We start from the raw sequence: 128577 nt of genomic DNA, 5'->3' as shown, positions 1-128577 counted from the left end.
TTGTAGCCATCTTGGAGTAGCCTACGTCCTACACATGAGATAATGTGTCAAGAAAAATGAAATTATTTATTTATTTATTTTACTAAATTAGGGAAATGCGGAAATTATATTCATAAAAGGTGGCCAAAACTCTATATGTAGCCTTTCCATTTGGAGAGATGTGCGGCATTTTGCCTATTAAAGAAGCAAATTAGATTCATTTCGGACCTTTTTGTACATGGGGCCTCGAGGATTGGCTTTTGGTTGCGACACATCGCGATGAATAAAGAGCGTTGTGCCGAATAAATACCTGAAAAATCTAAAGACCGATTGAGAAAATATATTCTTGTGACATGATTTCTATCCAATTTCGAGGATCCAATTGTCGAGGGATTTAGAAGTGTCGAAAATCCCCCCCTTTGTTTTCTTTTAACATGACTTTTGCCATCTCGGAGAAGTAGGCCTAACTCCCTTAAAAAAAAAATTCCTAACTTTAGGTCCTATTCTAATTATGCTTTTATCACGAAAAATAATACCAAACTTTCACTCTAATCCTACATCTGCCCATGCGTGGAAAAACACTATTAGTTTCTTCAAAATTATCAATATGAGGACCGTTTAAAGGTTTATTATTAGAATTTGCATTTTCATTAACACCCTGACTTTCTGACCAAAAAAAAAAAACAAATCAACTCCCTTACCTTTGTGTGTAACAACAACATCCTCTTGATGTTGATATTCTTGAAGAAATCAATTGCAATTTTTGGACACGTGGGTTGTCGCGATCTACCTCTCAAGGGCCGTACTCGATAAAGTGGTTTTAGAGGTAAGTGTTCATGAAATAGTCCATATGGCACATCATAAAAGATAGCTTTACAGAAGTGTCAATCTTTTAGTCATCCATACGGTCCGCATGGCATATCATAAAAGACGGCTTACCAAAGCGTCGATCTTTTGGTCATCCATACGGTCCATTTGGCACATCATAAAAGACGGCTTACCAAAGCATCGATATTTTAGTCATCCATACGGTCTATTGATCATGAACGTGGATTTTCCCTAAATCCATACCTCACGTGACAGCGGATTGATTTTATCTTTTTAGGAGTCGCCACTAGCCTAGGTCAGGGGTCGGCTAGAATACCTAACCGAAACGCGGGAGTTTCGTTTCGGTTTCTACGAAAACCAGAGATCATGAGTTCGGGGACTAGCTTACGTTAATATTTTTATTAACGCCCTTTCGGTACCGCTAAACTTAACATTGCTGTTATCTAAATTGTCATGCATTTATTTTTTACCATTTTTCATGCCAAAGTTTTAGTCCACTAGGTGATCATGCATTCTGTTTTTGTGTTTTCATTTAAGATTCTAAACTAATCTTATCTTAGTCTAGAAAGGAAAGAAACAAACAATTGTATTGAAAAGCATTGCGCAAAGTAAACACTCAAGGTATTAAAAGGACAAGCTAATTCTAAGTGCGAGAAAGTAAAACCCGCAGCTCGTCGGGTTTTTATTACAACACAAATTGAAAACCTGAGACATGATCAGGAACGAATGAATTGAATACAAATTGAGACCGGATTGAACATCGATCTATCGCCACCGTCAAGTGAATACAAATTGAAATTGGATTGGACATCGGTCTATCGCCTTGGACTATCCCCTCCAGGGACCGCCTTTCGGGTGTCGGTGTTTATATCCATAAGATACACTCACAACAAACAATGCACAAAGGAACAACCAAAGAAAGGTAATGATGTAAATAATTCACTAATCAAATATGGGCCTCGGGATCGGTCTTTGCTTTACATGCATTTCGATTCACCCACCCACTTAATCATCTAATATTATTTGATTAATGGTTAATGATAACGGGCTACCATTTGCATTCACAAAACGGCAACTCATATCGTTTAACCCCTAAAGTCGGGTTCTAAGTGACCATAATGGGTTACCCGCCGAACATGCACCGGACCTAACATACATTTAACAAACACGTGCATAGCAATGAGTAAAGCATGCATTCAGGCCCATGGGCCTTGTTTCTCAACCAATTAAGCAATGGGAAGTAGGCCTCATAAGAGAACCACTTCATCAATCATTAGTTACTAAATTCAGACCCATTCTGTTTGAGTATGATTAATCAACCTAATAATATCAAAATGAAGTGATTCATGTGTTATTAGAAAGCTTATGTCATGAGGATAAAAAGTCAAGAAGACCACTTTTTCTAGTTCCCCACCGATTTTCACGAAAAAGACAATTCTACCCTCTGTGACAGTTTGGACCAGGTTTGAATTCAAAAAAATTGCGGGAAAAATAGTGGCCATTATCAAAATCGCACCAAAATTTTTAGGCAGTTAGGATTTTCTGTGTGTGACAGTTTTCATGTTTTTTTTTTCTTTCTGAAAAGCCCTCTAAATTTTTATAAAATTCGGTTTTCACCAAGGAATCGTTTGCAAATCAAGTTTAAGCCTGAGAGGACCTTATCTGAGACTTTTAGCAAATTGACCCCATAAAAATTGTTATTAGGCCCTAAAAATTTCCAGTCTATATAATAAGGCCTAATGAACAACTTTTTAGTTTTGAGTTTTTGCAAAAGAGGACTCAAAGTTTATCAAATTCGGAGAAACATATTTTGGATTTCAAAGAAAGAAAAATCAGATCAGAACGCAGATATTGACTAAATCATAAAAATTCCTTTGAAAATCCAAATGAACTTCGATTTTTATAAAATTTGTGTCACTGGAAAGCTCTTGATCTCAGTGTAAACTTTTATGAAGAACATTTTTTCATATTTTGAATGAACGAATTTATAAAAATCGAAGAACACATGAAAGTCATTCAAAAACTCATCTGTCACCAGAACTATGCCTAGATGACGTTGCTAATCGTCCTAACTTAACATGCTTGTAATTTTATGAAAATTTTACAATGAATAGATATGAATGTCCTCGACAACTTTTATTAAGGAAGTTTTCTCAAATAATGAACACATAAAATCAGAAAAATCATTCAACCGAACAAAGCTATTCAGTATCACAGAAGAATAGGGCACAACATTATTATTCCGGATTCTGATCTCGACTTTCAAAGGAGTTTTAACCTAGTAAATGAAGTCCAATTGAGGCATGCAACATATCAAATTGAAGCTCACGACATATCCTACAATTCTCTAGTTGATCACTTTTTCAGATTTCGACATTTACGAGATGAAATCAACATTTTAAGCATGCACACCTCTCTGTGCGTGATTTCACAGAATAAGATCTAAGTATACCTATCTTGTTCAATGATGTTGCTGAGCTCAAATGAGCTATTTTGGCCACCAATGATCTCCGGAATGGCGCCAAATATAGCTCCCGATATCTACGTCACAAGGTAAGAAAATCAACGTGAGATTGCGATCCAAAGAACAAGAAGTAAAATCAAGCTTAAAGTGGAACTCCGGTGGCTTTTTCGATGTAAACCGGCCACCACAGCTTCGAGATGAAGTTGAGGATGTTGATCGCAAGCCTCAGACCGCCTAGGAAGAACTCCGGGATGCTGAAATCTCCACGGAAGCCGGCCGAATCAATCATCGGCTTGGTTACTGGTGATGTAACTGAGAGAAAGATGGAGCTGATCGGAGGTGCTCCGACTACCAGCAGCTGTGGCCAGCCTTGCGACTGGCTCTAGGACGTTCGGAGGGCTGCCGGAGTTGCGGCGGTGTGCCGGAAATAGGCCGGCAAGTGGCCGGCGTGAGCAAGGAAAGCTCACGGCCAAGAGAGGAAAGGGAGAGAACGTGAGATAGAGAGAGAGAGGGAGAGAGATGAGAGAGAAAACAGATTTGGAAAAATAAAAGTTCCCCTCCAATTTTGGAATGAAAAAGCTTATAGATCCTTCCAACTTTGAATCCTAGCCCTTAAATCGATCTAATGGCCTAGAATACATCCTTAGTAGTTAAGAATATTCCTTAAGGGCTAAGAATATGTGACATGGCATTATAAATGGCCATGATCAATTCTAAATGAATGGTCATGATTAATTTGATTACCCCCTAACTAATTTGTTTAATCCTTAAGGAAGGGCGTTTTAGTAATTTCACTTAGGGGCATTTTTGTAATTTCAATTTAAAGCCATTTTTGTCATTTTGGGCTCAAAGGGATGTGGCCGGCCTTGGCTGGTCGGAATGGACCGCCGGTCGCCGGATTTTCGATTGGAAATTGGCTGGTCCGATCGGACCGGTTCAATTCGGGTCAAACCGGGTTGAACCATTTGGACCGGTTTAACCCAAGTTTGACCGGGTTGAACCGGTTCAATTCTCGGCCCAATTTGTTCTAATTTTGTGTAATTTAATCCCTATCATGATTGATTGACCTAATTAATATTGAATTCGATTAAATTGGATTGAACTAATTGGAAATTCACGCACAAATTGATCCAATTTAATTTGTTTAGCCCAATTGTTCTTTGATTTGAGTTAAATTACATGGCCAAGCTAAAACTAACGAATTTAATTGAAGTCCAATTAACCAAATTGAATGTTAGTTTAGAATGGGTCAAGTTGAATTACACTAATTGGACCAATTACTCTTAGATTTCTCAATCATTGGATCACTAAATCGATCATTTTGGCTCACATTCATGTGAATCTTCCAAAATTGATTTCGAATTTGGATTTCATACAAAAAATTAGCCTCATTCGTGTTTTAATTGCGCAAATCACGAAGAATTGATAAAAATCACTGATTAGAGCCTAAATTGGGGGGTTTTTGCGCTTGGCTTGGAATTACAAAATTGGTTCCAAAATTGAATGTGATACAATCTATAGATCAAATGTCACGAAGGAAACTAATCTAAAAAATGACTAGAAATGAAGTAATTTCATTTTTGGCCGATTTGAACCAAATTCTGCAAATTAGGGAAAAATTGATTCTAAAGTGATTTTTGCAAAATTTCAAATGCTAAAGTCAAATTGAATGTAAAATAAGATGATTTTGGGATTTTTGTATTTTTCAATTTTTTGGTCAAAGGTTTGACCGAAAGTCAAACCCTAGTTGACTTTTCACTAGGAGTTTGATTTTATGATCAAATCTTTGAATTTTTCTGGAATTTCCACTTCTAAAGTGAAATTAAACTTGAAAGAAATCTTTTTATGCCCCAATTTGACCCAGGGTTGACTTTTGGTCAAAGGGTTGACCAAAGAGTCAACCCGAAAGTCAATCGTTTGAATTTTCGGGTTTTTGCATGAAATGAATGGTAAATCATCTACAAAAACTAAGCCAACAAATAAAATTAAAAAACGACACTTTTTGTTCAAGAAATGGGTTCCGTTGCAATCAGAAATCCTAATCTCGAGTTTTCTGTTGTTGTTTTTTTGTTTAATGACGCGTTGGCAAAAAATTAGGTGTCAACATGGGTAGGTTTAGAATTAGAGTAAAAGTTGAGAATATTTTCCAAGACAAGAAAAAAGTTTGGTACAGAATTGAAATTGGAACTAAAATTTTAGGATTGTTTTTATGGTATTAGCCCCAGAGAAATATCTCTCTTTGACATCGAGCCCTGTCCCAGACAGGGCAAGCAAAGGAAAGAGAGAGGTGGGGGTGCACCGTGGGATAGAAATTGCATAAAATGCCTTATTCTCGAAAGGAATCCAATGAAGATAAGACGTGCGATGTAGTGTCAATATTTGGAAGTCTTTATGGAGGAGAAACTTTTTGAATAATGTTACCAAGATTGGTATACGTAATGGATCTACAACAACTATGCGGCAATTGAAAGTGTTTATTTAAGTATGCCAACATATTGAACATCAACATAAAAATTTAACACATCACTTTTGAGGAGAATCAAAGCATAACATTCGAAACATGTCACACCTACACAAGGGCAATACTCATTTGTGTGCCGTTTGCATGATGAGAAATTGAAACATCATGCATGTCCGTCTTGCATGCACGACTAGCATTTTACACAAACTCCATGTGTATTAGACACATGACCCCCATATATATAGAGAAAATATAAACTTTTCAAAATTACGGACCGAGTTGAAGCTCTGGGACTGCTTCAGCCGCAGCAGCAATGGCCAACTCAGTGGACATGAGCAAGAAAAACACCACAAAGATGGTCATCACCACCACATTGATGGTCTTGAAGAGGCCAAGATTTGCCATTGTAATCTAGAGACGAAGGAAGTGTTTTTGGGAACAGATGTTTGCTTTTGGTTAAGTGTTAGTGGTGGAGAGATCTTGTTTTAGGATCAAGTATTTATAGAGAAAGAGAACGGCATGGTTGGGCTTGGTTCGACTCATTCCCTTGCATGCTTAGGGTTTGGTGGAGCAGAGGGATGGATTATATTGACTTCTATGGAATACAACGATGCCGGTCTATTTGTGGAGTTGGATATTTTTACAAGTCGTGGCTTTTCGTGCTTTATCATTGTTTGTTTATGAGGGAAAAAATAACCCATTTTAAGCGGATAAATCGTAAACTCATCAAATACCCTTCTAATTATTAAGTAAGACGCGAGCCAATATTCAAGTAGATGGTCCAAACTTTCAATTTTTTGCATGTGATGATGCAGGAAGTTGTATATGTGTCATGCGTGTAATTGATGCATATCTCTGTTCTTTAATCACTAAGTAAAAAATAAATAAATAAATCGGTTTGGCCGGACGGGTTAACATGAGCTGCAACTTTGTAAAGCTGACGCGTTTAGCATTATCTTAACTTCAATACAAACTACGTAGAGCTTAGGGGATTGATTAATTAATAGCACAAAAGTAGCACCCCTGCCAATATGCACACGCAATTGTTTGAATTTGTACACTCACAAATATATTTATATGTATTATAGATCTAAATATAGCTTTTCTTTTATATTGATGTTCGTATGTTACGTACTTAAAATAAATGCCCCATTAATTTTGTAAATCGATTTCGTACACCAATCTTAAACATTATTGAAAAAATTTCTTCAAATATTGACCATACATCCTATATATTTCAAACCAATCCTCGGGCGCCATATCTGGAAGGTCCCAACGAAAAAACCTGATCTCCAAGTGGAATGGAACGTATAGAAGTTTGGCCATCTTTCATGAATATACTTTTTGCATTTTCCTATATAGTAAAATGAACAACGAAAAATGACGCTACATTAGTGTCATAAGCTGTGATCGGTGCGAATTTATCCTCCTCGAGTCATCGATTAGTGATTGCATCATATCGTATTTCATCGGTTATGGATGGCAAAGTTCACTCGCATGCCTGCTATTGAAGCGACGTCAATGGATATGATTAGAGACTCGTTGTGATTGACGAGTAACTCAATGAGTTTTAAAAGCATATCATGGGATGCTAATATTATAGTAAATTTATGTCATTTTGTTATCGTGTATTACGTACGATGTGAGGTTGTACAAATCTACATGCAAGATGAATACACGATGATTTTGTCTTTTCACTACGAGACATGAATAGAACGTTCAAATATGAAACATTCGTTAGATTTTAGACACAACTACAACAGATAGGAAAAATAGTCAATTAGAATAATGAAATGGAACTGTAACTCTTGTACATCTCAGGAGTCATTGGAATGGCTCTGCTGCTGGACATGTCAAATGGAGGATTGGATCGAAAATGGGTCAGACCGAAATTGATTCGTTTAACCCATACTGATTCATCTTCACGTAATATAATTTTGCCATCAATATCGGCCCCTATTTTTAAAGAGGTGATGTAATATTCATGTAACCCGACTCTTAAGAGGTCATTTTTATAAAATTATTGTCCTTGATGCAAATTAAGTTTTCTTCACAAGCCAAAATAAGATTTTTTTTCCCACAACCGCATAAGATAGGTCGAGGACTAGTATTTCTTCTCTATTTGTGGCCCAAAAGAGGATCATCCCTGTCACAAGACCCCCTACCATCTTAGGAAGATTTCCCTGAAATTGACTAATCCAGATGGGAGCAAAAGACAACGAAAATGATGTCTTCTAGCGTTTTAACCTATACATGCAACCAATACAATGCTTATAACTGTTGAGATACATACGTGAGTTGTGTTAGAAAATCTCACATCGGATAATTCATATGGTGTTGAGCAGTTAATATATCTTAGTTGACTCATAACTCATAGATTTAAGTTTTTGAGTGAAAGTGGGTCCAACTGGATATATTGACAAGCTCGAACTCGAGCTCCCTCTTGACGATCTCCCCAAGTGAAGGTATCTGGCTTCTGCTGCGCATTTCCAACAAGTGGTATAAGAATCGATGGTTGATTGGTGGGCCCCCAATCTGTTCCGGTGTTTGGTGAATATCTTAATAAAGAAATCTAATGATCGACGCTTGTTTCGGGTGGAAATTGTCATATCACGGTTGGTCTGGCGAGAAGTGACCATGGACAGTTGGTTTGGTGAAGCGAGATAGAGACTATGGGTGATGCAATCTCAAGTTAGCAGTTGATGATGGTTGTTGTACATAGTTGCGGGTGCATTGCAATGACTTGGAGATTCGAATTGGGATAAGCTGATGTAGAAGAATACATAAATTAATGGGGAGCAAACCTAGTACTGAGCTCACACGTGAGGGGGAGATTGTTGAGATATACGTATGGGTTGTGTTAGAGAATCCCACATCGAATAATTGATGTGGTGTTGAGCAGTTAATATATCCGAGTTGGTTCATAACTCATAGACTTAAGCTTTTGAGTGAAAGTGGGTTCAATTGGATATGTTGACGACTTTGAACTTGAGCTTTCTCTTGACAATCTCCCTAGGTGAAGGTATCAGGCTTTTGCTGCGCATTCCCAACAATAACATAATAGACATTGGAGCAAAACAAACAACTTATTTGGACCAAGGAACAACCATCCGGTTGGACTCGTCAAATGTCAATGGTACTACTAAATAACTTATGTTAATCCCGTGTCGAGTTGATGTTAAGTCTTATATAATCATTTTGAAATCTTCGGCACGGATTCGCAGTAAAGGAGACCGCGACTTTTTACAGGTCAAAAAAACGAGAGAAGATGCCAAGCTATGTCCGGTTCAAACTTGATCGAAATGCGTTAAAGATAGGTCCGAGTCAAACCCATTCAGATTCGTTTTTAACTGGTCTTGATTTCTTACAATTCGTTTTTTAACTCCTTCATAAAATTAGAATGACCCATTTGAAATCTAGCTCATCAAATATGAATATAAGTAAAAAAATGGGTCAATGAACCCATTTCGCCACTTCGAACGGAGATTACTATCTATAAGGGCAATCAATTGTAGGATGAATAATGTTGGAGGTTTGAAGATTAATTGATTGATATAATCTGCGAATTGATGTGGCACAATACTTAATACATTCTCGAAAATGGCAAATCGTTGAAATACCGGCTTTTGCACATATGACAGCACTCTTGAAGGATGTCCACAAGTCACACGTATAGGTACATTTTGGAGTAATTACCGCTTTCCACTCCGGAGATTGTATCCCAATCAAATCATAAATTCATTTTCATTTTTGCGCAAAAGTTTTTTTCCTTTTGAATCGGATCCTGGATTTTTCTGTAAGAGCATTCGGGCATTCAATATGTTAAAAGGCGCACATGATTGTACGGATAGGATGAAAGTTATTCTATCTAGCATTTGAAGATACATTTGGATTGGGATAAGTCCGCATAAACTTTAGATGACTTGTCCAGACTTTAGGGGAAGAATAATTTTGTCGCAGATACAAAAACATCCGGCTTGTCGCAATCCCGATGGTCGTCCTTGATAGGCCACACAATGTGATGGTGATCGCTTGCACAAGTTGAGATCCATCTAGATCTTGATCAACTCACCCCGTCTTTCTATCTCGATGGTTGTAGGCGACCACTATGACAGGTGCCACCGTTGCCGCGGTTGTTGCATCAGTCAACAACCACCGTGGTAGTGATACTAGTTGCAGGGCAGGCTGCCGCGGTAGAAGTGGTCGTGCACCCACCACCTCCAGCTCAATTTTTCTGCTTTTAACTTTCTTCAAGTATTTTATTAACTTTTCAAGTTTTTTTTATTGTAATGACTATGATCGTTGTGACATCGGATATTTTTGTCAATAAAAAGATGTGATACAACAAATCGCCGCAGTTTTATCTTCTTCTTTTTTTTTTTATATCATAATCCCTTGTGTTGGCGATCAAACGCAACTATAGTTTGACAAAAATGAATTAGCATGAATTGCAACTTTAGAAACTATGACGCGTTCTGCATTAACTCCAATACAAACTGCGTAGGGCTTAGGGAATTGACTATTAAGAGCACACAAGTAGCATCCCTTCCAATTATTGTACACTCACAATTGCTGACTTATGAAAAAAAAAACATAAACTATTATTTGTTCCATCACCTCACAAGTAAAATGAAAAAAAAAAGTAACAAATAGAAAAACTTCAACTTGAAGGCTAAGAAGCTTCCATCTCAAGAGCTCCTTTGCTTTTCCTATTGAATCATTTGTTTCATTAATCAATATCCGCTAAAATAATTGCGATCCACTCCTTTTCATTGTATGAACCTCATCGGCAGATGCGGACTCATTCTTTAAGATGGACATTTTCCAACTAGGTGATTTTTACCAGCAAAATATTTAGAAGAAAAGAATTTTTTAACTGCTGTTTGGACATAAGTTAGGTAATTTTTGTCAAACTGCGATTAACTGTCGTATTGAACATATAGATGGGATGTTTGGTATGAACTATGGTTTTCAATTCTTGGCTTTTTTCTTTCACTGTTTGAGTTAAATCAATTTTCGAGCACGTTACTTTATCTTCACCGAAAGAAAAAAAATGAATTCTTATTTCCCATGTTAAATTTTCAAATATTATTTTAAATTCTAAAAATATCATATGCCAATTTATACGTCAATGTTTGTATGTTTCATGGGTTTTGCATTAAGATAAAATTGAAATGCATGGACCGCAATATTTGAAAAGAAAATGTAAAAAATTATAAAGTAAAGCTACTCCAAACACACCAAAAACAAGTATAGCATCTAAAGTCAATTAAACATTTTTCATATTTTTTCAAGAATATCAATGGTTGGGCTCACTTGCTCCAGAACTTTGGATGGCCCCTGCCCATTAGAAATAAGTAACTTCCAAGGCATTGGTAAGCCACAAAAATAAATGTAGTCATATTATTAAAATAGTTGGTAATATTAGAAGTATAGAGAAATGTTGGTACTTCCCAAAATCGAGTAAGATAAAAAGTTGGTATGTGGCTAAAAATAGTTGATTTCTTAATGCGATAAATGTTGGTATTTCAACTCAGATTAAGGTTGGTAATTTCCAACAAAAGTCGTTAACTTCGATACCATTGGTAATTGACAAAGATAATTGTTTGTAGAGTATTAAAAAAGTCGACGAAAGTGTTGGTACTTATGAAAACCTGTTGGTAAGTAACTAGTGCGTGACCCGGGTCATGGAGTTGTCGATCAATTTTTAAGACCAACACTATTTGCTTGTTTCGCAACAAACTCAGCGATGTACCAATATGGAATTGGATTTCGAATTTTTGTCAAACAATATATCATGCCCAAGTGAAAGGCAATGAACTCTGTCTTGGTGAAAGGTTATGCACCTTTCTTATACCCAAAAAAGGCATAGCAGCGCGAAAACGCCACCGAATTAATCTTATTGTATGGCGAAATTTGTTGCAAAATCAAAGAGAGATTAGAGAAAATAAAAATAAAAAGCAGATGAAATAATCGGTGAAAAAAAGATGGCGAAATTTGTTGGGAGGATTATTTATGGTATAATGAAAAGTCGACGTTGGATCTACTTATTTTAGTACAAATATCATATTCATCATGAATCAATGTAAACGTTAATCTGTCCTTGTCACATGTGACATTGGCTCGTTGGTACGAGGACGGTTGTGACTCGCGAGCTCTCGTGAAGTGAGAAAAGAAAAAGTCGTATTTAACGGTGATTTTGAAGAGGGCCAATCTAGTTTTGTCCGAGTATCTTCCTGATTCTAATCAAACGAGAGTACACACATTAATACACTCCGACAAATTGAATCACTCGTCGATGGAGAGTTTCTAACCATATCAATAGATGTCACTTAAGTAGCCAGCATGTGAGTAAATTTTGCCACCCATAATCAATGATATACAATATGATGCAATCACTAATCAACGATTCGAGGAGGCTAAATTCACACCAATCACAAACTATGACACTAATGTAGTAGTGTCATTTTTCCAATACCATGGGCATATACATTACCAATACTTAATCAAAGGGAGGCCATTTATAAATGACCAATACAAGACATTATAACATAACAAACCGGGGCATATTATAAACATTATTATTATTATTATTAGTCATCACCATCTTATATTTGATATCATCAGAGGAATTAATCAGTTGTACCCTCCTCGTCCGGTGGTATTATAGCCATCGTGGAGTAGCCTACGTCCTGCACATGAGACAATGAGTCAAGAAAAACGATTATTTATTTATTTATTTAGTTTATTAAATAGGGTAATGCGAAAATTATATTCATAAGAGTTGGCCAAAACTCTATATGTAGTAGCCTTCCCATGCGAAAATTTTATGAAAATTATATTCATAAAATAATGTCATATCCGATCGCATAGAGAATCAGAGGGAAGACAAGACGTATAGGATGTAATTTCAATATTTAAAAGTCTTTAAAGAGGAGAAACTTTTTGAACTGCATCTTTTTCAAAAATTGTTACCACATGGGAAAAAATTGGTTAACTGACAAGTAAAAGGAACTGCACATGTACTGCATCATTTCAAAAAGATTTAGGATTGCATTTTTCGTAATTAAAAGGGTTAATCCCACAAAAAATCCTAAATATAAATTTATCTCAATTTAATTTTTGGGTTAATATCCCGAAAAATCCCAAACTGGTACATCTGCGACAATTTTACCCCAAACTAACTTTTTTACCACAAAAAACCTAAAATGGTTCACCTGTAATAAATTTACCCCAAAATAATTTTTTGACCACCAAAAACCCCAAATTGGTACACTTATGACAAATTTATTATATGTTAAATTGGATTAATACCACGAGAAACCACAAATTGGTAAACCTGTGACAAACGGAGGGGTAAAATCCCAAACTGGTAAATCCATTAACTGTCACGTGTCATCCAACTCAGCAATTTGATGGTAAAATTTAACAGAAACTAACAGAGGGTAAATTTATCAGGGATGTATCGGTTTAGGATTTTTGGCGGTCAAAAAATTAGTTTGGAGTAAATTTGTCACAAGTGTACCATTTTGTGAGTTTTCATGGTATTAACCATTAATTTTTTAATCACCAAAAACCTCAAATTGATACACTTATGATAAATTTACCCTCCCTTAGTTTCCGTTAAATTGAATTAATATCACGAAAAATCATAAACTGGTACACCTATGACAAACATAGGGTAAAATCCCAAACCAGTACACCTGTTAACTGCCACATGTCATTTAACTCAGCAATTTGACAGTAAAATTTAACGGAAACTAATGTAGGGTAAATTTATCACAAGTGTACTAGTTTGGGGTTTTTGGTGGTCCAAAAATTAGTTTGTTGTAAATTTATCACAAGTTTACTGATTTAAGATTTTTTGTGGTATTAACCATAATCAAAATGTTCAAAACTTTATGGTACTCCTATAAGATATTTTGAATTACGAAAATGATCCTCGACATATGTCTATTAAGTGGTCTGGCAAAACCGAAATATGTACGAATGTCAATCTTGGCTATACGATTCGCATCTTACACAAACTCGATGTGTATTAAACTAAGGACACATATATGCATATAGAAATATAAATTATTCAGGACACAGACCGAGTTGAAGCTCTGGGACTGCCTCGGCTACAGCAGCAAAGGCCAACTCAGTGGACATGAGCAAGAAAAACACCACAAAGATTGCCATCACCACCACATTGATGGTCTTCGAGAGTTCAAGATCTGCCATTGTATCTGGAGACAGATGAAGTGGCTTTGTGAACAGATGCTTGCTTTAGGGTAAAGTGTTAGGGGTGGAGAGATCTTGTTCTAGGATCAAGTATTTATAGAGAACGGCATGGTTGGGCTTGGTTTGACTCATTCCCTTTCATACTTAGGGTTTGGTGGAGCAGAGGGATGGATTATATTGACTTCTATGGAACACAATGATGCCGGTCTATTTGTGGAGTTGGATATTTTTACAAGTCGTAGTTTTCTTGCTTTGTCATTTTTTGTTTATGAGGAAAAAAAATCATTTTAAGCATATAATCGTAAGCTCATCAAATACCCTTCTAATTATTAACTGGGACGCTAGCCAATATTCCAGTAGACGGTCCAAACATTTTATTTTTGCATCTGATGACGTGGGAAGTCATGTGTCGTGCGTGTAATTCATGCACATCTCTGCTCCTTAAGTTTTATATCATCACTTTGAAATCTTCAGCACGGATTCGCAATAAAGGAGACAACAACTTGTTGCGGGTCCAACAAAATGGGAGAACAGGCCAAGCTATTCCCGGTTCAAACTTGAACAAAACGCTTTAAAGATGGGTCCGAGTCAAACCCATTTATATTCATTTTTAGTTTTTTCTTTGTTTCTTATAACTCATTTAAACTCGTTCGTAGAATTAGAGTGATCCATTTTAAACATAGTCCAATAAATATAAGTGAAAAAATGGGTTAATGGACCCATTTCGCCACTTCGAACGAAGATTAATATTTGCGAGGGCAATCAACTGCAGGATGAATAATGATGAAATACCAGCTTTTACACATTTGGTAGTACTCTTAGGATGCCCACAAGTCACACGTAAAAGTACATTTTGGAGTAATTACCCTTTTCACTCTGGAGATTTTATCCCAATTAAGGATATATTTATTTCGTAAAAAATAAATAATTTGAAAAATATTTTCTAAAAAATAATCGCTTGAATCATGTTATAAATATAAACGAACGAAAATGTTTTTTCATCCTTCACAAAAAAGTTAGGACATAGTTTGTTATCTATAATTAAATATTTTTTATTAACTAACTATTTTAAGTGATACAAGTGATCAATTTTAAGAAAATATTTTACAAATCATTCATTTTTCACGGGAAAAATTCTAAATAAGGGTCTAAAGTGGCTATGTCAATCTCAAAAAAGAGCCTGACTTCACTGGAGTCAAGGGCATTTTCATCTTTTAATTTTTTTGATTATTTTTCTTTTCTAATTTTTTCTTTCCATAACAAAACAAATTCATGAAGGAAAAAAAAGGAAAAAAAAATTGAACACTCAAGCTCCGCCTGTGGCCGCCGCCCATTGCCGATGGGCCGGCAGCAATGGCCGGCACCTCAACGAAGGGCCGGAGACCCTCACCGTAACTTGGAGAGGACGGCGACCCTCTCCCAGATCTGGGCGAGGGTCGCTGGTCCTTGCACAGGTCTAACGTCCATTGCTTGTATTTTTTTTTTAAAAAAAAAACTTTGATTTTTTTAATTTTTAATCTAATTTAACTAAAATTCATGTTAAAATTATTTTTGACGAAAATGCCCTTGATCGGCCGGAAAATTTGGCCGGCCAGCATGGTTAGGCCCTTATTTAAAACTGTTATAGCCACTTCAGACACTTACTTGGGATTTTCCCTTTTTCGCAAAGCAAACGGAGGCCAAACCATAAACTCATTTTTAGTTTTTCTTTTGATTCTTTTAACGCAAAGTTTTTCTTTTTTCATTTGAGTTGGATCCTGAATTTTTCTTTAAGGGCATTCGTTCATTCAGTATGTTAGAAGGCGCATTTGATTGTCGAAATAAGATAAAAGTCATTCTATCCGGCATTTGAAGATACATTCGGATTGGGATAAGCCTTAGAAAAAAACAATTAGAAAAAAGAATAACTCCCTTGCCATCAAAGCAGCATGCCCCTGTTAGTGCCGCTAGTTAGCAACTACCTCACCCATCATCTCCAGCTCATTTTTAACATTTTACTTTCTTCAAGTATTTTTTTTAGAATTTTCTAATTTGTCTTTTTATAGTGATGACCATAATCGCTGTCACATCACACGTTTTTTCAATAAAAAGCTATGATATGGTAAATATCCACATTTTTGTCTTGTTTTATTTTATTATAATTTTTTTACACTTTATTTAATTAAAAAAATTTTTAAGAATTTTTTTTTTTTTATTTTTTTTTTTTTTAAATTTAATTATATTATAAATTGTTTAGGTTTGGGGAGGGGAGAATAAAAAAAAGCCCCCTCTCCCCCTCCCCCCCCCCCCTCACTTTTCTTTATTAAAAAAAAAAAAACAAATAACATAAACTATTATTTGTTACATCACCTCACAAGTAAAATGAAATTAAAAGTAATAAATAGAATAGAAAAACTTCAACTTAAGAGCTAAGAAGCGTACGTCTTAAGAGCTCCTTTTCTTTTCGTATTGAATTATTGGTTGCGGAATTATAAAATATCCACTAAAATAATTGCAATCCACTTCATTTCATTGTATGAACCTCATCGACAAAGTAAAGATGTGGACTCATTGTTGAAGATGGACATTTTCCAAGTAGGTGATTTTACCAGCAAAATATTTGGAAGAAAAGAATTTTTTAATTCCCGTCTGAACATAAGTTAGGTAATTTTAGTCAAATTGCGATTAATTGTCGTACTTAACATGTAGAGGGGATGTTTGATATGAAGTGTGATTTTTAAATCTCAACTTTTTACTTTCACTATTCTAGTTAAACCAATCTTTGAGCACGTTACTTTTCCTTAAGCAAAAGAGAAAAGAAAACTTCTTATTTTCCATGTAAATTTTAAATATTATTCAAAATTTTAAAAAAATCATATACCAAAATTTATATGTCAATGTTTGTAAGTTTCACTGGTTTTGCGTTAAGATACAATTTAAAGGCGTGGATAGCAAGATATGAAAAGAAAATGTAAAAATTATAAAGTAAAGCCATTCCAAACACACCAAAAAACAAGTAGAGCATCTATAGTCAATTAAAAAATTGTCATATTTTTCCAGGAAAATCAATGGTTGGGCTCACTTGGTCCAAAACTTCGTATGACCCCTGCCCAATAGAAAATCATGGGGAAAAGTACAAAAAAAGCCATAAACCTATTGCATTGGTATCAATTCTATTATGAACCTTTCAATTGCACAAATTTAGTCTTAAACATTTCTACATTAGTACCAATTGAGTTTATTCGATCAATTTAGGCCGAAAATTACTGATGTAGATGCTGACTATCCTAGTAGGACAGCTGACACTGATGTGGACATTTTATTTAATCTTTAAATATTTTTTTAATTTTTTTATTAATGTTTTTTCAATTTTTTCTTTTCTTTCCCATTTTCTTTTTTTTTTTTCCTTTCTCTTTTTTCATTTTTCCTTATTTCCCTCCACCAGCTTCCGTGATGGCTAGCGGAGGTTGCTGGCCGTCGACAAGGGCCAGGATGCCCTCGCTAGCCTTTGGCGAGGACCGATGAGGTAGCCTTCCTCTTTTTTCAACTACAACTCTAGAGTTTCATCTTGCATCGGTTTCTTCCCATCTCTTCCTTGCCCATCCTCTATTTCTCCTTCTTCTTCCAGCCACGGGATTGATGGAGGACACTACGTTTGACGGTCTAGATCACGGGCAAATGAGCGATTTTGGTAACCCTTAGTTGCAAACCAGCGATTTTGGTAACCCTTAGTTGCGGCATGTCCCGTTGGTGCCGCAAGGTTTAGTACTCATCAATGAGTGTCTTTTCATGGAATTCTGTAGTAATTAAGACCTATTACGTTATTTGAGTGGTGTCGGTTTTATTTCTTTTTACATACAAAGGGCATTATGGTCATGCACAAATTTATATAAATATATTGCGATAGGTCTAGGGTTAAGTGTACATAGAAACTGAGAGCCCCTTGGCGGCTTCTATGATATGTTTCTTCCTCTCTTCTTCTCCTCTCAATTTCTCCTCTCTTCCTTCTTCTCTCTTGGCTATTTACCGTAGGTTCTCTAATCAGCTTTATGATATGATATCAAAGCAGATTTGACTGCTTGATTCCTTGATCCTATTACTGTATTTTTTTTTTGTCAGAATCTTATTGCTGGTTTGAGAGTCCCCTAATAGCCTCTTTTCCTTCTCTGGTGCGTAGCCAAACAAAGCTGCAAGCTCTATACATATAAGACTAGGAAAAATCAGATCCATCAAGTTTTGTTCGTGGGTGTGAATTACAACACTTACTAATCAGCAGATTCAAGAATCAAGATATTTTGTTGATTATGGTTGACCGGTATTTTCTTTTATATAGCAAACTATATTTATGAGATTTCAGCATTCTCTTTGTGAAATCGATGGAGCCAATTGCGTTTGATTATATGTCGGTATTGATTATATAGAGCCAAGGGATGTTTTATTTCCTGCGTTGATGTTTAAGTCTTCTTAATTTATGGTAGATATATTTTTATTGAGATTATTATCATCATGATTGGCACCAAGTCTTCCACAGACAGTGTCAATATTCAAATTACCACCATTAAATTAAATGGAGCCTCCAATTACTTGTTATGGGCTCAAGCTATCAAAGTCTATATTAGTGCCAAAGGGAAACTCGAGTATTTTACAACTGACCCCTTGCTATCGATTCTGAAGAGTATGATAACTGGATGAGAGAGAATGATACACTTTTGGTGTGGTTATGGAACAACATGGAATCACTCATTGCTACTAATATCATGTTACACACAACTGCCAAGGGAGTGTGGGATGATCTTATGGAAGCTAGTCACAAGACAAAAACATGTCTAGAGTCTATGAATTATATGAGAAGATTCTTAATTTTAAACCGAGGGACAAATCTCTTGGAGAGTATTATAGTGCTTTGAAAAGCATGTGGGAAGAACTCAATCTTTATCAACCCATCACTAATGATCTTGAGAAACTAAAGATACAGTGAGCTGAATTTCAAGTGGCCAAGTTTTTATTTGGTTTGAATATTGATTTGCAGCCTGTGAAGAGCTAGCTTCTTGCTTGAGAGAAAGTTCTTTCTATGAATGAAGCATTTTGTCGGATTCAGCATATTGTCCCTCCATCTTCTACATCATCTAAAGATAGTTAAGCACTAATAGCTAATACTAGTAATCATGGTCATTATGGATTTTCTAATAGAGGCCGTGGCCGTGGTGGTGGACGTAGTGGATCAAGTTTTGATCGAGACAGCAATCAGTGAACATAATGTGGCAAATCTGGTCATTATGTTGACACTCGTTGGGCCAAGCATGGCAAACCTGAGTGGGCTCAATGATTAGTTAATGCAAATGCTACTGTGTCTGAAGGGAGTGTTGGAAATGTGTCTTCTGGCGACATGAATCCATCTATCCCAATTGGGGGTAGTTCTTCTGAGTCTGCGGCTCAAGATGATTTGATTACATAACTTAGCAAGCATGTCCAACAACTAAAGGTTTCCATTTCCTCATCCATTGCCACTCTTGCACGCATAGGTAACATGACCTTTTTCTATACTTCGTCTCCTAGCACCTGGGTCATTGACTCGGGAGCTTCTAGTCATATGACGGGTAGGCCAAAACTATTCTCTTCCCACCACAATTCTAGTCCTTCATCTCAAGTTATTTTAGCTAAATGGTTCCTCTACTCAGGTAGTTGGATCATGGGCTGATTCACTCACACCTTCGTTATCTTTGTCCTCTGTCCTACAAGTTTCCCAACTTCCTTTGAATTTGTCGTTTGTTAGTCAGAACTAAGGCTCTTGGTTGTTCTGTTACATTTACCCCTCTTCTTGCATCTTTCAGGAACTTCAGACAAAGAAGACAATTAGTGGAGGGCATGAACGTGATGGACTCTACTATCTGGACGGTGTCTCTTTACTGATGCCAATGGTCTAGCTGCTAGTTCTATTACCCCCTATTATGGCATTCCCGTTTAGGACATTTATCTTTATTTAAGTTACAACAAATAATTTTTTAGTGTAAATCAGTTTCTACTATTGAGTGTGAGGCTTGTGAGCTTGGAAACATCGTAGCTTTTTTCCTAGTTGTAGTGATTCTCATGCATCTACTTTATTTGAATTTATTCATTCAGACATTTGGAGACCTTCGCCTATTGCTAGTAGAAATGGTTTTAAGTACTTTGTAACTTTTGTGAATGATTATTCTTGTCTAACATGGCTCTATATGCTTCATGATTGTTCTAAATTTTTATTTGTTTTTCAATTATTTTTTTGTGAAGTTACTAATCAATTTACTACATCCCTTAAAATTTTGCAAACTAATAATGCTCTAGAATACTCACGAAAATCAATTTCATTATTTTGTTCTAATCTTGTCATTATACATCAAAGAAGTTGTACTTATACCCCTCAACAAAATGGTGTGAATGAGAGAAAGAACCATAATCTTCTAGAAGTTGCTCTTTCGCTCTTGTTTTGTTTGCATGTCCCAAAATCATTTTGGAGTGATGATGTCCTTACTGCCCGTTACTTTATATATCATATGCCTTCCATTTTTCTCAATAATCAGTCAAGAGTCAATGTGGTGTTCCCTGACAAGCCGTTATTCCCTCTTACCCCTCTAGTCTTTGGGTGTGTCTAATTTGTCCACAACTTATGTCCCGATGCTGATAAACTATCCCCTCGTGCCACCAAATGTGTTTTTCTTGGGTATTCAAGTAATCAAAAGGGATATCAATGTTATGATCTTATAACTTATACCCAATTTGTTAGTGCTAATGTTACTTTCTTCGAGGGCACACCATACTATTCAACTAAGGATAGAGAGTTTTCAACTAACATTGTAGTCGATCCTCTTATCCCACAACTTATCCCCTTAGATTATGTTGGTCCTTCTCCTGTGTCTCCTCCCTTGTAGGTGTATCAGCGGCGAAAACATTGTACGGCACCACTAGTCTCCATCTCTTCCATGCCCTCTGTCCAATCTCCTTCCTTATCTCCTAGTCCGGACGATCTTCTAATTGCCCTTCACAAAGGTACTCGTTCTTGTACACAAAAATCCTCTTTTGCTTACCTTATCGAGCGTTATGTGTCTCTCTCACATCTTCCTTCCCCATTACATGACTTGCTCTATCATTACATACTCACACAATTCCTACCTCTACCATTGAGGCCTTATCTCACCTTGAGTGGAAGAGAGCTATTGATGTAGAAATGGAAGCTCTGGTGTCTTGCTAGACATGGTCTTTGTTGATCTTCCTCTCGGGAAAGATATGGTGAAGTGTCGGTGGGTATACACAATCGAGTGCAACTCGGATGGCTTAGTTGATTGTCTTAAGGCCCGGCTTATTGCTAAAGGTTTTACTCAAACTTATGGGGTTGACTATTTTGAGACTTTTTCCCCTGTGGCACGTCTCAATTCTATTCGTGTTATTATTTATCTTGTTATGAATTTTGATTGGCCATTATATCAATTGAATGTGAAGAATGCTTTTCTTTATTAGTGATTTGTCTGAGGAAGTATATATAAAGCAACCTCCTCGATATGTTGCTCAGGGGGAGAATTGTAAAGTGTGCCGGCTACATAAGGCTATTTATGGGTTCAAACAGTCTCTAAGAACATGGTTCGAGAAATTCATTTTAGTGATTTCCAAGTGCGGTTTCCACTAGTGTTGTTCTGATCATTCTGTTTTTTTTTTGCAAAGAGTCGGGGGTGGTCATTCTTGATGTATATGCGGATGATATAATTGTCTCTGGTAGTGATGTGATTGGCATATCCGAGGTCAAGTCTTTTCTTCAGCAGTAGCAGTTTCAGATTAAAGACTTGGGAGCTCTTAGGTATTTTCTAGGAAAAATTGTTAAAAAAGTCTTAAACCTATTATATGGTGGCCAATTTAGCCCTAAACCTTTCAATTTTGCTAATTCAATCCTAAACCTTTTAACAATTTGCTAATTCAGTCCTTCGGTAAATTTACCCCGAAAAATACTTATGGGGATGTCCAATCAGCGCCAGCTATCCTACATGGCCAGACCGACGGGAGGCCAGCACTGATGTGGTCGCCAGAGATAAAAAAATGATGGCATTTTCTGCACTTGAAAAAAGAAAGAGTTTAGAGTTCTCTGACGTGCTCGGAACCCTCGTCTCTTGCCCCAAATCGAACACTCACCCCAATCCTTGCTCCAATTCGAAGAACCCTAACTCAAATTGATTCAATCTCAAATCGAATCAAACGATTTTGCTCAAGTTGCGTTGTTCTTTCGTCAAATCGGCTCCCCCAATCCCACATTCGCTCATTAAAATTATAGACCAAATTCACCCACAACACCCGATTCGGCCTTGGGATTTTGCAACGAACGCCACAAGGTGTGTCTCGATTTTCTTGTGTTGTCGGCACTCAGTGAACACGATATAAAAGTGTGTTTTCGTGCTCCCAAACGCAACACAAAGGTTCGTTATCTTCATGTGTTGTCGGCACTCGGCGAACATGATTGTCTTCACACAAAACCCCCGATGGTCATCTGAAACTAATTTCTAAGCATATATGCACACAAAAAAATATTTGGTCACAAAAGAGTCTATACAGAATGTTTGTGGAAAAATGTTGTTTCAACGGATTTATGAATTTCGTTTGTGTGCTGGAAATTTGGGTTATGTATTGTGATTTGCTAGTTAGGGACAATGTGTCCATCACTGAACTTTAGCTTGAGGTGCGTTGTTCTTTTGGTATTAGAAGCCATGGGAAGTAGCGTCAATGTACTGAGGTGGATTGTTCTTTTAGAAATTTCACTTGAGTAACGTCACTTGAATTTTAGCCTCCTAAAACTTTGAGCGGGGTTATAGATGGACTAACTGTGACTTCTGTCTAGGCACATTGACAATAATAAGACTTTGCCTTGAAATGTCACAAGAGGCACAAAAGATTGAATGAAGTATATGGGCATTCTGTTAGAGCTTTTGAAACCTGCACCAAATATTCTTTCAATGACTTTACCGAACAATTTATGTTGTTGTATAAGTTTGCTTACACAAAAACTTTACTTCAGTTTTCTTTTTTTTTGGTCAAATTTGTCTTGTTCTAGTTTAAGTTCTTTTCGCAAGAAGTGTCAAGATATATGATAAATTCATCAATCAAGCACAACGACAAATTTCTTTGTGCTTTGTGCTTTGTGCTATTGCTTGTCTTCACGTGTTATTATGTTGATGCTCAATTATGTTCAGTTAACTAACTATAGTATATGTTGTCTTTTGTATAGGGTCGAGATGGACGACCAGTCAACTTTGGTTTGTCTTTTTGAAGATGTTGGTCAGGTGTTGGTCAAAGTGAAGGCATTGGTGAGGGTGCCGTTGAGGGTGGTGTTTTAGATTGTAATTTCTCAGTTGATGAGGGTGATGGTGCTGGGTTAGAGAGTAATAAATTTATGGTGGATGATTTAGATGTATCGGTAGATAATGTGGAAATTAATTTAGACAACAAATACTCATATAATCTAGTTGATGCAATATTGTTGATTGATGATGAGGAAGTTATAGAAGGAGGGAAGAACATTAAGGAGTTCCACAGGAGGGACACAAAGGGTTGGATTATAGCAAAAGCACTCATGGAAGTTATACCATCCAAACAATCTATTGGAGAATCATCTAATCCCCAACAATCCGATGTGGTTATTGCTGAAGGTGGTTACTAGACAGACTATTATGAAATAGATGGAGATGAGAGTTTGAGTTCTAATGTAGAGTGATAAGATGGTGATGTGACAAGAAGGAGAAGTAGGTTTCCAACGTTTGATCCTAACAGTTTAGTGCATTTTTTTTCTATGTTTGTGAAGTTTGATGATAGTAAGTAATTTAAAGATGCTCTCGTAAAGTACTCAGTGGTTGAGCAGAGAGAGATAAAATTTATCAAGATGAAAAGAAACTTGTTAAAGCAAAATGTGTCGATGAAAATCATCCTCGGAAGATTTCTGCATCTTTGGACGTTAGAATTGAATCATTTCATGTGAAGACCTATCACGAAGAAGATTCATGTAGCATCGGCTTCAATAATAAGAGGGTCACAAGTTCTTGGTTGGCTAAGCATTACCTTGGTACAATTAAAGCAATGTCAACTATGAAAACTAGTGCCTTGAAGGAGCTTATCAATGATTAGTTGGGCTTAAATGTAAGTATGGATCAGAGTACAAAGGCTAAGTTGCTTGCCTTTACAGTTTTGATGGGAAACTATAAGAAAGAATATACAAAGTTGTGGGATTATGCAGAGGGGCTTAAGGAGACAAATTCTGGGAGTAATGTTATACTAAAGGTTGAAAAGCCCGAAATGCATTCTAAGGCATTGTTTGAGAGAATGTACATCTTGTTTGCTGTATGCAAAAAAGGTTTCTTTGATGGATGTAAGAAAGTGGTGGGGGTTATATGGTTGCTTCTTAAAAGGAATTTGTAAATGGGAGATCTTGTGTGCCATTGGAAGGGCTGCAAATGATCAGATATTTCCAATTGCCTGGGCAGTTGTTAGAGTTGAGAGTGGAGACACCTGGACTTGCTTCTTGACACAATTAATGTGGGACCTCAACATTATAAACACCTATGGACGAGGTTAGGTCATAATAAGTTATAAGCAAAAGGTAAGTTCCCTGTTTCTTTTTTATTGTCGTAAATGATCCCACTAGTAATATATTATTTTCATTGGAATCATATTTTGTAGGGCCTTCTACAAGCTGTGGCCAAGTTGTTGCATGTAGCTAAGCATAGAATGTGTGCTAGATACATTTATGCCAATTGGGCCAAGAAGTATAAGGGCTACAGATGCAAATACTGTTTTGGCAGTGTGCTTAGAGCAGTACTATGGTAGAGTACGGTGAACATGCTCAAGTATTGAAGAAATTAGTCTTGCTACATATCATGACTTAGTTCAAACAGAGCCAAAGCGCTGGTCCAGGGCTTTCTGCACCACCAAGGTCAAATGTGATATAGTTGACAACAACTTATGTGAGGCATTCAACGGAAGAATCGTAGATGCCAAGTGTAAGTCCATTTACAGTATGTTAGAGGAGATGAGGATAATGATAATGACAATGATGCACACATAAAGGGATGCATGTGCTCGATGGAGGAGGGAATGTGATCCAAGAATCATAAACAAGTTGGAAGAAAATAGACTTGCTGCGACTTACTCCCAAGAGATATGGAATCGTGATAATGGATATGAGGTGATGGATAAGGGTGAGAAGTACGTAATCGATGTATTCAAGAGAGACTGTACTTGCAAGAGGTGGCAGCTTATTGGCATCCCTTGTCCCCATGCCTTTTTTGCTTTAAATCATAGGTAGGAGGATGCATATGATTATGTCGATGTGTGTTACAAGAAGGAGAAGTTCTTAACTGCATATCATAACATACTGATGCCAGTTTGAAGAGAGAGATTTTGGGAAAAAACTAATAAGGAGGCATCTAAACCACTTCCAGCCAGGGTGAAGCCCGGTAGACGTAAGCATAAAAGATTAAGGGAGGAATGTGAGGTGGCAAGTGGCACTCGGATGTCGAGGAGAGGAATGACAATGACTTGTCAAACTTGCAAGAAAATAGGACACAATCATATGACATGTCCAGTTAGGAAGGCTTGGTCTGCGGCTTCACAAACACACTTTTCAAGGCAAAAACTTCCACTAAGTACTTTCATTTCCATGATGTCATACTTGCTTCGGGGATAAAACCTTAGATGAATTTACTCTTCCCAGGTTCATAGATGTGCAAGCGAAGGTGCATGTGGTAGTGTTAGTGGGACACCAATTGCTGATGCTGCTCCGGGGACACCTATTTATTGGACTGTGAGTAGTTTTCTGTTTGATTTTCAATTTTACTCGCAAGTACTTCTATTTCCATGATATCATGCTTGCTTTATCGATAAAACCTTGAGTGAATATTACTCTTTCCAAGTTTAGAGACATACAGGTGAAGGTGCAAGAGGCAATGTTGGTGGAACGCCAATTGATGATGCTGCTCCTAGGATGCCAGTCCATGGGAATGTGAGTAGTGTTCTATTAAATTTTCTTTTTTATTAGCAATTTTTTATTAAATAATGAAATTTAATAATTTCGGGTCAAGATTACAAGTGCTGGATAGAGCAAGAGACAAAGAGTTGGTTTACAAACACATGTTGAATCAACATCACAAATAGCTGCAAAGAAGAAAAATAGTGACAAGAAGCAACTCCAACCTACAAGAAAAAGTGATAGGAAGTAGTGTTGTGGTTGTTTTCTTCTTCTTTTTTTGTGGCCAATGGGTTCAATGAAGTATCGTTGTGGCTGTCTTTTTTTTCTGTCGCTCATAGGTTAGTGAAGTAGCGCTGTGGTTGTCTTTTTGTTTGTTGATGATAGGTTGGTTCAGTGAAGTAGCGTTGAGGATTTTACTTTTTATCTATTGGCTCGATTATGGCTCATTGGCTTGGTTGGGGATCGGTGAAGTATTGTGCTTGTTCCCTCCTTTATTGCAATGAAATGTGCTTAAGCATTCTGATAAATTGGGATATATCCGATGTTACTATTACTGGTTGTTGCATATTCTACAACAAGTCAAACAAATGCTTAAGTTGAAGCAAGTGCTCCTGGGAGAGTTGATGTTCAATCTATTTGTTTTTGCATTGGTCACTGTTAAGCTATTGAGATGCTACCAAAGTGAACTAGACAAATGCCACTCAGGTCATGAGATTTCCCTAACTCTATTTCTGATTTAAGCAACATTTGTTCCAGACATGATATTAAACTATTAAAAATCCAAACAACACAAAGAACATTGCCACAAACATATGTGTTTTTCAAACTGCAAAAAACCTTCACTTCATTCATCCCACAAACAGAGTGCACATACATGTACAAAACATGTCGATGAATACAAAACATATTCAAAATAACACATTCTATGCCAACCTCATGACATCCTTCACCTTTAAATTTTAAAATAAAATATGAGCTAAAATTACTATAAACACCGACAACACAACTGCAACTTTCTCCTCTGTTGTTGTGGTTGTATCTTGGGTAGCCGTAGTATCTTCTTCCCCAATTGTCCTTCGTCCTTGCTGCTCATAGAGGAGATTTGAGGCCACAATAACAAAACATGGATGTATCGTTCTTGATTGGAGGGACCAACGTCATCGATTGTGACGAATAGCTAATCTCTTCATGAATTCACTAATCTCTTCTTGTGATGACACATCATTGTTAGTTGTAGTGCTACTACTGTTTATGCTGTCAAAATTACTACTGGAGTTTCCTTTTGTGATTCTGCCATCTACAAGGGAAAAAGTGAGGATAGCATAAGATTTAAGAGAATCCAAAGGGACACTTCTAATAGTCAAGACAATGAGCAAGCATGATGGACAGATAAATAGATGCTAATAAGATGAACGCTTCCGGTAGGAACACTTCCAATATGAACGGATTCATGCTATAAACAGAGGAAAATTTCGTATAGGAGAACAGATGATACCTGAGCAAATTGCACTTGGACAACCAAAAGGATATCCTTGACTATGAATGAAAGGAACTAAAGCATCTAATCGGAAATGCTTAAGGAGCCATGGATCTATCATTTTCTAGGAAATCATCAAGAAAACTCTTAGAACAGAATGAGGAGACGGTTACCATAGCATTTGACAACTGAATTGGCTATATTGATTGTACTACCTAACTGAAATAACCTCTTAATGATCGTTAGTGTAGTTTTTACTCTCAGTTGTGCCATGTCAATCCATCTCCTTTCTTTTGGTTTAAGCGATGAGCTTACTAACAAAGCCTACCATGCACAATTATCAAACCACTTACTTTCCAATCTATGAATGTCATTCTCAGGTTGACCACTGAGGGCCTTATCATTTGAACTTGCACTATCCAGATTCCTCAGGCTTGGCTAGATAATTGTAGGGCATGGTTGTGACAAGATTTTCTTAGACCTACTATCTTGTGTCAAGATAGCATGAATTGTTTCCTGCATTTGCAACTGGTGGAGCGGCTAGACTTGAAATAGCAGTACGATCACTATTTCCTGCATTTGCAACCATTAGTTGTAGTATATCCAACCTATATGTGTAGCCTTCAACACCAAATACTCCAACAGCAATTTGAAAAGTCCTACAAAGCCATGTTAATAAGAATTGAAAGAATCAAACATCTAATCGAAGCATGACAAGGGAAATAGAATATTTTCTTCCCTAAAGTAAATAATGAACAGATATCACATGCTTTACTTAGCTATAGGCAAAGTTATGGAACAAGACAAATGCTGACCCAAAGAAAAGGACACTGAAGTAAAGTTTTTGCGTAGGCAAACTTATACAACTCTATGTATTGTCTAGTGAAGTCATTGAAATAATTATTCGGTGCGGGTTTCAAAATCTCTAACAAAATGCCCATGTACTTCATTCAATCTTTTGTGCCTCCTATGACATTTCAAAGCAAAGTCTAATTCCATTCAATGTGCCTAAATAGAAGTCATAGTTAGTCAATCTATAACCGTGCTCAAAGTTTCAGGAGGTTAAATTTCAAGTGACGCTACTCAAATAAAATTCTTAAAAGAACAGCCCACCTCAGTACATTAACATCCCATGGCTTTTGGTACCAAAAGAACAACCCACCTCAGGCTAAAGTTCAGTGATAAACACATTTTAACTAGCAGATCTCGATATAGAACCCACATCAAGCAGTAATACCATTACCATCAGTTCCAGCATACAAAAGAATTCATAAATCTTTGCGTCGTGTTTGGGAGCACGAAAAGATTGTTTGCTGAGTGCCGACAACACAAGAAAATCAAGACCATACACCTTGTTGCGTTCGCTGCAAAATCTCGAGGTTGAATTAGGTGTTGTGGGTGAATTAGGTCTACAATTTTGACGAGCGAATGTGGGATTAGGGGAGCCTATTTGATGAAAGAACGACGCGGCTTGAGCGAAATTGTTCAATTCGACTTGAGAATGAATCGATTTGAGTTACGGTTCTTTGGATTAGAGTGAGGATTGGGGTGAGCATTCGATTTGGGCAAGAGATGAGGGTTCCAAGCACAGCAAACAACTCTAAACTCTTTCTTTTTTCAGTTGTAGAAAACGCTGTCATTTTATCTTTGGCGACCACATTAGCGCCGGCTTCCCGCCAGTTTGGCCACATAGGATGGCCAGCGCTGACTAGACATCTACGTAAGCATTTTCCGGGTTAAATTTGTTGGAAGGACTGAATTAGCAAATTGTTGAAAGGTTTGGAACTGAATTGCAAAATCGAAAAGTTTAGAACTGAATTGGCCGCCGTACGATAGGTTTAAGACTTTTTTGATAATTTTCCCGTATTTTCTACGTGTTGAAGTTTTACAAAGTAGGAAATGTATTAATTTATCTTAGCGTAAGTATGTTCTTAATCTTTTGTCTAAGACTAGAACACTAGCTTTCAAGCCAGTTGATACTCCTATGGATCCAAATCGGCAGTTTGGAGTTGGTCATGGAGATGATATTGAAGATAAGCATCAATATCGGCATCTAGTTGGGAAACTGATTTATCTTACCGTTACATGTCCCAATATTTCCTTTGTTGTTGGTGTGGTGAGTCACTTTATGGAGTCACCCAAGAAGTCCCATTGGGATGCTATTTGTCGCATTCTTCGGTACCTTAAAGACTCTCCTGGTAAGGGATTGATTAATAAACAAAATGGTTCTTCCACTTTGGTTGGCTATTCTAATTCTGATTGGGTTGGGTCAGCGTGTGATCGGTAGTCTACGACTAGGTATAGCACTTTTCTTGGTGGTAATTTGGTTACTTGAAAAAGTAAGAAATAGACTACCATTGTCAGGTCTAGTGTGGATTCTGAATATCATGCTATGGAATATACTGTGGCTGAATTATTGTGGTTGAAATCCCCTCCAGGAGGTTGGATTTCCTATTAATCAACCTGTTGACATGATGTGTTATAATCATACATCTATTTATATTGCTGGGAATCCTATTTTCATGAGCGAACTAAGCATATAGAAGTTGACTATCACTTTATTAGTGATTCTGTGAAGCAAAAGTTGGTTGTTACTCCTTTTGTTGCCTCTAGAGATCAATTTGATGATATGATATGCTCACTAAAGCGTTGTTTTGTCCTGCGTTTGTTGCTGGTTGTTCCAAGCTGGGCATGGGTGACCTATATGCTCTGGCTTGAGAAGGAGTGTTACGTTACTTGAGTGGTGTCGAGTTTCTTTTCTGTGTTTTATTTCTTTTTACATACATAAGAGGATTATAGTCATGTACAACCTATATAAATATATTGCGATAGGTCTAGGGTTAAGTGTATACAGAAACTGAGAGCCCCTTGGTAGGTTTTACGATCTATTTCTTCCTCTCTTCTTCTCCTCTCAATTTCCCCTCTCTTCCTTCTTCTCTCTTGGCTATTTACCGCAGGTTCTCTAATCAACTTTGTGACAAGACCTAGCAAGTAGCAATTGGCTATGTATCCCAAGCGGTCTAGTCAAGGGGATGTACCTATCCCGAGGCTTATGCGCACTAGCGATAGGCTTCGAAGGAGGCCTCTAGAGACCTCGCCAGAGGTCGGCGAACTGGTGAGGGCGTCACAGCCTTCGCCGACCTCTAGTGAGGGCTGGGAAAGTCCCCTCGCTAGATTTGGCAAGGGGCAACCTCGCTCGGCCCTCACCAAAGGCTAGTGAGGGCGTCCCGGCCCTCTCCAGCGACCTTCGCTAGCCATCACAGAGGCTGGCGAAGGGAAATAAAACAAAAAGAGAAAGGAAAGGAAAGAAAAAAAAAAAGAAAAGAGAAGGTAAAGAAAATAAAAAATTAAATAAAATGTTCACGTCAGGGCTAGTCGTGCCACGTAGGACAGCCGTTGTCCACGTGAGTAATATCCGGTCTAAATTGGCCAGATGGACTTAATTGGTACCAATGTAAAATTGTTGAGTACTAAATTGGTCCTATCAAATGGTTTAGAACTGTATTAGTACAAATGCAATATGTTTAGGACTTTTTTAGTACTTTCCCCGAAAATCATGGGTCGGCTAGGCCTGCCCTAAAAAAACACGAATCTGAAAAGAAACAAAAAAGGCAAAATAACCACATACAAATCTACATGTGAAATTAGGAAAGTGGACCATGTGATATTGCGAAAAGGAAAATTAAGGTTGGCAATTTCTTATAGAAATAAGTAACTTATAAGGCATTGGTAAGCCACAAAAATAAATGTTGATAGATTATTAAAATAGTTGGTAATATCATAAGTATAGAGAAATGCCGGTACTTCTCGAAATCGAGGAAGATAAAAAGTTGGTAAGTGAATAAAATTAGTTAATATCTTAATGTAACGAACGTTGTAACTTTAACTCAGATTAAGATTGTTAATTTCCAATAGAAGTCAGTAACTTCGATGCCGTTGGTAATCGAAGAAGATAAATGTTGGTAGAGTATTAGAATTGACGGTAGTTTTTTGGAGTATAGGTAAGTGTTGGTACTTACGAAAAAATGTTGGTAAGTCACAGGCGCGCAACCCGGGTCATGAGGATGTTAGTCACTTTTTATTACGAACACTAGCGATGTACCAATATGGAATTGGATTTCGAATTTTTGTCAAATAATATCATGCCCTCAGCGAAAGGCAATGAACTCTGCCTTGGTGAAAGGTTATGCACTTTTCTTATACAAAAAAAAAAAAAAAAGGGATAGCAGCGTGAAAACGCCACCCCATTAATCTAATCGTATGGACTAAACTGATGCTTTTTGTTGCAAAATCAAAGAGAGATTAGAGAGAGAAAAAATAAAAAGCAAAATGAAATTATCGGCGGAAAACTGATGCTGTAATTTGTCGGGAGGATTACTTATAGCTTAACGAAAAGTCGATGTTGGATCTGCTTATTTTAGTACGTACATATATCACTATCATCATGCATGAATGTAAATGTTAATCTGTCCTTGTCGTGTGACATTGGCCGACTGATACGAGGCCAATAGTGACTCGCGAGCTCTCGTGTTGTGAGAAAGAAAAAGGTCATATTTAACGGCAATTTCGAAGAGGGCCAATCTAATTTCGTTCGTCTATCTTCTTGATTCTAATTAAATAAGAGTACATACATTATTAGGTGATACACTAGAGCCACTAATAAGCGATGTGTATGCTTATAGTAATTATGACGTTATGTCTATGGTCATATCTTGGATCCCAATATAAATTCATGAAAAAGGTCAATGGAGTCAAGTTTGCGGTGCGGGATTACATGATGAAATAGTCACAAGCTCTCGTGCTTTGAAATAGAAAAAAGTCGTATTTGACGGCGATTTAGAATAGGGCCAATCTAATTTAGTCCATGATGTATCTTCCTGATTCTAATTAAACGAGAGTGCATACATTAGGTCATACCACTAATACGCGATGTGTATGCTTATAGTAATTATGGCGTCAGCGAGGGTCACGTTGTTTTTATTCATAAGCTACTGGGTCCATAGCAATTCATGAAACGCGTCATAAAGATAACACTGTTGTCTATTCATCGTGCATGTAGATTGGTAACGCAAGATAACAACATGACCTGAATCACTTATTGTAATGCTAGTGTCACCTGCTATAAGCCTTTTCGATCTCATTGAATCGCTCATCGATCGAGAGTCTCCAATCATATCCATGGATGTCGTGCAAGTAAAATTTTCCATCCATAGCCGATGATACACGATATGATGCGATCACTAATCGACGATTTGAGGAGGACAAATTCACACTGATCACAAATTATGACACTAATGTATTGTCATATTTTCAATACCATGGGCATATACATGATCAATAATTAATCGAAGGGAGGCCAATTATAATTGACCAATGCCTAGACCTTAAAACATAACAACCGGGGCATATTATAAACATTATTATTATTATTGTCATCATCATCAATCATCACCATCTTATATTTGATATCATGAGAGGAATCAATCAGTTGTACCCTCCTTGTCCAGTGGTATTCCTCCGTAGCCAGCCTGGAGCAGCCTGGGTCCTGCTCTTGAGATAATGAGCCAAGAAACGATAATAATTTAGTATTTATTTTACTAACTAGGGACATGCGAAAATTATATTCATAAAATATGGCCAAAACCATACTGAAAGTTCTAAACCCTTTACGCAAAACACAATCTGATGCTTAATTTGTGTATAATCTTATTAAGTTTTGAAAGATTTGCTGCATAATCATTCTCTCCGTCGTGACTCTTCCTTCTTTGCCTACGGCGTGGCACTTTGAAAGGTTGCCAACTTGCCATGTAGAAAAAATAGGATAACCCCTAAGCCAATGGAACTCCATAGGTATGGCGTCTTTTCAAAAAAGGTTTGAGGATTGCATTGCGCAATTAAAATGTTATAAACTCATATTCTATGCAAAAGATTTCAAATGTTAATACGATCTTTCACGTATATCAAAATTAAGTAGTCTAGCGAAATTAAGACATGCACGAATGTCGAACTTACGTGTGCGATTAGTATTTTACACAAACTCTGCACATATTAAACACATGACACACACACATATATATTGTTGGAAATATGGGATAAATTGATGGGTGAATGAATGAAAAATTGATGCTCAAAGAACACCCTTGAGTTGGAAGTGGAAAGTGGAAAAACACTATTCCCACATCGGAAAAGAAAGAAGGCTATGGAGTGCTTTATATACAGTTACACTTATTTGAAGTGGTAATTATCATAGCACAAACTCTCTGCATCGCGCGCAGGCGCAAGGGGGGGTGCAAATCCGACGCCCGACAAGTTGAAACTTGGGCGCGAGCGCACATCCCGCATACACGATTGCAGGACCGAAAAGTGGGCCTCGCGACGAGCCCAATTTTGCCTTCTGATTTAATTTTTTCAACTCAAACTGTTACGAATTTTGTAACGTGCGGCAGATTTAATCAACCGTTATTCCCATGCAGCAGATTTAATCGTCCGTATTGATTTTATAACGGCAGAATTAATCGTCCGTTATTCGTATTGATTTTATAACGGCAGATTTAATCGTCCGTTATTCGTATTGATTTTGTAACGACAGATTTAATCGGCCGTTATTATTCCCGAATTGCTCTCCCCTCTGTTCCTTTTTATCGAAATCATTCTTCCTCTGGTTTTACACTCTCTCTGCATTTTGCACTGTTTTTCGGTAGTGTTCATTTCGAGTTTGTTCAAGTTCGCCGGAAGCTTGGAAGTGCCGTGCTCTCTTCTTCGCTTTCAACCGTTGTATCCTGGGAGACAGACGTTCACGAAACCTCGATCGCGTACTGGAGGGAACGAATCTGTTTTAAGGACACTGTGTCAAACACAGGCCTCGGTATTCATTTGTATCGATTCCAACTTTGTTATTACAATTTCATTTCTTTACAGTTCTATATTGTTTGTAATATTTATACTGATGCCGATTTGAATTTCGCAACAATCTTAAAATAGATTCTTTAGAAATTCAAATCCGATGGAGAAACGGATAAGCAAGCCTTCAACGCTGTTGAAGCCTGGAAGCACTCTGACTTCCTGTGCAGAAACTATGTCATGAATGGTTTACATGACTCATTGTACAATGTCTATTGTGCAAAAAAGACGGCAAAGGAGTTATGGGAAGCCTTGGACCGAAAATATAAAACAGAGGATGCCGGAGCAAAGAAATTTGTCGTCGGTCGATTCCTTGATTATAAGATGGTGGACTTTAAGACTGTGATCAGTCAAGTGCAAGAAATTCAAGTGATCTTGCATGAAATTCAGGCTGAAGGAATGATCTTGAGTGAAACCTTCCAAGTGGCCGCTATTATTGAAAAGCTACCTTCTGGGTGGAAGGATTTCAAAAACTATCTCAAGCACAAGCGAAAGGAAATGAACCTGGAAGAGCTGATTGTTAGACTTCGAATCGAAGAAGACAATAGAGGATCTGAACGCAGAGGGTTCAATCCTAATACAGCTAAGGCAAATGTTGTGGAGCTTAGACAAGGCCACAAGAACAAGAAGATTGCCAAACCAAAGCTGGGGCCAAAAGGAGGAGTTTCCAAGAACAAGTTCCAAGGAAAATGCTTCAATTGTGGTAAAATGGGGCATAGATCTATGGAATGCAGACTTCCGAAGAAGAAGAATTATGAGACAAATATGGTGAATGGCATCGCTCAAGACGTGTCAAACATAAACCTTTCTGCAATGGTTTCTGAAGTAAACTTAGTTGGGTCCAATCCGAAAGAATGGTGGATTGACACTGGTGCCACTAGGCACATATGCTCCAATAAGGACATGTTCACAAATCTTGAACCAATTAATGGGGAAAAGGTTTTTATGGGAAACTCTGCCTCTTCTGCTGTCGAAGGCCAAGGGAAGGTGTTGTTGAAGATGACCTCAGGAAAAGAGCTGACTCTAAACAATGTTCTTTATGTGCCAGAAATCCGAAAGAACCTGGTTTCTGGGTCTCTGTTGAACAAGCATGGATTTCGTATGGTATTTGAGTCAGATAAAGTTATTTTGTCTAAATCTGGAATGTATGTGGGGAAGGGATATGTAACTGATGGGCTTTTTAAGCTCAATGTAATGACAATTATCAATAAAGATAATAAGTCTTCCGTTTATTTGCTTGAGTCTTCCAATTTATGGCATGGTAGACTAGGACACGTTAATTATGATACATTGCGTAGATTAATTAACTTGGAACATATACCTTCATTTCAAATTGATTCAAAACATAAATGTGAAATTTGTGTTGAGGCAAAATTAACGAGATCATCATTTCAAACAATTGAAAGAAACACTGAACCCCTTGAATTAATTCATAGTGATGTTTGCGATTTGAAATTCATTCAAACGAGAGGTGGTAATAAATATTTTATTACTTTTATCGATGATAACACCAAATACTGCTATGTGTATTTGCTTAAAAGCAAAGACAAAGCCTTAGAGAAATTTGTTCTCTATAAGAATGAAGTTGAAAATCAACTCAATAAGAAAATTAAAAGATTGAGAAGTGATAGAGGTGGCGAGTATGAAGTACCAATTGGTGAATTCTGTGCACAACTCGGAATTATACATGAAATAACTGCGCCTTACTCTCCTCAATCAAATGGTGTTGCTTGAACGTAAAAATCGCACATTGAAAGAAATGATGAACGCGATATTACTAAATTCAGGTTTGCCTCAAAATATGTGGGGAGAAGCTATATTGTCAAGCAATTACCTTTTAAATAAGGTACCTCGAAAGAAAGAGGATAAAACCCCTTATGAGTTATGGAAAGGTAGGAGACCATCCTACAAACACTTTCGAGTGTGGGGGTGTCTTGCAAAAGTGGCGGTTCCAACACCAAAGAAGACAAAGATAGGTCCTAAAACAATTGGATCGTATCTTTATAGGCTATGCACATAACAATTAATGCATATCGATTTCTTGTACATGAATCTAAAATTCCAGATATACACAAGAATACGATCATGGAATCTAGGAATGCATCATTCTTTGAAAATGTATTTCCTTGTAAATCCAATGATGGATCAAGTTCATCTAAACGAAAGAATGAAACTATGAATGAAGAAAGTCACGATTCGGCTCATGAAATTCATGACTCAGATCATGAACTAGAACTGAGACGTAGCAAAAGAGCAAGAGTAAAAAAATCTTTTGGAAATGATTTTCTAACTTATTTGTTAGAAAAGGAACCATTAAATTATGCAGAAGCTGTAAATTCTTCTGAGGGACCTCTTTGGAAAGAAGCAATAAAAAGTGAAGTTGATTCTATTTTGCAGAATCATACTTGGGAGCTAGTGAATCTTCCTCCTGGTTGTAAGCCTTTAAAGTCCAAATGGATTTTTAAAAGGAAAATGAAAGCAGATGGCTCCATTGATAAGTACAAAACCAGACTTGTGATCAAATGATACAAACAACGAGAAGGCTTAGATTACTTTGATACTTATTCTCCTGTGACGAGAATAACCTCCATTAGGATGATAATTGCAATTGCAGCATTGCGAAATCTGGAAGTACATTAAATGGATGTAAAAACAGCTTTTCTAAATGGTGATTTGGATGAAGAAATCTACATGGAACAACCTGAGGGTTTTATAGTTCCAGGACAAGAAAGGAAAGTCTGTAAATTGGTGAAATCATTGTATGGCCTAAAACAAGCACCAAAGCAGTGGCATGAAAAGTTTGATAATGCAATGATTACCAATGGTTTTAAGATCAATGAATGTGATAAATGTGTCTACATTAAAGAGACAACAAATATCTATGTCATTTTATGTCTTTACGTAGATGACATACTAATTGTTGGTAGTGATGATAAAATGATCAAATCTACCAAGTATATGTTGAATTCAAGATTTGACATGAAAGATATGGGACCTACTGATATGATTTTAGGAATTAAAATCACAAGAACATCAGAAGGTCTTATTTTAAACCAGTCACACTATGTGGACAAGATTCTTGAAAAATTCAACATGAATGATTCTGGTATCGCTAGAACACCATTAGACAATAGTCTTCATCTTTCCAAGAATAGAGGAGAGGGTATTTCTCAAGTAGAGTACTTTAGAGTTGTTGGAAGTATAATGTACTTAATGAGTTGTACTAGACCAGACATTGCCTATACGGTTGGTAAATTAAGTAGATATACAAGCAATCCGAGTGCTGACCATTGGAAAGCAATAGTGAGAGTATTCAGGTACTTACGATATACTCAAAATTATGGCCTGCATTATACCAAATACCCAGCTATTCTGGAAGGATATAGTGATGCGAACTGGATATCTGATATAAAAGACTCAAAATCTACTAGTGGATATGTATTCACACTAGCAGGAGCAGCCGTATCTTGGAAATCCTGTAAACAAACTGTTATAGCCAGATCCACAATGGAATCTGAATTTATAGCATTAGATAAATGTGGTGAAGAGGCTGAATGGCTACGCCATTTCTTAGAGGATATTCCAAAATGGCAAAAACCGTGCCACCAATAAGTATACATTGTGATAGTCAATGCGATTGGAAGAGCACGAGTAATATGTATAGTGGTAAGTCTAGACATATACGTCGTAGACATAATACCATTAGACAACTACTCTCAACAGGAATTATCTCTATTGACTACGTAAAGTCAAGGGATAATATTGCTGATCCGCTAACCAAAGGGTTAAACAGAGAGTTAGTTGAGAAATCGACAAGAGGAATGGGACTGAAGCCCATGAAAGAATAAGTTGGTATAAAGGAAACCCAACCTAGTTGACTGGAGATCCCAAGATCTAGGTTCAAAGGGACAACCTAATTATATAAACTTAGTGATGTCACTGTGGGGGTTATCCCTAAAACCATTCCTATATAAAATAACAGTGATATTGTAATGGAAAGGATAGCATTTTGCTTTAATGATTCTTAAGTGGAGTAAACAAATTACTCAAAATTAAGTAATCACCTATGTGAGAGAGAAGTGGGGCCGCTTCAAAGGAGAATTATTTAAGGGCTAAATTCTTTAGAAACTCTTGCAGAACCAGGTTGATGTTCATGGCCAAAACGATCATAACTATGAGAACTGAACAAACGTTTAGATGATTCCTGTGTGAAGTGTATGGTTCATTTACATAAGAAAGCTGGACAGTTCAAGGACATAATGTCTACTGGACAACTAGTAAAGTAAATATACTTTCACAAGGGAAGGTTCAAAGGGTAATACCTACCTATCCTATGCAGGTTTCAATTGTTGAACACTATCATAGAGTCAAAACTAAAACAATTTTCATTCATGTGGGGGATTGTTGGAAATATGGGATAAATTGATGGGTGAATGAATGAGAAATTGATGCTCAAAGAACACCCTTGAGTTGGAAGTGGGAAGTGGAAAAACACTATTCCCACATCGGAAAAGAAAGAAGGCTATGGAGTGCTTTATATACAGTTACACTTATTTGAAGTGGTAATTATCATAGCACAAACTCTCTGCCTCGCGTGCAGGCGCAAGGGGAGGTGCAAATCCGACGCCCGACAAGTTGAAACTTGGGCGCGAGCACACATCCCGCGTACACGATTGCAGAACCGAAAAGTGGGCCTCGCGACGAGCCCAATTTTGCCTTCTGATTTAATTTTTTCAACTCAAACTGTTACGAATTTCGTAACGTGCGGCAGATTTAATCAACCGTTATTCTCATGCGTATTGATTTTATAACGGCATATTTAATCGTCCGTATTGATTTTATAACGGCAGAATTAATCGTCCGTTATTCGTATTGATTTTATAACGGCAGATTTAATCGTCCGTTATTCGTATTGATTTTGTAACGACAGATTTAATCGGCCGTTATTATTTCCGAATTGCTCTCCCCTTTGTTCCTTTTTATTGAAATCATTCTTCCTCTGGTTTTATACTCTCTCTGCATTTTGCACTGTTTTTCGGTAGTGTTCATTTCGAGTTTGTTCAAGTTCGCCGGAAGCTTGGAAGTGCCGTGCTCTCTTCTTCGCTGTCAACCGTTGTATTCTGGGAGACAGACGTTCACGAAACCTCGATCGCGTACTGGAGGGAACGAATCTGTTTTAAGGACACTGTGTCAAACACAGGCCTCGGTATTCATTTATATCGATTCCAACTTTGTTATTACAATTTCGTTTCTTTACAGTTCTATATTTTTTGTAATATTTATACTGATGCCGATTTGAATTTCGCAACATATATAATGTAAATAATTCAAAATACAGACCGAGTTGAAGCTCTGGGACTACCTTGGCCACAGCAGCAATGGCCAACTCAGTGGACATGAGCAAGAAAAACACCACAAAGATTGTCATCACCACCACATTGATGGTCTTGAAGAGGCCAAGTTTTGCCAACGTATCAAGAGATGAATGAAGTGGTTTTGGGATTAGATTCTTGCTTTTGGTCAAGGGTTTTGGGGTGGAGACAACTCATTTTAGGATCAAGTATTTATAGAGAAAGAGAGTGGCATGATTGGGCTTGGTTCGATTCCTTCCCTTGCATCCCTAGTCTTATGATTTGGTGGAGGAGGGTGTTGGATTATATTGACTTCTATTTAATACAAATACCCTTCTAATTGCATGGATAAAGTAAGATGCGAGCCAAAATTCGAGTAGGTGGTGCAAACATGGAATTGTTTTTTACACTCGATGGTGTGGAAAAATGAATCTGCGTCGCTCATGTAGTTCAGGCACATCTCTGTTCGTTGATCACTAAACTAAAAGACACGTTAATTCGACAAAATAGATTAGCACGAGCTGCAACTTTATAAAACATGATAGTGTTCGGCATTATTTTAACGTCGACACACAGTACGTAGAGCTCAGGGGTTGATTAATTAAGGGCATTGGAAACGTTGGGGCAACTGAGCTCGCTTAAAAATGGAGCCATTGGCGATCGCTGGTCATTACCTCAAAGTTCAAAGATGGAAACCGAGATTAATCCATCGAAAGCTACTAAAAATCTCTGAACTAAATCAAGCCAAGTGAAACTTTCGAAACAAAAGCAATCGCAGCTTTTACAACCTCTCTTGGGGAAGTCGGGAAGTAAGGTAAATAGCATTTCTTCTTAATTCCGTTCTCGAAAAGAAGAAAGAAAAAAGAAAAATGTAGCCCTACCTACAAAAGCAGAAAGAAGAATTTGTTGAGAACAAGGAAAGCCCAGCGACCAAAGCTTCACCATCTGCCCCCAATAACATAAATTATTTTTTATTACATCAACTGATACTGCAAATGACAATTATTCTGTTTCAGAAATTAATTTCTGGCCATAAATAATTTTTTCTATTTCTGTTCCTGGACAAGTTTTTGAGCAAAAAAACACGTTTGATAACGACACAAAATTTCTATTCCCGAAACAAAAATTGTTTGATAATGGCACAGAATTTCTCCCTCTTAGGTGATCGGCGAGTGGACGGTGGATGGATGGACGGAGGCGGACGGCGGATGACGGGAGGCAGATGGTGGCAGCGAACGGCGGGCGGCGGCGGGCAACGACGTAGCCAGTGCGGAGGACGGCGGCTAGAGGCGACCGGCGTTGGGCATCGGTGGGAGGGGGCGACAGCAAGAGGAGGGCGGACAGTGGCAGCGAACGGCAAGCGGTGGATGGTGGAGGGAGGCGGCGGCAAACGGTGACGCAGCCAGAATGGAGGACGGCGTCTGGAGGCACCTGGTGTCGGGCAACGGCAAGAGGTGGGTGACGGCCGACGGCGGGAGGGGGGTGGCAACGGGAGGAGGACAGACGATGGCAGCGAATGGCGGGCAGCGAACGATGGGGGGAGGCGACAGCAGACGGCGACTTGGCCAGTGCGGAGGACGATGGCTGGAGGCGACAGCAGACGGCGACTTGGCCAGTGCGGAGGACGATGGCTGGAGGCGGTCGGCATCGGGCAGCAGTAGGAGACAAGCGACGACCGGCGGCGGGAGGGGGGCGGCGGCGGTAGGAGGGCAACGGCGGGAGGAGGGCGATGGGAGGCAAGTGGCTGGCGCCGGGAGACGGTGGCTGGCAGACAACGGGCGGCGGCCCACAGTGGAAGGCAGTGGGAGGAGGGCGACAGCGGGAGGTGGCCGGCGGCCGGAGACGGTGGCCGACGGACGGCGATCGGCGGCCCATAATGGGCAGCGACGGGAGGAGAGCAGTCAGCGGCGGGAGATGGTGGCCGGAGGCCCATGGCGGGACAGGAGACGACGAAGGTAGGAGGCGATGGCAGGTAAGTGGGCGGCGATGGGCAGTAGGTGGACGACTGGCTAGTAGTGAAGGCGAGCAATAAGAAAAATTTCTCATTTTTGTTCCAAAAATAGAAAAGTAGAAAATTTTTACTTCTTATTTTTGTTCCAAACCTATTTCTGAAATCAAAATTTGTTCCAGAAATTGAAAAATGAAATTGCGTTACAAAACGGATTTCTGTTTCAAACTTGTTTCTGAAATAGAAAAATAGAAACAGAATGGTTATCATTCGCAACCTAATTAATAGAGACTTGTGAAAGAGAGGGATTGAAAGGTGAGTGATACATACAGGGCAAAAGGACACCGGTTTTACTCCAAGCAAAATTCATGGGTCAAAAGAAACGAGGGAAATCGTCCATAAATACATATACTTAATATACCGCGAAATTATACAATTCTAAATTTTTTTAATTGTTCCTACTTAACCTCAAATCTTTTGATGATTTATCAATTTAGTCATTCCTGCTAATTTTCCGTTATAAAATATTTATATTAAATATGTTAATTGTTAATAAATCTTTACATCATTGTCTATCTATTATTAAACACAGGGTTAACAATTAACTTGTCATCGAGAACAAATGACTAAAATTTTTAGCTTCGATTGGGGTCATTCAACATATTAGCCAGCTCTTCCCATCCAACATTCACAGCTTCTTACATAACATATTTCTGCTGCATTACAATCTCATCCGAATCATATGCTTTTCTTTTTCCTCTATATTTTCAGTAGACATATATCTTCCAAATCTAATAATGAAATTCCAGCAAAGTTAAATAAGTAAACCTGGAGTATTTCATTACGAGTTCAATTCATGCGTGGCTACTCGCAAGGAAGAAGAAAAGGACTACGACAAATCATAATTTATTTTTATTTTGTACAAGTTTGTCATGTCTTACTTTTAGTGTTAACAAAGATGAGCAACATCAAGAAGAATGGATCTCTCTCATCTCTGTTTGATGTGGAATAATGAAACTTGAAGCAGGTTTGAACCCACCTGTTTGGTTACATGAATTAAACCAAACATTCCGATAGCTAATCGATCCTCATTAGGGTTTTCCTAATAGACCACCAAATTTGGTCTCTGGATGATTCTTTCTTTCTAAAAATGTAATAAACACGTATGGATACAGAAGGCCCCGTATAGAGTAAAAGTCAGCATAGAAGCTAAATGAACATTACAGAGATCAAGACACCTTATCAGTCAAAATTGAAGAGCCAATGTTTGCCCTTAAGAAAGCTTGAGAGACTGGAGGGCGACACCATTACTGGCGGCTTGCACACGCCCCCACCGTCCTAGACGGGGTTCCTGCTCCAAAGAAAACGGAGAATTAACATTAGTAGCGCGGTAGACAACAATTATTAGAACAAGATCGTACAACTTTAGGCCATGTGGACTCTATAGTGCCGAAAAGAGAGCTATTTTAAACTGATTTTGGCAAGTGAGGATCAGTTCGAAGATTGCATTTTGAGGAAGAAACAAACAAAACAAATCTGATTTAGTATGTTCAAGTTGTCCATCCTACAACTACTTGTAAAATTATTCTTAAGTTTCTTGAAATAAAGCGGCTGCAACAATCGACAGCATCATCTAGAAACCTTAAAAAATGAAGATCGTTTTCGGTCGGTCTCCATGAATTAGCACACCAATGGACACTGGCTTCTACCTTAACAATGCAATAGCTCTTCAATAGATACTTCCACATAGGCCCACATTTCCAGAAACTACTTAAAAAATGTTCCCGCATGATAGGCAACACATATAATGGGCGGAGTCACACTGCTACGTTCTACGAGAACTGACACAAACACACGGACAAGCATATGACACCCCACCACGAAATGAAGCATGAAGTACCAAGGGATAAAAACAGAAATTAGGCCCATTTGCAGTCACATTAAGAGTACATACGATCAATGAGACATTCGAGAACAAGTAAAAGACGTAAGTCTGCAGCTTATCCCCAAGATCTCAACATTTATCATCAAACTTCTAGGCAAAAAGTTAACTTTCCACCTCTATGCAAAATGTAAATTTAAAATATCTCTCTCTCTCTCTCGCCCCCTCTCGCAATGCATGTAAGTTTTCTTCTTGTGTGCCCAAGGACACTTGAGTAGTCTTAAACTCAGAAACTTCTAATTGCATCTTCAATGTATCAATTCCTATTATGGGACCAAACAACCAACATGCACAATATATAATGGTTCAATATGAAGTTTCAAATGCGATTACTGCATTAGTAGAAGAATAACAATGGGGTTTTCATTCCCGAGATGAAAAGAAAGACACTCAATTAATTATTCCCATTCCCCATGGTTTCGTGTTGATTGCTACACTTCTATTTTAAATTTTAATCGGCTGATTCCGACTCATGATCTTAGCTCCATTAACTGATCAACTTCCAAAACGAAACAATCCAACAAGAGACACCAGGTGCAATGATAGTCTAATAACAGACTACCATGACAATTTGACTGACATCCTTGTTGTCATTAACTCTCAATAGTCAAATAGCATTCGTGCTTTGAGGGCAACATTTTATCAAGAAGATGTCCTGATCATCTCTGTTCTTGTGGACAGAGTAGCAGGATATTATGTGGGCATTTTGCACTCTAGTACCTTTTCATCAGGTTGAACTTAAGTTTCCAGACTAAATTGGATCAATAAGTGATATAGGGATCAGGGAGCTCAGATTTAGGGGCTATTTTATCATTTTCGCTGACAGATAAACTGATTAATCAGTTATTAATTACTTTGCTCATCCATACAGAGAAATATATATTTTCTAGCTGACCAGTGTGCCATCACTAAACTGAAAGCATGATGAAAAAGAGATGCTACTAGGAAAGCACCAAAACAATGACTCCTTGCATCATTGAAGATTTTCCAGTATCCTATTACTTTCCATAAATTCTTTCCTCAGTGGTAGGTATCTATAAGCCATCAATTTTGCTTTCAGTCAAGAAAGGTACTTTAAGAATGGAGAAAGGATATTAACTTATGTAGTCACATGAATTAAGTAAAGGGAAAGCACAACCTGTCCAACTGCCGCCACAAGGAACTCCCCGGATTTTGCAAATGCCAATGAATTGACAAATCCAACCTGTTACCAAAATTTCTGTCAAATGGATGCAGCGACCGAAAGAGAGGGCTGATTTCGTTCAATTGCAGACTATATAATAGAGGAGAGACTAGATTCCATAATAGGAAGTAAAGGGGTGGTTGCGGTTTTCAATAGTTGAGCCATAAAGTTTGGGTTTAATTTATCTGACCAGGTCCTACCAGAGAAAAATTTTTACCACAATATTGTTAGTTTTCATTGTCTTCAAGATAAACGCCTATGTAAAAGTTCCCCTTACATTCAACAATAAATCGACCAACAAGACTAGCATAATGCATTATGAATACAAAGGAAAGATGGCTTCTCTTCAAGTTCACTTCCCTAGGGCTTCTCTAAATTTCAACTGGAGATATCTTACTGGTGCAAGGATCACCCAAATTGGGGGCTCATGATAAGCAAAGTACGGACCCACACACTCTTCCTATTGATGTCATTTATAAGGGAAAAAAAATCCTGCCTTAAGAGCTCCAAAGAATTGAGCCAGGATGTTAAAAAATCATTCAAGCTCCTCCACATAAGCACCGGGTTGGTCATTGGAACATTATACAAAAAAAATTATTGACTTTCCTATAGGTTAAGTGACACAAAATTCAACGAACATTAAATCTTCAACCCATGGTTGCCGAAAAGGAAATCTTCACATCTATCGAAAAAACATCATATACAATATCGAATTTCTCATATTATTATGACTTAAGAGCCTATAAAGCCCTAGTGGTTCCCTAAGGAAAACCATGTCTTGGCTATGATGAGCCTTTATCTTCTATTAGGAGACTAAAAACAAGACTCTCAAATAGTAAGCTAACGTCAACAAACAACCAAGTGTATGATGGCCAAGAGGAAATCACTATAATCACCAGATGCAAATCATTGCTCGAGAAGCATATTGGAGAAAACTTTGATTTGTTAGAAATCTCGATTTGTGATTAAAAAAAAAGGTAATGTGACACTACAGCATACCAGTGGAAGATCATATAAGGGCTGAATATCTTTGGTCTCACTCCCAATAGCCCACAGACGAACATAACCATTTCCAGCGCCTGAGGCGGCAAGATCACTACCTCTGCACACACTGACTGAACTCACCCATGAATATGCTGTTGAATGATGATTGTTTTCAAGATTAGATTCCAAATTCTCTGCAAAGAGATATCATCAAAGTAAAATTAACTCTCAAGTTACTGAAAGGAAATAAAATAAAATTAATAGCTTCAACTTCCATAAAGTCAATATTTATAAGATGCTTTTCAAACAACAAAAGATTAAAAAAAACATAAGCCGGTCATTGAAAATGGGAAGGATGACCTTTTTGGAACAGGAAATTGTATATATCTTTTATACGTAAAGAAGAGTTAAAAGTTTTTATTTGTCCCATACAGAAAAAAATCAGCACCAACTAATGAAGGTCGATTGGGAATATTGAACACCTGAAGAACGAAAATCAATCACCACCAGATGGAACAGTAAAACTGAAAGAATGTTAATCTAAGCTCTACCTGCGTGACCGTTGGGGGTTTTTCCGCCATCTCTGTTATCAAGCTTATTGTCCTCAAGTAAGAAAGGATGAGCATTCTTAACAATGTAAACAGGTTTCTTTCGTAGCATACTCCAGAGCTCGAGACTTCCATCATCCGAGCCAGTCAAGTATTCGTCATTGCTAATAAAACAACAGCATTCTAAAGATGATGCCGGAGCTCTGAAAACTATTCTTGTCTCTTCTGGAATCTGCTTACAGAGGCGGAAAGCCATGAAACCCAATATTTTGCAAACAATAAGCATGATAATATTTCTTCGAGAAGTGTAAAGAAGCACCAAGAAATCTCAATGACAATCCTAACATGCAGATTTGGTATATGAGAATCGTAGTATTCAAATGCTAAGAATTAATGTCGTGCTCAACAATAAAAATGAAACATCAGCTCTGACTCTATGATTGACAAATTATCAAGTAAAGGCACTCAAAACCATTCTCCCCTAGAAAAAGTATTCCGTGGCCACCTCTCTACAGTAACCATTTATGTCGCTGCTGTTAAGTTGCTATTTAGACTTCTTGAAAGACCTTAAGAAATTTAAAGCAGTTCTATTCATATAAGACATACAATATTATATATTATTATGTGGAGATAAAGTTGCGTTTATTAAATAAATTTATAGAAGGGAAGGTGTAGATTCTAAAAGCAAAGGGTAATATAAAGTCATTATGTTTTATATACTTCTCAAAATTCTCCAAAAAGACCACCTTAAACCCCAAGTTACTGTTCTCATGTACTGTTTGTAGCCCAAAAACAGTGTCTTCAGATCAGATTGAATCGGATCTGATTTTACCCCATCAGCCTGTACTGTTACAATCATGATCTAACCCCAACTCTTTGAAAAATATAAAAAAGAATCTAGTAAAAGAAACAACCAAGAAATCAGAATCCAAAACCAAACTGCTTTGAGGAAGTGCATACCAAGATCACCTAGACACAAACCACCCCATGCAAAACGAAATCAACTCATCGAATTGCCAACTCTAAATTATAAATGAACCAGCCAACATAACCAGTCTAAACAAACACTAGAACATGACTAATTACTCAGTTAATTTGCAGATCATTTAAATAGAACTAAACAAACCAAACAACCAAACGATTAAAGGTCAAATTTCACCTTAAACAATTGCATTGTCCGATCACGCCCGACAGTCAAAACACGTTCCTTTCTTAAGCAATCTATAGTTAGAACTTCACTTTGGTGGCCAAACAAGGTGTTAATGTAAGCTCTGTCATCCGTGTTCCACATCTTGATTGTTCGATCAAAAGAACCAGAGAAAAGTTCCGAAGTCCCTTGCCTATAAGTTAAACAAGACACTGGTCCTCTATGACCTGGAAAAGCCTGCAAGTTGTGGCGATTAGATTAAAAGTAAACCCTTACATTCAACATGAGTGCATTCTAGTAAACAAAATACATGACCAAGCTGCAGCAACCATTCTCAGCACCTGATTGATTAACTAATCCTTGCACAACAGATAATCAGGACAAAAGGAATGCTTCTAAGAAGCTAATTCCTGGAGTTCCAACGGAGGAATCATGTAAGAAAATTGTGCAAATGAAACATGGAGGCAATTTGTGGGCAACAGTGAACTGCTCTCGCGAGAAGTTTGATCCCCCAGGGCGTCGCCCTTAATCATTTGAGATTGTATTCAGCACGTATACGTATGTACATAGGTTTATCCTTTCCCAAGGACCGGATTTCCTCTAGGATAAGTTCAAGTTAATTGTGCTCCAAAATAGAACCATGAGTCCCTACAAGACAAACCAGAGAAGGAGATAATTACCTGAATGTGCTCGCGTGTCCGAGTATCCCACAAATGAACATGGCGGTCTTGGCCTCCACTGGCCAAATATCTCCCATCCGAGCTAACAGCCAAAGCTAAAACATGTTTACTATGCTTTTTGGCTCGACCTTGCGGATCCTTGGTTCCGTGAGACCTCAGTGTTTCCTCTCTCGGCCATACGTACCTTTCACTTTTTCCACTGCTCACATCCCAATGCAATATGGTACCATCCTTTGATGCCGAAAAGCCCCTCAAGTCATCCGCAGACAATGTTACAGCCGTTACAGAATGTCGGTGCTTTACTAAGGTGCAAAAGTTATCAACTGTCTCTGGCCTTTTAACCCTGCCACATGAAAGTCAAGATTTTCATTACCCAAATATCATATGAGATGAGTCTTTTATTTCAGCAAGAGAAAGTGCGTGAATTAATGATTTAGCCTTCTTATTAAGAGAATCAATTAACCATTCAAGGACTGAATATTTTGAAATTAACCAGTCTTTGGGAGAAATTCACCAACAGAGCTGATTAAAACGTCGGATGTTAGATAAAGAAAATATAAAGCACGCTAAATAATATATGAGTACAATTAGTTGCATACTACAGTCACTGGGAGAAAATCTCCAAGAGAGCTGATTAGGACGTTGGATGTTAGATAATAAAAATACAAAGCATGCTGATAATATTCCAAGTGCAGCTAGCTGCAAATGCCAAAGAGCACAATAACAACATTAGGCATACGCAGTCATGCTTTCACACATTGGTAGCGATTATATTACGATCATTATATCATCAATAATACTCTTTTTCGAAAAGAAAATGACCCTGAAGTAATTTGGACCAGATGAGTATCATAAGTTACTAGAGAGCAGTAGATAATCCATATTTTAACCTCCTATTGACACCCACTTTCTACAAGGTGTTCCTTAGAGGTAGCTAGTAGAAGAGTGGTAGTTACCAGCGAATCCAAAGTGCAAGAACAGGAAAGTTATCAGTTCTTCCACCTTGAGAGGGGCACAAGTAGTAGTTAGTAATTTATTTCTTATTTTCGATGGTAGGAGGTTAGTTGATTCCACATACACAAATGTATGCTTTGCACGTATAGAATAATCCCCATTCAGACAAACACAACATCATGTGAATTTCCTTTACTGTTCCCTTCAAGCTGTTTCCGTCTTTCCACAAGTAATTTCATCATTCCTGCACTTAGAGAAGCGGCATTACTAGGAGCAAACTATCTATATGCCCAATCTCCAAGCTTGATGGGACCATCAAAAAACTGTTCTGCCTTTTGTCTAAGCAGTTGGATGGCCCAAAAAGAACTTTGTCAACCCATCCTTTGCGAAGAAATCGAGTTCAAAATCAGCATCCTCTCGCTATCTCAAGAGCATATAGTTAACCACTCAATCAGTATAGTTAGCAGGGCGAAAGTGATTGACACATCATATGATAGTACACGCAGCTTAATTCAATTAGCAAGGTCCAATTAAACACGAAAAAACAGAGCACATTCCGCAAAATTGTGATCTTTAACCAATCACACGATCGCTAGCATTGCTAAATGAACAAAAGAGCGACCAAAAAAGGCACCTGGAAGCGATTTGCCGGCGGACTCTCCCGCTATCTTCGAGCTGCTCCTGCTGCAGAATCTTCGAGACGAGCGAATCCCGGACCCCGTCCCTCTCTCTTCCCCCGAACTCATCCTCCTCCCCCTCCTCCTCCTCATCCTCCTCCTCGCCCGCATCGCCGTCTTCCTTCTCCCTCCTCGCGATCGCCCGGATCCTATCCAGGTACTCCTTGGCCACCCGCTGCCGCCTCTCGTCCGCGGTCTCCCTGTCGAACTCGGACTCCTCCGCCTCCCCCGCGACGCCCTCCTCCTCCTCGCCGCCGGAGGAGGCGTCGCTGGCTATTATATCGTCGTCGCCGCCGCCGCCGCCGTCGTCGTCGTCCTCGACCCGGCGCCGCTTCTGGTGGCTGAAGAAGGGGTCGTCGTCTATGGAGTGCTTCTTGCCGCCCCTCTTGTGTACCTTGGCGCCGCCTTTATTCTTCTTGGAGCTCTTGCCCTTCAGGGTCGGCATGTCTTAGCCAAAGCCAATGTGGGTTATCTTCTTCTTCTTCTCCTTCTAGTGATAGAGAGAGAGACAGAGAGAGAAATGGAGGAAGGTGAGGGGGATTAGGGTTTAGGGTTCTGCAGACAAGAAGGGCGAGGTGTCCCGGGAGAGAGGCGGCAAGTGTCGAGGTTTAAGATGGACCCCAAACTATTACCATCCTTTTTTATTCAGAAAAATATATATAAAAAGAATATTTAAAAATAAAAAATAATATTAAGGTTTTTTCCCTCAAAATAAAATTAAACTCTATTCGAAATCATTCTCTTTATATATATATATATATATATATATATATATATATATATATATATATATATATAATTGAAGTCGGAATTCAGAGACTACTTGCTTCTTAGGGGTGATTGGTTCCCAGTCCGGTTAGATTCCAAGGTGAAACGGAGAACTGGTCACTTTTGTTTTTGCGCTACTTAATGTCATCTGTTTTGAAATTGGAATTGTGTCCTCCACTACTTTTTTTAGAAAAAGATCTGAGTAAAATGACCCTAACGATGTGCTTATATATTCTACGATAAACAGAAATTCATAAATTGCAAATTGAAAACAATAAACTAAACTCACTAATCATCAAAAGATAAGGATTATTTTGTAACCATGAATGATCAAACATTAGTAATGATCCTCAAATTGAAAATAAGAACCAAAAAGCGTACTTAACTTAGGATTTAGTTCACATTTTACTAATTTTTTTGAATATATATATGTAGTCGGTCGGCCTAATTCCAAAAAAAAAAGCATCAACTTTAGGTCGAGTGACAATTCTGGCCCCAACTTTTTTTGTCTCATAAAAAATTATCAACTTTTACTTAAATCCCAAATTTGGCAGACTTGACTTAGAACATTGATTATCCAATTTGACTATTCCACCTCAGCAATAAATCCACGTGGCTTCCTGACTGGATTTGAAGCACTATTCATTGTCTTCTTCTTTGAGCCAGAACTTGAAGAATAACGTTGAAACTGTTCATTTCCTTTACTTCACCGGTAAGTAAAAACAATCTCGAGATTGAATCTCTTTGGTCAAACTTCGTCGTTTTGTCATAATTTAAAGTTGTAGACCACCGCCCGTCGAGAGACACCATAGACGAGACTTGCCAAGCTCATGACCATAACATTTTTTCTCAAACAAGGGTGACTTTAGACCGAAAATCAATAGGGGGCTAAATTTGGGATAACGGTGAAAGTTGATGTTTTTTTAGGATAAAAAAAAAAATTGGGTCAGAATTATTACTCGACCTAAAGTTGGTGTTTTTTTACAAGAAAAAAAAAGTCTGGGCCAGAATTGTCATTCGACCTAAAGTTTGTGCCTTTTTTTTTTTAATTAGCCCGTAGTCGGTCTGGTCCGGTCGGTCCAGTTCCCTTTCCTGGACACTTGTTCCACTTTTAGAAATCGGGAATCGGACCCCAGCCGGTTCGATCTGATCCGGACGATTCCCAATTTTTGCACACCCCTATTGCTTCTGTGCTTATTAATCAACACTTCTCCTTATAGTTTTGTGCTCGTCACGTGGCATGGCACATGGCATTATTTTGCCATGTGACTCGGTAATCTTACCGAAACTTTGATATGTCAACTTACGCTTGTATATATTGCTTCAAGATAATATTTAAAGTGACGGTTCAAACACATTCAACATTGTAACGAAATGTAAACTATAGATGTTTTAATATTCCGGAAATGACACAAATAGTCCATGAACTATGGCCGAATGTGCAATATGATCCTTGAACTTTAATTTGTTCAATGTGATCCTGAACTTTAACCAATGTGCAATGTGGTCTTTGAACTTTTAATTTATTTTAATACAGTCCTTGAACTTTTAATTTATTCAATGTAGTCCTTGAACTTTTTATACTTATTCAATATAGTCCATGAATTATATAAAAATGTTTAATGTAGTTCTTCTATTAATTCAATAAGCAGGGACTACATTGAAGATGTGACAAAAGTCTAGGGACCACATTAAAAAAAAAAAAATTATGGGCCACATTAAACATTTGGCTAAAGTCCATAGACTATATTGAACAAATTAAAAGTTCAGTAATCACATTGCATATTGAGCTAACGTTCAGGGATTATTTGTGACATTATCCCTTTAATATTTGATAAAAAATTAATATCTTGTGTTTTAGCTAGAATCACTCCAATTTGATATTTATTCGAACTTAGATTGTGTTTATAAATAGATAGTACAAACTACATTACTTGTCATCTAAATACAATTTTTACATAGGTTAGTAGGTCTCCTTTTGCTTTTTCTTGACCTTTCATGTTTTAGTATAAAAAAAAAACTTTTCTTGTTTAAAGGCTCGAGCGGGTGCATAAGGTTTTTTTTTTCACCTTCATAATTTTCCCTAAATTTTTTACGAAAAATTGTTAACACACAATCATTTATTAACCAAGAGTGCTGCAAATTTGAGGAAAATGTCTCTTTAAAATTGCAAGAGCACATAAAAATTTTTCTAATTAATGGTAGAATGTGTTTAAAACTTCAAAAATTCGGATGATGCTGAAAATCAATGTATTACACATATAATCTATAGTTTTATCCACTTTCTCCATTTATGTAGAATTTACTTCTCATATATATTGGGAGGAGGCAGCATGTTCATCCAAATCCACCCGTTTTTCAAGGTTTGTGAACTTAGTGTAACGGGAATTGAAAATTACATGGGAAGTGAACCAACTAATGAAGCATACGAAGTAAAATTGTCAATTTGATTTGTTAATTTTTCGCTTTTGATTATAAATTTGAGCCAATAATATATAACGATAAAATAGAAAAAATTATATAATTAGTTCTAAAAGTATCGTACGGATGTCAATTCAGTCATAAATTTTATCAATTTAGTCGTAAATCTTAACGCTAAATTCTCATTAATCCTTTTTGCCAATTTTCGCCGAAATTCGCTGACGTGGCAGTGTGCCACGTAGGACGGCCGAGAATGACTAGACCATCACACATTAGCGATTTCTAGTAAAAATTGACCAAAATAACTATATTAGAATTTCGCGCAAAGATTTAGGACTAAATTGGCAAAATTGAAAAGTTATGAAATAAATTGACATTTTTGTACGATAAGTTTAGGATTGATAGGGTATTGTTCTTGGATAAAATATCTCAATATATACTTTCGATATAGATCATAAGATAACATTATCCATTTGATTTAAATTCGAAGTAAAATTAGAAATATCTCACCATGCAAATAACAGAAAAAAAACATAGTTATCCTGAAATTGTTGATGATAGCAAACTATATCTGATTTAGTAAATAACATTATGACTCATGTAATATCATATAACAACAAAATTTATCTTTTAGCTTATTTATCATTCATTCGCCAACTTTTGTCACTCTTGATTTTGAATCGATGGATTTAGATTTTAAAAAAAAATCTTCTAAAATACAATTATAAGAGTAAATAATTGAGGATATTTGGTTGAATAAATAATTGAGGATAATTTGTATAATAGTATAAATGATTTTATTTATTATTCGGGGATGAACTCTAAAATTCATCTTAGCAAAGTGCATGGGTTTTTATTGAATTTCATAAGAAAAGTTCGAGATGGAAATTCTGCTTTGAATTTGTTTTAAGGGTTAATACCACAAAAAACCTCAAACTGGTATACTTGTGATAAATTTACCCCAAACCAATTTTTTGACCATCAAAAATCTCAAACTGCTACACCTGTAATAATTTTACCCCAAACTAATTTTTTGACCACAAAAAACCCCAAACCGGTATATTTGTGACGAATTTACCCTCCGTTAGTTTCAGTTAAATTAGATTAATGCAAAAAAAATCACAAAGTGGTACACCTGTGATAAATGGAGGATAAAACCCAAAATTGGTATATCTGTCAACTACCGCGTGTCATTTAACAAAGCAATTTAACAGTAAAATTTAACAGAAACTAACGCAAGTTAAAATTGTCACGAGTGTACCAGTTTTGGGTTTTTCATGGTATTAACCATTTGTTTAATGTGTAGTAAATATAGTTGCCCATAAAGTTGTATGGGGAAAACAATGTTCCTTTTGGTGCCAATGGTTTTGATTTGGTGTAAAAAAAATGCGAGACTTACTTTAAAGGAAAAAGTAGAGATAGTGATTAATTGTGAAAGTGTAGCAAACGAAATTACGAATTGAGTCTCTTATGTATGTGTGGCTCCATGTCAATGCATTTAAACAATAACATGAAAACAAAGAAGAGGGACTATATTTGGAGGCATCATCCACTTATTATTTATCCAATTTGGTCTTTTTCTATGGATTTCTCGTAAGGCGAACTTTCGCCCATCGATCCGATACATTTAGGTTTTCATTATCGCAATCTTTCCAATAAGGCTAGTATTCAGACTCTAGGATAATGAGCAAACTCCCTTGTCATAGCTCGTAAGATAATTTGTGTTTACACATACTTCTGTTGGGTCAATTCTTCCCTTAAATTTTTATATTTGAAAGTCCATGCTTGTATTTATATTTGCATATGTTTATCTATTAAGTTGTTCCATTTTTAATTTCTCTAATTAAGTACTTGACCTTGCATAATTTTTCTAATCACATCACTCTAAGCTCCAAATCTAGGCTAATGTCTAATTGTATTCAAAGTGTCGGTGGAGACCGGTTGAGATTTTCATTCCTAAGTGTTTAACCTCACGCATCGATTGATAGTCCCTAACGGAAAAAGAATTTTCACCTTGTCTTTCCCAAGGTACATATCTCCCCCAATCAACCGAATTTGAGGTCATAGGGACATCATTAGAAAAGAAATGCAAATTCATCGACTTAATTAGACAAAGTTGAATTTCGAGGAGTTGATTAGGAAAAACAGTGCACAAGTTTAGAGATTACATCAAAACCTTGATCGCCCCTTTTTTCTTGTTTTGATCAACAGTAATGATACAATCTCCGACTCAGTAGATAAAAGCAACTTATTTTTGCTATATAATTCAAGCTAGACAAAGCCGTAATATGAAATAATTGTAGATGGTTCGACACATTAAAATGGCTATTTGCAAAAAAAAACAAAAAATAGATGAATAAACAATCAAACTGTATATAGAAAAATTGTGGAAAAAGTGGAGAACAAAATTGTTTAATTTTACCATTGGAAAAAATTTATGATGAGCTTATATGATCCCAAAAATGCCACTAATAACTATAATAACAGAAATTAAAAAAAATGATCCTAATACTTGGAGGTCATAATAGCACGTAGAACTGAAAAAAGAGATGATTGCTGCATCAATATACTTCATATCGCGGTACAGAAAAACAGATCTCAAGAAACAGAAAGATAACGAAGCTCACAGTAATTTCGACGAACCCTGTCGAGAATGTACCAAAAAACTTTACAGAAAAATCGATCAAGATGTACCAAAAACCAAGGAGCCCGCCCTGATTTTCACCAAGTTTTTCGCCAAATTACCCAAGATCTTGGGCTAGAAAAATGGAGCTCTCTGCGGGTTTTTCTGCTTTCTTGGTCGTTTCCTGAACGACTGCACATTGCTAGCACTCCCCTCTGGCTCTGATATCGTCGCCACCTTCCTCTTCGCTTCGTTCTGGACACTTCCACTTCCGTTCATCTTCATCGCGGCCTCAACCTACGAAGGAAAGAACAAAGAAAGAACGACCCGCGGGTGAGAAAACGATGCACGATATAGGTGGATCGAGACCCGGTTCGTTCAAAGGGATGTGCTCGACTGAATCGTTACCTTGCATTCCACGGAGCAGAACTTGGCGTCCGGCGACTTGAGCCGGTACCGGCAAGACTCGCACCCCTCGAGGTCACCCTGGCCGCGGGAGGGAGCGGTCCCGTCTCCCCTTTTGTATATGAACGCCACGAGGCACCCGTTTTGAGTGTATGGACAGATATCGGAAGTATCCCACAGCGGCTCCAAGTCCTCCATTCTGAACGACGCCTTTTTTGCAACTTTATATGACTGAAAAAGGGGCCAAGAATCCTAAATGAGGAAAAGAAATCCTGGTTTCCCGTTTTCTTGATCATGAAAAGATGAAAGAGCAGCAGTATACTTCGCATTCTCGCGTCACACGCCGATGAAACGATTGCTGTTACGACTGCAGAAGCGAAGACGGGTTCGAAATGGAAGTTAGTAGTACCTTTATGATCTCGTGCTCGGGAAGATCATGTTGCTTCTTGCACTCTTTGCACAGAGCGACCATGCAGACTCTACAGTAGAAATTGCGCTCTTTGGAGGAATGAGCCTCGCACGGGCTATAGAACTCGATGTCCGCGATCGGCCTCAACCATGGCGGAACCTTGTTCTTCTGATCATCTCTAGATGAGACCATCGTCATGCCTTTGCCCGTCATTTTCGCGGCTGTTCTTTCTCCCTTCTCCCTCGCTTCTTCAATCCGATGAAGACGAAAACCCTAGAAGAAGAAGAAGGAAGAGAGACGGTTGCAGAGAGATGTTTATAAAATATTGATATTGACGGAGAGGAAACGAGAGGGACTTCGCTAAACGCTAGAGTAACCGTGGTGTGAATAAACGAACCGGTAGGGTTTAAGTTTATATAGTAAAAAAAAAAATCTAGCAAAAAAATAAAGGAAAAAGAGAGAAATAAAAAGGAATCAAATTAAACATTGGATTTAAGTTTAATATTTCTCGAAAAATGATGGGGAAATACGGAAAATGGAGAATAACTTTTTTCATAATTTTCGTTTATCATATCACAGAACAGCTCGATTAGTCCATAACATCAAATATTGAACAAACTGTAATTCGTTATTTTCTAGGATTCTCATTATAAGATAACTAACTGAAACCGTTTACAGTTAGTAGGTTGAGAAAACAAACCGCACGCGTCCACCAGGGGCCAACTTCTAAAAGCCAGCTCAGTCATGCTAACATTTTCAAATCTTCAATCGGAGATTATGTCATTTTTTTTGTTTAGTTTGGAAGAAGTGTTTAAGAAAGAAAAAATAATTCAAATAAGTATAAGAGAAAAAGAAAGAATGGTATTAAGAGATTTAATTATACTGTTGATTGGATGCTAGAGGATGGGAAAAAGAAAGAAAAATGGTGTACAATTACATTAATGTCCGCTAATATATTTTTAGATATATGAAAAATAAGAGCATGAATGAGAAAATCGATTTTAATATGTTTATTAGTACACAAATCACTCCGAATTCCTTCGCGTTTAGAGAGATTCGGAATGAACTAGAAATGTGTATAAAATCGACAATTTTATAGACAAAACAGCTCGATTGTCCATTAATTATATCGAATATTGAACAAACTGTATTTATTTATTTTCTATGATTTCTCATAACAAAATAACTAATTGAACCCGTTCACACTTAGTGAGTTAGTGGCTTGAGAAAACGAACCGCACACGTCCACCAAGGTAAAACCGGATCACTTAAGTCAGCTAGGAACCAAAGCATATTTGTCCATTTCTTGGTCTAGTTCCTACTCGAGAATCGGGAACCGAACCGCATAGTATAAATTCTAAAAAATATGGAACTAGGAATCAGACCGAACTTCGCCAGAATCCGGAATCAGACCGATTTCCGGTTCTACTCTGGAACCATGCTTATCTCTAAGTGGGAGTGCAACCGAGCTGACTTTCGAACATCTACATGTTTGCCCTTGTAGGAGTATTCCACTATTAGCATTATTAGAGTGGACATGTGAAGCTTCTTTGTTATCTTTTTATTTTTCAGAAAAAAAATTCTATTGCTATAAATTATTGCGAACGGTTTGACATATTAAAATGGCTATTTGCAAATGAGATTGATAAAAAAAAACCAATCAAATTGTATTGAAAATAAATTGTCGAACAAGTAGAAAATAAAATTATTTAATCAGCATTTCTTAGAATTTTATATCTGCCTACATTTGTTTTGATTGATATTAAGTACCTAATTTCATACCACTACCAGTCCGCACATTGGTTACAAATACTAATAGAACTCATAGATATTTTATCTACAAGGTTTAGTGAGTTGCACCTATAATAGGACTTGGATTGGAAAAGGACTTACCTCACCCGCCGTAATAGTAATAATTTGTCGATTGAAAAATACGCGACTTTAATAAATATTTTAGCGGATATTTATATTTTTGTTGTCCGGATTGCAATGATGGACTTGTCAACCTCGAACCTTCGCCATTCTATAATTATTCTTCATTAGTACTGAAAAACAATGTAGACCATCATGCTAGCATCTCCCGAAACTCGTTTATTGTGAGTTTTTTTAAACTTGCCCATCCTAAAGTTTACGAGTTTTTAGTTCACCGACTATGGATACTGACAAGAAGCACGTGCTCTAGAGAAACTTAAAATTTTTCAAAAGAACGAGTCGAGTTTAAAAATATCTGAAGTCGAGATTCGCTTGGTTTATTCAAGAGCGCACAATTATTTTGCTAAAGTTGTTCGAATAGTGTTAGAATTTCCTTATTATGGCCGTAAAAACCAATTATTAAAAGAGCAGAAAACTTCTTTTTTAATTCGTTTTCAATTGCTGGTAGAACTGAAACCACGAGAGGTTAATGTTAAGTGATATACTCAGAAGAGAAAAACGAGTATACTTCATACTGGGGTAGAGAAGAACAGCGTTTATTTCGCTAATACATGGCGGATCAAGCGAATGCTAATAACGATTGAACATTGTAGCAGTTTCAATGAGCCCTATCAAGAAATGTATCAAGAAAACATTAAAAGAAGAATTAAACCATTTCCAATCTTCGGCTAATAGAGTGGAGCTCTTCGCGGGTGTTTCTGCTTTCTTGGTCGCTTCCTGAACGATTGAACATTGCTAGCAGAAGCACTCCCCTCTGATATGGCCTCTACCTTCTTCTTTGCTTCGTTATTCATACTTCCACTTCCATTCATCTTCATCACGGCTTCAACCTACAGAGGAGAAACGAGAAAGAACGACCCACATGTGAGAAAACGTTCTCGGACGTCGCGGAACGTTCTGAATTGATGCACGACGCAGGTGGATCGAAACCCGGTTCGTTCGAAAAGGCGTGTGCTCGACCGTATCATCGTTACCTTGCATTCCACGGAGCAGTACTTGGCGCCTGGCGACTTGAGCCGGTATTGGCAAGATTCGCACTCCGTAGTGCCGCTCTCACTGCTGGAGCGAGCGCTCCCGTCTCCTCTTTTGCGTATGAAGGCGACGAGCTTCTTGTTGGAAGTGTACTGGCAGATATCGGAAATATCCCACAGATACTTCAAGTCGTCCATTCTGAACGACACGTCTCTGCCAACTTTATATGCCTGAAAAGTTTAAAACCCAAGAACAAAAACTTATAAAGGGCAAAGAATTCGAAATGAGGAAAAGAAACCCTAATTTCCCGTTTCCTTGATCATGCAAAGATAAGAGCAGTAAACTGCACATTTTCGCGAGACACCGATGAAACAAATGCCGAGACGATTCGAAGTGGAAGTTGGTACCTTTATCATCTCGTGATCGGAAAGATCGTGTTGCTTCTTGCACTCTTTGCAGAGAGCGACCATGCAGACTCTACAGTAGAAATTGCGCTCTTCGGAGCGATGAGTCTCGCACGAGCTATAGACCCCGGCGCTCGCGATCGGCCTCAACCACAGCGGAACGACCTTCTCTCGATCATCTCCGGGCGAGACCATCATCGCATCGTTCCCCGTCATTCTTTGCGGCTGTTCTTTCTCCCTCTCCCTCGCCTTCTTTAACTTGATAAAGAACGAAACCCCAAGAAGAAGAAGAAAGAGAGATGGTTGCACAGATGCTACGAAATTGAGATTGAGAGGGAGAGAGAGGAAATGAGAGAAACTTTGCTAAAGCTCTAGAGTATCTGAGGGTGAATGAATGAATCGGTTGGGCATAAATTCATATGATAAAATAAAACAAAAATCTGGCAAAAAATAAAGAAAAAAGAGAGGGAAAAAAAAGGGAAAGAAAACAATAGTTATCTTGCAAGTTGCGACGTAATTTAACTATATGATTTTTGGTCTGTGCATATGTTAATTACGATTCACTCGAGTCCTTGGATTATATAATAAAAAATTAGCTACGACTTGTATTAATTTTAAAACGCAACAGCTCCGTTAGAATTGTATTTGATTGTTTTCTATGGTTTTCATTTGCAAAGATTGTGATTATATTTTTTGCTTTTTGGATTTTATCTATTAATAAAATAATTACGATCCGCCCTTGTCTTGAGATTATGAAAAAAACATAATCACGATTTGTGTTGATATATAACAATTAACATAACAGCTTCATCAATCCATATTTATTGGATTTTTTTTTGGGTCGGACATATTTATTAGATATTGAGCAGATTGTATTTGATTAATTTTTTTTTTATGATTTTCATTTACAATAACTGATTGAAACCGTTTTCAGTTATGTCCTGCAAACGTCCACTACCTAAGAGGGTAATAGCTCCATCAGGTGCAAACTTGTAATTGGATGCACCCGTTAGGAAGAAAAATAAAATAAAATAATTACGAGAAAAAAAAGAGGACCGATTTTAAGAGGTTTAATTATAATGTTGTTTGGACGCTGGCGAGGAAAAAAATAGGAAAAATAGCGTATAATGGCACTAAAGTCCTTTTATATATTCATAAATACGTGTAAAATAAGAGTAGAGGTGAGAAAGAAGAATAAACATGTTTATTTGATACACAACTCTTACCAAATCCCTTTGTATTTAGAGGGGTTCGGAGTGAATTAAAAGTGCGTATAAAATTGACTTCTTTCCGATCTCTCATAATCCCACGGGTAATCCTTTCCTTACGTCTCTTACCCTTCATTTGAAACGCAATTATATTTCGAGAGCACTTTTTTTCCCACCTAATTCCTCCTAACAAAGATATAGCCCATTTGGTTGCAGTAATAGAGTAAAGCTGTAACGTAATAGCCAATACGCTGTTTGGTTTAAGAGATGTAGTACCTATCATGCCGTTTGGTTTCATTATATCATACTTAATAAGGGCAGGCTAGCATAAGGATTCCCAAAGTACTCCTAAAATTAGAATTATGGACATATAACATTTATTACTTTAATAATCAATCATTTTTCATGAATTTTACAACCATATAAATTATCGGGCAAATACCATGAAAACCCCAAACTATTTATGAAAAAATTATCCCAAACTAATTTTTTGATCAACAAAAACTTCAAATTGATACAAATGTGACAATTTTACCCTCCGTTAGTTTTCGTTAAATTTTATTGTCAAATTTTTTAGTTGGATAACACAGTGTACCAGTTTGGGGTTTTACCTTTCGTTTGTCATAGGAGTACCGATTTGCGATTTTTTGTGGTATTGATCCAATTTAACGGAGGGTAAATTTATCGTGAATGTACCAGTTTGGGTTTTTTGTGGTCAAAAAATTAGTATGAGATAAATTTGTCACAGGTGTACCAATTTTATGCCAAATCTCTATTTCTCGAAAAATGATGAGTATATAAACGAAAGTTTTATGCTAATTCTCTATTTGCTATTCTATGCCTCTCTAAACAACTAGGAAAATACGTAAAATGGAGAATAATTTTTTCGATAATATCGTTTATCATATCACAAAACAGCTCGATTAGTCCATTATGTCAAACTGTATTTAATTATTTTCTATGATTTCTCGTTTTAAAATAACTAATTGAAACCGTTTACAGTTAGTAGGTTGAGAAAACAAACCGCACACGTCCACCTGGGGCCAACGTCTAAAAGCCAGCTCAGTCATACTAACATTTTCAAATCTTCAATCGGAGATTGTCATTTTTTTTTTTAGTTTGGAAGAAGGGTTTAAGACAGGATAAAGAATTTATATAAGTATAAGAGAAAAAAGAAGAAGAAAGAATGGTATGAAGAGATTTAATTATGCTGATGATTGGATGCTAGAGGATGGGAAAAAGAAAGAGAAAAACAGTGCGCAATGGCTGTCCGTTAATACATTTTTAGATACATGAAGAATAAGAGCACAAATGAGAAATTCGATTTTAACATGTTCATTAGTACATAAATCTTTCCAAATTCCTTCGCATTTAGAGAGATTCGGCATGAACTAAAAATATGTATAAATTTGACCGAGCTTATTCTCTCTAATTCCTCATAATTCTGCATAATCCTTTCTCTTCGTCTCTTTCCCTTCATCCAAACATGATTATTTTTGTAGAACGTTTTTCCCCCCGATTCCTCCTTACAAACTTACAGCCATTTTGGTTGCAATAATAGAATAAGACTGTAATATAATAGCGATTACGCTTTTTTGGTTTAAGTTATGTTACACATACAAGGGATATGTGCATTGGAAGTAAAATTTGTCACAAAAGTGCAATTAACTTGCAAAAAGTGCAATCAAGTCCTAAAACTTATCAAAAGGAAAATTACCAAAAAATTCATAAACCTATTGCAATTGTGTCAATTCAGCCATAAACCTTTTTTTTGTCAATTGAGTCCTAAACCTTTTATATTTATGCCAATTCAGTCCATCCAGCCAATTTTGTCCAGTTGGCGCTGATGTGGACGCCGTCCGTCCTACATGGCTCGACTGGCACTGACATGGACAATTTTTAATAATATTATAATTTATTATTTATCATTTTCTTTTCTTTTTCCTTTTTTTTATTTTCTTTCTTCTTTTTTTTCCTTCTTCCTCTAGCGACGGCGAGGTTGAAACCTCGCTAGATCTGGCGAGGCTCGCCCTCGCCCAGCGACGGCGAGTTCAAGCTCACCCATTCATAGCGAGGCTTGACCTCACTAGCCCATGCCTCTGGCTTGTCACTGAGGTCTAGCGATCGGCCAGATGAAGAAGGAAAGGTAAAAAAAACATAAAGAGAAAAAAAAGGAAAATAAAAGAAAAAATAAAAAATCGAAAAAATATTGTTTAAAAATTATCCACATCAGTGTTGGCCGTACCACGTAGGACGGTTGGTGTTCATGTTAGCTGAATTGGTATAAATGCAAAAGGTTTTGGACTCAATAGGCAAAAAAAAAAAGATTTAGGATTGAATTAGCACAATTACAATATATTTATGACTTTTTTGGTAATTTTTCCCTTATCAAAATAGTGCAATCAAATTCTTCCATTCATTCCATCCAACTTGGCTGATAGAAATGCTAACGCGCTTTTATTATTATTATTTTCTCTATCATAAGTGGCGATGACGTGATTAAATCGACATGATTTTGGTCCAAATATGATTTTTAATACAAATTTTATTTAAATTAAATTAAAAAAGCTAAAATTTTAAAAAAGAGTTAGAACTAGCCCTCGCCCTCCCCGTCCCACCATCGCTGGCCCTTGGCTAGGGCCCGGCAGCGGCGAGGGTTGCGGGCTTTGCAGCGTTGGTCGCTTGGTTCTCTCTCTCTCTCTTTCTCTCTCTCTCTCTCTCTTAATTAGCTTATTTTTTAATTTAATTTAAATAAAATTAATATTAAAAATTAGATCCAGACTAAAACAACGTAATTTTAGCTTTATATTTCGTGTTTTAGCCACGTCACCGCCACATAGGAGAAATGAAATATTAAAAAAAGTCACGTCGGCATTTTCTGTTAGCTAAATTGAGTGGAGTTAACGTAAGGATTCGATTGCGCCAATTTGACACATTTTAAGACTTGATTGCACTTTTTGCAAGTTTTAGGACTCAATTGCACTTTCATGACAAGTTTTAAGACTTCCGGTACACATATCCCTATATATTATGTTTTTTTGTTTCATTTATGACATATGTAATATGGGGAGGATAGCATCAGAATTCTCATAATACCCTAAAATAAGAATTAAAGAGAATATAATACTTATCACTTTAATCATGACTCATAATTTAATAACCAATTAGATATGTGATTTATCAAATACTAGCAATATTTTGATGATTTATGTATGTTATAATGAAAAGCTAAACATATAACAGGTGATTATACTGCAATAATTAGAGTAGATATCACTTTGATAACCTATATTATGAGTGTAATATATAGATTTTTATGTATTATCTAGTAATTAATTTTATGATTTTTATCATATAGTATGTAATTATGTTGAAATACATATTATTTACTACATGGTTATAAGTATGATAGGATTAATAACAATAACAATCTAAGTATTAGTTAAAACAACTATTATTGAGAAAACCATTTTAAAATATAACATGTTAGATAATCGTATCTAATAGTGAGCCACTGATATAAAATTAGGTACTATTTTTCCCTACATACGTGGTGGATCCTATCCCAAAAAAACAGAAAAATAACGAAGCCCATAGCAATTTCAACGAACCCCATCGAGAATGTACCGAAAAACTTGAAAGAAAAATTAACCAATATGTACCAAAACCAAGTAGCCCACCCCGATTTTCACCAAGTCTGCCCAAATAAAATAAAATAAAAAATCTGGCAAAAAGTAAAGAAAAAAGAAAGAGAGGAAAAACTAAAGGAAACAAAATTCACTTGTGTCCTTGTATTATAAAAAAGGGAAAATACCACAAAAAACCCCAAATTATGCCACTTGTGATAAATTTACCCTGAACTTTTTTTTGTGACACGAAAAATTCCAAACTATACCACTTGTGAGAAATTTACCCTAAACTTCTTTGTGACACGAAAAATTCTAAACTATGCATTTTGTCACTTTACCCCATAATATTTTGGCCAAAGGGCATTTTCGTCTTTTCCTTCTTTTTTTCCTTTCTTCTCTCTTCCCTTCGCCGACCATGGCGGAGGGAAGTTGGCGAGGGTGGCCCTCGCCGGCGTTGGGCGAGGGCTGCCTTCGCTAGATCCCTGCCCTCGCTGGCGTCGGGCGAGGGCAGCCCTCACCCAACCCCAACGCCGGCGAGGGCCGCCCTCGCCGGCTTCCCTTCGCCATGGCCGGCGGAGGGAAGAGAGAAGAAAGGAAAAAAAACAGAAAAAGGAAAAAGACGAAAATGCTCTTGGGCAAAGTATTGTGGGGTAAATGTGTCACAAGTGGCATAGTTTGGGGTTTTTCATGTCACAAAAAAAAGTTCAGGGTAAATTTATCACAAGTGACATAGTTTGGGGTTTTTCGTGTTATAAAAAAAAGTTCAGGGTAAATTTATCACAAGTGACATAGTTTTAAGTTTTTGGTGGTATTTTTCCTATAAAAAATTAGTTACAATTTGTATTAATATATCACACAACAGATCCATTAGTCCATTTTATCATATATTTAATGGGAAATGTGTCATAAAAGTCTCAAACCTATTACATTAGTGCCAATTTAGTCATAAACTTTTTTTTGGTGCCAATTCAGTTCTAAACCTTTTGTCTTTGTGTGAATTCAGTCCTTCCAGCTAATTTTGGCTGGATATTGCAGACGTGGATGCCGGCTGGCCTACGTGGCACCACCGGTGATGACATGGACAATTTTTAATAATATTTTAATATTTTTCGAATTTATTTTTTTAAAAAAATTCTTTTCTTTTTCTTTTTTTTTCTTTATGTTTCTTCTTCCTCTAGCCAGTCACCGGTCCAGCGACTGGCTGGAGGCTAGGGTCGGCGAGGGACCTCGCCCTTGCCAATGGCCACGAGGTTGCGGCCTTCGACCTCACAGCCTCTGGCGAGGGCTCGAGCCTCACCAGCGGCTGGGCGAGGCACGACCTCGTCGGATCTGGTGATTATATCTTTTCGATATCCTCGATCGGTGATTATATTATTTCTGTTTTAGTTTGGATGCACCAGTTAGGAAGGAAAAAAAATTAAAAAAATTATGAGAAAAAAAAAGGAATGATCTTAAGAGATTTAATTATAATGCTTTTTAGATGCTGGCGAGGAAAAAAATAAGGAAAATAGTGTATAATGGCACTAAAGTCCTTTTATATATTCGTTGATACATGTAAAATAGGAGTAGAGGTGAGAAAGAAGAATAAACATGTGTATTTGATACACAGCTCTCACCAAATCCCTTCATATTTAGAGAGAGTCGGAGTGAATTAAAAGTGTGCATAAAATTGATCGGGCTAATTCTTCGTAATCTCTCATAATCCCGCGTAATCCTTTCTCCACATCTCTCACCCTTCATTTGAAACACAATTATATTTCTAGAGCCCTTATTTTCCCTCCTAATTCCTCCTAAAAAAGATATAACCCGTTTTGTTGCAATAATAGAATAAAGATGTAATGTAATAGCCAATACACTGTTTGGTTTAAGTAATGTAATATCTGTCATACCGTTTAATTTCATTATAACATACATAACAAGGGAAGGATAACATAAGAATTCCCAAAGTACTCCTAAAATCAGAATCATGGGAATATAATATTTATCACGTTAATAGTCAATCATTATTCATGAATTTCACAACCACTTAAATTATTAGATAATTTTTTTATTAATATTTTGATAATTTATGTGTGTTATAATGAAAAGTTAGACGCATAAGATACGAGTATATTACAACAATTTATAGTAATTATCACTTTGATAACTAATTATGAGTGAAATATATTTTTTTATGTATTATCTAGTTATTAAATTATGATTAATATTTAAATTTATATCATGTAATATGTAATTATGTTAGCTGGCCTCTGTCTTGTCCGTCTAAGGCCGGGTTACATAGTTAATAGTATGACAGGATTAATAATAACATAACAATTTGAGTTATTAATTGATATAAATATAATTAAGATAATCATTATATTATGGATAATATAATATAGATAACAACATTCTTAGCAAATTATGTATACTTTATAATATAATAAGTGATTATGTATTATCAAGATAATATCAGATACTTACATCAATTATTTACTTATCACTTAATATTTTACTCATCTCATAATATTTAATTGAGTCAAAACAATAATAATTAATTATTACAATTTTAATTGTAATTAATAGTCTACCAATAGAGTGGCCTAATTTCCTTAAAAAGTATCAACCTTAGCTCGGGTCTCGGGTCTCAATTTTGGTTCCAACTTTTATTTATCTCATAAGAAAGCATCAATTTTCAGTTGGTGTCCAATTTGACTCTTGTCAAAAGTCGATCAAATGATTATGTTAAAGATACGAAGTGCCATGCCACATGTACATTACCTTCGTGGCATCTACTGGCATGGAAATTAGGTCCCAAATTAGAGAGAGAGAGAGAGGGGGGGTGTTTATCATATCCGCCACAACTGTGAGTTTAAGCTCTAAGCACTCGGCGGCCATGGTTGCTCAAGCTCATACTCGAGGTCGGCCACTCATGGCCACGAAGCTCACGGCGGCCATTGTCGTGAGATCTTTTTGAGCCATGAATCTCGAGGCCGCTATGGCCACTCAAGCTTAGAGCACGTGACGTGGCCATGGGCGTCGAGCTTACAGCAACCACAATTGCTTGAGTTTCGATACATGAAGCTCAAGGTCATGGCTACTCAAACTTTGAGGTCGCGACCATCATGGCTGCTCAATTTGAAGTCGCGGCCATATCCACAAGATTGGTGGCCATGAGTGGGTACTAAAATCGAGTTTCAAATGAAAATGATAGTGTTTCGGTGCTGTTATGCCCCCATGAGGTGCTAAAACAAGGTTGTTGCCTTTTGTTGCTTGTTTGAAGGATATCTGGTAATAAAAAAAAGCAAACATGTTGCTATGTCACGGTCTTCATTCAACTGTGTAGCTAAATCAGATTCCCATTTGGAGTTTCTTGTTGGAGAGGAAACTCATCTTGTCTTGACATATGGTACTGGAATATTGTGGGTAGACTTATTTCTTGGTGAGCATTACTTTTTTAATTGAAAGATTTTGTAGTCATACTTGTATTGCATTTTCATCTTAACAATCGGACAAGCAATAAAATTGTTATATTGCAAATATATGATGTCTTCGTCTAGTGTGAATGAGAATCTTGGAGTGAATTGACCATTTCAAAATTAAAAGCTGTTAGTGGTAAGCGTGATGTCATCAGTATATCGGAATCTACAAGAAACAAACACAAGCTCTGTTATAATTGTGAGGATAAAACGGGTGACTTCTTTTTTTTGCACTCTGCAAAGCCGCTCTGAGAACGGGAGCAAGCCATCCCAGCTCCCCTTTTGGGTATGTAGGCAACGAGACACCCATTTTGACTATATGGATAGATATCGGAAATATCCCACAATGGCTCCAAGTCGTCCCGCCTGAACGACGGACCTTTGGAAGCTTTGTATGCCTGAAAAGGTTAAAAGCCAAAAACAAAAACGAGAAAAGGGTAAAGTTTTCGAATGAGATAAGGAAACCCTAATTTCTCGTTTTCTTGATCATGCAAAGATAAGAGTAATATACTGCCCATTTTCACGACACACCGATACAATAAATGCATGATTACAGACGCGAAGACGATTAAAAAACGGAAGTTAGTACCTTTATCATCTCGTGATTGCAGAGATTGTGTCGCTCCTTGCACTCGTTGCAGACAGCTACCCCACAGACTCTACAGTAGAAAGTGCGCAGTTCGGAGGGATGAGTCTCGCACGAGCAATAGAGCTTAGCGCTCGCGATAGACCTCAACCACAGCGGAAGGACCATCTCTTGATCATCTCCAGACGAGACCATCACTGCATCGCTCCCCCTCATTTTGCGTGGGTGCTCTTTCTCCCTCTCCCTCGCTTCTTGAATATGATGAAACAGCGAGACCCAAGCAGAAAGAGAGAAGGCTGCAAAGATATTTACGCAATTGAGGGTGAATTAATGAACCGGTCGAGCGGGTCAGTTCATATGATAAAATAATATAAAAAATCTGGCAAAAAATAAAGAAAAAAGAAAGAGAGGAAAAACTAAAGGAAACAAAATTCACTTGTGTCCTTGTATTATAAAAAAATTAGTTACAATTTGTATTAATATATCACACAACAGCTCCATTAGTCCATTTTATCATATATTTAATGGGAAAAGTGTCAGAAAAGTCATAAATCTATTGCATTGATGTCAATTTAGTCATAAACCTTTTTTTTTGCGTCAATTCAATCCTAAACTTTTTATCTTTGTACCAATTCAGTCCTAAATCTTTTGTTTTTGTGTCAATTTAGTCTTTTCAGCTAATTTTGGCTGAATATTGCTGACATGCATACCGGCCGGCCTACGTGGCACCGCTGGCGATGACGTGGATAACATTTAATAATATTTTAATGATTTTCAAATTTATTTTTTAAATAAAATTTTTTCTTTTTCTTTTCTTTTTTTTTCTTTTTTTTTTGTTTAAATTTCTTCTTCCTCCAACCAGTAGCCGATCCATCGACTGGCTAGAGGCCAGGGCCGGTGAGGGACCTTGATGGCCTCTAGCAAGCCCCACCGACCACTGGCGAGGTCGTGCAGCTGTTGGCAAGGCTCGAGCCCTCACCAAAGTCCGCGAGGTTGAAGGCCGCGACCTCGCGGCCACTGAGGCTCGCCAGTGGTCGGCGGGGATGGCCAGCTTTGGCCTCTAGCCAGTTGCCATACTTGGAGGAAGAAGAAGCTTAAGAGAAAAAAAAAATGAAAAAGAAAAGAAAATTAAAAAAATCGAAAAATATTAAAATATTATTGAAATTTGTTCACATAATCGCCGGTAGTGCCATGTTGGTCGGCCAGCGTCCACATCAGCAATATCCGGCCAAAATTAGCCGGAATAACTAAATTGGCACAAAGATAAAAAGTTTAGGAATGAATTGGCACCAAAAAAAGGTTTAAGATTAAATTGGCACAAATGCAATAGATTTGGGACTTTTCTGACACTTTTCCCACGGCCGCGACCTCGTGGTCTCTGGCAAGGGCTCGAGCCTCGCCAGCAGCTGGGCGAGGCATGACCTCGCTCAATCTTGCGAGGGTCAAGCCTCGCCGGCCCTTGCCAGAGGCTGCGAGGTCGAAGGCCGTGACCTCACAGCCACTGGCAAGGGCGAGGTCTCTCGCTAACCTTGGCCTCCAGCCGGTCGCCAGTCCAGTGACCGGCTGGAGGAAGAAGAAACAGAAAGAAAAAAAAAGAAAATAATTTTAAAAAAAAGATATTCGAACAATATTAAAATATTATTTAAAGTTGTCCATGTCATCGTCGGCGGTGCCACGTAAGCCGGCCGGCGTCCAAAAAAAGGTTTATGTTTAAATTGGCACAAATACAATAAGTTTATGACTTTTCTAACACTTTTCCTGATATTTAATGGATTGTATTTGATCGTTTTCTATGGTTTTCATTTGCAAATATTGTGATGATATTTTTGTTTTTGGTTTTTATCTAGTGATAAAATAATTACGATCCACCCATGTCTCAAGATTATAGAAAAAAATAATTATGATTTGTGTTGATGTATATCAGATAACAGCTTCATCAATCCATTTGATCAGATATTGAACAAATTACGATTGATTCTTTTTTAGGATTTTAATTTACAATAACTGATTGAAACCATTTACAGTTTGTAGCTTGAGAAAAAAAATGTGGACCCTTGTGCACACTTGAAAATATTTAAAAGCCAGCTTAGCTAGACTTCCATTTCGGTATCCTCGATCGATGATTATATCATTTCTGTTTTAGTTTGGATGCACCTGTTAGGAAGGAAAAAGAATTAAAATTAATTATGAGAAAAAAAGAGGAATGATCTCAAGAGATTTAATTAAAATGCTTTTTAGATGCTGGCGAGGAAAAAATAAGGAAAATAGTGTATAATGGCACTAAAGTCCTTTTATATATTCGTTGATACAAGTAAAATAAGAGTAGAGATGAGAAAGAAGAATAAACATGTTTATTTGATACACAACTCTCACCAAATCCCTTCATATTTAGAGAGAGTCGGAGTGAATTAAAAGCGTGTATAAAATTGATCGGGCTAATTCTTCGTAATCTCTCATAATCCCGCGTAATCCTTTCCCTATGTCTCTTACCCTTCATTTGAAACACAATTATATTTCTAGAGCCCTTATTTTCCCTCCTAATTCCTCCTAAAAAAGATATAACCCGTTTTGTTGCAATAATAGAATAAAGATGTAATGTAATAGCCAATACACTGTTTGGTTTAAGTAATGTAATATCTATCATACCGTTTGATTTCATTATAACATACATAACAAGGGGGGTTAACATAAGAATTCCCAAAGTACTCCTAAAATCAGAATCATGGGAATATAATATATATCACTTTAATAGTCAATCATTATTCATGAATTTCACAACCACTTAAATTATTAGATAATTTTTTTTATTAATATTTGGATAATTTATGTGTGTTATAATGAAAAGTTAGACGTATAAGATACGAGTATATTACAAATAGTAATTATCACTTTGATAACTAATTATAAGTGAAATATATAATTTTTATGTATTATCTAATTATTAAATTATGATTAATATTTAAATTTATATCATGTAATATGTAATTATGTTAGCTGGCCTCTGTCTTGTCCGTTGAAGGCCGGGAATGGTGTTAATACATATTATTTATTTCATAGTTAATAGTATGACAGGATTAATAATAACATAACAATTTGAGTTATTAATTGATATAAATATAATTAAGATAATCATTATATTATGGATAATATAATATAGATAACAACATTATTAGCATATTAGGTATACTTTTTAATATAATAAGTAATTATATATTATCAAGATAATATCAAATACTTACATCAATTATTTACTTATCACTTAATATTTTACTCATCTCATAATATTTGATTGAGTCAAAACAATAATAATTAATTATTACAATTTTTAATTGTAATTAATAGTCTACCAATATAGTGGCCTAATTTCCTTAAAAAGTATCAACCTTAGCTCGGGTCTCGGGTCTTAATTTTGGCTCCAACTTTTATTTATCTCATAAGAAAGCATCAACTTTCAGTTGGTATCCAATTTGGCTCTTGTCAAGAGTCAATCAAATGATGTTGTTAAAGATCCAAAGTGCCACGCCACATGTACATTACCTTCATGACATTTACTGACATGGAAATTATGTCCCAAATTATAGAGGAGGGGGGGGGGGGGTGTGGGGTTGTTCTATCACATCCGCCACAACTATGAGTTTAAGCTCTAAGCACATGGCGGCCATGGTTGCTCAAGCTCATACTCGAGGTCGCCATGGCCACTCATGGCCATGAAGCTCACGGCGGCCATTGTCGTGAGATCTTTTCAAGTCATGAATCTCGAGGCCGCTATGGCCACTCAAGCTTAGAACACGTGATGTGGGCATGAGTGTCGAGCTTACAACAACCACAATTGCTTGAGTTTCGATACGTGAAGCTCAAGGTCATGGCTACTCAAACTTCGAGGTCGCAACGACCATGGTTGCTCGATTTGAAGTCACAGCCATAGCTACAAGATTGGTGGCCATGAGTGGGTACGGATTTGAGCTTAAAGTTATGGCTGCGCCAGCTTCGAGGTCGTGGCAACCATGGTTGCTCAAGCTCTAACCTCTTAACAGCCATGGCCGTGTAAGCTCATGCTCATGGACACCATGCCCACTCGAGCTTATAGCTATGGCAACGAAATCTTTTTGAGTCGCGAAACTCGAGGCTACCATGGCCACTCAAGCTTCGGACTCACGGCTACCATGCACACTATTTCCTTTTTCTTTAAGTTGTCTGATGAGGCACCTAATTTCCATGTTAGTTGGGCCGTAAAGGTAATGTATATGGAATGACACGTCGGATAATTAATGCCGTCATTAGAAGGAAACTTAACAACAAATTTGGGTATTGACTGAAAATTTGTGCTTTTTTAAGAGATAAAGAAAGTAGAGGCCATAATTGGGACCCAAATTAAAACTAGACCTGTTAAACAGGTGGGTCGGATCGGGTCGGGTTGGGATTGGTTTGGGTCATAAATGGTTTGACCCAAATTGACCCATTTACCCGTTTATGACCCATTTATTTGTAATATAAATATCTCAACCCATATCCAACCCGACCCGTACCCAACCAATACCCGACCCGATCCACATGGCGGTTGTTCTATCACATTCGCCACAACTATGAGTTTAAGCTCTAAGCACATGGCGGCCATGGTTGCTCAAGCTCATCCTTGAGGTCGCCATGGCCACTCATGGTCACGAAGCTCACGGCGGCCATGGTTGCTCAAGCTCATCCTTGAGGTCGCCATGGCCACTCATGGTCACGAAGCTCACGGCGGCCATTGTCGTGAGCTCTTTTCAAGTCATGAATCTCGAGGCCGCTATGGCCACTCAAGCTTAGAACACGTGATGTGGGCATGAGTGTCGAGCTTACAACAACCACAATTGCTTGAGTTTCAATACGTGAAGCTCAAGGTCATGGCTACTCAAACTTCGAAGTCGCAACAACCATGGTTGCTCAATTTGAAGTTGCGGCCATAGCTACAAGATTGATGGCCATGAGTGCGTACGGATTTGAGCTTAAAGTTATGGCTGCGCCAGCTTCGAGGTCATGGCAACCATGGCTGCTCAAGCTCTAACCTCTTAACAGCCATGGCCGTGCAAGCTCATGCTCATGGACACCATGCCCACTCGAGCTTATAGCTATGGCAGCGAAATCTTTTTGAGTTGTGAAACTCGAGGCTACCATGGCCACTCAAGCTTCGGATTCACGGCTACCATGCACACTATTTCCTTTTTCTTTAAGTTGTCTGATGAGGCACCTAATTTCCATGTCAGTAGGGCCGTGAAGGTAATGTATATGGAATGACACGTCGGATAATTAATGCCGTCATTAGAAGGAAACTTAACGGCAAATTTGGGTATTGACTCAAAATTTGTGCTTTTCTAAGAGATAAAGAAAGTAGAGGCCATAATTGGAACCCAAATTAAAACTAGGCCTGTTAAACTGTGGGTCGGGTCGGGTTTGGGTCGGATCATAAATGGTCCGACCCAAATTGACCCATTAACTCTTTTTGACCCATTTATTTATAATATAAATATCCCGACCCATACCCGACCCGACCCATATTAATAAAACACTTCTATATTTAACTAAATATAGGAAAACTTGTTTGTTATGACTCTTTTTAAAAATTATACTACTAAAACATTTTCATATAATACAAAGCTAGTGAAAAAATTTTAGAATTTTTTTTTAAAATTTAGGTTCTGTTTGTTTTGTGAAAAATGCAACATTTTTATAAGATATTTTCCATGAAGTCATTTTCCAAGAAAAAAAAAGTTCCAATGTTTGGCTGAAACTTGAAAATGAATTAGAAAATATTTTCCGACGTTTGGTATATAAAATCTGATTTGATTTTATTTTATGCATGCATTTTAATAAATTTTTATTTTATTTATTTTTTTAAAATCAAATTTTTAATTTTTTTAATTTTTTTTGTTTCCTTTATTTTTGGCCGGTGACTGGCCACGACGACGGTCGGCCACCAGCCGCAGGCAAGGATGAGCTCGCCGACCTTAAGCGAGCCTCGAGCTCGCCCAATTCCGGCGAGCCGAGCCTCTCTAGTCTCGGGCAAGGCTCCACCTCGCCAGATGCAACGAGCTCGAGTCTCGCCCACCTCGCTACAGGTCGACAAGGCCTCGGGCTCGCTGGAATCGAGCTATCTCGGCCTCGCCGACCTAGCAAGCCCAAGGTCTCCCCTATGGCCGGTGGCCGGCCACCGGCCGAAAATAAAGAAAAAAAAATAAAAATAAAAAGAGAATAAAAATAAAAATAATTTCGATTTTTTAAAAAAAAATTATAAAAAGAGGGTGGGCTTAATGGGTGACTTGGACATTTCCAACCCACTCATTGAGACCCATTTATGATAGGCTTAAAACTTTAAAACCCATGTAAGATGGGCTCTTTAAAGTTGTATTGATCAATTTATGACCAATTTATTTTTAAATGGGTCATAAATGGGTTTTAAGACCCATTTAATAGGTCTAATTAAAACTGATGTATTTTTAAAGAGATTTGGGCCCAATAGAGTGATGGGAAAAAAAAATGACAGGGACATTTTATAGATTACCATTGCAGCAAAACTATAATAACTATTAGGGTGCGCATGGCAACGATTTTGTGCCCGAGAACTAATTCTGTTCAGAAATGATTCTTTTTTATTCCGTGCCCGGAAACAATTTCTAAGCATTTGAAGGCGTTTGGTAACTGCCCAAAATTTCTATTCTTAGAATAGAAAAAAGAACAGAAATGCGTTTGGTAAATACATAAAATTTCTTTTTATTAATAATATTTTGAATTTTTTTATATTTATTTTTCTTTCTTTCTTTTCCTTCCCTTCCTTGGCCATGGCCGGTCGCCGGTGTCGACGACCAGCCATAGGCCAGGGCTGGCGAGGGCGTCGCGGCCCTCGCTGGTTGCGACGGCGAGGCCGACCTTGCCATCGAGACCCAGGCGAGGGAGATGAGTCGCGATGGCGAGGTCGACCTCACCTTGGCTGGGCAAGGCTCTACCTCGCCTAGATCTAGCGAGGCCAACCTCGCCCAGATCTGGCGAGGCCGACCTCGCCGTCGCCTGGATCATGACGGCGAGGTCCGCCTCGCCGTCGCGGCTGCAAGCCGCCCTTGCCGGCCATCGGCGAGGGCCGCGACGCCCTCGCCGACCCTGGCCTGTGGCCGGTCGCCGGCGACAAGTGAAGAACAACAAACCAAGAGGAAGAAGAAAACCAAGAAGAATCAGAAATGGAAAAATTGTTCCTAGAATCAAGAAGTTACTTTTTTTTGTTTCTTAATTCTGTTCCAAAACTGATTCTGGAAATAATTTTTTGCAAATTTGTGCCCAGACACAAAAATTTTAACAAACGGATTTCTGTTCCCAAACTAATTCTGGGAACAAAATAACATAAATTTTCACTATTTGGCAACTTGCCAAACAGGCCCTTACACACAGGTCCATCTATTAAAAATTGCAACCTTGATTGTAATATGAATTACGGGGTAATAGCCCTTATTGTAAGAAAATGTCATTATTGGTGGATTGTATATAATAGATCTAGGGAAAATGACACAAATGTCCTTGAACTTTGATTCAATATGCAATATGGTCCTTGAACTTTAACCCAATGTATAATCTGATCCATGAAATCTTAATTTGTTAAATGTAGTCCATGAACTATATGAAAATGTTCAATGTAGTCCTTCCATTAATTCAAGATCAAGGATTATATTAAACATTTTCATATAATTCAGGAACTACATTAAACATGTACTAAAAATCTAAGGACCATATTGAACAAATTCAAAGTACAAGGAACACATTAAATATTATGTTAAAGTTCATGGATCATGTTGCACATTTAATTAAGTTCAAGGACCATTTATGTCAATATTATGTACATCTATGGCGTAATTGTCCAATTACTTCATCTTGTTGACTTTGTTTATTATGCACAAAATCACTTTTGAAGCAAAGCAGGGCCTCTCTTGCAACCTGCTTATAGCTGAGCAGCCTCCTCCATTAAAATCAGATCATACCGCCACTCAACGTGCAACGTGGTCCCTAAATTTTTAATTTGTTCAATATGATCTCTAAACTGTAACCAATATGCAATGTAGTCCCTGAACTTTTAATTTATTTAATATAGTGCTTGAACTTTTGGTACATGTTTAATACAGCCACCGAATTATATAAAAATATTCAATGTAGTCATTCCATTAATTCAAGATCATTCATATAGTCTAGGGCATATATTAAATATGTACCAAAAGTCTAGAGACCATATTAAACAAATAAAAAATCAGGATTATATTGAATAAATAAAAAATTCATTGATCACATTGCACATCGAATCAAAGTTCAAGAATCATTTATGCCATTATTCCATACATCTATAATGTAATTTGTCCAGTTAATTCATCTTGTTGACTTTGTTTATGCTGCACAAATCACACTTGAAGCAAGGCCTCCTCTCTTGCAACCTGCTCGTAGCTGAGCAGCAGCCTCCATTAAAATCAGATCAGACCACTACTCTCTCTCTCTCTCTCCCTCTCCTTCCTCTCCTCACTATCTTCTCCTCCTCCTCTTCACCTTCTTCCTCACCCATCTCTTTCTCTCTCTAGGGATGGACCTCCTCTCTCTCTCCTCCCCATCCTCACCTCACTTCCTCCCCCTCAAACCCTCCTCCCTCCATGTCCCCAGGCCACCCCCTCCTCCTCTCCTCTCCCTCAAGCCCCACCCCGCCGCCGCTCCGCCTCCTCCCCTCCCCTCCCTCAAGGCCCGTCTCGCCGCCCCCTCCCCAAGGCCCCGCCGGGCCGCCGCCGCCGCCGCCGCCGCCGTCTCGTCGGCGGCACCTCAGACGCCCGCCACCGCCATGCGGGGCGCCGAGGCCGACGCCATGGGGCTCCTGCTCAGGGAGCGCATCGTCTTCCTGGGGAGCAGCATCGACGACTTCGTCGCGGACGCGATTATCAGCCAGCTGCTCCTGCTCGACGCTCAGGACCACACCAAGGACATCCGGCTCTTCGTCAATTCCACCGGCGGCTCGCTTAGGTAAGCCCGGTTCGCGCGGCGGGTCTTGGTTGTCTTTCCGAGATTGCTCCTGGTTGTGGGGTGTTTCGGAGGTATTGACATTGGAATTCTTGAAATTCTTTCGGTTTGCGCACGAGTTGTTTGAAGAAATGCCAGTCAGGGGTTTATATAGTTTGAGAGGGGTAGAGTTGAGCTTGCCAAGTATGTTCCTGATAAGTTGCTGAATGAAATTATAGTTATATGCTCCATTTTGCTCCATTGAGATGTTTTTTCATTGTCACCGGTGGCTGTGGAAAAAGTAAGGGACTCAGGTGCTTTTTGGACCATAACCAAACTATACAGGGCATGAAGAGGGGGGGGGGGGGGGGCGGGGGGGCGCTCTGGGCGGGGGGTTGTGCAAGCTTATATAAAGAAAGAGCTCAGTAACAAGACGAATGGTCTATAGAGTCGATTTTAGCATTTCCATCTACAAGTAACTTTCCTATACCATAAGTGTAGGACTTATAACCAACTTTCAGTAATTACAAAAACGAGCGTCCCCTCTTGTACGAAAGCTCTCTTGTTCCGCTCTGTCCAAATCAACCGAAAGACAGCAAGAGGTATTGGATACTCTTCGTAACACGAGGCTATAAAGGATCTTGTCAAGCGCCTATTTCTTGTTCACTAGATCCTCCTATAGCCCAAGAAAGCCCAGTGCAGGCGTTAGAGGCTGTCCATAACCTTTTGTGTGACTTACTTATTGGTGATCTATTGTTGGGAATGGCTCCCAATTTATTTACGAGAAAGAGACTGCATTTGATATGCTTGTAATGCAATTTGACTGTATTACGTACTTATGTCCTAACTATTTCCTTAAGCATTAAGAGACTAAGAACTTGTGAGAGTAAAGATCATATTTTTTGCTTGATCAAAATTAATGCCCCAAAATGTTCTTACTCATTGGAGCTCTTAATCTGAACTATTCAATGTAAGAGTCTCTAGACATTGTGACGGAATGTGGTGTTATTAAATAATGTGCAGCAGTTCTCCTAGTTGGTAATGGATATACCATGTTTTGCCGTCTCTTTGTGGTCTTCCAAGTCGGATTTATGCTCTTTTGCTATTACTAGTTAAAAATAATAGACAGGTGATAGATGATTAAGTATCAGATTGAATATAGATGGATATCGTTTCCGATAATTTGATGAAGCTGGTGTATCTCAGATCTCAGCCAAAACACCATAGTCATTTGTGTGGTTGAGATCTCTATCAATTTAAGTGACATTCAACAGCTGAACAAAACATTTGCCAAAAAAATAAAAAAACAGTTGAACTAAACACCATATTCATTCTTGACTTCATTCAACATGCTGACACTCTATGGGTGAGATCACGATCAATTTCTCCATCCGTTTATAACATAAGTCCTAGATTTCAAAAACTTTCACTGCTTAGAATTTCCCGATCTCCAATTCCCACGGTAGTACTGTTTAAAGCCTGTTCACATTGGACTTATACTCCCCATACTCTGTATTTGATTGTCTTAGCCAGAAACCTTATATTCCAAGACCAATGTTATAGTTTCTTATTTACTCCCACTTGGATTTCATTTATCAGTACTATACAATTTGCAAAATGTAGATACCAAAGGGTATCTATTGCTAACTTTTTTGTTATTCTGGTACGGCGGTTATGAGATTGATGATGTCCATGAGAACAATTTCTCAACCAAATATTGAAATACCATTCGAATTTCAATAATTTGTAATAAAATTATGTGTGAAACTACGTGCCAGCATTTGTATGTTGTAAAAGTTTGAGATTTTAACAAAGTCAAGGTGTTAATAGAAAAGTAAAAGTCAATCCAGACATGTCCTTAAGTATGAGCTTAGATATGAGCCTTGGAGTAACCTTGTAATTATGGGAAGTCTTTAGTTTCTCCTCCATGTTTCCTTATGGAAATCACTACTTCATCGTAAATGTCTTTTAAAGCTAGTAAATAGGCTACATGTATTTCTTTCATCTCTAGTATTCTCAAGAGATTTTCTCCAGGAACCCTGACACATTTTTTCTCCAAATTTATGAAAACTACATGTAAATCCTTTTACCTTTCCACAAATCTTTGTAACGAGTAGATTGTCCCCATAATTGATCTTTATGGCACAAACCTCCCAATTGGATATCCAATATAGGTGTCTTGCATCAAACTGCACTCAATTACTCTTTCCTAGATTTCTTTTAGTCTAGATAACTCTGAGTGATAGGAACCAAAGTGCTTTATCCTGTACTCATCTAGCATGTCAAGATTTTATTGGAGACGTTTTTAAGCCAAGAGATACCTGTCCCCGATAACCTTCCGAAGTTCAATCGCTATACATCAATCTATTTAGGCCACACAATGTGTCTCTTCCGCATGATGGCCTCTTTGGCACAATCTCATGTGGAATGTTCTCATTGAGTGTGTTTCTTATGCTGCTTGCGTCCTGTTTTCTCACCTGCAGGTTTTATCTCAATTTTCTGATGGGATTTCTCTCTTATTTTCTCATGTCAGTGCTACAATGGCTATATATGATGTCGTACAGCTTGTCCGAGCTGATGTTTCAACTGTGGCTCTAGGCATTTCAGCATCAACAGCTTCCATAATACTTGGTGGAGGCACTAAAGGGAAGCGTCTTGCGATGCCAAATACACGCATAATGATTCATCAACCTCTTGGTGGTGCAAGTGGGCAAGCTATAGATGTGGAAATTCAAGCTCGAGAAGTTATGCATAACAAAACTAATGTCACCAAGATTATTTCTTCTGTCACTGGACGTCCATTCGAACAAGTCGAAAAAGATATTGACAGAGATCGGTACATGTCTCCAATTGAAGCTGTTGAGTATGGAATCATCGACGGAGTAATTGATAGAGATAGTATTATTCCTTTGATGCCTGTGCCTGAAAGGGTGAAGTCCAGATTGAACTACGAGGAAATCAGTAAGGACCCTAGGAAATTTTTGACACCAGATATTCCTGACGATGAGATATACTAGTGTGGTTTGCAAATGCAGGTAAGAAAAGATTTTCCTTTTTGCTTATTTGTGTGTATTACTTAATATCCCTGATAGCAAATACAAGGAGCTGGGTAATTTTTGCATCTAGTATTCTATAACTGTCCTATTACAGAACCAGTGTGCAGATATGTATGAGGAGATATATTTGCCATGTTGAACTTACTGGTCTAATATGCTTTTGGCTTATAGAGATTTCTTAAATACTTAATTAAAATAAACGGTTTAATAAGAGTATCCAGGGGAACGTATTGGGAAGACTTTTTTAAGCCATGATTCTACATGAACTGGGAATCCTTTAGATAGATTTAGACTTCAAAATCTCTAGCTGTATAAGGTCCTGAGCTATTTAATTAGTTAAGACAGATTATCTTGTTCTTGCTTTGACACTTTTGTTGCTGTATTTGGAAGTCAAATGCCAACTTCTCAGTACAAGTATTGTTTAACTGGTGAGAAGTGCCATGCTTATATATCACCTGCTTGTTTTTGAATGGGATAGTGGCAATGAGTCATATTCTCTTCATGTGTTTTTACTTATTGGCGTAACTTTATTGCTGCAAAACTAAGGAATACTCGTGTCCTTACTCCTTACCCGATCCTCCTTTGCATGGACATGGATGATTGCATGATGAGTGAGCTACCTTCTCTTTTATACTAAGCTGGATATTCTGCAATGTGCGGGTCAATGCAGTAGATGTCGAAACTTATCAGCTGTATTCCTGACAATTTTGCCTTAGCAGGTTCTATCACATCTTGGATTTAGGAAGATGATATTCTCCTTCTGTGGTCATTGAGGCTCATGCCATGTTGAATCTGAAGGGGGCTTTTGTAAGTTGAGCTTGAACACTTTAGGGTGTAGCATGGCATAGTTGGGTTGATGGGCAAACACTTGTTATCCTCTGAAACTTGAGGACATTGGTTTACATCACTTCTGTTCAAATGTAACTTGCCTGTGATATTTGCCTATCATAGTCGGCACGGCACTTGAATTCTACATCTTTCAGGTTATTCTTAGTCTCTGGAGTCTTGTGGATTTATTTGTTGAAGTTTTCTTATTTTTGAAAGATCTCTAAATCCAATGGCAAAACATAAGAAGTATAATCATTACTCCAACTGATGTCGATCCTCATGAGGTCCTGAATCAAATGGTGTAATCTGTATTGCAACAATTTATTTTATTTTTTTTTATGATTGAGAAAGCTCATTTGAGGTAGGTATACCCTAGGACCATGGAATATCACAATAATTTCATGGACCAGGTAAGATACGAGCTAAAGGGGATGGTTCAAATAGAGAATCATTTGCTCCTGATGGCATGGAGAATCGGACTTGTGCTATGTGGCTGATATTAATCTTCTCCTTAAACTACCAAGCAAATTTCATAAAATCAGATATGTTTGATATACAAAGTTGAATCGGTTCATTGTGCAATTGTAACAATGAATTTATATAATGAGTTAACACTATTATATTGTTAATATAAATAATCTATGTAAGTGTTATATCAATGTTTGTAAAAGAAAAAAAAGAAAGTGTTATATCAATGTATACAAAACGGTGTAAAGCCGAGGTGGGTTGAGTTTGTACGCGGCAAGTCGGGCTCCGTGATCAACCGGCTGTACTCCATTTACTGCAACCAAATCGGCTGTTAGTTGGTCACCCTTATGCTAAAGTTTGCTGTACGTCGTATCCAAAGATATTTCCGACGATCATAACGATCAATCGGAGAATGACATATCTCGAGAGTATGGAAGTCTCTGAAACAAGGTCTGCTTATGAACAATCCCTTCTTGGGTCACTAATCACAAGTACTATGAATACATTGAACATCAGCTGTCAGCAATGACAGCAGGCACCGTGATGTCTTAAGTACTAGGAATCGCAGAAGCTTCACTGCCGTTGTCTACACCTCCAGGGCCTGCATTTGTTGTGGAGCTCACATTCCCTTCCTCAATCTTCTTCCACTCCAAGCCATCCTTGCCCTTGGTCTCTCCACTCTCCCTGGCTGTGTCATATGAAGCATGTAGCCCAAAGAAATAGTAGTACAACAGCAAGAACCCGGTCCACATCCCAAACCGCTCGAATGACGCCTGGTCTATAGACCCGAGCAGGAATATGTTGATGGCAATTGAGGCCGACGGCAGCCAAGGGACCAGCGGCACGCCCCACAGTTTTGGGTCCCGGGCTTGCGGGACAAGCACCCTCAATGCCAGTGTTGCTAGGAACCAGATTGGCATTGTGATCACATACCCGACCCAGCCTTGCTCTCTGAGGCCCCAATAAGTGGCGGTCGCGATCGAAGACCCGACTATGAGCAAGATGCAGACGATGAGCTTGTTGCGGTCGACAGGCTTCGTGACCCCGCTGACGTAGTACCGGCGCACTAGGAGGGCGACCGCCACGAGCATGAAGATGAACAATGTGGAGATGGAGAGGAGTTCGGACAAGATTTCAAGCTTCGTGAAGAAGGCGATGACCGCGGTTGCCGAGACCATCACGATGGTGGCGTTCACGGGCGTCCCGGTCTTCTCGTTGACCTTGGCGAACCAGGGTGGCATCATGTGCGTCCTGGCAATGTGCGTGACATACCGGGCCAGCCCCACGGCCATGGTGAGAAGTGCCGTTGTCATGCCCTCGAGCGCCCCAAAGGCGACAATGTACTTGGCCCAGTCCATCCCGACTGCCTTGAACGCGACCGAGAACGGGGCATGTGTATCAATCCGGTAGTATGGCTGCATCAGGCACAGTGTGATGACCATCAAGCAATAGACAATGGTAGTCACAACCATGGACCCAACCAGGCCGATCGGTATGTCCTGCGCGGGGTTCTTGGTCTCCTCCGCCAATGTGGACACAGCGTCGAACCCGACATACGCGAAGAACAGCACGGCTGAGGCCTTGAAGATGCCATGGGCCTTGAAGGGAGTGAATGGGGTGTAATTGGCTGCATTGGCCTTCGTGAGGCCCGCCACAATGATGAAGACGAGAACCAGGAGGTGCACGATCGAGGCGGTGTAGTTCAGGCGGGACGAGCCCTTGGTGCTGCGGACTGCAAAGACGCAGATGACGCCGCAGACGCACACAGCGATGGGGTCGAGTTGGTTGTAGCCGTCGGCCAGGCCGTGTGCCTTGATGAGGAAGTCATCGGGTTTGAGGTTGAGGAGGGTGGCGAAGTAGGACGTCCAGGAGCGCGCGACGGCGGCGCCGCCTATCACGTACTCGAGTATGATGTTGCCCGCCGCGATGAAGGCCATGAAGTCCCCAAGCTCCACTCTCAAGTAGGCAAATGATCCACCTATATGGAAGGACACGAGTTCTTAAAATTTAGACTTCTACTTATCAAACTGTACCTTGCTAGAATCAAATATAATTCATTATTTTGCTCTCATTTTCTAAAAGATAGGATGTATGCGTTGACATTGTCCATTCAAGTCTCCATATTTCTGGCTACTGTTGATTCAGCTCTTATCCTAGAACATGAACCGCAAATTGATTTGAATTGATGTTCTATCGAACCTATCATATAATCATGACCACAAACCGAATTCACATCGACGAACCGGCCGGTCCGGCGCCGTTTTTGAATCGCCAATTCATGCCATATTATTCAGTCATTAGTTTTTTCTTTGCCTTTGCGAATTAAAGTTCAGTATGAACTTTTCAAACAGGACGATCTGTGATTTCAAGAATCTAAGTTTCCGTCTAAATAGTAAATGAAATGACTGAAATGTCGAGACGTTGGAGAAATCCATAGGAAAAGAACATACGTAGAGATGCCATGTAATCCAAGCAAAGCGGGTCAACGTGTTTCCACTGACAAGAAAGATCTCTAACTTGGAAAGGAACTGACCTGCCACTGGTATTTCTACTGCGAACTCGGTGTAACACAAGGCTGAGAGCATGGCCGATATGCCGGAGACCACGAAGGAGAGCACAACGGCAGGGCCCGCGTGTTCCTTCGTCTGGAGGCCAGTGAGCACGAAGATGCCGGCGCCGATGACGGCCCCGATCCCAAACCAGATCAGGTCCCACCACGTCAGCGTCCGCTTCATCTCGTGCTGGCTCCGGGCCTTGACCTCGCCGAGCTCCGTCGTCTCAAGGGACCGGGTGAGGACACTGTCCCGCAGCCTGGCCGGCGTCTCCTTGAGGGCACCCCAGTAATTCCCCCAGCTCCTGAAGGACTCTTCGGGGAGGAAGTCATCCTTTGAGCAAGAGCACGCCCTCCTCCTCCTCACAGTTCCTTCACCGCCTGCATCACTGGCTCCTTCCATGGCTGATCTGCAAGGAAAAGAAAACTGACGAGACGAAAATCAGTTCCGAGTCGATCTTAAAACGGGCTCGAGGTACAAGAGAGAAGCAAGGTCAGTACCAGGGTTCGTCTTAGCGTGGACACAAGGCAAATGCTATACCTGTAGTTTTCTAATATAGCAGATTCTATGACATGCTACAGTGCATTAGCAAACAAGCATGTGATTTTATAGAAAGCCACCTTAATTTCATTGGTCCGGCTACGCATCAATAACGTACAAAAGCTCGACGACGACGAAACTGCAGATGCGAACAAGATCATGATGTCGAAAGCTCAACTGTTCATTCAAGGTCACCCAATTCAAGAAAAATAAGTAGTAATTAAGCCCATCATGGAACTTACGTAATAATTGAGAATGTTGAGCAAAGTTAGAAAAGATATGAATGAATAGAGTCGATCTTGATGCCAACTTACATTAAAAGTGAACCAAAAAAAAAACAGAGAAAATTCAAAAAAGGAGAACAAAGCAAGAGACCTTGCGAGAAAACAACGGAAATATATGTAATATAACTAAAGTAGACTGCGAAACCAGCCACAGTGCAGATTGACTCGCCGACGTTCCACAGATATGGACCCTTTTTGTGTTGATTCTAGAGCACACGATCGTTACATTGTCCCCTTTTATGTCGATTCTAGAGCACACGATCATGACATAAGTTTTGCTATAGGTCGTTTGGCATCCGAGATATTTCCAACGATCGTAATGATCGATCCGAGAAATAACTAATGTCGACAGAATATGGGAGTCTATAAAACAAAGTCTGCTTATGAACAACCACTTCTTGGGTCACAAATCACGAAGTATTATAAACACATGAAACAGCAGGTGTCTGCAATGACAGCAGTTTACAGGGCACTGTGTTGTCCTAAGTACTAGGAATCGCAGAAGCTTCACTGCTGTTGTTTACACCTCCAGGGCCTGCATTTGTTGTGGAGCTCACATTCCCTTCCTCAACCTTCTTCCACTCCAAGCCATCATTGCCCTTGGTCTCTCCACTCTCCTTGGCTGTGTCATATGAAGCATGTAGCCCGAAGAGGAAGTAGTACAACAGCAAGAACCCGGTCCACATCCCGAACCGCTCGAATGATGCCCGGTCTATCGACCCAAGCAGGAATATGTTGATGGCAATTGAAGCCGACGGCAGCCACGGGACCAGCGGCACGCCCCATAGTTTTGGGTTCCGGGCGTGCGGGACAAACACCCTCAATGCCACAGTCGCTAGTAACCAGATTGGCACCGTGATCACATACCCGACCCAGCCATGCTCGCTGAGGCCCCAATAAGTGGCGGTCGCGATCGAAGACCCAACTATGAGCAAAATGCAGATGATGAGCTTGTTGCGGTCGGCAGGCTTCGTGACCCCGCTGACGTAGTACCGGCGCACTAGGAGGGCGACCGCCACAAGCATGAAGATGAACAATGTGGAGATGGAGAGGAGGTTGGACAGGATGTCGAGCTTCGTAAAGAAGGCGATGACCGCAGTTGCCGAGAGCATCACAACTGTCGCGTTCACGGGCGTCCCGGTCTTCTCGTTGACCTTAGCAAACCAGGGGGGCATCATGTGCGTCCTGGCAATGTGCGTGAGGTACCGGGCCTGCCCCACGGCCCCGACGAGCAGCACCGTTGTCATGCCCTTGAGCGCCCCGAAGGCGACGATGTACTTCGCCCAGTCCATCCCAACCGCCTCGAACGCAACCGAGAAGGGGGCGTGTGTATCGATCTGGGTGTATGGCTGCATCAGGCACAGTGTGATGACCAGCGAGCAATATGCAATGGTAGTCACAACCATGGACCCAATCAGGCCGATCGGGATGTCCCGCGCGGGGTTTTTAGTCTCCTCTGCCATCGTGGACACGGCGTCGAACCCGACATACGCGAAGAACAGCACGGCTGAGGCCTGGAAGATGCCACGGACCTTGAAGGGTGCGAATGGGGTGTAATTCTTCGTGTCAGCCTTCGTGAGGCCTGCCACAATGATGAAGATGATCACCAGGACGTGCACGATCGAGGCGATATAGTTCAGGCGGGATGAGCCCTTGGTGCTGAGGACTGCAAAGATGCAGATGATGCCGCAGATGCACACAGCGATGGGGTCGAGTTCGTTGTAGCCATTGGCCAGGCCGTGGGCTTTGATGACGAAATCCTCGGGTTTGTGGTTGAGGAGGGTGGCGAAGTAGGACGTCCAGGAGCGCGCGACGGCTGCGCCACCGATCACGTACTCGAGCAGGATGTTGCCCGCTGCGATGAAGGCCATGAAGTCCCCAAGCTCTACTCTTAAGTAGGCAAATGATCCACCTATGGAAAGACAAGAAATTTGGTTTTAGAATTCGTACTTTTTTTTTATCAAACTGTATGCAATCTCATGAAACATTTAAGCAGAATATAGGATGTATGCGTTCACATTGTTCATTCAAGTCTCCATTATTGTCGGGGAGCAATTTTCTCAATGATCCTAAAATTGTTTGGCGCTATATTTCTTCCCTTGAAGCTGGATCTGGCTACTGTTGAATCAGCTCTTATCCAAACATGAACCACAAAGCGAATTAAATTGATAATCCTATGGAGCCCGTCGTAAAATCGCGACACGAAACCGGATCCCACATCGGCGAATCGGCCGGTCCGATAAAATTATTGAACCACCAATTCATGCCATACTTTTCAGTCCTATGTTTTTTGGTTCTTCCCCTTTGCAAAATGAAAGTTTATCATGGACTTTTCAAACAGGAGGATCTCTGATATTTCAAGAATCAAGTCAACAATGGCCAGTTTGAACGGTAAACCTATACGACCGAAGTGTCAAGACGTTGGAAAAAATGACCATTCATGACATCCTCATCCAATGTCAACGTGTTTCCATTAACAAGAAAGATCTCCAAATTTTTTATTTCTTTATTCAAAGTTCATCGGTAAAGAAACTGTGTATAATAATATTCTTACACGAATCCCTCTTCCATGAATCAAGATTACTTTTGACAAATTTCTTACGTGCGTAAAGTTGGATCAACCAAACTCATACCCTTGAATTTCTTCGGCTAGATATCATACCAAAGTTTCAGAAGATCGAGTTTATCAGGCAATATAAGAATTGGCATAAATGAAGTGTGGAAAAACGAAAGTCCCAAGAACTGACCTGCCACTGGTATTTCCACAGCAAACTCGGTGTAACAGAAGACGGAGAGCATGGCCGATATGCCCGAGACCACGAAGGAGAGCACGACGGCGGGGCCGGCGTGTTCCCTCGCCTCGAGGCCGGTGAGCACGAAGATGCCGGCGCCGATGACGGCCCCGATCCCGAACCAGATCAGGTCCCACCACGTCAGCGTCCGCTTCATCTCGTGCTGGCTCCGGGCCTTGACCTCGTGGAGCTCCGTCGTCTCGAGGGACCGGGTCAGGACCCGGTCCCGCAGCCGCGCGGGCGTCTCGTTGAAGGCAGCCCAGTAGTTTCCCCAGCTCCTGAAGGACGCTTCGGGGAGGAAGTCATCCTTCGAGCATAAGCAAAACCTCCTCCTCATCGTTCCTCCACCGCCTGCATCGCTGGCTCCTCCCATGACTGATCTGCAAGGAAAGGAAGATTCACGGACTTACCGAGATCAGTCCGAGCCGATCTCAAGACGGGCTCGAGCTACAAGAGAGAAGCACGATCAGTGCCCGGGTTTCGACACAGCGTGCACGCAAGGCAAACTCCGCTCCTGTATTTTATCTAATATAGTAGACTCTATGACATGCTACAATGCATTAGCAAACAAGCATGTGATGCTCGACAAAGCCGCCTTCATTTCCTGCGCGTCCGGCCACGCCTCGCTAGCGCACGAAAGAGAGCTGGACGACGACGACGACGGAAACGCAGATGCAAACAAGATCGAGACGTCGAAAGCTCAGGCTACCGTTCATTTAGAGACCACCCAGTTCAAGATAAGATAAGCAGGAACCAAACCCATCAGGGAACTTACATAGCAATTGAGCAGATCGAGCAGAACTAGAAAGGAGACGAGTGTGCATGGATTCGGATCTTGATGCCAACTTATACCAACAGTGAACAGAAAAAGAGAGGAGGAAATTCCAAAAAAGAAAAAAAAAAAAAAAAAAAGGAGAACAAAGAAAGAGACCTTGCGAGGAAACAAAGGAAATACGTGTGAAAACTCACTTGACTGCGAAACCAGCCATAGTACAGATGCTGAAGAAGGTTGACTCAGCGAAATTATTATTATTTTGAATATATTCGTTTCGCGAAAAATAACTAATTTAAAAAATATTTTTCGAAAATAATAGCTTATATCGCTTATAATGATTGGAAAATTTTTTCGTCACTTACGAAAATCATTAGGTATAAATTATTATCGATAATGAAAAGATTTTTCTTTTGATTAATTTTTTTTAAAACTATATAAGTAATTATTTTTCGAAAAATGCTTTTTAAATTACTTATTTTTCGTGAAAGGTTTGTGTTTGAATTCTAGAGCGCACGATTGTCGATTCGAGGAGCACGGTGTCATTTTGTTCGTTGCTTTATGGTGTGTACGCATGATATGACTTTGGAAAAAAGGAAGGGAGAGATGCCATACTGATCGAAATGACAATTCAATGCATCTTGCCGGAAGTAGAATCCTGAGGTCGACAGCTGCCTTCCTTTGGTCGCTCTTACAGCTCATACATAGCTTCTCTCTCTCTTTCTCTATCTCGAGTGTGAAATGAATCTTCCTTAATTACGATGAGGCGACGTTTATTTTACGAAAAATAAATAATTAAAAAAATGTATTTCTAAAGATAATTAATTGTATCGCTTATATTACTGAATGAATGAAATTTTTTTTAATCTACGAAATTATTTGACATAAATTATTATCGATAATGAAAATATTTTTCATCGGCCAATTATTTCAAGAAAAATATTTATTTTTAATTTTTTTTTAAATTATTCTTTTTTCGCGAAACAAATAGAGTTATTAAATAGAAATCTTTCTCCGAGTATTTTTAGGGTTAATTCCACAAAAAAAAACCCTAAATTAGTTAACATGTGATAAATTTACTCAAAACTAATTTTTTTTACCACTAAAAACCCTAAACTGGTACACTTATGAGAAATTTACTTCAAACTAATTTTTTGACCACCAAAAATCACAAATTGGTACATTCAGGATAAATTTACCCTCCGTTAGTTTCCGTTAAATTGGATTAATACCACAAAAACTACAGATTGGTACACCTGTAAAAAAGGAGGGTAAAACCCTAAATTGATACACCTGTCAACTGCCATAAAGTCATCCAACTCAACAATTTAACGGTAAAACTTAATTGAAACTAACAAAACGTAAATTTGTCACAGGTGTACCAGTTTGGGATTTTTCGTGATCAAAAAAATAATTTGAAGTAAATTTATCATAAATATATCAGTTTTGAATTTTTTGTGGTATTAACTCGTATTTTTAAGCAAGCTGATTAAGCGAATAACGATGGCATACGAATGATGGGGACCAAAAAAAACCGACACGTGGCGCGCTTTGCTTGGTCGACTTGCATGTTGGGGAGTCTTCTGTGGGACGGCTACGATTGGATCCCGGCGGAGATGCCCGGCTTGATGGCTTGACGGCCGGCATTGATGGTGAAGATACATAATATAGCATTTACTTTATTAAAAAAAAGGCAATATTCCATGATCTATAATTTCATATTTACTTATATACATATTAAAATTAGAAAGTTTCCACTGATAATTGCGATGAATGTCACTTTTTTATCCCTCTTTTTCCCTTCTTCCCTTCCATTTTCGTATTCTTTGTTTCCTTTTCCCCATATCTATCATTAAAACATTTACCTTTTGATTTCGACATGCTACAAACGATTTTAAATTGATTGTGATTGTCTTGCGTGTAGAAAAAAAAAATTTATTTCATGCATCTAAGTCTTTCGTGCAGTGGATACGGTTGGAAATTCTCAAATGGTGCATGGCTTCATTCGGCGCGAAAATATGGAACTTTGACATCGTTTAAAATAGTTTCAAGTTGCTTGAAATTTTTTCTATAAACGGGTTATCTTCGAAATGATTTCATTAAGCTTATAATTGACCAATGCAATCCATTAGAATGGCGTTGATAGACAAATTCTCATACAAACACAATAAGGTAGACGAGTGATAAGCATGTTTGTCCTCCTTATTTAAGGCTTGAATTCGAATCATCACCCTTGCGCATTCTCAGGCCATCTCTATGGGTATAAATATGCTTGTCTTCGATAATTACTCGTAGCATGCGGGATGCGGGAACTGCCGCACCCAATGAAGATTAGTCATGTGCTCCAAGAGCCCCCGACACCCTCGTTATATAGAAAAGAATAGTAAGATAGATCATTTTTTGTGTTTATATTCAAACTAAATTGTGCAAATTTTATATCAATTTCGAATTGTTTGCTTGCTTACTAAGAAATTATCTACTCTAAATATGTCCATAATGTTACTATTCCCGCACAAATATGTGGGCTAAATTCACTTTCAACGGTACTAAAGTAGTCTACAAATCAACAAATAAATTTTTAAAAAGAAAAATCAATATTTAGGGTCTACATTCTACACATCACATGCTGATGTCTTCCCTAATTTGGAATATACTTTTCCCTCTCTATTTGCTTCATTAAAAGAAAAATTACTAAATTTATATTGAGAAAATGACATAAATGGTCCTTGAACTTTGACTCAATTTATAATGTGGTCCCTGAATTTTTAATTTATTTAATGTGATCTTTAAACTTTTGGTACATGTTCTAACTAATCCCTGGACCATATGAAAATGTTCAACGTGATGCCCGAACTTTTAATTCGTTCAATATAGTCTATAAACTTTTGGTACGCGTTCAAACTAGTCCCTAGACCATATGAAAAGGTTCAATGTGGTTCCCGAACTTTTAATTCGTTCAATATAGTCAATGAACTTTTGGTGCACGTTCAAACTAGTCATTGGACCATATGAAAATGTTCAATATTATTATTCTATTAATTTAAGTTTAGGGACAACATTGAACATTTTTGTGGACTAGTTTGAACACGACCCAAAAGTTCAGGGACTATATTGAACAAATTAAAAGTTTATAGACCACATTGCATATTGAGTCAAAATTCATGGATCATATTGAATAAATTAAAAGTCTAGGGATCCCCATTACATATTTGGCCAAAGTTTACACACTGTTCGTGCCATTATTCCATTCATATTTTCTTTCCTTATCATCCGAGGAATCTTCACCTTCCGAAATGATGCATTCCCACGCACTAACGCCGGTCCATTCACGCCAATTCCTTGGACCCCCACTACCGAGGCATCCGCCACGGAAAAAGTCAGCTCGAAACACTTCTGCTTTGGCACGCATCTCGACCATAATAGTCCCCGTCATATGGTCCCTGTTATTTCTGCGACTTGGACATTATTTTCCTGTCTAACGATCTTGTTCATTTATCCCATCAACGGACTCGTCGTTCATCTAATAAATCGTGGTGTTAGAAGCCTAATACGTGCCCCGATCGACATCGGATGGCGGTCGAGAAAGGAGCGTCTGGGTCTCGAAGGCGAGGTGAGGATGGGATAAGCGCGCCTTTTGGAACTTAGGCGTGCCGGCATCTCGTCGGCCGCTCGCTTCGCTCCGCCCCTTTCGCTCTTCACAAGCGCACACAAAAAAAAAGGTCACTAGATTTTTGTCGGCATCTCATCATCAATTTTCCTCTTTTTTCAAATAATCTTTTTTTTAATTATTTTTCCTCCCCTTTTTTTACCATGGAAACCTGGCGATTTGAATTTGCGGGCGTCGACTTTGGCTCGAATGAGCTGTGGAGATTGCTGCTCCATTGGCCACGGAACCCATGATCGAAAAAAGATGGGCTCAAAACCAAGATGGTTCATCACTAGGAGAACGGAGACAAAAACTCCATGTTTTTCAGTTGAAAAATCTAACATTTTTGGACCTCCTCATGGGTGGCAACGTGACTCTTTTAATGATAGATATTGCTTGTGCAAATAAATACCGTCACTAACTAATATGAATATAATAATAATTCGAGATAGGTTACGGGGAATTTATTCCCATCTTCTGAGCGGCATTGGCTGTCAAATCGAACGAGAGTAATATGAATATAATAATAATTAGAGATGGGTCATGGGGAATTTCTATACAAGGGACATCGCTTGTATGCACAAACTCTAATTTTCAATTTGAAGTCGCCTTCATGAGTGAGAAGATTCAAACAAGACAAATCCAACCCCCCCAATTTTTTTTTTTTGAAAAAGCAATGATTCTTGTGAGGTAGACTCAACATTTCAAGTTCCTACGGTTCTTCTTGTGTTGATTCCACATAACGAGAAGGGATTGCTAGCGTAACAGTTTTTTGAATGATGTTATAATTATAACATGTTGTGAGCCACAAATTCTTAAAAGAGTGGACTTCACAATAATTTCTAATTATTTGTTATTTATTTATTTATGGCTCAAAGCATGCTGTTATTCTCACAATAAATTGAGGACAGTCACATAAATATTTCTCTAACGAGAACCATCAACCAAGTTGCTCTTCTTCTTGGACTATAAAGCTTGGTAATAGCCATGAGCAAGGATCATGTAGCCAAAGAATTTTGTAGTTCCTTGTAGAGGTGAGCATGGTCCGAGTGAGCTGTTCCTACCCTAGAACCGGGAATCGCTCCTTAAGGACCGGTTTCAAAATTTTGAACCGGAAATTGCCCGTTGATTACATGGATCCACCCGGGAATCGGACCGTCGGTCCGGTCGGGTTCTTGGGTGGGTCTATGAAACCGGTCCCATGGAAGTGCACTGTTCAACGTGGTACGATTTGACGCAAAACTAAACTATCTCTAGCTAATTCGGTTTGGAAAACAAAAGAAAGCATGAGTAATTACATTCCACGCCATTAATACAAAAGAAAGCTTACACGAGCCGCCTTATACACCATGGACTTTTTTAGATAATGACTAGTCATAATCCTCAAATCAAAGGTGGTTAAGGTGGCTTGTATAAAATTTCATGTTTACACTGACGAGATATACTCTCTTATTCAAAGTTGGATTGGACCAATCGTGTGGACCAAACTTAAAAGTGACTAAGGTGCCTCCCTCCTAGTCAAAGAAACGACCACCAAAATGTTCTTGGCCCTGTTCTTGGACAGGTTATCGCCCACCAATCTCTGCATATATACGTCCAGAAGAGCTCGCCCATCACCACCAAAACGCCTCCACCGAAGTGAGACTCCAGCATCGGCTCCACCACCGCCCGCACCATCTTCGCCTCCCTCTCGCCGCGAGACGCGAGTAGGACTATAGGATAAATGACAAAAGGCATTTTTTATGAGCTGTAATTTTTTAAAAAAAATATATATTATATATAATGGTCCGGTCCGGATGGGCGGGTGGACGATTCCATAATTGGAATTGGGAACCGAACTGGTACTCACCTGTTTCGATGAATTGGAAGTTTGAGATCGTTTAAAATAGTTTCAACTTGTTTAAAAAAAAAATTATAAAGGGGTTATCTTCGAAATAACTCCATAAGCTTCCAATTGACCGGTGCAATCCATTAGAATGGCATTGATAGACAAATTCTCATATAAACATAGCAAGCTAGATAAGTGATAAACGTGTTTGTCCTGCTTGCTTAAGACCTGATTTCGAATCATCATACTTGCGCATTCTCTTGAGGCCACCTCCAGGAGTACAAATCTACTTGTCTCCGATAATTTCTCGTAGTATGTGGGACGTAGGAACTACCACACCCGATGAAAATTAGTCAAGTGCACTAAGAGCCCTCGACTCCCCGTTATATAAGAAAGAATAGTAAGACATTATTTTTGTGTTTACATTCGTACTAAATCATGCAAATTTAGATCTATTTCAAATTGCTTCCTTGTTTTACTAAGAAATTATCTACTCTCAATATGTCCACAATGTTACTATTCCCGCACCAATATGCGGGCTAACACTCCGTTGTTTCGCAAAAAATAAACAATTTAGAAAATATTTTCTTAAAAATGATCACTTATATCGCTTACAAAAATGAACAGGCGAAAAATATTTTCATCCTCCATTAAAAATGATCGCTTATATCGCTTACTTTTCCCTCTTTATTTTGCTTCATTGAAAAGGAAAAGTACTAAGGCTCCGTTCGTTTGGCGGAAAATATTCTCCTTTGAAAATATTTTTCCGAAGTCATTTTCTTGAAAAATGTTTTCATCGAACACAATTTTCTGGTGTTCGGCTAAAATCGAAAAAGTTTCGGAAAATATTTTCCAAATGATTTATTTTCCATGAAACGGATTGAGCATAAATTCACCGTTACGGTACGAAAGTAGCGAGTCTATGGATAAAAAATATATTTTTTCATTGTCACGTGGTGAATGTGACGATGTCTTCCCTAATTTCAGCGAAATATGAGGAAATCATTTTCCCCAAAGTGAAGGCAAATTGCTCATGGGAGGGAAAATCTTTTCCGAGAAGTTATTTTCCGCCCGAACACCTTGAAAGATATTTTCCCGCCAAAGCGAACTAGCCTTAATTTATAATTTTTTTCTTTGCTCATCCGAGGAATCTTCGCCCTCCGAAACGGTGCATTCCCAACGCACAACGCCGGTCCATTCGCGCATATTCCTCCGAAACACTTTTTGCTTTAGCACCCTTCTCGAATCTTGACCATAATAATGGTATTGTTTCTGCAACTTGGACCCCCAAACGACGACGTCAAAATCACATAATAATTTTCCTATCTAACGATCTTGTTCATTTGTCCCGTCATTCGATTCGTCATTCCTCTAATACAAGGCGGTGTTGAAAGCCTAATTACGTGCGCGATCGACATCTCGAAGGCAAAATGCGGATGGATTGGCTGCCAACTCCAGACTTAAGTCGATCCATCTTATTTTTTTTTGGCTTTATCGACTAATAACTACTATGCCTGAACTTAGGCGTGCCCGGCATCTCGTCGGCCGCTCGCTCCTCTCCACCCTTTCGCCCCTAACACGCACTCGATCGTTGTTGTCTCCAATTGCAAGATCTGTGTTGGATACAATTAAGGTCAGCATCATTAAATCTCCTTTCTTTTTAATTATCTCTTTTTTTTACCTGCCCTTTTTTCACCATGAGAACATGGCGATTTGAATGTGCGGCCGTTGACTTTGACTCCGATTGAGCCGTGGAGATTGCTGCTCCCGTCGGGCATGGGAACCCCATGATCGACAAAAAGATGGGCTATCCTAAAACCAAAAGACGATTCATCACTAGGCGAATGGAGACAAGAGCTCCATTTTTCCAGTTGAAAAATCAATGATAGACATTGCTTGTGCAAACAAAATATCTGCCGCTAACTAATGTGAATATAATAATAATCCGAGATGGGCCGTGGGGAATTTATTCGCGTTTTCGAAGCGGGGATGCCCGTCAGATCGAACGAGAGTAAATCACACCCGTTAATGTGAATAATAATTAAAAAAGGGTCGTGGGGAATTTCCTATATCAAGGGACGTTGCTTGTACACAAGCTCTGATTTTCAGTTTGAAGTTGCCTCCATGAGTGAGAAGCTTTAGACAAAACAAATCCAACCTCCCCCTAAAAAAAGAGATTGAAAAAGCGACCATTCTTGTGAAGTTAGACTCTACATTTCAAGTTCTCACGATTCTCTTTGTGTCGATTCCACATAACGATAACCAAAGAATTTTGTAGCTCCTTGAGTTTTAACTCACTTCTTGATTAATGAAATATTTGTACGAAGTTTATCTATCTAAATTGGTATTTTCTGTCGTCAGAAACTTTACGATTCATTGGAACATTGTCGTCCCTATTTATACGGATGGGAGTTGCATACGATGCTATAAGTTGCCAAGAAATGAAAACCGATGATTACCTTTATGCCGTTCATCGACATAGCACGATAGCTATCAAATTGCACGACGTGCTCGGTATCGTAACTTTACGAACAAACATCTTCCAAAATTTTCACGGAAAGGTTTCATTTGAATGTCTTCGTGACTTAGCTCGCAAGAGATTCGTATGTGATCGGCATGTCCTTTTAAAGAAAAAAAATCCAACGAGATACTCACGTAATATAATTTAGTCGTAGTGTCATGGTAATATAAGAAGTTTTACTCGTAATTCAATGTCGTCCCTAAATAATCATTTGTTTTAACAATCTTCTTGATTTCTCCGAATTTCACTTCATGTAATCTTTTGGTCAAAAAATAAAACCTAACAGCATTAAATGAGTAAAACTTCAGCGTCGTCATTAAACTGAATTGGCAGCCATTAAACTTGGCAGTCCACCTTAGGCAAAGGAGGTTTTGACTTGGCATAGCCCTTTCATTGAGCGAAAAGTTTGAAGACTAGATTGCCCAAAAAAAGAAGAAGGAAATTTAGGAGTGATACTAAACATCGAGCAAAAATTCAGGGACCATTCTTATTATTGTCAACTACCGATGTTTGTGATCAAAGGATACTAGAAGTTCCAAGAAGCTTCCTCCCAACGATTCACTAACATTGTGCGCGGATTAAGGGATCGGGGTTAAATTTAAACCTGGCTTTAGATTCAGTCGACTCCCGATTCATAGCTCAACTAGAATATGTAGTTGGGACCCCGATCCAAAACAAAGTTGAGTACACATTGCCATCGAGGGTTGAGATCTCACTTTGGATAGACCTGAAATCCCCGAGAAGGTTCTATGAACGTGGCGAGTACGCTAGGAACTTTACTTTAGAAGGACACCAACTCCGTGAAGTAGAGATCAGAAGGTCATGAATCTCTCTAGCCAGGCATTTACACAAGTAAAAACGAAAGAAACATGTATTTATATTTTCCAAAGTTATCCAATTAATCTCAAATCTATTCTATGGACGTCAATTCAGTCATAAACTTTTCGGCTTTGCTAATTTAGTCCTAAACCTTTGTGCGAAATTCCAATGTATCCATTTCGATTGATTCTTCGAAATGCTCAAATACTCGAAACTGAACAGAACTTCTTTGCAACTGCAATTATGTGATATTGAGAGAGACAAGTAACAGAGAGAAGAGAGAAATCACCTCTAAATATCAACAATCGCCATATTTACTCGGGCTTATAATTCTCCGTTTATGTATCAATCATTTATAGGTGGTAAATTAAGATGGAGGTAGTGGCGTGAGCAAAATAAGAAAATGAAGAAAGAAAGGAAAGAAAAAAAGAAGAAAATTTAAAAAAATTATTTTGGACAAAAATACCCCCGATCGTATATAAAATTTGGCCAACCAAATAAATTTGGACCCTTGTTTGAAACTAAGATGGCCACTTCAGGAGACCAAGTTTGTCATATTAAACCCTTATCTGAGACGATGGACGCTCGTGAGCAGAAGGTAACTTAAGCTTTTCATAACAGCTGACAGTGGTCCCACGAAATCTCACAAGTGAGATATGAACCAACTGGCACTGTCTCCGTCAAGAACAGGGGCGAATCGAGAGCTCCAATCGCACGGTGTAGCGACGGGGCAACAGCCACGGAACGAGCTACCGGCGTTTGAACTGGCGGCGAGCAAGAGAAAGGGAGAAGAAGGAAAGAGTTGGGGGGCCGGGGCTCTCTTCTGATTTCGAGGTTCACGGGCCCTTACCAGTTCATGGGCCATGTGAGATGGGTTGGTTTGAAGGGTCTTTGGTAGGCCTTGGCTGACATTGGGTCCAGCGAGCCGAATTTGTTTTTGCTCTTTTTGGTTTGATGTCGCTATTGTCTATGCTTTTTTTGTGCTCTTGTAAGAGCGAAGATTCAAAAACCATCGGCTAAAATTCAGGGTGTCGACATCGCTTAGATACGCCGCGGATCTATTGCAGTACATCGTAATAAAAAAGAAAGGGGATAGGGGGAGGGGTTTGTACGGTAGCGAAGGCGATTGTTTTTCTCTGTCGTTCTCGTCCCTAGATATTTATTAAAGCTCTCCCATCCTGCATTGGAGGATGATGCTGACCCTTTTTGAAGGCATGCCATGAATGACAGGAATGAAATAGACCATTTTCTTAAGAATCGATATTGATATTATTATTATTATTATTATTATTATTATTTGCTAAATCGAAAAATCCCATTTTCGTTTTTTTGGGCGATTATTATTATTATTATTATTATATTTGCTAAATCGAAAAATCCCATTTTCGTTTTTTTGGGCGCAGTGCATGTGTATTTTTAGGGGATTGAGTTCGCGGAGACCTTGTCGGATTCTTACGATGTTATTGTTATTATTATTTTGAATCACATCATTATAAATCGTGAATTTGACAATTGGTGGTAAATCTACCAAATCCCTCCTAAAATCGTTAGCCAATTCGGTTCTTTTATAGTTTTGGGGAGTGTAGGATTGGAGAAAAGGTTCCAATTGGGGCATAGTTCATATATTTGTTGCCCGTTGATCAATTCAGTTCTTGACTTTTTATCTTGATTAAGTCCTTCGTATTTGAAAATTAAAAAAAAAAAAAAAGGATTCAGGATCAAGTACTAAGCAGAAAAATGACAAAAAGAAATTGTCCACATTACATTTGCGAAAATGAAATTGATGTTGAGAGAGTGCACAGTACCGTGCAAAATTCCTACCAACTTATCGGTCATCGACTTTCCTCAATTAAGGTTTGATTTCTATAAAATTGTTCAATGTAGTCATTCCATTAATTCAAGTTCTGAGACTACATTGAACATGTACCAAAAGTTCAGAGACTATATCGAACAAATTAAAATTTCAGGGATCACGTTACACGTTGGGCCAAAGTTCAGGAACTGTTTGTGTCATTATTCCATTACCAAAATGCAATACTTTATGGCCTCCTTATTCTCTTGACTTCATATTCAATCTAAAAATCTCAAAACCCACGTGCTTTTTTTTTTTTATTCAAAAACTTTATTATTTGTAGAACACGGAAAATAAATTAATAATCAAGTAATAGTTGCAATTAGGTTATTTCAAGGAAATGAGTTTGGACAATTGTAGACTAAAAATGGTCAAATATAAACTCAAATCTTTTGAAAGACTAGCGAAATGAGACCGGATTAATATTACTCGTCTTAAATTCTTACTCTCTATTATTTAGTTTCATACAATTCATTATTCAATTAATACTAGCTATGTCCGAAACTCACTTAGACCCGGTTTCTCATTTTTGAAAGGGTCAATACTACGAAAAACCCAAAAACTGGTACACCTGTAATAAATTTACCTCAAATTAATTTTATAATCACCAAAAACTCCAAATTGAACACCTGTGACAAATTTCATATGATACGGTATCTTACATTACAAATTTCACTCATCCCACTTGGAACCGCCCGCCATAGCCAACAAGAGCTTATCGGACTTCTTATCGTCCAGCCTCTTCGGCCTTCGCCTCTTTCGGTAGCCTCTTCGGCCTTCGCCTCTTTCGGTACGATCCCGGTTCTCCATAGGTTTCTTTAAGACCGCTTGTCGGATCGGTCGGCATTCATGGTACGAACATTAGGGAAAGGGAACATAATCACCAGCCATGTCTGTCATGGCCTCCAATTTAATTAAAAACCATTTTTCTTTGAGAAACTAAACTGGTTCAATAAAAGAATGTTACATTCAACCTGCAAAATTTGCTGAAAAAAAAAGGGGGGGAGGGGTTTGTAACAAAAAAATTATACGACTAAAATACAGTAATCGAATCGACCTAGAAGGTAAAATAAAAAAGAACTGAATTCACCGCCGACTACGTGAACAAAGTTACGACATCTCTTCGATACCCTCTTACCATCAACAGCCGGGGAACATTCTCCACCAGCAGATCCATGTACTCCATGTAGAAGTACGCCGGATGGTTCAACGGAGGCGCCGGTAGGCTCACTAGCACCACTGCGGCCATCCTCGAGTATCTGAGTATGGTCGAATTCAACTTGAGGGTAGTGTAGAGGAACTTCTCCACCTGTTGTTCGTTGACCACCACGGGCTTCCCGTCGGCCATCAGAGAGGTCCCGTCCCTCTGAGCAGCCTCCTTCATCTCGTTGAGATAGTCGGTGATGCGGCCTTGAGCTGCCGTGAACGCTTCGAGCGAATCGTCGTTCTGGGACCCACCCTCCACCTTCAGGTCCCATGATTTCATCGAGACGACAATGACTTCTGCTTGCATCCGGAGATCATAGAGGAACTTCTTCACATCGGCCTTGAGACCCTCGGCATCCGAATCCTCCTCCGCGATGCAAAAGACCTGGATCTTGCAACTCTCGAAGCTCTCCTTTGTGAGGAGGAGCTGGGAGAGGAGGAGCATGAGGCCACCATCCTTCACGATCCAGTACAAATCAATCGTACCGTACTGCCGTTGATACTCGTTCGGCCATTCATCAAGGCCCTTGACAATAACAACCGCCTTGTTAGCCACAATGCAATCATTGATTATACCCACAAACGTGGCGGGTATTTCAGTCAAATTCTCGCGACGCCATATCTCCGGGTACCGCATGACCACGATGTTGGGCTTGAGATTGCCCAGGCCCATGGTCTGGACAATCCCACGGAAGCCTTCGGACATGCTTGGGGCAACAACAATCTCTGCAACTCCCTCACAGTTCTTGTAGTCTATGTAAGTATCAAGCTGCTTGCAAGCAGCTTTGGCATCTTCGGCACATTCATGGTAATCTCCGTCGAGAATCGAGACAAAGATGGACATTCCCCTACCTTTCTTTTTCATACAATTCGCAAAGTCTGCCAGCTTTGGATGGCAGGGTACATTTTCTGGAAGCTTTCCCCAGGGCCGGCAGAAAATAAGGGGAATAGGGTACCAATTCTTCGGATGCACTTGGCTTGCTGCAAATACAGCAAAGGGTAATCAAGACATAGCTACTAGGCACAAAGAGATGTGCGATGAAACTGTGAATGAGAAGTGCACCGCAAGTGAAAAACAACTCCCTTGCTGGAGATCACGTAAAAAGATTGTTGGACAATGGGCATGCATTGACCAGTTTCTCGATTTAACTGTTCCATTGTAATCCTGTAGCCCACTTTATTTTAGCACTTAAAAAGGTCATCAGTTTGCAGGTAGGAGAGAATTATAAGGTTTTTATAAGGCTTATTTCTTCAACAGAACTTGCTTCATAGTAGAACCCAGAAAATGAAATTATCGTTAATTACAATCAAATGCAACTTCACAGCGAAATTTGACAACTTGCCAGCCCTCTTGTGAAGCTATCAGCCACTTCAAACATGTCATTATTCTCCGACTAAAGAATTCCTATTAATAACAGAAAAAAAGTTTTTCTGTTGTTAGACCGAATAGCTTTTGGATGGTGACGTGACAGATAAGTTCCATATTAAGCTGATCACTCAGATTCTTGATTGTTCCTCATATCCATCCACCATTACGAGTTTTATGATTGACTAGTTCCCTAGGTTCAATATTTGTATTGAACTTATCTCTTTGAAAAAATATCGAACCACAGCAAACCAAAATAGTTCCAAACCAAAGCCAAACCACTAGCTCCGATTTATGGTGCTTTTTAAAACCAAAATGGAGAGACCCAGTGAACTGACTGGTTAGCGGCGCAACCGCACTGGCTGGAGAGGTTGATTATTTGTCAACATGGGACACGTAAATGCCCTGGCCCCAGTGGTTGAGATCATGTTGTTTAAAGCATCCTCCAACGCCTGTAGGTCTCAAGTTCAAATATTACAGGATTCAAGGAACCTTTTTTTTTTTTATGGGATCGTGCACTTCTCAGTAAATGTTCTCTTTGCTATTTTTAATATTCATAAAGAGAGCTTGCAGCACACTGGTAAGAGGCTAGCCCAAAGATCTGAGAGGACCATGGGTCAAAACCCCACGAGTAGCTTAACATTATCAAATCACTGGTTTGAAATGGGTTTAGATCCAGTTCAACCAGCCCATTTTGACAGCTTGAACAGGATCAATACTGGTTCAATCCAGTTTTTGACCACCCACTTGTTTGTAGTAAAACCCATTGGCCATGGATGGGTTCGTAATCCTACTGGTAGAACTAGCTAGACAGGTCTGCTTTGAAAATACTGTTGATTGGTTATTGGTATCATTCAGGTCTAAAACCATTAACTCTCAGCCACACACAGAAGAAATTCACATTAACTTAGGACCGTGCACCCTGGTCCCCTATTGTCCACCAAGAACCAAGAAAAAACACTCCATAACCACTTATAAGGGAGCAATAATAAAGTGAATTTACAAGTTTGGGTCAATTCAAGTCAGATTATTGCTTTTTGGTTTTTCTGAAAACCTATATAAGTCACATCAGTGCAGAACCTATATATTCAAATAGATATGTCTAGCTCCAACAAATCAGGAGAGCTTTAAGGATAATAAAAGAAGCGTGGAACATTTAACTATACCAGAATATATTTCAGAAAACTAACTAAAACCACCTCCCTTTTCAAGATACTGATTAACAGCATACAAGACTACCAAGTGCAAATTGATTCCACTGACTCCTAGAAGAAGTGAAACCCAAGTCACACAGTAAGATGAACTCTGTCAATGATATCAATCAGAAAAGATTATGAGCAAATCATTCCAGGATATAGTGACGAAGCATGATACAATTGCTTAAGGTCTAGTCTGACAATGATAAAACTGATGAAGGAATTGCTGTAAGCTAGAAAAACCACTTCTCTATCAGCATAATGGTACGTACCTCCTAATGATCGAAGACTGCGGAGAGCAAGTTGGAAATAGGCGCTTTTGAAACCATCGCCCCAGTCCCCAGCTTTTCCTTTAATGCTCACGTAGTAATATATGAGGCTTGCAAGGGCCAGAGAAATAACAGTAAATGACCACGATATCAAGAACATGATCACTGCGCAGATAACAAAAGAACAAAATGAATACAATGCGGGAAGACTCACAAACAAACACATGCACCAAAGAACAGGTAAACAAGTATGTGAATTGTCCATGGTAGTTCACACTAATGCACCACTATAAAGTAGTAATCCACTATGTGATCAATAAGATCAGACATTTCAAATGCAAAACCAAAAGACTAGAAAAGAAACAAGAGGAGGGCTTCCTTCCCAACCATAATGTCAACTTTCATAAAATCTGAAATGCCTTCAGTTGGGGTCATTAAGAAGCATTTAATGATTCCCATTTCAAGAACCATATTAAACAAACATCTAAATAGACATCCAGGACTACAGGCCTCTGGGCCAATAGTCAAACTGAACGGATTTGAGTATCCAATAAGCTCCTAAGTGGAAATGAGGCATACCAATGCAGAGTGATGCTCCAAGCAAAGAGAGGCTCCAGTGGTGAAACTTCCACCGTGGACGCCAACTGGGTGCATCTAGAAGATCCAGGAGGAAGCAAGATAGGTTCACCCCCGCATAGCATAGTAGGAAAAACATGGTTATAGTTGGTGTGATCAGATCCAGATTCCCAATTATGACGCACCCTATACAGAGGAATGCAGTAAAAAGTGTAGCAATGTGAGGTTCATTCCCTTCTGCAACCTTGAAGTAATTGAGAATAGGCAGGATATCATCATTTGCTATCGCTGCCAGAAGACGAGGTGCGCCTGTGAGGCTCTGGAGAGCTGCACCTAAAGTCGAAAGGATAATTCCAATGTATACGATTGCAGGGAGAGGCCAAGCAATTGTTGCTGTAAGCAGCCTGAGTAAACAAATTAAATAAGAGCTGAAACAACTGCAAATGTGCTACATATATCTAACTAAAGATGATAGAATGTCCAAAATCCAAGGCTAAGGTAATCCAAAGGCCTTATAACAAGTTATGGATGCCCAAAAGAAAATTCCACAAGGTACTCCTTGGAAAAGGAGAGAAGCGAAAATTCAAGAAGGTTCAAAAGTTTAGGAATTAGCAAGAAAAAATAAATAACAATTCACTATCCAATCTAATCTAAACTATTTATAATGAAAAGAAAAAAACGATCTAAAGCTACCTGTCAGTCAGTAGCTTATCTCTATTTGCCACAGCCCCAAAAGTTAAAACAGAAATCAGATATAGGGCAGTAGTTGTAAGAGTTGCAGCAAGTGTCCCAACGGGTATTGACCGCTGTGTATCCTTCAAGGAGGCTGATCGATTTGAACCAGCCATAATTCCAGTAACAGCAGGAAAAAAGAGACCAACCAGTGCACTGTAAAAAATAAGGGAAAATGACAATAGTTAGAAAAATCAGCAACCATTCCATCCCCCACATTAGAAATCACCTAGCATGCCTGAGGATGAACAAATGTGGGATGACAAAACTGGTGAGATCGCCACCTTAGTACAGAAGAAGAAAACCACCAAGTCAGTGAAGACATTATTTTCTCTTTTTCACAAGCTCAAAGAAAGCAGTATGCTTTCTTGCAATCAACCAAATTTAAGATAAGCTCATTGCAGAAGCTTCTAATCAGATATCGGTTAAAAAAAAGGACAGCTTTGAGTTGATTGACAACAGTCACTGATTAATGCAGAAGGTGGAGGATGGGAGTAGGGAGAGCATTATACCCACAAGTGATCATCCAAATCATGTTCTAATATCATAGCTGAAACAAACAGATGAATCTTAAAAGAAGTTATCTACATCGAGACCCTGAAATAAAACGAGCAGTCTAAAAGCTCCAGAAAATTTTGCTCAATTAATTGTTCATGCTAGATGCGAGGTAATGGATATGTTTACAAAATATATTCAAGATAATATCCTTGATGTATGCCTTATAAAGTTTAGCAAAATTTTGTAAAGCAGCTTTGGACTTCAGGCGAAAGCTACTGGCTACCTGTTTTGGACTGAGCTTTAAAAAGGCAGGATTTGAGTTCAAAGAGCTTTAGAATAATTTAGCAAACACTAAAACTTTCTATCGAAAGACTTTCGAATTATAAACTATTTTTCAATGTTTTACCAAACTCACCCCTAGTGTAGTGTTGGTAGAAGAAATGAAAACCCAAGTAGCAATGAGAAACTCGAACTTTAGAGAAATTGAAAGAGTATGACGTGTGAGTCCATGTTACACCAATGGCCATGGAGTTGTTCTCGGTTTTAATCTCATCAACTAGAGTTCAAATGCCAAGAGTGGCTCTGAGTGATAATTTTACATTCCTCTTACCTCAGATCCCAGAAAAACCCACTCGTTTAAGTGAAGTGCTAATACTAGGCTCCAGGAGTTTTCCCCCCACATACCCATGTCAGACACGAGACAACCATAGTTTGGGTACGAATCTGTGTAGAACACCCTAAAATACCTCAAACTCAAGTTCCATAATGAAGTAGCAGTGATATTTGCTACTTGTACAAAGAGAGAGAGGGAGAGAGAGAGAGAGAGATGTTAAACTCTTAAGTTTAGAAAGAAGATCGTGTGGAGGAAAAAGGAATCAAGTGCAAACTTAAATGGCTTGGTTTAAAGTGATTGGGATGGATTAGACTTGCCACTTAATTGGATCATCAGTTTTGAAAAACTTTGGGATTAAACATGACAAATCAGGGACCAAAAAGTACGAAATATGGGGTAACTGATGACTAAGACTTGACAAACAAATACCATTAAAAGGCTACATGCAACCTTGTCAAAAATTACAAAAAGAAGGCCCAAAATACTTTTATGCAAGAAAAGGTCCAAACAACTTATCTGTTGTATTTTGACCAAAACAAAAAACTGATCCGTTGTATCTTTGAAAAGAAATAGACAGAAAACACGAGTTCTTCAAAACAGTAATATATATGTATAAACTGCATGAAGTGGCCCCGTTCCCATGTTTATTTTGTGGATGAGTCTTTGTGTCTAAGAATTTCTTGAAAAGCAAGTCAGACACCCAAATCAACACCCACACGCAAGTCCAGGTAACTAAGGCCAGGAGAGGAAAGTGATCACTATGTTGTCATTCTAATAACTGATTATATACAGTACGAATGCACATCTACTTGAACAAAATGGAAGCTGAACTATCTCATGCATCATAATCAACTGATCTTTTCAACTCAACTTTAGCACACTACAAAATGATCAGCGGAAAATTGCAGCAGTTTTCATTGAACTCCAACACCAAGCTTTTGCTAGTGAATTTAGTTGGCTAGATGCTATCACAGCATAAGAAAATGTAGATATTGCAAGTAATTGTATTGAGACTCAATAGAAACAAATGCTGACATTTCATGAGGTAATGAAATTGACTTACTTGAAACTCCATTCTACTTTCCCTTCAGAATCAGGGATTCCAGCATTGTTCGTATTCTGATATTTAGGACCCCAGTTATCCCTAAAGGTGCTCGAACTCAATCCCGTGATTCCCTCTAAACCAAGAATACCAAAATGTATAGTTTATGTCATTCCTCCAGTAAACAATATTCACTGTAAGTTGCCTGGATGACAAGTAAAAAATTCCTAAAGAATGACTACAACAGCTAATACAAGAGAATGGAAGCAGTGTCAACACATTCCATTAATCAACATCACCATTGCAGAATATAATTAATTCCTCAATTTTAAAATATAAATAGCTTATAACAAGTTGTACAGGACATTCTACGTGCCAAACAAAATGACTATGGTTTAAGCACTTAACCAATGTACGTAATTGGTAGCACTGTGCCTTATTACAGTATTTAATTTTAAGAAGGCCAAAAGAGTGCTATATAAGAATACTGGTAACTTACCTGCTGGATCATTCTTCTTAGCCAGAAAGATCCCAACAAAAATGCAGAAAATTGATAGTAAGACAGGAATTAGGAATGCAGGCGCAACCCGGTTGATCATTTTCACTCCACCAAAGACGATAAAACATAAGACTATGGTGACAACAATCCCATAAATTTGCAGATCATGGGAGCTAGGACTCTGGATTGGCTGTGCAACTTCTGTGCCATTAAGTTTTGTGATGGTCTCTGCACAAACAACATATAGGTTAAGCGACTTGGCTGATACAAAAAGTAAGTTTTGAATTTTTATGCCATTAAGAAGACAATTTTTATATAGAACACAGGAAAAATACTTCATTAACTAACAGTTGTCAGGCTCAATCAAAGAGCAGCGATTAAGAATAAATTACTAAATGCCAAGGAGGCATAGACTGCAAGGACAGATATTTGGGAGCCTTGAGGTCACCAAACTTCAAATTGACAAAACTGAAGTTTCAAAAACAAGAAGAAACACAATATTTGATGAAGAACCACCTTATAAAAAGTGCTGTATCTAGCAGCATTTTTCAGGTGACATTACAAACCACTGAAGACACAACATCGTCAAGAAGTAATTATTTGAGCTCAGCTATTTTGTTGGCTTTCAGTAATTTCAGCCAAGAACAATACAAGCGTAGCATATGTGGATGAATATTCGTGGAAAAGATCATAATCTTACCACTAAAAATTCCAGCAGCAGGCACGGCCTTTAGAAAAGTTTCCACAGCTCCCAATACATATCTAGAAACCGCGAGTGAAAGAAATTGAGGATGTTGACATGATTAGTTACAGCAATCGAGATCACTCTAAACTACACCATTTTGTCATAATAACGCCATTTTCATTATAGACCTCCAAGGCTCAAACCAAGTTATCACCTCAATAAAGTCCAAAGATTACACTCACAGAGATCCAGCAACGGCATTCCCAAGGAAGAAGCATAGGCCGATACTCACTCCCACCTCAGGACCCAGAGCACGACCAATAAGATAGTATGGTCCCCCACCCTAGAAGCAAGAGAGATTGTACTGAGAGAGCTTTTTACACTTACACAGACGCCAAAAACGTAAAATAGCTAATGATGAAGTTATGGAAGTCTTACTGCACAAAGAACAGATCAAATGAAAGTCAAGAACACAGAAACTGCTGCAAATGAGCAATCTTGTTGACCTATATAGAAGCAATGAATGAAAGAGAGACATCTACACATGGACAGTGGACTGCAAATGCATGATCACAATCAGCATCAGTTCCCTCATCGAAATTCTCCCAGCAGCAGGAGAAATGCTAAAGCGTATATGAAACAGATAAAGAGCCAAAAATCTAAAATCCGAGAAGCCAAATATTTGGTCTTCAACTAAATCTTTACAAGCAAATTGATCTAACAGAACAAGAAGGACAATGCTTCCAAGGCAGGAAATGCAAATAAGAAAGCAAAGGACGATTAGTGAATAAGATTGTACCTTCATTGCACCATTTGTAGCAATAGCACTCAGTGATATTGAAGTCAAGAATGTACACAAGCCACAAAAGAATACAAGCAACAAGGACTCAGCTATGCCACCCATACCAACAATCCTGCAACAAATATGAAAACGACCGTTAGTTAAACATTACTAACATGGTAAAACAAATGCAAAACGTCCAAGATTATGAGGGAGAAAGCAAAATTTGGACAAAGTGCCCTCACAATGGATTGAAAATTACTTAAACAGGCAAATTTCTCTAGAGGAAAGAACAAAATTTCAGTCAAGATTTACCATAAAGGTCACAGCTCCATAACTCAAACAGGGAAAGATCTACAACTTATGTTCTACAGCAAAAGCCTCTTCGCTTGTCAACATATAAAAAAGAGGTGGAAAATTTGAAAAGTAGTACATTTTATACAACTTCTAACAACATGAAGGGTTTCCTAGTTGTTCAATTCAATACAGTGTATACAAAATTTTTCTAGTCAGACAACAAAAGAACTGAGAAATAGACTTGGAATATTAAAAATGAGAGAGAGAGAGAGAGAGAGAGAGAGAGAGATCAAATCTGAGTAAATGAGATGATGTCTGAAATATCAAATGATATGAGGAAACTTCCAGAAAAATGCTATCCACTTTTCTAATAATCTACAATTCTTAAAGACGACAAAATGAAACATATGACAATCACAAGCAGTCTCACATCATGACGCTCAAAAGTCAGGAGCGGTATCAGTATTGAGTTGGGCAATGATCAGTACCAAAATTGGACCCATTGTAATTATATATCTGAGCTTGTCCAAAGAAACCAAACACAACTCATGGGAGCAATATCTAAGAGAATGGCATCCTAATTACTGCCAATCCCGCCTATTAACCACAGACGATTTTACCCTGAACGAGGATAGCAGAGATCTTCAAAAGAGTAGCTAGTTTAAGTAACTATAAGAGCCTATTCGCAAATTTCCTCTGTTATTAATGCATGCTAAATCCATCCACAAAAGCGCATTGACAAAGGCACTGAGCACACATTGGTTGAAACAAAGAAATTCCTGGAAATCCAAATCGAAAGAATAACAAGAGAATTACCAAGAAAAACGGATATAATAAATAATTCCAAGAATATTCTGCAAGCACGGGACAAATACACCCATCAATGTTCCCAGTTTGAGGTCCGAAGTCTGCATGATATTTGCAGAGAGAAAGAAAATGAAAAGGCATCAGAATCATCAAAGAGTTCTGCATTTAAGGTCAAATAACAGAAGTGACAGTTTTAGTCAAAATTGGATACACAAATGAGCAAGAAATGAGCAGTTACCATCAAGAATAGACAGCATATGTATAACAAACTCTAGACATAAAGGCTTAGCATTGAACTTGGAAAAAGATCATTCGCCATACACGATACACAATCAATGAATTCCAAAACATGTTTTCCATTAATTGTAATCCGTATCCATGAAGGAAAGAGACAAGAAATATACTCCTAGCATGCAAACACCAAAATACTCAAGCAAAGGCAAAGTACAATGTATCATGCTTCATGACAATTAACTATGTGCTAAATTTAAAATTCGGAGAAGTACAATCATATTCATTGCTTTAAATCTCCTTAATATTTGATTCTCGGTTCCTACTTCACAAGGACCAGAGTATTGTGTAATGAAACCATTTAATCGCTTCTGTATAGACCATATGTTAGAAGACGATAGCGACTAAGCCTATTGCAAAAGATGGTAACAAGATCGAGAATATTGACCTTTCGATGACCAAGAGTGATGGAAACATCTTCGCCATCTCTAGGACTAGAAGGTGCTGGAATTTGCTCCCCTGTCATACTGAAGTAGCAAATCAAATTTAAACCATCTACAGATCAATACGACTCAATATTATAAAGGATTCAGCTTGATTAACCTATAAACGTAAGAAAGAAAAACAACAGTAAACTAATTATAACTGCTCCAATTGCAAACTTTCTAGCAAAGAGACTGGACTAAGAGATAGCATTAGAAAATAAAAGAAAGAAAACACTACAGAATTGAAACAAAGTTTAAACATCTTTAAATACTGGTTTAAAAGAACACAGAAACCAACCAAACCTGCTTACCTCTTAAGACCAAGAATATTCACAAGGGAATCAAAACCAAACAGTTCCAACTTGGATTCATTCTGAGAGTCATTAACATCTGCACGCCTTGGAGATGACCCTTCTTCCTTTGCATCTGGACCCACATTTGCTCGTTGGCCAACTTTAATATTCCTGTGATGACAGTGAATCATGAACATGAATTAAGACACCCACGACTGCATATGTAATTGCTAATATTCATCAGATCCTGCCACATTAAGGGAAAATACCGAATCTATTAACACAGCAAAAAAGATTGCTATTTGATCTATCTCTCCTAATGCGAAACAACAAACGTGGCATTGCTTTAACACCGGATGTCAAATGCAATGCAAGATGCCTAACTTGATGATTCACAGACAGATCCTTCCTAGAAAATTTAGCACCATAGTGTTCCCATATTTTAGAACTGAAGTTTGACACCTTGCATCAAGATGACAAGTTTTTTTGGAAGTTAGGACAGCGCAAAAAGGTCATCCACCAACCCATCTAACGTGCCACACGTTAGTTTCATTCACTGGGACCATCATAACAATTGCAGCATATCCACAATGCTACTAAACATGTTCAAACACCTTCACCTCAACCCTCGAGGGAGGAAAAAAAGGAAACGCGTTGCCCAAAAGCAAGTGCAGCATATCCGCTCCTTTCTCTCTCACAGCAGAAAAATGCACTAAAGATCTAATCCAAAATCATAATCCCGTAAAGATAGCATCAGCTTCTGCACTGATGCTGCCCTCTAGATATAGAATAAGTGCACAGCAACTTTGACCTTTCAAAGCAACTGAGTCATGCCAAGTGAAGGTTCACAAACCAAATTAGTTTATCAAGCACATTGATATGTTGCGGGAATGAATCTCAGACAACAAGAACAGGAGAAAACTGTGCTCGCATCGATCTCCAAATTCGAAAAAATGAAGATTCTAAACAAACACCAATTCGCTCGGCAAAATCAACGCACGGACACGAAGCCAAGCCCACTCATCCCGTTTCCAACGACACTCTAACCGAAGAAATCGACATCCCCACACACAAAGTTCCTACATTTCCCCTCGACCGATCGCGGCGCGAGAAACCGGAAAGCCAGGGCAGATGAGAGAACCTGGGAGGCGGCGCGTCGCGGCGGGGCCGGGGCAGAGCGGCGGCGGAGGCGGCGGAAGCAGCAGAAGAGGAGGAGGAAGATCCGGGATCCATGGACGACATCTCGAGGACCGCCCGGTCGTGGGCCCCCACGGGCCGGTACTTCCTCCGGCCCTGCGGCGGCGGGAGCTCGTCCACGTCGGCGCCGCTCTCGATGTCGCCGTTGTCCATCTCGCCCGGCGGATCTCGAAAACTCTCCCCCCCCCCCCCTCCGCCGGAGCCCTGATCGCGGCGGCGAAGATCCGGAACTGGGGGCGCGCCGGAAGAGATCCGATCGGATCGCGACGCGACGCGAAATCGACGAAACGACGAACGAGAGAAAGAGAGAGAGAGAGAGAGAGACGTCTTCGAAAAGGAAATGTTCTTGAGTTCGGGAAGGGACGACGCAGGAGAAAAGATGGTTTTTTTTTCACATGTTCGTCGATCTTTCAACATTGGATTTCTTTTTTTTTTTTTAATATATATATTTTTGGGCAATATTAATTAATGTTATGCAATTCAATCTTCATCATGCAATTAAATGAAGAATGTTCTCGGCTATGGATGATAATATGATGACTTTTCTCGCCGGTCGGATGGACTTTTCCGTGATTTCTTTTAATTTATTTAACGTAGTCCCTGAACTTTAGCTTAATGTTCAATTTAGTCCCTAAACTTTTAATCTGTTCAATGTGATCTCTGGACTTTTAATACATGTTCAATTTAGTCCCTGAACTATATGAACAGGTTCAATGTAGTCCTTCCATTAATTCAAGTTCAGAGACTATATTGAACATTTTCATATAGTTCAGGGGCTAAATTGAATATGTACCAAAAGTTCAGGGATCACATTGAACAGATTAAAAGTTCAGGGACTAAATTGAACATTAAGCTAAAGTTCAAGGACTATATTGAACAAATTAAAAGTTCAGAGACCAAATTATATATTGGGTCAAAGTTCAGGGACTGTTTGTGTCATTATCCCTTGTTTTAATCTTTCTTATATTTTCGGGCAATATTAATTGATGTTCTGCAGTTGAATCTTCATCAGTATGATAAATGGAGAATGTTCTCAGTCATGGATGATAATCTAATATGATCGACTTTTCTTACCGGTCGGATTGACTTTTCCATGTTTTTTTATGCTTCGGACTAGATCCAAACTAGTGGAATTGCCCACGTTTCGCGTCGGTTCTATGTTTCGAAATCCTCTTGAAACCTTGTATTTATTTAGGGAAAAGAGCATAAGGTGTTCGTGAACTTTAGTCAAATGTATGATGTGATCTTTGAAACTTTTAATCTGTTCAATGTGGTCCATGAATGTAACCCCAACGTGCAGTGTGGTTCCTGAATTTTTTAATTTGTTCACTATTGTCTCTAAACTTTTGGTTCATTATCAATGTAGTCCATGAACTAATTCTTCAATGTAGTAGTCCTTGAATTGTATAAAAATGTTCAATGAAGTCCATGAACTTGAATTAATTGAAAGATTAGTTCATGGACTGCATTGAACATTTTTATACAATTCAAGAATTACATTGAACATGTGCCAAAAGTCCAAGGATCATATTGAACAGATTAAAAGTTCATGGACCACATTGAATATTAGGGTAAAGTTTACGGACTGCATTGATCAATTTAAAAATTCATGGACCACATTGCATATTGAGTCAAAGTTCAAGAACTGTTTGTATCATTATTACTATTTCTTACCCATAGCAATTCAACTTGTAGGAAGATATAGCTAAGAGATATAGCTGTGAGGGTCCGCGAGCCTCTTCAATGGAAGCTGCCGCCTAACTAGGGGTGTGCAAACGGAACCGCCCGATCCAGGAACCGCCCGGACCAGATCGAACCAACACTATTTGGGCGGTTCTAAGGGGTGCCGGTCCGGTTCCCGGTACCTAAAAGTGGGAACCGGTGTCCAGTAGTCCTGGCTCCTTCCCAAGGGGAAACAACTAACCTGGACTGACCGACATATTTTTTCTTCAAAAAAATTAATAAAATGTAAACTAAATCCTAAGTGAACTTTATCGACATAAATTCTTTGATAAAAATTAGTAAAATATGAACTAAACTCTAAGTGAACTTCATTGATATAAATTCATTGATAAAAAATAGTAAAATGTGAACTAAATCTTAAGTATTTGACCAAAAAAAAAACTAAATCCTAAGTGACCGGTTCTATTGGACCGGACCGGAACCGGACCGGACCAACGGTCCGGTCCGGTTCCCGGTCCTAGGATTAAACGGTCCGGTCCACGGTTCCCAAAATTGGGAACCGAGAACCGATCACCCCTACGCCTAACACCTCCCTCTTCGGCGCACGCGGAGAAAGAGAGAGATTGACGGTTCTGCCTTGTGCGTTAGGCTACCGATACTCATCGCAAATCTAGGGCGAGGACCACCCTCGCTAGGCCGGTGTCACCCCCGATCTGTGAGGAGGGTTGCGGCCCTCTCCGCCAAAGTGGCGAGGTTGTGGCGGGCCTCGGCAGCAAGCTATCCCTCCCCTCCTCCTATCCTTTGTTTTTTCGTTAAAATTTCCCCCCTGCTCTGTTTGGTGTTTCCTTTTAAGTTCTTTACTTTTCTAAACTTTCGAATTATTTTTTCCGTATAGCGAATAGCTACATAAAATGCTACAAAAATGATATACGTCAGCTTTGGACAATCAAACCACATCAGTATTTCCATTCGTAGTTTTGACGGAAGGACCAATTCGAACGAAAAAGTATACTCTTTGGGGCTTTAATCGCAAAAGAAAAAAGTTCACGGTTTAATTATCAAAAAAGTCTTACTATTATTGCAATTGTGTCATCAGTCCTAAACCTTTTTAATTTAACTAATTAAGTTAGAAACTTTTTCATAATTTGCCAATTAAATTCATCCGGTCAATTTTGATTGGAAATCGCTGGCATGAATATCAGTCATCCTACGTGACACGGTCAACTTTGACGTGGACATTTCTTTAATAATATTTTGAATTTTTATAACTTTTTTATTTTTACTTTACTTTTTTAATTATTTTTTTCTTTCTTTTTTTTTCCTTTCATTTTGGCTGCACGAGGGCCGTGGCGATGGCCTCCTCGCTCAGATCTAGCAAGGGCCTTCGCAACCCCGCTAATCGCGGGTAAGGTAGCCCTTGCCAGTGACCAGCGAGGGCTTGTTGGGCCTTGCCCAGTGCCCGGACAATAAGGGTTATTGACCAAAATGAAGGGAAAAAAAAGAAAATAATAATAATAATTCAATTTTTTTGAAAAGTATAAGAATTATCCACGTCAGCGTCAGTCGGTTGTGCCACATAGAACGATCGGTGTCCACGTCAGCGATTTCTTGCCAAAATTAGCCGAAAGGATTCAATTGGCAAATTATAGAATATGTTTAGGATTAAATTAGTACAATTGAAATGTTTATGACTGAATTTTTTTGGTGATTTCCCTAAAAATTCACATTGATTGAATACTATGTAATATTTCAATGATTTATGGTGCCCTAATGAGGTTGTCACAGAAATCTTTTCATGTCATTTCATCACACCTTCAACATACTTTTCCATAAAATGTTTAAGCATTCAATTCAACGAAGTACCCCCACCTTTACTCCCTTTGTCGCAGGTCTCCAAATTATAATTTCTAAAGTTTCTGATTTTTGAGTATCCGACTACATTTTTCCAAATGTGATTGCTCTCCTTCTCTCTCTCTCTCATGCCGACACACATCGAGTATTTAGAAAATCGTATACGGTTCATGCTGTCTGGTGCATCCCAAGAAAATACGTAGATACGACAATGCAAACCCGAATTTTGAATACGAGAGACAAATAGATTTGACGTTTCTGTTACCTGTGAGGTTTATAAATTGGCTCTGGTTGTTCATGCTATCAGGTCAAATCAGATGAAAATTGTCTAATTCTTTGCTTTAGACCTATTCATTTATGACATAGGCAAGTATCTTGGTGAAGAAGTATCTATTTCTGTGGATTTATGGCAAAGGTCTAGTTTGATTTTTAACTTTTAACTTTTAACTTTTGTCTTATGTTGATAGCGTACCGTTTTTATTTTTCTATACTGAAAACCTAAAATCTTTATATAAAAAAAAGAATATAAATTATAATGTCCAATTTCATCCCAAAGTCTTTTGCAATTTTTTTTAAGTCACGATATATTTTTAATTTTTAGCGGATGATTTGAATATAATAGTTTGCTTTAAGCCTAGTCAAACATGTCATATTGAAAAAAATAGGCTAGTATACTCTTTATTATTCAACTCAATTGATAGACAAGATCCCAACATGCCATTCGTAAAATACATCTCGACCGTCCGTTTATCTTTTACGTAATGTATCGCGATAAAAAAAAAAGTCAATTAAATCAATTTATGTCTTTTAAATTGGGAAGTACTCAAATTATTTTATAATTTGTTCGACAAAATAGAAAACAAAAAAAAAAGCTACCATGTGATGGTAGCAAAAAAAAAAAAGGTTAATATCACAAAAAACCCCAAATTGGTACATTTGTGACAAATTTACCCTTCATTAGTTTTCATTAAATCTTACCGTCAAATTTTTGAGTTGGATAATTTATAATTTCTAAAGTTTCTGATTTTGAGTATCCGACTACATTTTTCCAAATGTGATTGCTCTCCTTCTCTCTCTCTCTCATGCCGACACACATCGAGTATTTAGAAAATCGTATACGGTTCATGCTGTCTGGTGCATCCCAAGAAAATACGTAGATACGACACTGCAAAACCGAATTTTGAATACGAGAGACAAGTAGATTTGACGGTTCAGTCATATGTGAGGTTTATAAATTGGCTCTGATTGTTCATGCTATCACGTCAAATCAGATGAAAATTGTCTAATTCTTTACTTTAGACCTATTTATTTATGACATAGGCAAGTATCTCGGTGAAGAAGTATCTATTTCTATGGATTTTTAACTTTTAACTTTCAACTTTTGTCTTATGTTGATAGTGTACCGTTTTTATTTTTCTATACTGAAAACCTAAAATCTTTAAAAAAAAAAGAATATAAATTATAATGTCCAATTTCATCCCAAAGTCTTTCGCAATTTTTTTTAAGTCACGATATATTTTTAATTTTAGCGGATGATTTGAATATAATAGTTTGCTTTAAGCCCAGTCAAACATGTCATATTGAAAAAATAGGCTAGTATACTCTTTATTATTCAACTCAAATGATAGACAAGATCCCAACATGCCATTCGTAAAATACATTTCGACTGTCCGTTTATCTTTTACGTAATGTATAGCGATAAAAAAAAGTCAATTAAATCAATTTATGTCTTTTAAATTGGGAAGTACTCAAATTATTTTATAATTTGTTCGACAAAATAGAAAACAAAAAAAAAAGCTACCATGTGATGGTAGCAAAAAAAAAAAGGTTAATATCACAAAAAACCCTAAATTGATACATTTGTGACGAATTTATCCTTCATTAGTTTTCATTAAATCTTACCGTCAAATTTTTGAGTTGGATAATACGCGACAGTTGGCAGGTGTACTGGTTTGGGATTTTACCCTCTGTTTGTCACAGGTGTAACAGTTTGTGATTTTTCGTGATATTAATATAATTTAATGAAGAGTAAATTTGTCATAAATGTACCAGTTTAGAGTTTTTGATGGTCAAAAAATTAGTTTAGAGTAAATTTGTTACATGTGTACTAGTTTAGGGTTTTTCGTGGTACCAACCCTTTGATTTTTTAACTTTTAACTTTTAACTTTTGTCTTATGTTGATAGTGTTTTTTTTTTTCTATATTGAAAACCTAAAATCTTAAAATATATATATATATATATATATATATATATATATATATATATATATAATGTCCAAATTCATCCCAAATCTTTCGCAATTCTTTTAAGTTACTGTATATTTTAGTTTTAGCGGATAATTCGAATATAATTATATGCTTTAAGCCCAGTCAAACGTGTCATATTGAAAAAATAGACTATTATACTCTTTTTTATTCAACTCAATTGACAGACAAGATCTCAACATGCTATTCGTAAAGTACATCTTGACCGTTCGTTTATCTTTTAAGTAAGAATTAATATCATAAAAAATCCTAAACTGAAACACTTGTAATAAATTTACCCTAAACTAGTTTTTGACCGTAAAAAAACTCCAAATTGATATACTTGTGATTAATTTACCCTTCATTAGTTTCCGTTAATTTTTATTGTCAAAATTTTGACTTGAATGACAGGTGACGATTGAATCAATTTAAATCAATTTATGTATTTTAAATTGGGAAATACTGAAATCATTTTATAATTTACTCGACAAAATAAAAAAAAAACAAAAAAAATGCTACCACGCGATGGCAGCAAAAATAAAAGCAATAATCTACCACTTATGGAACACTCCGAAACCGAAACCTAAACTAGGTTTGCGTCGATCTGGTCCAACATAGCTTCCCATTGGCTATTTGAAACCTATCCATGTAAGAACAGTAGTGAACTTGGATTCTTCTCCAGCAATCAAATTACAAAATCATCAGATTCAACCGGGACAGAGGAAGAAAGGACCACCCTCGAAGTAGCAAATAGATCAATAGAGTATCTCCGCTTCAGCCGTTCGCTTCGATTCCGACATCTCCTACCTAACTTCCTCTCCGACAACGCCGAACATCGATGCACCTGATATTGTGCACTCCTCTTACGAACCGAAATGTGGAAAAGACGCGTTACGCCCTCATTTCCAGCAACACTCCAAACTTTCGGTTCACATTATTTCCGACGCAAATTAGAAGTTCTGCCGAGCTCCGGAGCTACTTTTAAGCTCAAACAGAACAGTGTCTCATGTGCTTTCACAATCTACAAATACCACTATATCGAGAGACTTCAAATTCATGCAAAACATACATAGAAATAAACACCTTCACATTGTTAGACAGATTTTTATTAGTTAGATCCAGCCCGTCATCGGGTCCTGGAAATCATTCATTACCACCTCAAGAACCACAAAATGTCCGACTACACAGTTGAGCGAGGCGACGAGAACGCTACAAATAATTGGCAGCTATGGTACATACACAAGTGGGAAATTCAGTTGCTGATCTGAAACCTAATGGAGGACAATCAACGACAAGAAAACCAAAAAGAAAAAAAGAAACACGGAAAAGTTAGAGTTTCGGTAATTTACCCCTCAGGCGACAAGTTTTTCTTATGCTTGCTATGTCCGTCCTTAACCCTAACTTTAACTTTCTCGGTCTTGCCTGAACCTCTACTCTGGTTGCTGACTGATCCTTCTTGAGCACTACACATCTGAGACTTTAACCTAAACCCCAGTTTCTTCGAGACGGTCCCCCAAGCGCTTGAACCCTTTACACGACCCAGCTTCTCAATCTCCTGTCTCATGTTTGAGCATTCCTTCTCGAGTTCTGAGACGCGCATCCTCATGTTATCCATCCCCACCTTAAGTACCTGATTCTCCCTCACGGCTGTGGCCCACCCTCCCTCACCGGACGTGCCCAGCCCGGTCCTCAGCTGCCTTGATCCGTCGAGGTTGTCAGACACGAGGAAGCAGCCGGCGATCGAAGTCCTGAGCTGAAGCTGCTCGAAGAAGAGGACTTGCACGATTATTCTCAAGGGCAACCGCTCGTTCTGTGCAGCGTGCGTGCACGCTTCCAGAGAGAGCTTCTGGCAGTCCATTAGCCTGCAGAGCTGTTCTCTGTCGGACTCGGCTAACCATGGATGTGACTGCAGGAATCACAACAAACAAATGTTTTCTATGAAGAGCCATATAGACAGAGAATATGCAATGATAGCTGAAGATTCTATTGTTTCCTTCAAGCAACCCAACCTCAATGAGAGCAACAAAGAATCTTGTGCTTCGTGAGAAACAACTCAAAATGTGTAGACATAGGAAAGGAGACACTGATTATATTGGCTTCATAATGGTGATGTTACAGAGACAATGGTTGGAATTGAAAGATAAGCTAAAACCCAACACATTCTGCATTGTCGACTATTAAATCATATATTTTGTTTATGATCTACATGAATGCAGAGCAGTTAGGTTTAATTTCAATCAAATGTGAAAATATTGGGTCATGAAGCTCATTTAAGGCTTGCAAAGCTCCATTGACAAACGTCAGTACCTTCAGATAAATATCTATGGCGCGATAAAGACCATCATCTAATGGCCGGGCATAGTCCGGAACAGCAGCAGCAAGAGCCTGAAACTTGGGCAGCTTCAGATTAATATCAGGTGCAACCTCAGCAAGGTAACCATCAATTAACTTGGCCACCATTGTGACTGGAGTCAGTGCAGCCGATGGTGAACCAATCAACTGGCCATCATCAATCGAGCAAGGTGAGGCCCCACCAGTAGTTCGATCCATGGTGAGGAAGTGCTCGAGAATCCGCTGCACACTGTCGACATTGTACAGAGTCTCTGTGGAATAAGAGAAACTGGGCATCAAGAGATCTTCCAGCGTCGCCTCATCAAGTTGCATCCCAATCCTTTTCTCTAGATTCGATATGCAAGAGAGGCTTGCACGGAGAATCATCGCAGTTCTAAGAAGACCGAATAAAAATTTGGTTGGGACAAGGCCCTTCTGCAGTGGAAGTAATCTATCTACTTCTTCTATTAAATTCTTCTGCTCCTCCTCTGAAGGTGGAGCTCCAAGACCCACGGATGCTAACCGGCTACTGGACTCGGTAACACCCTGACGCCGATTCAGCCCAGGAAGGTACTTCCTTGTGTAAAAAGTGAGGGACCCAGCAATGATCTCCACTTTGATACCACGGGTTTCCATAGCTGAAATCAACCTTTTATAAAGAGGAAACCTCAGACTCGACGCATCCTCGTACCACCAATCTGAGCTTGCTTTTTTTGGCCTCGCGCCAGTGCTTATCCCATTCCAAAGTACGCTGCCTCCTGGGCTTTGCATGGGCCCACCGTGCTCCATTATAGGCCAGCCGAAGAGATTTGGGTCGGTTGATGCTTTCGTGGCCAGCGACTCGATGCATCTCTTCGTGATGTGGAGCTCATCAGCATGAGAGAGAATGTCTTCACAACTTTGAAGCGCCTTCAGAGAGTCTTTCCAATTTCTGAGGACAACTTGATTGAGAAAACTTTCGGTCTTTGTAATTAGATTACCCTCGCCATACTCTTCCGTCATTTCAAGATGCTCAGAAGCACAACGAAGGTAAACCACATTTGAGGCAGTGAGTTCGAGTTTCACTCCGTAGCAGAACTTGGCTATAAGCTCAAATGTCTTGGCCCCGCCGGGGATGTCGGGCAGTCTTATTGCGCATTTTTCTTCACCTTCTTCTGATGCCTCAGCAATCAGTCTCTCCATAACCCCACTTCTAGAGAGCAAAGGAAACTGCACATACAAAAAATGAAAGCTTTAGGATTGTCCCAAAGACCAAAGACGAAGGTGAAAGAAGATGAAAGTGATTAATAGTGACAATTTCCTATGGACCTGTTATCGGCCCAAACTTTCAAAAGACATGAAAAGTTCATTGGTGATAGTTCACATTGTTCATTGCAACACGACTATAGAGATACTGATGATTGACCACATAAAGTTAAGAAAAATTAAAATAACTGACAGATTCTGTTCACATGATTTCACTTATAAGCTATGGACCACCACCATGTTAGCCTGGTAGACTTATAATAGACACATAACTATGCCTAGTTGATTGATGCAGCAAAGAGCCCTCAGTCATTATTATTGGGCAGGTCTGACTGTAAACCAACACATCAGAACGCTGGAACCTCAGGTGAGGGCCGCCTGGGTTGCAGGAACCAGGCGACGGTCGACTAGGGTGGCACGACCCCAGGCAACCGTCGCCTGGCTGGTTGCTTGGGTTGCGCAACCTCGTCGGCCACCCTCGCACAGAGAAGATGAACAGTCACAGCAAGGGCAAAACCAGAAAATGAAAAAGAAAGTGAGGGACCTGCCTTGGGCTTTCAGCTTTGCCAAGGCCAACATTTGGCCAAATGCTGAACCAAACGCCTCATTTTTTTTCCCAAGGGACTTTGGAGGCTCAAAGCCCCTTGGGAAAGCTGAACCAAATGCAGCCAAAATGGTTTCTTGGAGTAATTTAACTAGACACTTGCATCCGCGAATTGCAGATTTCTAAGTTGACACAGCCTGAAATCAAATATTGCAAGGCAGACCTAAATAAGACCCTCGCTGTATCATTCAGACCAAAACTCAACTTCTAGCAGAATCATGGATTCATGAATAAAATACAGTGAAGCAATACAAGCTGGAGGCACAACCCTGCGCTTTACAGTAAGCACCAACTTATCAATGTAATGTAGGCAGACCTAAATAAGACCCTCGCTGTATCATTCAGATCAAAACTCAACTTCTAGCAGGAATTATGGATTCATGAATAAAATACAGTGAAGCAATACAAGCTGGAGGCATAACCCTGCGCTTTGCAGTAAGCACCAACTTATCAATGTAATGTCCTGCTGTGTTGAACTTAAAATGATACATTAACAATGAGTCAAGCGAACTCTTGTACTTTTAAAACCTACACAGTTTTACTCATGAAAAACAAAGAGAGCAGCTACAAGTAGAAACAATTATCAACCATGCAAAAGATTTTCTAAAGAAAGGTAACTGGAAGAGAACTATGAGCAAAAGCTCAGCCTCCAAAAATATGCAGAAGTGAAGTATTAAAAAACTCATGGTTCACTCACCCATCTCGTGTCATTACAAATACAAGTCAAGACTGAAGCATTAAATGTGATTATGAGTAGTTAATTACTGAAGTCGCGCTCTGCTTAAAAAATCAATAAATTTATGTATACGTAGCTACATTTTTGTTAATTAAGAACATTTACCTTGTGTAGGTGAAAAGACATCTCCCCAACTTCCACAACAATATCACTGGGAAGGCCGGTTGTACAAAACCTGCAGTTGGAAGTATAGTTCAGGAATGTTGTACTTTGAGGTCATAATTGTGTAAGTCTTCTTCAGGCCCAAGCATACAAAATAATGTTCAGCAAACATTTGTCGCCCAAGGATGCAAATACATCCCCGAAAAGAAACCAGAAACTAATCCAAATCGGATGATCAAAGCATGCACTAAAGATAGATGCCATGTATCGTTTAGATCAATATCTACTTACTAGCATTTTAAAAAAGGCTGATTCTGGCAAAGGAAATTTCTCTACTCATGCTAATCAACTTTTTCTTCTAATTCTAAACATTTGCTGCCATAAAAGGATTCAGCAAATGCTTCCAGAGAATGTTTTGTTTTTCAGATACATTCGGCCATTTGATCCCAGCAATTCTCCTTACCTAATCAACTTTAGTTAGACCACTCTGATACTTTCATACACCACAGATGAGTAAAAGAAAATTATAATCTTCGTTGAACTCCTTATTGAGTATATTTGTGAACATAAGTATCACAAAACCCAACATAATCATGGTCAATTCTTTGATATATGGTTCAGCTAACCTCAAAGACATCTGGATTGAGATCCTCCTACCAAATATAACATGTGGTTGATCCTGTCAAGTAAATCTCCCATATTTTCACAACTTGGAAGTGTTTGAAAGTAAAATCAGCACCATTCTTAAGTTCCTTAAACAAATTGGTCAAACCCTAAGGGCATTGTTTCAAATTAATGGAGAGGCATTAATCATGTCTCCTATTACATGACACAACCTTTGTCATCCTCACTACTCAAGGATGTTGGTACTAAACCGCTCAAGTAATTCAAGAGTAGTGTGAAGTGTGCCGATCTGCGGGTATCTCAAGCAATTGAAGCAGAAACTCTATTTTCAGCATGGGAATTTAGTGTTTCAACAGCAAAAACAGTACAGTGATAGGCATGATCTGAGGGATAAAGAAGAACATGATGCATAAAAAGCTTTCAAATCTTCATAATAAGCACTCAATTATACATGTGAGGTAGCTGAACAGAATACTCCTAGTAACATCACAACGTGAAATGAACACTCCTTGCAGCACAGTGTCCAGATTCCCAAAATGAAACGTTCAGTTATAAAAGAATTCAGCTAAAATAACCTAAAAAAGACAACAAAGAAGACAAGTTCGAGGTTCTTACCAGGCCTGCCCTTGCCGCTGAAATGCATCACTTTTGGACCCTAATTTCACACACGCCATTTTTCTCACAATTCAACACTCGATAACTTGAGGATTTGAGACTGAAGCTGAAGAACAAAACCAACCACTTCAAGCACTTTCCATCACCCACAATTTTTCAAGAACCTGGTCGGTCCAACCAAAACCCACCAAATTCTCAAACCCCAACTGAAAAAGAAGCCCCTTGAACTAACTTCTCTGCTAAACCCACCCCAAAAACCCTGCAAATTCAGTACAACTTCCTTTGGCCGAAGCAGCACCAGAGATAGCAGTAATGCACGAATTTAAGCTTTAGTCTCTCCAAGAACAGGGACGCGCTGAAGAAACCATGGAGGCAAAAGAGACCCAGAATGACTTCATTTGAAGCACACAAAACCCCAAACGAGATCCCCAGTCAGAAATCAGAAATATTCTCCAACAGGACAAAAATTTGGGGTCAACCCACCCAGCAGTTTCTGACTCTCAACCGAAGATGCTTCAAAATTTCTCTTTTTTATCTGTGCCCATAGATACAAAACCGAGAAGATTCCAAAATTTGAACCTATTTGGGGGACAGGGGACCCAAACCCCCCCCCCCCATTAAAGAAAGGCAACCACCGCAGCACTTTGTGCGTGCTTTCCCTTAATTTCTTAAACAACCAGATCGATATAATTAGGGCGTTGAAAGCATAGAGATTTGCAAGGAGGACATGACAGGCTTGGGAAAACTCAAACCAAAGCCATCATTAATGGGCATGGCAGCCCTTGACAGCGACCCCTTGCCCCTTGCCTCATGCACGCATGTGGGGACATTTGCTTGAAACGCAATCATTGCTGTTGTGGAATTCATTTGGACATTATATGAGGAATCTTCAAACAAAGCTTGAGTTGGAAGATAATGTTTTTATATTGATCGAGAATTATGAGTTTGATTACATGCTTTGAAAACAGCATGGGATCTGCTTTTGCGCAGCTGGCCACGTGGGTGGGTGGATGCGTCACTTGGCATTGAATAGGTTTTGAGAAGGGAAAAGAAACGTTAAATGATCGAAGAATTGGAATGTTAGGATAGCGATGTGGTCACAACAGTTCGTGAGAATGTGGGTCATCTTGGTAGTTTAGATTCTTCTTTATTTGATGGAAAAAAATTTGCTATGTATGCTTATTCTGCTGTGGGAGGGTTAAAAAGAAAACTAATGAAATTGGAGAAAGATATGATATCCCAACACAAAAGCCCTTCTCTTTTTAGATGGTCGATTGGCACTGCTTTTTTGTATCCTAATGCCATTAGCCATTCTCTGGCCTTATAAAAACTTTTTGATCTATAAGATCTACTTAAAACAACAAGTGGAGAGCATACTTACTACAGCTCATCCTATCTTATCAAGATTGTAATTCTACCCTGCCAATATCACCGGGCCTAAAGGGGAAAGAATAAGAGAAACATTGGAGAGAATATTATAAAAATGTTAGCAGTTTTCTCTTCTTCCAACTCCGCCTCTTATTCAAACATCATCTTGCCTTAGATAGTTGAAGTTAATGGTGATACAAGCAGTTTCATGCCCAGCTTGGCCAAGAAATATGGCCGACCAAGCATATTACAGACTACATGAAAAAATACAAGGTCGACGAAAGCCGAAAAGATTTGATACACTTAACAATACTTAGTACGGACTTAATAAAACAACAAAACTGACAACTTTAACTTTAAAATAGTAGTCGCACGAACCTTTAATAGTTTTTTCCGTTTATTGATGGTGCCGTGATGTGGGTGGAGACTAGGTTCTTCTTCGGATCCACAATCTGGCTATTATGAGTCAATATAAGATTTTTCGAAGTCACAAGGATCTTGAAAAATTCCACTGATTATGGCTGATTCAGCTTGTAGTCATCTCATGTCTGGTGGATGACATCTCTAGTGGCCTCATGTACATGAGAATAATCCCATAGCATTTCTTCTTGATAAATACTGGGCCATAAAATTTGGGAATAGTTTGATTCTTTATACATAGGTTTGACATCCTAAATTTTTTCTTCTATTTATTATGATTATTGTGTTATACGGAAATATGATTTCATATTAAAATGTAAGTAAAACACCACTGTCATGTCTAAGATAGGTTTTGTGTATTTATCTGTTACAATGCATAAAGTATGCTTAGCATTTTATGATTTTGACATTAATCTAGCGCACCTTGGGTTACATAAATATGAGCATTTCATTATAACTTCTATAAATTCAAAATGCCCAAAATGTCTTCAGGACACACAAATTTCAACTAAATCGATTCATGAGGCTCATGTTTATCCACGTGATCATTGATATTTACCACATTTTTCAATCATCTAATTCTCTCTCCCTCTCATAATTACAACTTGCTAGCTCCTCCTAACACTAGCGTACCAAAAGCGTTGCCAATTCAAGCTAGCCACTTTTCACTCATTCATCTTGCTACATTTCCTAAGTTTTCAATCATATGTTTTCACTATGGAATGACATCATGCACGAAATAAATTTGACCTTGGTTAGTTAATCCCTAAAACATCTAAAATGTGATACTTCTTTCTCACTCCTTAGTTGTGGCCTCGAGTTCCACCTTGATCCCCTTTTCAACCATCATCTTTTATTACGTTACCCAGTTCCGCAATCAAATTTCATGTATCCAAAGAGCCAAAATTCTAAAAGTCTCCATTTGGATGTATTCAACACTAGCGTAAGTAAAGTTATCTAAGAGCTTCCATTTTGTTAACCAAGCCATCTTTAAGGTAATATTTTCTCTCTTTCAAAGCTTTGATTACCTCAATATTTTTAAATTAGGTGTTTAATTTGTTCTATTGTTAATTTAATATGGTATCACTTGATTTTAAGGTGGATTAAGCTCTATGTTCACTCAAAGCTTTCCATCCAAGTTAAGTGAATCTCTAGGGACTATGGTGGGCTCATCCACTCTGTACTCTTGACCTTTTTTTTTATTTAGCTTTAAGTATGGATAGTATCAATGATTACAAGATGAGATAAGATGCAAGTCTATATTTATGAGTGATCTTAGTTGATTTTGCATCATGGGTGATGCCAAGTTGTTGATTTAAGATTTAAATGATGATCTTTGATACTTACTTGCAATCATGTCAAGTTAGTAATAACTATAATATTACATGAAAATTCCACCATGTTCCTGATGCCACTAGAAGATGCCACGAGTCATTCTACCGATCATTACTATATTTCATGCACAAAAACATGGTTGAGTGATTTCAAGAGGATTGTGAATGACTTTGATGGGCAAAAGTGTTAGAGAGACGAAACTACGCATGTAAAGGGGTAAAATAGTAAATTTGTGTAATACAAGGGTAAAAATGTAAATTCACAACTGTCGCGTTGCGCCTTTTCGGGCACACTAAGGAGGTACTTCCATTTATCACGAATGGGGAAATTGTTTTCGAATGGTCTACTAAGGTCCGATATGGATATTTCGCCTTAACGTTCCACAGACATCCCATTACTAGACAAACATGGGTTTTTCCCAGATCATACCTCACGTGACAGCGGATTGTAATTTTTATCTTTCTATTCAATCTATATTTTTGATTTGGAGTCACCACTAGTCATTATTGGTAGGTTGAGTAGAAACCTAATTGGGGTATGGGAGAAATACCACGATTCTGCGAACCAGAGATTCTGAATACGTCGACTTGATTATGCTAATGATCCCGAATCACGATCCCTAACGCCCTTTCAGTACCTAAAAAGATATGATGTGTCTAACGTGTCATACGAGTTTCCGAAGTTTATCCCCTAATTTTAACCATTCTAATCGTGAGAGCTCAATCAATCAATATAAGTAGCATAATCAATTGCAATCAAATAGCACAATCCTAATTTGTCTCTAAAATGAAAACCAATTCAAAACACCCAAACCTTAGTAAAGCCCTAAAGGCTTATTCATTCAATGATTTGTGTTGATTTAGGGAATTAGGGTTTTTTAGGGCTTATAACCTTTTTAACCCCTAAATTGAAAGGTCCTCAAAAATGTCTTTTAGACATTTCTAAAAATTCTGATTTCACTTGCAAAGGTTGGCCATAATGATTTTGAGTCATTCTGTGAATTTTTGAAATTTTTAATTTTTTTTTGGAAAAACATTTCTGAGAATTATCCTTCCCGAGAGTCAGTTTTTTTTTGTTTTCTGAATTTTTTTTGAAATTTTTGAAATTTTGAAATTTTTTACGGATTTTTGGATTTTTTTTGTATTTTTCTGAATTTTTTACATTTTTGTGGATTTTTTTTGAAATTT

At 38.5% G+C, this 128577-nt stretch overlaps 10 protein-coding genes and 1 long non-coding RNA gene across 12 annotated transcripts; 1 reads left to right on the top strand and 10 right to left on the bottom strand.

Annotated features, from left to right (window-relative positions):
• Positions 1–12119: 12119 nt before the first annotated feature.
• Positions 12120–14161, bottom strand: LOC115687282 (uncharacterized). Its single transcript, XR_004006438.2, has 2 exons — positions 13826–14161; positions 12120–12424 (listed from the first exon to the last, which is right to left on the bottom strand). It is a non-coding gene; the product is annotated as an uncharacterized LOC115687282 (long non-coding RNA).
• Positions 14162–27869: 13708 nt separating this feature from the next.
• On the bottom strand, positions 27870–41682 carry LOC115667981 (uncharacterized). The gene is made up of 2 exons (XM_056319825.1): positions 40850–41682; positions 27870–28044 (listed from the first exon to the last, which is right to left on the bottom strand). The coding sequence occupies exons 1-2, from the start codon at positions 41680–41682 to the stop codon at positions 27870–27872; spliced, it is 1008 nt and encodes a 335-aa protein (XP_056175800.1).
• Positions 41683–42675: 993 nt separating this feature from the next.
• On the bottom strand, positions 42676–50225 carry LOC115687275 (U3 snoRNP-associated protein-like YAO). Of its 2 annotated transcripts, XM_056319526.1 has the most exons (7): positions 49657–50223; positions 48069–48411; positions 47401–47625; positions 46245–46473; positions 45709–45887; positions 44665–44730; positions 42676–42935 (listed from the first exon to the last, which is right to left on the bottom strand). In XM_056319526.1, exons 1-7 carry the CDS (start codon positions 50142–50144, stop codon positions 42858–42860), a joined length of 1608 nt encoding a protein of 535 aa, XP_056175501.1. In that variant the 5' UTR covers positions 50145–50223; the 3' UTR covers positions 42676–42857. The 2 variants fall into 2 exon arrangements, with proteins under 2 accessions (XP_056175501.1, XP_056175502.1); XM_056319527.1 differs by lacking the exon at positions 47401–47625 and having other exon boundaries at positions 49657–50225.
• A 5195-nt stretch (positions 50226–55420) lies between these two features.
• Positions 55421–56696, bottom strand: LOC115687244 (protein RGF1 INDUCIBLE TRANSCRIPTION FACTOR 1-like). The gene is made up of 3 exons (XM_030612733.2): positions 56326–56696; positions 55920–56147; positions 55421–55808 (listed from the first exon to the last, which is right to left on the bottom strand). Exons 1-3 carry the CDS (start codon positions 56536–56538, stop codon positions 55647–55649), a joined length of 603 nt encoding a protein of 200 aa, XP_030468593.1. The 5' UTR covers positions 56539–56696; the 3' UTR covers positions 55421–55646.
• A 2083-nt stretch (positions 56697–58779) lies between these two features.
• LOC130140367 (protein RGF1 INDUCIBLE TRANSCRIPTION FACTOR 1-like) lies at positions 58780–60006 on the bottom strand. Its single transcript, XM_056319529.1, has 3 exons — positions 59637–60006; positions 59232–59459; positions 58780–59087 (listed from the first exon to the last, which is right to left on the bottom strand). The coding sequence occupies exons 1-3, from the start codon at positions 59847–59849 to the stop codon at positions 58926–58928; spliced, it is 603 nt and encodes a 200-aa protein (XP_056175504.1). The 5' UTR covers positions 59850–60006; the 3' UTR covers positions 58780–58925.
• Positions 60007–68119: 8113 nt separating this feature from the next.
• LOC130140449 (uncharacterized) lies at positions 68120–68810 on the bottom strand. Its single transcript, XM_056319824.1, has 2 exons — positions 68518–68810; positions 68120–68326 (listed from the first exon to the last, which is right to left on the bottom strand). The coding sequence occupies exons 1-2, from the start codon at positions 68728–68730 to the stop codon at positions 68120–68122; spliced, it is 420 nt and encodes a 139-aa protein (XP_056175799.1). The 5' UTR covers positions 68731–68810.
• An 8253-nt stretch (positions 68811–77063) lies between these two features.
• LOC115687274 (ATP-dependent Clp protease proteolytic subunit 4, chloroplastic) lies at positions 77064–81551 on the top strand. The gene is made up of 3 exons (XM_056319528.1): positions 77064–77526; positions 80036–80537; positions 81278–81551. The coding sequence occupies exons 1-2, from the start codon at positions 77099–77101 to the stop codon at positions 80517–80519; spliced, it is 912 nt and encodes a 303-aa protein (XP_056175503.1). The 5' UTR covers positions 77064–77098; the 3' UTR covers positions 80520–80537; positions 81278–81551.
• A 587-nt stretch (positions 81552–82138) lies between these two features.
• LOC115687253 (cationic amino acid transporter 1-like) lies at positions 82139–85004 on the bottom strand. Its single transcript, XM_056319525.1, has 3 exons — positions 84907–85004; positions 84388–84832; positions 82139–83832 (listed from the first exon to the last, which is right to left on the bottom strand). The coding sequence occupies exons 2-3, from the start codon at positions 84806–84808 to the stop codon at positions 82403–82405; spliced, it is 1851 nt and encodes a 616-aa protein (XP_056175500.1). The 5' UTR covers positions 84809–84832; positions 84907–85004; the 3' UTR covers positions 82139–82402.
• Positions 85005–85575: 571 nt separating this feature from the next.
• LOC115687254 (cationic amino acid transporter 1-like) lies at positions 85576–88906 on the bottom strand. The gene is made up of 3 exons (XM_056319668.1): positions 88798–88906; positions 87978–88463; positions 85576–87142 (listed from the first exon to the last, which is right to left on the bottom strand). The coding sequence occupies exons 2-3, from the start codon at positions 88393–88395 to the stop codon at positions 85713–85715; spliced, it is 1848 nt and encodes a 615-aa protein (XP_056175643.1). The 5' UTR covers positions 88396–88463; positions 88798–88906; the 3' UTR covers positions 85576–85712.
• An 11463-nt stretch (positions 88907–100369) lies between these two features.
• On the bottom strand, positions 100370–112421 carry LOC115687230 (cation-chloride cotransporter 1). The gene is made up of 13 exons (XM_030612713.2): positions 112178–112421; positions 111055–111207; positions 110707–110785; positions 110037–110128; positions 108942–109056; positions 108385–108485; positions 108158–108219; positions 107458–107685; positions 106980–107094; positions 104767–104961; positions 104077–104477; positions 103501–103662; positions 100370–101647 (listed from the first exon to the last, which is right to left on the bottom strand). Exons 1-13 carry the CDS (start codon positions 112384–112386, stop codon positions 100557–100559), a joined length of 3003 nt encoding a protein of 1000 aa, XP_030468573.2. The 5' UTR covers positions 112387–112421; the 3' UTR covers positions 100370–100556.
• A 6679-nt stretch (positions 112422–119100) lies between these two features.
• On the bottom strand, positions 119101–125036 carry LOC115687239 (BTB/POZ domain-containing protein At1g30440). Its single transcript, XM_030612729.2, has 4 exons — positions 124268–125036; positions 123032–123101; positions 120318–121550; positions 119101–119916 (listed from the first exon to the last, which is right to left on the bottom strand). Exons 1-4 carry the CDS (start codon positions 124324–124326, stop codon positions 119356–119358), a joined length of 1923 nt encoding a protein of 640 aa, XP_030468589.2. The 5' UTR covers positions 124327–125036; the 3' UTR covers positions 119101–119355.
• Positions 125037–128577: the final 3541 nt, after the last annotated feature.

The sequence above is a fragment of the Syzygium oleosum genome, unplaced genomic scaffold (genome assembly GCF_021117445.2).
Source record: "Syzygium oleosum isolate NSW1041296 unplaced genomic scaffold, Sole_v2.1 Sole_v2.18, whole genome shotgun sequence".
NCBI lineage: Eukaryota > Viridiplantae > Streptophyta > Magnoliopsida > Myrtales > Myrtaceae > Syzygium > Syzygium oleosum.
The sequence above is the reverse complement of the archived record's forward strand: the minus strand, read 5'-3'. Positions and strand labels throughout refer to the sequence as shown.

Bases quoted from the DNA above. Each gene is read 5' to 3' on its own strand.
- LOC115667981 (XM_056319825.1), bottom strand. From the start codon at position 41,682: ATGAGAAATTTTTCTTATTGCTCGCCTTCACTACTAGCCAGTCGTCCA. The intron at 28,045-40,849 runs GTCATCCGCCGT...ATGGCTTTGTAG, and splicing joins GCTGCCACCATCTGCCTCCC to GACTTTTCAAATTGCTGTTG.
- LOC115687275 (XM_056319526.1), bottom strand. From the start codon at position 50,144: ATGCCGACCCTGAAGGGCAAGAGCTCCAAGAAGAATAAAGGCGGCGCC. The intron at 46,474-47,400 runs GTGAAATTTGAC...CTCTGTAAGCAG, and splicing joins GGACAATGCAATTGTTTAAG to ATTCCAGAAGAGACAAGAAT. The intron at 44,731-45,708 runs GTATGCTGTAGT...TTTTGGTAACAG, and splicing joins CCTTATATGATCTTCCACTG to GTTGGATTTGTCAATTCATT.
- LOC115687244 (XM_030612733.2), bottom strand. From the start codon at position 56,538: ATGACGGGCAAAGGCATGACGATGGTCTCATCTAGAGATGATCAGAAG. The intron at 56,148-56,325 runs GTACTACTAACT...CCCCTTTTTCAG, and splicing joins CCGAGCACGAGATCATAAAG to TCATATAAAGTTGCAAAAAA. The intron at 55,809-55,919 runs GTAACGATTCAG...TTTCCTTCGTAG, and splicing joins TCTGCTCCGTGGAATGCAAG to GTTGAGGCCGCGATGAAGAT.
- LOC130140367 (XM_056319529.1), bottom strand. From the start codon at position 59,849: ATGACGGGGAACGATGCGATGATGGTCTCGCCCGGAGATGATCGAGAG. The intron at 59,460-59,636 runs GTACCAACTTCC...TAAACTTTTCAG, and splicing joins CCGATCACGAGATGATAAAG to GCATATAAAGTTGGCAGAGA. The intron at 59,088-59,231 runs GTAACGATGATA...TCTCCTCTGTAG, and splicing joins ACTGCTCCGTGGAATGCAAG to GTTGAAGCCGTGATGAAGAT.
- LOC130140449 (XM_056319824.1), bottom strand. From the start codon at position 68,730: ATGAGGGGGAGCGATGCAGTGATGGTCTCGTCTGGAGATGATCAAGAG. The intron at 68,327-68,517 runs GTACTAACTTCC...TAACCTTTTCAG, and splicing joins GCAATCACGAGATGATAAAG to GCATACAAAGCTTCCAAAGG.
- LOC115687274 (XM_056319528.1), top strand. From the start codon at position 77,099: ATGGACCTCCTCTCTCTCTCCTCCCCATCCTCACCTCACTTCCTCCCC. The intron at 77,527-80,035 runs GTAAGCCCGGTT...TTCTCATGTCAG, and splicing joins TCCACCGGCGGCTCGCTTAG to TGCTACAATGGCTATATATG.
- LOC115687253 (XM_056319525.1), bottom strand. From the start codon at position 84,808: ATGGAAGGAGCCAGTGATGCAGGCGGTGAAGGAACTGTGAGGAGGAGG. The intron at 83,833-84,387 runs GTCAGTTCCTTT...CCTTCCATATAG, and splicing joins AGTAGAAATACCAGTGGCAG to GTGGATCATTTGCCTACTTG.
- LOC115687254 (XM_056319668.1), bottom strand. From the start codon at position 88,395: ATGGGAGGAGCCAGCGATGCAGGCGGTGGAGGAACGATGAGGAGGAGG. The intron at 87,143-87,977 runs GTCAGTTCTTGG...GTCTTTCCATAG, and splicing joins TGTGGAAATACCAGTGGCAG to GTGGATCATTTGCCTACTTA.
- LOC115687230 (XM_030612713.2), bottom strand. From the start codon at position 112,386: ATGGACAACGGCGACATCGAGAGCGGCGCCGACGTGGACGAGCTCCCG. The intron at 108,486-108,941 runs GTACAATCTTAT...TCTTGCTTCTAG, and splicing joins CTACAAATGGTGCAATGAAG to GGTGGGGGACCATACTATCT. The intron at 108,220-108,384 runs GTGAGTGTAATC...CGCGGTTTCTAG, and splicing joins AATGCCGTTGCTGGATCTCT to ATATGTATTGGGAGCTGTGG.
- LOC115687239 (XM_030612729.2), bottom strand. From the start codon at position 124,326: ATGGCGTGTGTGAAATTAGGGTCCAAAAGTGATGCATTTCAGCGGCAA. The intron at 123,102-124,267 runs GTAAGAACCTCG...TTCCAACTGCAG, and splicing joins CAGCGGCAAGGGCAGGCCTG to GTTTTGTACAACCGGCCTTC. The intron at 121,551-123,031 runs GTAAATGTTCTT...TTGTATGTGCAG, and splicing joins TGTCTTTTCACCTACACAAG to TTTCCTTTGCTCTCTAGAAG.